This window comes from Pan troglodytes, chromosome 11 (assembly GCF_028858775.2).
Source record: "Pan troglodytes isolate AG18354 chromosome 11, NHGRI_mPanTro3-v2.0_pri, whole genome shotgun sequence".
In the NCBI taxonomy this organism is placed as follows: Eukaryota; Metazoa; Chordata; class Mammalia; order Primates; family Hominidae; genus Pan; species Pan troglodytes.
Genome location: NC_072409.2, coordinates 2,133,748 through 2,242,182, shown reverse-complemented (window position 1 = coordinate 2,242,182; position 108,435 = coordinate 2,133,748). Strand labels below are relative to the sequence as shown.

The following is a 108,435-nucleotide window of genomic DNA, read 5'->3' as shown; positions in this document are numbered from 1 at the left end:
CTGGAGAGACTTGGGGGTCTGCAGCTCAGAGCAGCTTCCCTTGGCCACATTCTGGAGGGGCCTCCCCACCCTTACTGGGGGAACTGAGGCCAGTGCAAAGGTCCCCATGAAAGGCATGGGGACTCCTCCACCTTCCCTCCCCGTCCACTGAGAAATAGGGAGCCCAGGCTCCAAGGGGCCTCCTCCCTCCAGCCCCCACTCTGCTCCAGGGAGACCCCCTCAGAGGAAGAGACCCTCAGGGAGGAGGCCCAGCCCTCCCATCCTGCAGGAGGGAAGGCCAAGGTGGAAGGGCCAACCCTGCCTGCTTCTACCACTGCCCCTATAGGAGCACTTACCTGGGGGTGGGGGTGGGGCGCATACAACTTCTTTCTGCCCTCTGAGGGGACTGTCATCACTGTCTTCTCTTTACGGTGGCGGGGTTGGGGGGGTGGGGGGTGGGGACGGGGAAGCAGGGCTCAGAGGGTTCCAGCCCCCAGCCCAGGGTCACACAGCAAGTTAGAAGAGCCAGGATTGGAATCCAAGCTGGAGAGACTTCCATGACCATGAGCCTGGTCACTCTACCAGCCTATGTACTGGGGTTGGTGCCAGCTGCAAGCTGTGAATGGCACACACGGCCCACCTCCCACCCCCATCATGCTCTCTGGACATCCCAACCCCTGCCTCTCCCAGGGACAGGGTGTGGAGACCGCAACCCCTCCCCTCCATCAGGAATGGACGGGCTGTTCCCCCCACCTCCTTCCAGTGCTCATGAGCATGGCCAAGATCCAGGGATAAAGAGAGCCCAAATTCATAGTAGGTGCCAGCCCAAGCAACAAACTAGGGGGACTCAGGGCCCCTCCAGGGCTGCCTCTCAACATTCACAGAATGTTCCCCACACCCAACACTCCCCAACCCCCGCAGCCTCAAAAAAACGCGGGCCTTCCATTGACTGTAACTGACAAATTTATTGAAGTCTTGGAAAGAGCTGATCACCCGAGAATAAATAAAAGACACAGAACATTCACAGAACCAATAGGTAGCTCGAGATTCAGGTTTGCGGGAGTGACTTTGACTTACACACAGGCCAGGCTTTGTGTCTGGGGCACGCACAGCTGCGGGCGTCTCCCAGAAACTTCTTCGCAAAGGATCTGATGGAGGAGGCAGGGCAGGCTCAGAGGAGCCCCACCCTTCTCCAGCGGGGAGACTTCCCAATCTGGGGCTGGCAGGCTGTTTGGCAACAGACATCTGTGGGTGCAGCCTGGACACCAAGGGCCTGGGGTGGGGTGAGGAGGAGACCCTGAGGGGCTTAGAGAATTGAGCTTGGAGAGAAGGGGCGCCAGGCATTTTTGCCTCCTCCACAGGATACTCGAGAACAGAATGATCTAGAGACCTGGGGATTGGGGAAAGCTGCTCCCGGGGAAGGTGGGGCTGGAGGCAGGGAGGCCCCCTGTGGTCTGGGGAGAGGAGGGGGCCTCTCCCGGAGGAGACAGGTGTGTCCCCGCCTCTGCATCCTCTTGCCTCGACAGGCAAGGCCAATCTCCGACCTAAAGAGGGAGCCTCGGGGTGACAGCTCCAAGACACACGGAGCCTGGGAAGTGAAAGCACAATTATGATGATTTCTCAGTTTTAGAGATGAAAGCGTTTTTCCAGCCCTCGGGCTATGCTGGGCTGGTCTGGGCCTCAGCAAGGTGACATTTCATGTCTAGAAATAGCAGCAAGTGCTCAGTTAATTGGTCAATAAAGGGGAGAAATTTGCTTACAAAAAAGGCTGGCTTGCTGGGAGGCCACCTGGCGGGCCAGCCCTGTGTCAGAGGAGGGGCCAGGTGGGTCCCTCAGCCCCCAGAGAGGGAGCTGTGCGGTCGGCAGTGGGAGGCTCCGAAGGCACCAGCCCTCCCTTGACGCCCTGGCCCCACTTCCTCGGAAACCCCAGCAGCCCCGAGCCGCCCACCCAGGGGCAGCTCCCTCGTGTCTGGTGCAGGGTGGAGCCGGGCCTGGGTCAGAACTGAGCGTGGTCTACCTCATCCAGCCAGGAGGCGGGGCTGGCAGGGAAGTCGGGGTAACCCCCGCTGCTCCCCGTGGATAGGTCAGAACTGGGTCCGTTCCCTGCCAGCACCCTCATGGGTGGGGGCCCGCCGGGGGCTCCCGAGGGCACAAGGCCCAAGCTGGTGTCTGGGTACACCAGGCTGGAGAGGAGGGGCTGGGGGCCAGGGAGGCTCTGTGGGGCGGCGGGGGATGGGGGGACACCGTAGGGGCTGCCGGGACGCAGCTCTCGGTACTGCTCTGGGCCTGCCAGGCCTCCATGCTCCAGGGAGAAGTTGCCCAGGGCTCCCGAGGGCCGGCCCAAGGCCTGGGTGGGTTCCCCCAAGCTCCCGTAGAGGCCATTGGCCGGGCCCATTTCCGCCAAGGAAGGCTCATCTGCAACAGAAGCAGAGGCTCAGTCAGCGCCTGCCCTCCACCTGCGGCCCCTCGGAGTCCCATCCCGCAGGCGGAGGCACCCCTGGGTCGGAGAAAGAGTGGCTGCCCCACACCACATGACAGGTCAGCACAGGCCCCTTCTACTGTTGGAGCATGGCTGCCCCTGCCCCTCCACTGCCCTCACCCCTGAGTCAGCCCAGGTGTCTCAGGCCTGGTGGGATCAGAGTCAGGAACAGCCCAGCCAGGGCCCAGGCTTTCAGGACCAGCCCCACAGCAGCCTAGGAAGGGGGCACAGATACCACCACCCACATTTTGCAGACAAGGATATTTAGTTCCAGAGTGGCTGAGTGAGTAGCCCGGGTCACGAGGCAGCCCAAAAGAGAGTGTCTTGTCCACATTCTGAGGATGGGCATCAACAGATGGGGACGCAGCATCCCCGGTGCCCGGAGAATGAAATAAATAATCCAGGCCCCACAGAGGGGTATGGAACCTTCTCTCCCTGACCCCAGGTAGCCCCCTCCCCCAACTCCAAGCAGCTGGGACTTTGACTCAGTCTTTCCCGAAATGCACTGCCCATTCTCCTAAAAATCACTGCAAGGGCTAGGAGCTAGAGAGACGGCCTGGACACGCCCACCCCCCCATGAGAAAGCCCGTAGGCGCCCAGCTTGGGGACAGGTCGGGCCACAGGGATTGTGTCCCCACCAGGGGAAAAGCAGTGGTCCGGAGTGGCCACCCAGGGCGGGGAGGGTGCTGGGGGAGCAGGTTCTGTAAGTGAAATGCTTTTGAAAGTAGAACTTAAGGAGTCCACTAACTCCATGGGAAATTCAGATCCGCGGGCTCCCTGCGACCCCTGGGACCCCTGCGACCCCTGCGACCCCTCCGACGCGCGCTCGTCCCTCCCCGAGCTCCGCGATCCCTCCGCCTACCAGGGAAGGAGACCTCAGCGTCGCTGTCCTGCCCCTCCTGAACGCTGTCCTTGTCCGACTTGGAGCCGCCGCGGGAGCGCTTCATGTTGCGGAAATACTGCCCCCAGCGCTGCCGGCCGGCGTCCTTCTTCAGCCTCTTCTCCTTGGCCCGGCGGTTCTGGAACCAAACCTGGGGGCGGGGCGGGGTGAGCGGCCGCCCGGCTCTGCGGGGGCCCCCAAGGCCGCGGGCGGGAGGGAAGCAGGGGCGAGCGCTGACCTGCACCACGCGCATGTCCAGGCCCGTCTCGGACGAGAGCTGCTCGCGCACGTGGCGCGCCGGCTTGGGCGAGGTGTTGTAAGCGCTCTTCAGCGTCTCCAGCTGCTTGGCGGTGATGGTCGTGCGCGGCCGCTTGGCCGTGGCCTCGGCCTCTGCGCGGCGGGCGAGCGTTGAGGCGCGGCAGCCCCTCCGGCCCCAGCCGGACCCCCAGCCCTCCCACCCCGGCCGGCGCGGGGACGTCGGGGCCTCAGGTGCCCACCCCCAGCCCGCCCCACAGGCTTCTCGGAACGCGCGGGCGCTGGGAGCGATTGGCAAAAACGGGCAGCACCCGGGCCGGGGTGGAGGGGGCGCCGGCGGAGGGCGGGTTCTGCTGCGGGGGTGGGGGCGGCGTCTTCCCTAAAATCACACCACCCTCCACGGCGCCCCCGCCTTCAGCCTTGGCTCCCTTCTCCAAGCACCCTGATTTCCCCGCGGGCTCCCCTTTATTCTAAGGGTGTGGGTATGGCCCAGCCTTCGCGGCCAAGAATTTAGGGCGATAATTCCGACCAGGGGTGAAAAGCCGCACACTTCGGACCGAACGAAGCGGTTCGGGGCGCGGGTCTGTCCGTGACTCCGCCGTTCCCGGCCTCGGCTTCCTGCTGCCTACACCGCCCGAGCCCAGGCCCCCTTAGTGAGCGCTTGGGGAGAGAATTTCCCCGGACGCCCCCCTGGGCGTGGCCTCAGCCCCATTTTTTTCAGACCAGGAAAGGTGGGAGCGTCGTCCCCTCGGCTGACCTCGCTGCTTGGCGGTTTCGTAGTCCGCCTTGCACACGAGCCGGCTGTCCTCCATGAGGTAGAACTCGTCGCCCGTGGCCAGCTGCCGCTTGCACACGACGCAGGCAAAGCAGTGCAGGTGGTACACGAAGTCCTGGGCGCGGCGCACCACCTGCGTGGGCGGGATGCCCAGCTGGCACGCGGCGCACTTGGTCCCGAAGCGCCTGCGGGACGCACAGGGCCGGGCTCAGCGCGGAAGCGCGAGGCTCATTTCGCCCCGAGCGGGTTGGAGAGCGGCAAGCGGCTGCCTGGGAAGGCGGCCCCGGAGGAAGGCTCTGTCCGGCCCTGCAGGGTGGTCGCCAGCCTGGCCGCCGGGGCAGAGCTGCCCACTCCCACTGAGAAGGGAACCTCAATCTCAGAAAGACCTCGGGGAGCCCAGCCGCCATGGCCTGCAGGACCCATGCTGGATCTGGGAAGGTGAATCCGGAGGGAGAGGACCCATCTGGGGCCAGTCCCTCACACCCCACAGCTGGAGCCATGAAGGCCACTGGGCCAGAGCCGCTGGGTGCCAGCATTAGGAACTAAAACATCACCAACTTCGGAGGAACTAAGTCCAGTAGAATCCTACAAATAGGGGTGTATCTTCTCTAATGACTGCTTCTGTGATTTAGGTAATAAATTGCTTTTTTTCCCCAAATAATACTTGCTGATGTCCCAGCCAGGCCCAGCCACCCAGGGAGCACCCATGGAGAGGCCCCACCCTTAATTTGGCCAGGCCGCAGGGTGCCCTGCCTGGGTGACAGGAGTGGGCTGGGATTGTGAGAGACGCGGGCTTCGAGGGCCTGGCCTTGGTGATTGTGAGGGGAGGAGTCCCTGGGGCAGGCGTGCCCTCCGCTCCCACGCTGAGGTGAGGTTTCGGGGCTCACCTGAAAAAGTCGTCCTTGCAGTAAACGCTCTCCCCTCGGCTGAAGCAGCGCTCGGCCAGTGGCGTGTGGCAGTCGCTGCACTTGAGACACTTGCTGTGCCAGTGGCGGTCCAGAGCCTTGAGGATGAAGCGGTCCAGGATGTGCTGGTCACAGCCGGCGCACAGCGGGATCTCTGTGGGCACCAGGAAGTTCTGGGTCACCTCGTAGAACAGGAGGCAGTGAAGCCACCTTCCCACCCCAACGCGAGCCAGCCTCCCCTCCGGCCCACAGGACTCAGGGCTGCTGAGGGGTCCTCCTTTCCCTACACACCCTCTTCCCCAGCCAGCTTAAGTGGCCCCGCAAGTTCCGGGAGTGTGCAGGCGCCGCATCCTATGTCAGGAGCTAAGGGGAAACTGACATCGGTCTAAAAATGCGTGTGAGCAAGAAAGCAGCCCAGGCCGTTTCACGAGGCTGAATACTCAATTACAAAATGTTGCCAGTGCCAAGAAGGGTGCATGTGGAGCTCAAATGAAAACCCCACCCCAGGGTGATCTGCTCTCTGAAGCCTGGCAGGAAACATAGGGAAACGGGTCTTCACCATCACCCGGAGCTGGGGCACCCCATCGGGTCTCCTTCATGTTAAGCGTCATGGCCACTCTTTCTAGGGACTCCTCGCACATGTGGCTGCCCTGCCTGGTGGCCCTGTCTGCAGGCCTCCGGGGTAAATATCAATGCCTTCCCCATCACTGGGCAGCCGCAAAATTACTTATGAGTGGACTGGACAAGCCGATCCACTGCCTTTGTGTCAGGCATGGGTGCCCCCAACACCGTGAGAGTTACTCAAACGTCTGGCTTCCCGCTGCTTCTGCCCCCCATACCCCACTTCGGTACCGCAGGCCCCCTGGAGGAACCACGCTGGGGAGGTCCAAGGGTGCCCTGTGGGAGCCTCGAGTCTGTGAGCGGGTTTTCCAGGTGTCAAGGGCTGAGGACTCCCTCTTCACTTAGAAAAAGTCTCTGGAAGAGAGGAGTGCCCGCTGAAGGGACCGGGATTTACTGACATATTGCACCCGCCTCCCTGGCTGTGGACCCCGCCGGCTCCAGCCCATCTCCCAGTGGGTGAGAGACACCAGGAAGGGGCTCCCTCGACCTCCGGCGGAAAAAACTGGGCTGCGCCTCCCCACGCAGTGGCAGGAAACCGGCGATGAATGCGCCCCGCATCCGGCAAAACCGCAGCTCCGGGTGCGGAGCGTCGAGGACCCGCTGCGCGCCCGGGGTCCCCATCGTGGGCAGCGATCGCAGGCGAGGACCCGGCTCGGAGCGGGGCGGCCCGACAGGCCGACACAGCGCAGATTCAGCACCGCGGACCGGACAGCGCCTCGGCCGCAGCTCGCCGCCGGAGCCCGCCTCGGGCAAAAGCCGCCCCAGCCCACCCCGCGCCGCGCCCGCGACCCCAGCCTTACGCTGCATGGCGACTCCAGCCCCGGCGGGGTCTCCTGTGTCAGGGATGGCGGGGTCGGCGGAGCCTGGACGCCAGCCCGCCCGCTCCGGCCAGCTCTCCCGAGCGCGGGCGCGCAGTCCTCCTTCCTCCCTCCCTCTCTCCGCCCCCCAGCCCCCGCGGCCAACCCCTCCCAGGAACCGTCGAAAAATAAATAAATAAGTAGGGAACCGCGAGCCCCCACAGCCTGGATGTAACCCCCTTCCCGCCGGCCGGTCCCTCTCACTCCCCGCTGGCTCCGGGGCCTCCTTCCCCATCCTGCGGCTCCAGCTGGCCCGGGAGTCGAGGAGAACTGCCCAGGTTCTCTAAGAACCAAAGTGCTGGGAGCTAGAGTGGTGCCACCAGGAAACTGGGGGGCCTGGAGAAGAGAGGCTTTTTCCTACAGACGGGCCCTGAGCGGGGATAAACCGAGCAGGTGTCTGTGGGCGCAGACGCTGAAACCTGACTTCGGGGAGACCGACGGTCGGAGTTCAGCTCGACCTTGGCCCCTGCATCTGACTCTGTTCCGCTGGAACGTGGAAAGAGTCCGGCTGGGGCGGCCTTCTTGGGGACCCTCCTGTCCCGTGGTCACTGCCCCGCCACTGCTCCCTGCGCCTCCTCCAGCCCAGGGAGCTGGCTCAGGGCTGCAGAGGTCTCCTAAGCCCACCCTGGACCCCCGAGAGCTCCCTGGCCGGAGCAGCGCAGTGCCACAACCTCACTCACTCCCTGACAACCCAGGCCAGGGGCCCTGCAACAAATACAGGCTGAGGCGCCCAGGCGCGGACGTTCCGGGGTCCTCGCACCCACTCCCGCCCAGATCCTCTAGCTCCTGCCAGCCTCCGCGGCCAGGCCCGGAAAGGCCTGAGGATCTCCTGGTCTCCCCGGTGCAGCCGCTCGGCCCGGGCACCCACCTCGGCGCAGGTCCGCCCTCCGCGCCAGCAGTGCTAGCAGCAGGTCGCCTCCCGCCGACTCCCGGGCCGGGACCGGCTCCCCGCGCGCCTCCATGGGTCCCGCCTCCCGGCGTCGCCACTCTCCAGTCCCGAACTTTCCCGGGCCCAGCGACGCCACCCCGCAATTGCCCCGAACCGGCGTCCAAGCGACTCCGGGTGCTGCTGGGCGCTGCGCCCGCGGGCCGCCCTGGGGCCCGGAGCCTCTGGCCGAGCGGAGGGCGGAGCGGCCGGGGGGCGGGGCCGCGGTGCGGGGCGGGGCCGGGGGTCGCGGAGACCGGCCCGGGCCACTGCGGACTCTGAGCGCCTTTGCGCCGGGACCTGCGGTGCCCAGAGGCCGCCCCGCGTGCCCGGCCCGAGGGCGGGCACCGGTAAGGGAGGGCCCAGGTCAGGGCTTCCCGCCAGCGTTCGTCCCGGCCCCGCAGCTTCCTGCGCCGGAGCGGGCCGGAGGCAGAGGCCTGAGCTGGAGCACACGCCAGGAGGGCTAAGGTTCCCGGGAGAGGGGTCGAGAAGGCAGCCGGGTCCTCCCGCCGCTGAGGTTTGGCCTCGGGAGCAGCAGATGGTCGGCGGGAGCTCAACCCGAAACGCAGAAGGGGTGAGTGTGGCGCCGAGGGCTGCCTACCGGAACCGCAAGGTGCCGGACCGATCCCAGATGCTAACAGGCTTCTGGGCTCCACCCCTGGAACTGCGGCCCCGGACGACTCAGGGAGGAAGGGCAATCCTTGAGAGAGAACAGGCTCTGTGTCCTGGACACGCAGCCAAGACCTCGGGTCGTGAGGGGCCGAGCTGGGGAAGCCCCAGGGCACACCTTCCATTTCCAGCCCCCAGCACTCCGGCTCCATTGGAACACGGTCCCTTACCTGATATTTCAGCCTCTTGCCCCAGTCCACACAGGTGAGCTCTCCAGAACCCACCTGTCCTTGCAGGCAGAGGGACGCACCCACCCCTGCCCAGAGGGCCCTGGGCCAGCACCAGCCCTGGGCAGCCACCCGGGGAAGAACACAGCAGTGGGTGGCCCTCGGCAGCACAGGACATGGCAAAGGCAGGGGTGCCCTGGCAGTGAGCAGAAACACACAGGAAGGGTTGGGGGACCAGGGGCTGATGCCATCCTGCAGGTCCCTCTCCCTGTGGGTCTCACAGCAATACTCTGTCCACTCTGCCTATGGCTTCTGGACTGTGAGCTTTAAGGGCCCAGGCCCAGAAGGATGGACACAAGAAACCACAACCCCTCCCTCCCAGCTCCCAGCAGGTCCAATGTGTCCGTTTTGAGCAGTGGCCCATGCAGCCAGCTTTCTGCCCCTTCACTTTGCACAGCACTTGTTACCCAAGAAGGGCCAGGGCAAGGACACGCGGGTGCAAAGCCGAGTGTGTGCGGGCTGTGCTGGGTGCAGGTGGCTGAGTGTCAGCTGCTGCCGAAGCGATCAGGGGTCGTGTGTGGCTGGACTGGGGAAGGGGCGGCGGCAGGTTAAGGAGGCGGCCCACCCTGCTGGCATCTGGCCAGCCCTCCAACAATGCCTCCATTATTTCCCAGCGTCCGTGGTGATGGAATGGCCCTTGGGGAGGGTGGTTCAGGCGGGAGACACAGGCTTGGGTCCCCTGCTGTGGGGTCCAGAGACCTGGGCCGGGCTGTGTGCAAGAGCTGATGGGCACTGGTCACCGGGGGAACCTAGCACCCCTTGGTCGGCCCCATCGCCCCCCAGCTGTGCCTGCGATGCCCCCTTTTTTTCTAGGGGCCTCCACTCCAACCGCTGTCCCGCACTCTTGCAGGCCAGCGTCAGGCCCTCCCCACCACCCTGGGATCTGGAAACTCACTCTCTGCAGTTTCCATCTCTGTGTCCCGCCTGCAGAGCGGCGGGACTTTCTTTGCCTGGCCGCTGGCCCTGCACGCACCCCCTTCCTCGCGCCTCTGCCGCCCTTGCCGTTTCTGTCCTCAGTGTCCTGCTGGGGCTTACCCCGAGTCCCGCCCAAGGTGCAGACGGCGGCGGCCCCGGGCCTCGCTCGGTCGCGCTCGAGCCCCGTTTCCAGCAGCATCGCGGCCACCAGGCCGAGTGGCGCGAGACGCGCTCCTCCTAGGTCAGCGTCCCCTGGAGGGTTCGGGGCTCCCAAGTCCCGCCGCGTCGTGCGGGGCAGGGAGCCCGGGAGCCACTGGGCCTGGCGCTGTCCGCGGTGCTGAAGGAGGCGCCCGCTGCCCGCCCCGCCCGCGCGCCCGCCGACCTCCCGGGGCCCCTCTCGTCGCCCCGGTCCCCACCCCCGCCTCTGCCCCGTGTCGGGCGCGCCTCCCTCCCTGGCTGGGTTGGGCCGCACTCAGGGCAGCCCCCGCCCTCACCCCTCTGAGACCCAGGGTGGCCGTGCCCGCTCCTCCCTAAGCTCCAGGCCCCGCTGAGGCGCTGGGATTCGCCGAGTTTCGCAGCAAGCGGGTCGTCCAGCCGCAGGGCAGGAGGACACTGACCCTACCCTTCTGGCGTGCAGCCTCTGGAAGGCAGTGCCCAGGCCGTGCCCCGGGGCAGCCCCATGCGTGATCACCTCCAGCCCAGGGCTCACTGGGGCACTCTCCTGCAGGTGTTTTGCTGGTCAGGGAACTTTCCACTCTTAACCTCCTTGAACTCAACCCCCAACTTCTGGGAGGAGCTCAGCCCGCACCCCTCCAGGCTGCCAGGAGAGGCACCTGCATTCCCCTGTAACAAAAGCACTGCTGAGGACTCAAGACCTTGGGCATAGGCAGGGCCTGAAGGAATCGCCCAGTACACACCCAGGCTGGTGTCTGCTCGGTGCCTGACGAGTGACTGAGTTACTGCCAGCCTCTGCACAGCCTGGCCAGGGAGGTGCCAACCGGCCTCCTCCACGGCCACAGGCAAGACTGTTGGAGACCACTGCCCTGCCCCCACTGGCACAGCAAAAGTAGGGGAGGGGCAGAAGACAACACGGGGTCAAGGGCACACCACAGAACACCACAAACAGCCTTAGCAGGACACACACCCAGGAAGCAGAGGGATGGCCACTCAAGCAAGCTGGGGGTCCTCTGAGGTGCCCTCAGGCTGGGCTGCCGCACGTGCTCTTTGAAGTGTGTAGCTGACATGCATCTCAGCTGCCCTTTAACCTGTGTAAAATCAAGGGTCTTGTCCTGTGAGTCTCGTCCAGATCAGCTCCAGGGAGATGATCTATCACTGCTTTCCATCTTCCACTTTCCATCCGACCCTCGGGCTGTGTCCCAAAAGCCAATGATTCGATGGGAGAAGCTCCAGGATTTCAGATGTCCAGTACGTGAACAAAAGAGGGGTCCATTCTGCACCCACCGCCTCTACCACAACTCCCACTGGTAGAGCTGGTTCACATTTCAAAAGAATCACCATTTCTTCAAATGTCAGATTTCTTTATTAAAATGTGCACATTATAGTTTACTTAAATACAAAATGTTCACTTTCCTTGCAGGTAAGAAATTTCACTGACATTTCCATGTCAATTAGCTTCTTTTTAATAAAAATCCTTCCACTGAAAATAAATAAGCATTTAAATTACTGAACTATTATATTCATTAGTCTCAATACCTCTTAAAATACTTAAAACTTTAGAAAATAGACTCTAAACATTGCCTAAAGGTGGCATCCAGCTCTGAGCAGGCCACACGAGGTGTGTCTGAGTATGGCCATATGACTCCTGGGGCCACCTCCACGACGGCCCAGCCCCACCGACGCTCTGCTGAAAATCCTGCCCCTCAGCAGGACGCAAGTTTGTTCCCCAAATAGTGGTGACCTCAAACTGCAATATGATGCCAACACTGCCCTCCACAAGGGTTTCTGGAAAGGCTGAAGCTGGAGACGGTAAACCACAACACCGTCCCAGGTCACTCCAGGTCACCCCAGCTAAAGACATTCAACACCAGCCAAAAGGCTAAAGTTTAGTTTGAAGGGTTCAAAGGCAAATACACTGAAACCCACGTGTAAACCTGCCTGGTTTTCAAACTGGAAGAGAAACACTTTGGTGTCTTCAATAACCCAGGCCTGCACTGGATGAAGCAATGAAGGCAAGGTCACGGCTGCTAAAGCACAGAGGGGTTAAAAAGTGTGAAACCAGAAGCAACTCTCGAGTGAGACATGAAGCAGCAGGCTGACGCACCAGACACCGCTCCCACCAGACACCTCTCCCGCCAGCTGCAGGGCCCTGGGCAGCGTTCTCAGCCCAGCCGTTCGGTGACAGTTGTTGAAAGAATCAGCTGTTGCCTTTTTTTCTCAAGCGGCAACAATCACATCAATATTACATGGTCTTATGAATACATCCATGTCATCAACTTGTTAGTAAACACATGAGTATACAACATAAAGTAGGCAAAGCGGAAAAAATATCTACAACTGTCAAAGTCTCTCTCTCTCTCTCATACACACACACACACACACACACACACACACAGGCACACAAATACATCTGAGCCTATTTTAGCCAAATCAAATTTTGCCTGTGAGACACACCAATAGTCACAAAGAATCTCAATATAAATGTTCCCAGAAATAGTGTATTTGTTTGTTTACATCTTCAGAGGCAACTGACCACTAAATGTTTTGGGTTTAAAAACAACGTTTAAAATTATCAAATGGTAAAAGACATCATGACCAAAGCTTGGGAGATCAGTGCCTGTGTGGAGACCCTTCCCAAAACAGCTTCAGGCAAAGGCAGCCTGGCGCAGGCCCCTCCGTGGGCCCAGTGAGATGCTTGTGTGTGTGGCAGGTGCCTCTGTGGTGCTGGGTGAAGAGCAGACGACAGGGGGGGCTTTAGAAGTCTCCCTGGGGCCTACGCTCCCAAGGGCAGACTGCTCTCCTCCCCATCCCCCAACAGAGGGGCCTCTGCTCTAAGCACTGCCCGCTGAGCCCAGAGCTGCCCTCCAGGGACCCGCCGTCCCAATGGCCCCCATTTACTTGTCTCTCTCTTGTCACCAGATAGACAGACAAAGGCGCTGCCTCTGAGGGTTAAATGAGCCCCCATCCTTCCAACCCCCAAGTCCACAGCCCAAGGCCTCTGGGGGTTATTTTCTGAAACGCAGCACAGCCACACAATTCCTGGGCTCCTCCCCTGTTGAAATCCCCACGTCTGGTGTGGAACACCCGGAGGAACAAGGAGAGCCCTCGGGAACCTGCCCTAGGGAAGCAGCTACAAACACAGGGTAGTCCCTGGAGCACTTGCTTGGAGGGGCTGCAGAGGCCGACTGCGCTTCCGGCTCTGCTCTGTCCCCGCCCGGCTAAAGGAAAACACTTGGCAGCCTGGAGCAGGGGGCGTGGGGGGAGCGGGGGTGCGGGAGGAGGGGGAGCGAGGGGAGTGGAGGGTGCAGGGAGGGCCACAGGGGGGGCGGGGGGGAGCCAGGAGCCGCGGGGGGGATGGGCGAGGTTCTCCAAATACAAAAACAAGGCCCTGCAGGATGGGGCGGAGTGGAGGAAACGAGATGAAAGTGTGTGGGGAAGACTATCTGGCCTGGACTCTGCACCCTCTTTTCACATCTAGAAGAGTAAAAATACAGAAGTCTTTTTGCTGTAAGACCTGCAAAAGGAGCATGAACAGACTTGAGTACGCCAGGAATGCAAATATCCCCACAAAATTACCCCGTGTTCTTCCCTTGTTAGAAGAGCATTTGTAAAACCAGGACTTTGAAGCCAAAAGGTGCCATCCGATGTGAAACCAGGCCCGCATGTTTATAAAATCCCTGATCATAAATATTAAAGCTGCAGGTGGCACAGGGCAGGGCTGCCTCCAAGGGAGCTTCCGCCGTGGCTGGCAGCACCCGGGCACTCACACGGCCGGGTGGTGGTGCTTGACCTTCCACCGCCTGGACCTCACCCGGAAGAAGAAGTACATCACCATCAGGAACAGGGATGAAGCCACGTACAGCACGACACAGAGACTCATGTCCAGGCTGGAGAAGTCAACCCCGAGGAAGGGTGCGGCCCCGCCCACCTCCTTGTGGGCCCCGGGCCCATCCAGACTCTGGAGTTTCCCGTCCAAGCTGTGATGCAAGCTCTCTGGAAGGGCAGGCCTGGGGCCCAGTGCACCGGGTGGACGGACGCTCTGGGTGTCTCGGTCTCCATGGGACACCTCTGGGGGAGTGAGTCTTTTCTCCTCTTCCTCACCCCTGGCCAGGGTTCCTCCTTCACTGGAATCCCCCTGGTCTGCGGAATACGTGTCTAAGAGGTTGTCGCGGCCGTAGTGCTGCTTCAAGAGTGTGAGCACGTGGCCTTCATCCCAGCTGGCCAGGCCCTTAATTTCCTCATGGCAGGCTGGGCAGAGGTCCGGAGTGGGCCACTGAAGCTTTGGAAACCGGGGATCCTCACTCAGATGGCCTAGGAAGAAAAGGAAGCGGGAGAGCCAGAGGGAAGGAGGCTTTGTGCAGCCACGTGCAGCGTGCGGCAACCGGACTCCCACTCCCACCCACCACGGGCCTCCACTGCCCTGGCCCAGGGTCCTGCCAGGCCTCCCTCCCTGCCCTTCCCACCCACCCGTCCCTTGCAGTGCGGCCCAGATAACATCCTGCTTCTGCAGGCCCCTGCGCACGTGTTCCCCTCTGCTGGTTCCCATAGCCTGCAAGTGAGGAGACGCTACACGCTCGGCCTCCGCCACTTCCCAGACCACACCTGTCCCAAACCACCCAGCACTCCACTTCCAAAATGGAGCATGCAGCTCTCACCTGGAGGCCTTTCTCCGCACAGTGCTGCCTGTGTGCCCCTCCCCCCACTGCTGCCCCTCTGCCCTTTCCTGAGGGTGCACCTGAGGCCCACTACCCACAGAGCCCTGGCCACCTGGGCTCTACTGCCCATGGTGCCCCGGCCACCTGGGTTCTATGGACAGTGGGCCTTAGGTGCACCTTCAGGAAAGGGCAGAGGGGCAGCAATGAATTTCCACTGCACTTCAGGTACACTGGCCCTTTCCGGACTACAAATCCCTTCAAGATCTCCAAAACTCGGTTCTGAAGTGACATGTGCTCACTTCCAGGCCCAACAGGCATCCGTCATGCAGAAGCCACGGCACACGGCGCCTCCCAGCTCTCGGAGCCCCTGCGACCCGACTTGCTGACACCTGGCCACCCTCACAGAGCTTCCAGAAGTGAATGTAAACACAACCACGTTTGTCTGGGGGACTTGAGACGTGCCTGAAATCAAGAGATGCCCTACTCGGGCCAGTCACTGACCGCGCGCTTATCCTGCCAACCGGCAGCAGGTGCTGCACATGAAGCCAGAGGGGACAAGCACAGACCAGTGGCGCCTTGGTCAGAAGCTGCCAGAGCCTCATGGAGGACTGTCAAATAAGGTGCCAGCCCTGGGCAGAAGACCCCAGGCACATCTCCGAGGGGCCTCCCAGGAGCTTGGGTCTCAATGCACAGGCTGGAGGTGGGACTGGAGTGGGAATCTCAGGAGTGACAATCACACTGGGCTGTAAGGCCCCTTTCTAGACAGTCTCATGACTGGGGGAGTGGGGGCACATGCGGGCTGGGGCCACAGGTAGCAGCAGGGGCTCCAGGTCCAGGCAGGCCTGGCGAGGGTCCTGGTCCCACTGCCTCAGAGCCGAGGGCTCGGGGAAAGCACAGGGAGCTCTGTGGGCGGCGGCGATGCAGAGGCTGCCAGGGCGGAGAGACGGAGAAGCTGCGCTGACCGAGGGAACAAACCCCGCAGACACACGGTGCCTTCGTCACGTGGCCCCGGCCCCGACAGTCAGGCTCAGGGCAAAGAAAAACCAATTTCTTTAGTGCTTCAGCTGTAATATGTTTTTCTAACACAGTGGATTAAATAAAAACCAATAGTTTTGTGGCATTTTCTATTCATCTCTATAAAGATTTCTCAGTGGAATTATTTTTAAGCCTAATTTTAATCTGCCACTGATTTAGGAACAGTTTGAAGTACTTAACTCTGAGAAAATACATGTGCCCTATTTAATTATTTTTTTTTTTTAACAAAACAAAGCACTTTGAGAGGTTTGGTTTACGTTTGGACAACAGATTTTCATACTACTAAAATTCCTCATCAAAAATTAATTACGTTCCAAGCTTTCCAGAGTCAAAAACATCTTCAGAGTCTAACGGGCTACCAGTGGGTACCGATGGGGGAAGAAAGAGCCACACCCATTTCCACGAGGGTCGAAGAGCCCCCGGAGTGAGAGAAGCATCTAGAAAGCCGGGGACAGAAGCAGCCTGGGAAAGGCTGCAGCTCTGGCAGCTCTCAGCCACCCAAGTCCTGATCCCGTCAGCACAGTGGGTGGCACGAGGCCACAAAGCTCAGGGACAAGCCCCACCGCAGCCGTGCCGTCCTTGCTGTCCCAGGACCAGGGCCTCCCTCCGCCCGTGCTGAGCCCCCCATGCCCAGGGGCTTCTCACCTGCCAGGCGGCCGTTCACCATATTATGCTTCTTCCACAGCCAGAGGATGGCTTGGTCTGGGGTTTTCACCGAGTCCATGGATTCTTTAGCCATTTCCTCAAAGTGCTCACCACATTCCTTACACCCAAAGAAGGTGTGAATGTACCTCCTCATTGTCTGCAGCACAGCCTGGGGGTCGTCTTCAAAGCCTGCAGGGGAAGAAACACTGCTGACAACGGCAGGTGCGGCAGGTGCGTGGGCATCACCTGACCCCACGCTTGTCCAGAGAGCCTGGGGGGAAACCGCTCCTGACATGTCCGGAAGCCACCTCATGTCTCCCCAGGGGCCTCAGGCTGTGGGCACAGACCAGAAGCCAGCACCTGCCAAGATGTCCAACACACCCACGGGTGCTGCAGGCTCTGGAGACACAATGACTGTGGACAGCCCAGAGGGCAGACATGCTCCCCAGATGCCCTGGTGCCAGGAGGATGAGCCACGGACTCGGCCGCCAGGACCCAAAGGAGCCCTTCCAGGGGCGCCTCACACCTCCCACCAGTCTTCCAGCCATCTGTGCCAGAACGCCCGGAGTGCCGTTCTTCCCCGGGATTTGCCAGCTGGGTGCAGTCTCTCTTGCCTTACAAGCAACTCTCAGGGGCTGGTGCCAGGGCAATGACTCTGCTCATTCTAAACCTGCAGCTGTCGTGTTTGAAAGCCCTGCAGGACACCAGCCCAAGTGGGGACACGGCCTTAGGAAGTGACTCTAAGCTGCTGCCAGCCACGGGCGTGAGGACGTGGAGCAGGTGGGCAGGCACAGGGACGGGTGCACCCACAGCCAGAGTTTGTGCCACCGAACGTATTAACTGACATGGACAGGCTGGGGCGCTTCCGCAGATACTGTGAATGAACAACACACATCTCAAGAAAGCAACGCCTGCCCACAGGTGGCAGGAAGCAGCCAGCACCGCAACCAAGGGGAACCCCTGAGAAAACCAAGGGGGCAGCACGGGGCGGGGCTCGGCAGTCCCCACTCAGACGACTGACACAGGAGCTTGAACGCACAGATAGGAGACCCATGAGATTAAAACAGATTACATGTCAGCATTAAAAAAAGACATGCTTTCGCGAATGAATCCGTCTTCATCGACAGCAGGCCCTGGGGGAGCTTCCCGCGTGAGTGCAGGCCTGACGCTTGTCGTGGCTCCCTGCAAAACACAGCTGCGTGCAGGCCCTGACCTCAGCGTCCTGGTCGGTCCCGAATCCCGACACTTCTTGTTTATTTCACCCAGAAAGGTGAGAGCAGAGCAGAGCAGAGCACCTCCTCCTCAGCCTTGAGCGTGTCCAGGGCAGCTGGGCGGTGTCTCAGATGGGACCGCAGGCGCTGGCCCTGTGACCCGGCCCGTCTGCCCTGCTCTCCTGCCGGGAGGGCTCCACAGACATCTGCCTTGCATCTCCACGTAATCCCCCTCCTCTTCCCCACATCACCGCAGGCGCGGGGCCACCCTAATCTTTAAAGTGGACAAGAACCATAAACCTCTACCTGTGGGAGGATTAGAGGCCTTCGCAGGCATTTTACTAGATGGGGCTTAAACATACAGTAAAGAGAAGAAAAACCTTCCAAGACTTAATCCCGTGGTCGCCTCTGACCCAATTCTCTTGGCAGGAGGCTACTCCTGGAGGCTGCTTCCAATATGCTGATGGGCGGAAGGAGCGCTGAGGGTCTTGCTAGCAGTGTGCTTTGCCATCACACTGCTCTTACAATTCCACTACACTAGGGCTGGTCCTAGAAGAGTTTAAAATCAAATACCCCGGTCACTCAACTTCTCCCCTCGGCCAACACTGTACCCACACTGCCTTCAAGGAGCCGTTCCTCATGCCTGCATGTGCCCGTGTGATCAGAGCAGACGGAAAGGGGGACGGCATGTCAGCTCATCTCCTCACCAGAACTTTCCATGTGTAAACGTGAGGTTTCCTAACTCAGGCTCACGCTTCAGAAGCAGTTTTGTTGTGTTTTTTTTTTTTTTTTGAGACAGTCTTGCTGTTGCCCAGGCTGGAGTGCAGTGGCATGATCTTGGCTCACTGCAACCTCCAGTGCTGGGATTACAGGTGTGAGCCTTGTGCACAGCTCAGAATCAGATTTACATGGTCTGGCTGGGCATTCGGTCGGAATCAGATTTACATGGTCTGGCTGGGCATTCGGTCGGAATCAGGTTTGCATGGTCTAGCTGGGCATTAGATCAGGCAGTGCGGATGCTGTGATTTCAATTTCTGTTTGGACAGCTCCCAAGGTTTCTCCCCAAAAACATACTACTCTTTTTTTCTGTATGATTATGAAAAGGATTTGAGGTTAAAACCCACCCTCTCCCCCAACCAGACCCCCGAGAAGCAGTAATCCAATATCACCTTGAGGAGGGCCAAAACAGATTTTCAGAAGGCCACTATAGTGCCCCCATCCCGGGACACTCTCCCATTAACAGGTGGAATCTATTTCTCTCACCACGAATTTAGGCTGGGTCAACAGGATGCGGCGGAAGTGATACTATGTGACTCCACACTGAGGTGGACTCTCAGGGGGTCCTGCCTGAACCTGGTGCTACTTGGTGGGGAAGCCACGTTCAGGAGTACGAGGCATTCCAAGGTCCCCTGGACTGACCAACTGCCACCAGATGAAGGCAGACACACACGAGTGGGCCCAAGCAGCAACTCACAGAAGAACCGCCCAGCCGAGCCCAGCCCAAACTGCTGATCCACAGCATGATAAGCAAACACAGTGGTGGCTGCTTTAAGCCCCAGCATTTTAGGTTAGTTTGTTATGTGGCAAAAAATAACTGTAAAGGAATTTGAGAATCTTACTGGAAAGAGCGTTGAACTGTGTGAGTCAAGACTCCACTTCGGCTTTGAAGTAAACATTAATGAACCTGAATTACTGCTTCAACTGGGAAGCACACACACAACAAAATTCAGGGGGGATAAAAAATCCAATACATACTTTAGTGTTCTGTGAAGGACAGAAAATTTCTTTTTATCTATTTCCTAGTAATTGAAAATTATTAAATCCAACTTCGAAGTTTTATAGGTTTTAACCCCTTGTGGTGGGCAGCCTCTGCAACGGTCCCCACAGATCACGCCACCTATACTCACGCCTCCTGTAATGTCCTCCCCTTGCGAGTGGCCTAGGCCTGGTGACTGACTAGTAAGCAGAATCTGACAGAGGTGATGGAATATCATCCTCGGATAGGCACCCTCTCACTGGCTTGCTGATGAGGCTTGCTGCCATGATGTGAGCCGCCCCATGGAGAGGCCCTGAGCGTGGCCAGCAGTCAACAGCCAGCATGGAGCTCAGGGCCTTAGGCAAGCCACATGCAAGGAGGCAGGCCCTGCTCTCTGCCCCATGAGGGTGCTGGGAAGCCACTCTCCCAGGTGGGCCTTGGGTGACCCCCCAGGCCCAGCTGACACTCCGACTGCAGCCTGACCAATCCTGAAGAAGAGGACCCAGATGAGGCCATGCCCGGCCCTCAGAAACCGTGAGCTCATAACCGTGCGTGGTTCCCGTGGTTCTGGCTGCTAAATTTTGGGGTGATTTGTTATACAACAGCTGATAATGAGAACACCTCTCCAAACAGATTTCACTTATTCTGTCTTTTTAAAGCAAAAAACAGGGAGTTTACACTGCAGGGAAACTCCCAGCCAGCACTCTTTCTTCTTTATGGTTTATTTTCTGCACGTTAGCCATGCACATCCTTGCAAGTTCTGACAAGGGGAACTCATGGCCCCGCAGCCACAGCCCTGGGTGAGCTGACCGTGTGAGAGGAGTCTGAAGTGCCATTCCCCTGCCTCAGTGCCCTGGCGACATGCTGCCTCCCATACAGCAGTACACGCCTTCGCACACACCGGCTGGGTTAACTTGTTAGGCAGACCATCGGCCCCTCTGGCCTGTATGGGGACACCTTACCTGTGCCAACCAGTGCATCTGGGTGGGTCGAGGCTTCAACAGTCAAAGTGTGGAACAGTTTCCAGAGAGAACACGGGTAACCCCTCAACTCAGATCGGCTTCCTTGACATCCAACCCACTTTATGTGATTAGTAAGGAATATTCCAGAAATCTGAAAAACAAACAAACAAACAAAAAAACCCCAAAGAATAAAAGATAATTGTTGAAATTAAAAACAGTCGACAGCTGCCTTCTTGACTGGGGGGGGTGGATAATGGGGGTGTGGTTTACTGAAGCTGTATCAACTGTACACATAAGATCTGTGCCTCCTACCATATGCAAATTTAAATTCAATAAAACAAAAGAGAGGAAATGGTCTCCTTTACTAAAGGAGCTCTCAAGCCAATCTCTGAAGAGAGAGTTCTTCTATATCTTGATAAACCAGTAATATTAAGCATAAAATGTATACACTTTTTCTTTTAAATTAGAATTAGTTGTAAGGACAGTATTAAGAGAAAAGGCAACTAACAACAGAAAAAAGCTCAACTGTCAAATAATTCTTGGCCAGAACAAACAAGGTGTGTTCACTTTGAAAAAGCAATAGGGTGGCCATCAGAGTGGGTGACTGCTGGACCAGGAGGGCTGAGAGCCCCGGGCAGATTACGCTGGGTTTGGTTTCGTGTCTCATCAACCTTTTCCTCCCTAAGGACTCCTGAGCCCGGGACGTGCTCTCGAGGGAGATGTCACACGTCGCAGTCACGTGAGAGTGCTCCCATGACCTCAAGCTCGGAGTAGAGTCAAGGTGGAAGACAGACTCAGGCAAGAAGCCCGGCACCGTCTGCTTCTCAGCTGCAGCCAGCAAATGACAAAGCTGGCAAAATCACGGCACGACAAGCGCACCTTACAGGATTCCCAGAAGATCTGCTGTGTGCCACTGACCACGCGGGCGTCGGACAAGCAGCACGCTGGGTTTACTGCCCGCGAGTAAACACTCTGGGGGCCACAGAGAAGCTGCTGATCTGGACTAAGGAGGGAACGGCAGGACGGAGTGCCAGGACCTCTTGGGGTGCTGGTCCCCTGAGCGAAGACTGGCACCTGCTGGCACCTGGTCTTGGGGAAAGCTCTGGAAAGGCTGCCACACTTACTGAATACATCAGTTTTCGTCAGATTGGCTTACTAAAAATTTAAAAAGCCCAAGTACTACGTTGCTTGAGAAAACCCCATTTTGTCCAAAGGACAGGTGGTCACAGTGCACTTTTGGTGAGCTGTCCTTAAACTGAAGTCCCAGCATGACGCTGCCAAGGCAGACAGGAGGCCATGGCCATGATGCTGTCGTGGAGACAGTAAGTCGCTGCTCCCCTTCCTCACAGCGGAGCCCGGGCCCCGAGCAGGGAGATGCACCAGCTAAGGGCAAGGGAAGGAAGGCGAGGGAAGGAGGGTGCAGCGTGGCTGGCGAGGGTTCTGGGGCTCACCCGCATCTTGTTGTTGACCAGGTCGAGCACGGCGTTGTAGGGGATCCTGTCCAGGGGAAGGCTGGCCAGCCACTCCTGCAGCATCTCCAACAGCTTCTTGACTGGCGGCCGTCCAGGGAACAGCTGCATGAGGAAGGAGCCACCTGAGAGCTACAGACCCAAACCCGGGCCCGCCCCCACCGCGGGGGGCACAGCACCTCCGAAGACAAGCATTCCATCCGCAGACGGGCTGAACCTAGGACGGGGCCTCTCAGAACTCGGGTTTCTCTGATGGGAGGCAGGAAACCCAAGGGGCCATGGGGTGGGCATCTAGCCTGCGCCTCTCCCCAGGACAGCCTGTGCCCACGGCCATGCCTTTCTCCAGCCCGTGCCTGCAGCTCACCCACCTGCGCCCACGGCCTCGCTCCCGCCAGGTGACAGGCAAGGTCACGGTGTGTGACTCATCATGGAGCTGGCGGGGGCTTGCTGATTTATTCTGCCTTCCTCACGAGGAGCTGTGCTGACCCCGCCTGCCCGCCCGCTGGGCTTCCCCTCTGCCGTCACTGACTGTATGAAGGGCGCACGGCAGTGCACACGCGCCGGCAGCCGGGGCTAACTGCCTATGGGCTTGTGTGGGCCGTGAGGCTGGCCGACATCAACACAGCTTGGGGAGGCGTCTGGCTGAGAAGATCCCAGGGCTCTGTCTTTTTAGGAGAAACTCTGATCAGCTGCTGCACCACAAACTGTGCAAAACATAGGCTGCCGACAGAGCTCCGAAAACCCGAGCTGAAATCTCACGGGTGGCAATGCCAGACCAGAAACGCCAGCCACCAAAAGAGCTCCTCAAACCCGAGCTGAAGCTCACAGGTGGCGATGCCAGACCAGAAACGCCGGCATCTTCAGCTCAGTCCAATATATTTTCTCCCGTGTAGGTTAAAAAGTACCGTGATTAATTTACCAGAATCAAATTTATTTTGGACATCCAAGTAAACTTCAGAAAAATATTAAGAATAACTTATTAATACCCTGGCCTCAGGAGTTGCCCAGAGCACAAGTGTAAAAGCTCCAAGCCTAACTAGACTAAGGGGAAGACGGAGAAGCGGGGAGAGGAGAGCAGGTCTGCCTAGCGACAGCTGTGCGACTGCAGCGAATTAGCTGGCCGGCGGCCACCACCACTAAGAGCCACACTGTCCTCCACTAATATGATGGACAGATTAGCAGGACACTTTCTTAAAGGAAATGAGGCCAGCTAGAGATTTCTGAACTCTGGATGGCACCGTGGGGGAAAAACCTGCCTGGGCAATGTTCATGCATTCATCTGAGGCACTTCCAGTCCTTCAAGATTTCCTGTACTTTTCACAAATCACTTTGTAAGTAAACTCTATCCAGAGTGCTCACTATAAATTATTCTATCATGCATCTTATTTTTGGCAAGAGAAATATTTTAAGCCTAAGCCTTCTTGTCATTTAGACAGTAACAAGCAACCGAGCTCATGGAGTTACACCTGGCCACCTCCCTGGCTGGTCCTCTTCAGCCTGACCCTGGGCATGGCCAGGCCTGAGCTCTGTTGGGTTGCATCTCTGCCCGCTCCTGGCGACCCCCTCAGTGGTCTCAGACACATCTGTGCTGGTGATGGTGCTGAGCGTGAAGCTCCCAGGACCCCTCCCTGAACCTGGCTGGCGGGGCAGATGCACACCCCACCTGGATCTGCACAGCCCTTGCCTCTCCCTCTCCCCCCAGCCCCCGTGCAGCGCTCCTCTGAGAGCCAGCTGAGGTGTGGGCCTCCGCTCCCTCCTCCATCTACTCTCCAGGCAGCCAGAGCTGGGCTTTTCCAGCAGGTGCTCGGCTCACGCCCCCGCCCCTCTCTACACCCACCACCCCAGCCCCAGTGCTGGGAACAGCAGTGGACGCCGGAGGCACTCGGGAAATGGGTGGAATGAGTTGGGGCGCGGGCCTGGGCGACAAAGCAAGGTGGAGAGCACCTCAGCGGAGCTGGCGGAGCCCCCGCAGTGTCCGGAGCCCCCGCAGTGTCCGACGCCCCCCAGGGCCCACTCTGTGCAGAGCCAAATTCCCACATGCAGCCCAGACCAGCACCGTCCCAAACCTTGGCCAAGACGGTCACAAAGTCCTTGAGCGTCTTCAGCTCTGCGCCGGCCAGGGACTTGTGGGCTGCCAGCTCCACCCGCAAGAGGTAGTGTAGCCCTGACTCCAGGTCCGCCGTGTACAGCTTCGACCTAGGACGGGATATGGCAGCGTCAGGGAATGCCCAACCTTTCCCTCCACAGCAAGTCTCCCTGTCCTGGCTCCTCCCCACAGACTCCCAGGGCCCCTGGGAAGGCTCCTGAGCGGCTCTCAGCGGCTGGGGTGGGTTTCTGAGTAAACCCGCCCTGCAAGCACGCAGCCTTCGGTCTACACGCACTGTCTCCGGGGGCTTCAGTTCAAGAGGAACACTTGCTTGTCAAATTCTCTCCAAACCACGATTTCTGAATTTTCTTCTTTGTGTGGCTTTTCAGGCAAGGGAAGCGATTTTTTCCTCACATCCGGCAATGACTTCAAATAAGACGAAAAGAAGGCCCGCAGAGGCTTCACGCTGTGAGAGAGGGGAGGGCAAAGGTGAGAAGAGCCTCCTTTATAAAATCCTGAAGTAGGAGCCGTGGCATTCAGGACAGCTCTGGGCCACCCCTTTCATCCTTCGGGCATTTATTGGGGCATGGGAGTCAGTGGGAACAGCTGACACCCCGCCTGGGCTCCGGCTGCGCTTCCACCTGGGGGATAAGAGACACACCAAATCCACAGATTTACAACCAGTTCCAGTTGTAATAAGTACTATGACTCATTTATGTTTGTGGGGACCTTAAGGCGTTTTGTAAAGCTGGGTTGAGCATCTGCCAAGATGAGCTTTATTCTGACTGCGATTTCCAACATGCCTAAGAGCCTTCACCGACGCGCCCACAATCTGCCAGCCCTGAGTGAGGCATCTGGAAGTCGGGGCCTGGGGTGGACGTCAGCCCCTCCCTGATGTCAGGCCCCTGAGCTCCCTGTGTGCCCACCCTGTGTGGACAGGGTGGAGCTGAGCCCCCTGTGTGCCCACGCTGTGTGGACAGGGCGGAGCTGCCTTCTGAGGACACCCTCAATGCCATTATTGAGCACTTCAGTGTGACGTGGAGCTTGTTTCCAAAGACAGAATGTAGCAGTGCTATTTGCAAAAACATTAAAATATCTATAAAAATATTAACATTATTTGACACTAAGAAGTTGTCTAGATGATACTTTTAACACTAAACAAACATCTGGCAGTGGTTCAGGCCGCTCTGCCAAGTGCAGTGCTGTGCCCCAGGCCTGGAATGGGCCACCTCGTTGGCAGAGCCGGGCCCCCAAGCACTCAGAGCATCTCCCAACAAGCTCAATGGCCTCTGTGGTTACCCTGAATTCCAGCTTTATCTTTTTTATTTTCACTCATTTATCTATTTTTGAGACAGGATCTTGCTCTGTTGCCCAGGCTGGAGTGCAGTGGTGCAATTTCAGCTCACTGCAGCCTCAACCTCCTGGGCTCAAATGATCCTCCCACCTCAGCCCCTTGAGTAGATGTGGCCACAGACACACTCCACCACGCCCAGCTAATGTTTTATTTGTCATAGGCTGGAGTCTCACTATCAACCTGGGCTGGTCTCAGACTCCTGGGCTCAAGTAATCCTCTCATCTCAGCCTCTGAAAGTGCTGGGATTACAGGTGTGAGCCTGGCCTCTTTTTCAAAAGGAAAGAAAAACACTTAAGAAACTGCGGTGTTCTGGGCTTCTGTAAGGCGCCCTCTATGCCCCAGTCGATCTTTGAGGAGGCTGAACTGGAAGCCCCAAGAGACAGGAAACACGTCCTATCTTCTCACTGCTGTGTCCCTGCACCTCGGAGCCCGGCGTGGTGAGTCACCAAGAGCCGCAAAGTCAACCGTGGCTAAACCAGCACATGCTGGAAGGCTGCAGGTGCTGCAACTTCAGGCCAGGGGAAGGGGCCACCCAGTGTAGGGCAGGCTAGCCTCACGCTGTCCTTCTCCCCAAGGTGAGGAGGAGGCCGGGGCCTCTCCAGCCTCAGGACGTTACTTAACTTTCTCAACCATTTTTCATTTTCTTTCTTTTTTTTTTTGAGACGGAGTCTGACTCTGTCGCCCAGGCTGGAGTGCGGTGACAGGATCTCAGCTCACTGCAGCCTTGACCTTTGAGGCTCAAGTGATCCTCCCACCTCAGCTTCCTGAGTAGCTGGGACTACACTGGCACACCACCAGATCTGGCTAGTCTTTTTTTTAGCATAGATGGGGTCTTACTATGTTGCCCAGGCTGGTCTGGAACTCCTAGACTCAAATGATTCACCTGTGCCCAGCCTCATTTTTCTCACTGTTCTTTTTCTAACCTGATTCAAGTTGTTTACTTTTTCATTGGGCTTATCCAAGGGGCACACAGGCACTCCACGCAGAGGCAAAGGGCTTATCCTCATGAGGGGCACACAGGCACCCCACGCAGGGGCGAAGGGCTTATCCTCATGAGGGGCACACGGGCACTCCACGCAGAGGCGAAGGGCTTGCCAAGGTTCTGCAGTTCTTAGAGAAAGAGCAGAACGTGAGGGGCAGGGCCTGGTGCCCACCCCTACTTCTCATTCTGCAGAGGTGGGCACGTGGGCTCGTCTGCCAGCCCCAGACACAGACCAAACTGCATCCCAAGAGTCCACCCAGGGCAGGGTTTTAAGAGCATCAGCTGCTCCCAAAGCCCCGGCCCAGCAGCCCTCATGCATGTGCTGGTTTAGCCACGGTTTCCTCTGCGGCTCTTGGTAAGTCACCACGCCAGGCTCCTCCTAGGTGCGGGGACACAGCAGTGAGAAAACAGAAATCCACGAAAACACAGCACAGATCAGCAATACCCAAGGGCTGAGAGCCAGGGCCCAAATCTGCACAGGGAAGCGAGGCGGAGGGGCCAGGGCTCCCCCGATCTCACACCAGACTTGCACTGTCTACTCGGAGCCTCTGTCCGGTAACTCCGCACGGCACGGGGTTCCCAGACCCCACCCGGGCACTCACACGTTAATCAATCCATGCGACCCATTTGGGTAGATCAGGTAACACGAAGGGACTGAAGAAACACCAAGTTTCTCCAGAAATGCTTTGTCCCCGTCCAGCGCTCGGGTCACCACGATGCTCTCATACGGGATCAGGTCTAAGATCACCTGGGGGATGAGAACACAATGACACTTCCACAGGGGCTAGCAGTTTCTCAGAAAACACGACGTGCAGATACATGGCCTTGCAGGGAACCTTTCACAAAAGGGCATGAAGCCTGTTCCCCTGCAGGCAAGACCCTCACTCAAATCTTCACTCTCATTGCACTTTAAGGCAACTGACGGCACACACGCCATGAGCAGAAACCACGGTCTTATTCGGCAATTTTACAAACCCATCAAAGAAAACACTTATCCGCGAATTTGCACTTGACTTTCTAAAACCAGCGCGCCCCCCCCAACACTGATACTGGTCAAGTGAGTCCCTGCACACGGCAGCCACACCCCACGGCCTCGCACTCCCGTCCCGCGTGTGGAAGCTTCGTGGCCGGGGCAGCAGGCCTCGTGCTGCCGCTCCTCCCCAGCCACCTGCTCCTGTCTGGTTCTGCTCAGGCTGAAGGGGCAGCAACAGGGTCTCCATGGCAGAGAGACCACAGGAGTGGCATCTCAGGATTTTGGAAGAAACCCCGCGTGCGCCACCACCACATTGGGCGTACGTTTTTCCTTCTCTTAACAGAGCAACAAAACCAGCTGCTCCTCAAACCAAGGGCCCTGGCTAAAGGTGTGAACTGGGCGCCCCGCGTGGCCGTGCGTCTCCTGAGCTGGGTGTGTCTGCGAAGAGCTGATCGCTACTCTGGGGCCACACTGGTCTCTGCTCTGGGTCATGCCGTGACTCTGTGCTGAAGAGCACTCCTCCTGCACGAGTGGAGCCTGGCTGCCCCGAACACACCAGCATGCCAGGCAGGTAGGGGAGCGTGCCCGGCACCAAGACGGGCCCACACCCGCCTCTTCTCGGGGGAACACCTGCCTCTGGTCTGCGTGTGTGGAGGCCCCGCCCGAGACAGCAAGGGCACGAGGGGCCTTGGGACAGGGGTGAGGGGTCTGGGAGAGCCACACACTGCTAGCGGTTCCTCAGCCCTCCACAGAGAATCCTGGCCAACCATCTGGAGGCAGCCTGGCGTCACCATCAAACCTGGAGGGGGTGGTGCTGGGGTGCCAGGAGGGCAGCCAGGGTACAAAGCGAGACGGTCACAGTGCAGGTGTCTGCAGCTGCCTTCCCAAGTGCGTCTCCAAAAGCCCTCGCAGGGGCAAAGCTGTTTCCTACATTCACCGCAAGGCCCCCCCCAGTGGACAGAAAAACAGTCGCCTATCAAGTTGCCAGGAGGAAGAGGAGCTCAGGGTGGGTGCTGGGCGAGCGCATGTGCGGTGAGGCCTTTCTCTCGTCTCCGGGAAGACTGTCAGCAATAATGACTCCCCGTGAGCTGCCCCTGCACCTGGTCCCTGGACCTTATTTAGACTTGGCCAGAAGCAAGGCTTCAGAACTGTACGTGTGAAATCAAAGTATGATGATAGAAACGACGTTTTACAGAATCTTGGATTTGGCAAAAATGTTGAGAGTTCAGAATATGGCAACGAAAAAAATCTTAGTAATAATGCATACAAAATACAGAACGACCTCAAGGTGAGCCGGGCGTGTCATAAAAACGAGATCTTCTGCAAAACCCCCTCTTAGTTTCAAACCTAGGGTCAGGCCACCTTCTGAACCCCTCCCACCGCCAAGCTCTCTCATCCTAACAGTCTTCTCCAGACACCAGTGACTTTGCTGAGTAACATTAACTAAGCTTCTGATAATGAACAAGACCTAAAGCCACGGACAGGACACGAGATGCCGACACAGTGACCGGCACCTGCAAATCTCATCACAGATCCACCGCCAACCCCAATCACACCACGTGTGACACCTGGAGCCCACGCAGAGGCCGTACCTCCCGTCCAAGGTAGGAGCTGTTGCTTTCAAAGACAATAGCCACGTAATGGCTGCCACGGTTGTCAAGAAGGGAAAGAACATCACTGGGCCTTTCAAGAGGAAAAAAAGAGGCTTTTAGTGCCGTCAACAGCAGCGAGTTGGCCACCACATCCCAGTGGCCACATCACTTAATAGAAACCTATTACGTTTCTTGCACAGTTCAACACGAGTCTAACGGCCGCCTTCTTCATGGAGCTACTCACTGAATGGGGTCTAGGCGCGGGCAGGCAGGGGGCCGGCTTCCTTCCGTGTGGTTCTGCAGGAAGTCAATCATCGTCTGTCTGACTGTTCGCAGCTCTCGGTCAGGTCCTGCCGGAAGCACACCAGGGTCAGAGCTGTGTGTGCGGCTGTCCTCGCGGGGCAGGCTTACACCCAGGGACAGCAGCCCCGTCCCAGCCTGGGGCCCAAAGACAGCAGGGTGCGGGTGGCAGCAACATGTGCAATCCCAATGGGTGTGCCCAATGCCACCCACAGGCGTGGTACAGACAGCGCTGGATTCACACAACTGGAGACCACACAGCAATGAGACAAGCATGGGTGGGCCACAGGGACAGGCAACAGAGGCAGATGGCAAGACATGGCACTGCGAGGAGCAGGCCAGGCGGCTCCACTGGGTCACTCACAGGCAGAGCCCCCCCAGGGCGCGGAGAGGAGCAGGCCAGGCAGCTCCACCGGGTCCCTCACAGGCAGAGCCCCCCAGGGTGTGGCCTGCGGGGTCTGATCACACTCTGGGCGATGCTCGCCTGGGTGGGATTGTTTGTAAAAATTCATTGGGTGGGTACATGTGATCTGTGCACATCTCCAAATATTTTTACAATAAAAAATTTACTCTGAAAAAGTTTTTACTACAATATTTGCCAAGCAAGGCAAAGCACAAAATGAAAATTTCTCTTTGAAACTATTAATATCTGAACTCTTAAGGGAAAGCAGGCAGGAAGGTCAGCAGAGGGAAAGGTGCTGACCCAGGCTGGGAGCTCCCCAGGCTCTGGGACTGTGTGTCTTTAGCAGGTTTATGAGGGGAATCTCAGGGACTAAAATACAATGCTTATGTCCTTACCTTTAAAATTTTCTCCAGTTGTAAACTCCTTTGTAAATGCTTTAAAATACTAAGAGGAAAAACACAGAACAAGTAAGAGGCAGCCTTGCATGGGCATCTGCATGTGTTTAAGCAACAAAACGCCCGTCACCTTAGAGGGAGCTTTACTCAATTTCCTTCGGGAAGTTTTCATAAATTGATGACAAACCACACACTTCTCCGTGTCTTTGTGCATATTAATGTTTCCTGTCAGATTTACGAGGGGGCTAAGGTTAGCTCCAATCAGCATTCCCATCATTTACATTTTCTGACCCAACAGGGCTAGAAGCAAGACGGTTCAACTGGGCTGGAATCATAAAAGACACCGCTCTCTGGGACTTGGTAGTGAGCGTATGTCTTAATGGTTAGCTGTAGCGTTAGCTGTGACAACACGGAGGATGTGCAGGAGGAGGAGACACCACGCAGTATCTCTGAGTGGATGATTAGGTTCTTATGTTAACATTAAAAACTTTCTTCATCAAAGGGTACGTTAGAGACAGCGACGAGACAAGGTTACAGGATGGCGGAGATGAGGTCGGTAAGAAAAGCACTGGCCAGCTAAGAGGGAAACGTGCAGATGACAGGAAGACACTTCACCCGTGACACCCACGGCCCACAAAGCCAGATGTGCTGGCACTGCAGCCGCCAGGGAAATGCAAACGAAGCCGCCAGTGCTTCCTGCTGCACTGCTCCCTGGGCGAGCACGAAACTGCCTGACACTGCTGGCCTGCAGGTCTGTTGTGCACAGACCCGGTTCGCGGCCCAGTGGCTTCTCTCCCAGCCTCAGCTCTCCCCGTGCCCGGGAATGCGCACAGCAGCGCCGTTCAAAGCCACCAAAGCCCGGAAGAGCCCACACGCCTGGCAACGGGGGGTTCTGGTTCTCAGAGTGACGTCACTGGACAATCCCATCCAATGAGCATCGTAGTGGATCTGGGCAATGTCCCATTAAGTAACAGAAAGAGGGCCCGAAAGTTTACATACAGCACAGTGTGACCTGTGTCTGAAGCAAAATCAAAATACAACAGGAAGCCATGCTGACGTAATCACACGCGGAGGCAGGCAAGCAAGTGTGCGACACAGGCCCCGAGAGGCCCTGGGGCAGGGCTGACACCGGTGCCGCCCAGCGTGGCACCTGTTGGGGCAGGACCGCAGGTGCTGCCAGCACAGTGAAAACAACAGCCCCCAAAATACAAGCGAAGCCACCATGACATGACACCACACCACACAGCAAGGCACCAGGGCTGACAAGGACGGAGTTTTACTCAAATTGACAAAGCTTCCCAGGAAGTGGGCCCAAGGCGCCCACGTTTCTGGAGATGTCCATGTCAAGGCACGCAGGAGGCAGTGGCACCCGCGGGTACGCACACGCTATGCACGGGCCTGCAACAGGGTCACAGGTACCTCCGCCCCCTAGTGGGAGCAATGGGCACAGCCTTGTCTGCAGGGCTGACTTTGGCTGGGGAAGGCAGAGGCCCTGTGCCTGTGTGTGCGTGTGTGTGTGCATGAGTGTGCATGTGTGAGAGCCCCATGGTACACGGACCACACGTGTGGCTTCAGGCTGGGGTGCCAGCCCTTGCACTCCCGGTCTCCTTGCGCCCCCTGGCCGTGCAGGCTGCAGGGGGTCTTTTCACGCATCCCCTCCATGTGACTGGGTCTGTGTGAGCGTGGACAGTCCCACAGACACTTCCACAGCACAACAGGGTGGAACAAGAGCTGCCCCCACCAAACATCAGCTCCTACAATTCCTACGAAGTTCCAAGGAGAGAGCCAGAGAAGCCAAAAACACAGGCACTATGATGTGGCGAATTTCAACGGACAAGCAACCGCGTGGTACTTACCCAGAAGGTGGGGTAGAAGGTGAATTTCAACGGACAAGCAGCCGCGTGATACTCACCCGGAAGGTGGGGTAGAAGTGGATGTCATAGTCATGGCACACGGCCTGGTTCTTCTCTTCCATGCAGTCCAGAGCTGCGACGCGGATGGCACTGGCCCAGTCTGAAAAGCAGGAGCATGACCTTCAGTGTGGTGAGCACTGGACTCCCGGGAAGCCCAGGATCCAGCAGTCCCCACTCCAGGCTGCGGCCACCTGCGAGACCAGCCCACCTGCCCCCTCTAGGTCATCAGTTAGGCCCTCACCACACAGAGCGTCTATGTGGAGCTAGGAGAGAGAACTCCGCCAACAGCACGATGCCTCTCCTACCACAGATGGTCACAGAACACGCGGATTTGTGCTGAACCTGCACATCACGGAGCAGGGACAAGGCTGTGGGCCCCTAATTAAATGACCCCCTGATGGATGAAAGCGCTGGTAACAGAAGCGGCTGTCAGCGGCCAGCACTTAGTCAGGACAGCAAGCAAGTACGTGCAGATTAATCAGATACGGTCCAGGCTGTTTGGCAAAAACATTCCCGTGTTCTCACTCCAGCGAGTACTGGCAGCATCTGAGCAGGGTCTTTCAAGGCAAGGATGCGTGCACAGACACATGTGAAGGGGTTTCCAACACCATCCCAGACACTGCCCGCAAACCCTGGAACACCTATGCCATTTTGGGGAGGCTAAAAGGAACCATAAATTTTTTTGTTCCTATCTCTAAAGTTTTTGCTATGGAAAATTTCTAACATGCAAATAAAATAGAGATAAAAATGTAACAAATCCCACACATTCTACCTCTTGGATCAATAATTATCAGCTCAAGGTGAATCCTGTTTTGCCAAAGTCTCCACCCACTTTCAGAACTGTCCCACAACAAATCTCAGCACGTCATTTCTACACAAAACCCACCAGGCTTTGCCTCTGAAAGATGAAGGCTCTCCACTGGGCATGGTGGCTCATGCCTGGAATCCCAGCACTTTGGGAGGCCGAGGCGGGCAGATCGTTTAAGCTCAGGAGTTTGAGACCAGCCTGGGCAACATGGTAAAACCCTGTCTCTAAAAAAAAAATACAAAAAATTAGCTGGGTGTTGGTGGCGCACACCTGCGGTCCCAGCTACTGGAGAGGCTGAGGTGGGGGGACCGCTTGAGCCCGGAAGGCACAGGCTGCAGCGAGCCGGCGACAGGTGGAGGCTCCACCTTAAGAAAAAAAAAAAAAGTCCCTATTTGTTCGTTTAAAGTTTGTTTGAATCAAGATCCCAGTGAGGCTTGTTGGTTACTGCTGGTGGGTCCTGGCACTTTCCTTCTCTGGGTTTGACTGACAACATCCCGGACTCCTGGCATTTCTGTAACAGGGCACTCAGATCTAGATTCTTGTCTGATTTGTTTGGTGAGATTACTTTGTAGGTAGTGGAACATGCTTCCACCCAGAGGCAAGCGACGCCTCTCTCCTTAGTGATCACGACCTAAATGCATTAATGCACCAGGGCTGCAGTGAAATGGTGACGTGTCATCTCTCACCGTTTGCTCATGATGAGCTGGGACAATTCTGTGAAGAGAGACCTGCCCTCACTGCAACCCAGCGGAACGACTCACATGAGGAAGGGGAGTGCCTGGCTCGTGCTTCAGTCACCAGTATCAAAGTCATGGTTTCTGAAGCTGACCAGTGAGGTTTTCTTTTTAAAAGATTTGTGTTCTTCCTCTGGGATGTAAAAATTGCACTGCCAACAATTCACAAATATTTCCTGGCTCCTCACTCTGTAGGGGTCCTTCCAGGCCCTGAGACTTTGAGGGGACAGCCTAAAGGGGCACCATTGGGTCAAGGGATGGGTGCTGGCTATCCTGGAGCCTGGAGGCCTCAGCAGAGTCGGCAGTGTGGCAGGGCACGCCGCACCGTGGGAGAGGCAGGTGCAGAGGCGAGACCCAGGCACCCAGCAAACGGACCTGCCTGGAGGAATGGAGCCTGCCACGTGGGGTGCTGCCCTGGCACAGCCTTGTGACCGGAAGCCCAGTGATTTCTGAACGGGAGGGAACGTTATGTCTGCCTGTCACTGAGATACTGATGAGGCTCTTTTTTGCCTTGTATTCCGATTCTGACCACTTGTCTAAATCAATGATTCCACTATAAGAATCATGTAAAAAGAATAAGAATCTTTTCTGAGAGCGAGCTATGATCTCAAACTCCAGAGGTTCTGTTAAAAGCATGCCTGGAAGAGACGGAACATATCACCAGACTCTGTACAAATATGAAGGCTTGTGTGTGTTAGCGGTTCAGATTGCTATTTTTCTACGTAATATACCACAGCTCTGTTTCAGATACTGGCCTTTTCTCTCTGTAATTTAAAAATAAAAAAGAAAGAAACCTCTTTCAGAAACAATGACCAAATACCGTTCCTGCTTACGCTGGCTAAGTGAAACCAGTTCAGGTTTTGAGGCCACTTTCAGTGGATGAGGGAGAAGCGACACGAGCTCTCTGCATCCCTGGCCACTCCTTGCCCAAGCCTCAGACCACATGGAACTGAGGAAGAAGGGTTCATGCTCTCACCCAGTCAGCGCAGCAGACGGCACGGGACGCGGAAACAGGAGGTGCTCCCAGCAGCCCCGCCGTGGGCAGCTCACGGGCGGACCCCTCCACAGCCCCGGCTCCTCAGCCCATGCATCCTGGCGAAGTGTCTCATTTCTGTGGCCTTTTATCTGGCTCACAATTCCACATGGTTTCACTCTGTTTATTGGGAATTTCTATAACACATTTTTATTCCACACTTTTTTTTAAAAAAAGCACCTTTGTGCCCAGAAAGAACATGTAAGAAACCAAAAAGTTGCTCTGAGAACCCAGACTGCACACACAACAGAATCACGGCCGTGTGACATCATCAAGCCGGCCTAGAAACAGCAAAAACAAAAGACGGGAAGAAGAAAACGTTCCAAGATGTTTGCCAGGATTTGGTTTTCACGGTGGGATCTGGTCCCATCTGTGGTTTCTCAGATTTGTCTTAGGGCATGTTACCTACACAAACAAACACACAGCACATCCCCGCTGCCCCAGGCACTTGCTGGCCACATCACACCCTGCCCTCCTCTGGCCACCTCTCCTGCATTTTTCCTAGTTTCTATCTTCCCGTGGATCTTGGTACAAGGTGGCAACACAGCGCCCTGCACAGCGGCCGTGGAACTCTCCCGGCACCTCAGGTGAAGGCCGCTTGGACAGTCTGGGCCCAGGCCAGGTGGTGCTGCTCTTTTTAAATAACCCTCCTGGCCGGGCGTGGTGGCTCACGCCTGTAATCCTAGCACTTTGGGAGGTCAAGGCAGGCAGATCACAAGGTCAAGAGATAGAGACCATCCTGGCCAACATGGTAAAACCCCGTCTCTACTAAAAATACAAAAATTAGCCGGGCGTGGTGGTGCGTGCCTGTAGTCCCAGCTACTTGGGAAGCTGAGGCAAGAGAATGGCATGAACCCGGGAGGAGGAGGCTGCAGTGAGCCAAGATAGCGCCACTGCACTCCAGCCTGGCGCCAGAGCGAGACTCTATCTCAAAAAACCCTAAAATTAAATAACTCTCCTCAATCTCAGGCAGCGCTAGAGAGAATGTGAAGAGTTCAAATGTGGCCGGTGGGAATGGCTGTCAGCCCTGCAGTAAACAACTCTGTAACACCTGGAATGCAGAATCCCAGGTGCCAAAGGGCTGAGCCCAGGAGGAACAGAGGCATGATCCGACCCAGGCCTCACAACTGCTCTGATTCCTGTGCCCCACTCCCAACAAGCTCATCCACCGCAGGGCGCTGCCCAAAAACACATGAGCCTCAGTAGTCGGCCTCCGTGAAGGCATCCTCATCACGTCGGGCCACAAATCCACCCTGTCACTGGCTCTTCACAGGCTGTCTCCAATGAGGCTTCAGATTCCCAAGACCAAATGTCTGCTGGTTGTTTCTACCTGTTACTCTTCCATGATAAGCAAGTAAACACTCAAATCAAGACTTAAGTACATAATTCTAACATTCTGAACCGAGCTGGAAGGCGCCTGGGAGAGTCCCGGCCTCCAGAGGATCCGCCAGACCCAGCACTGCTCCGCTCACTTGTCCCCTCCTCTCCCCTCCAGCCATGCACAGGCCTGACCTCCGTCCCACCACCCCTGGGCCTCTGCCCTGTCTCCTCCCTGGTGGAACTCTTTCCACTGATCTGTTCCTGGTTGCTTTCCCATCTATTTCACAATTTGAACACAGGTAACACCTCAGCGAGGACTTCCCTGACCCCCTGCCCAGGCCTAGTTTCATTGGCAGGAAAAGCCTCCGACCGGCCTTGTTTCCATGGGAAGTAAATTTACACAGCCCTTTACAGTTGACAAAGCTTTCTGACCAAATTATCTACCATGGGAGTGGCCTGGTGACAAACGCAGGATCCTACAGACGGGGCAACTGATGCTCACAGAGGCCGAGGAAGGCTCCAAAGTCCGTCAGGTCCGCATAGCACACACCTCGAGCGTGGAGGGCAAACGTCCTAACAGGCGTGCCCGACTCCGACTAGCGTGTGACCAGAATACGCCCCCATCCTACCGTGGCGAATGAAGACTCCCCGTCACGCAGGTGACATGCTGCAGCCCAAACATGCATCAGCTACGCCCTGAGGCAAACACCTGTGGAGGAATCATTCCACCAACTCCCTTACAAAGGCTCCCGCAGGACACGCTGCCTCCTTCAACATGTAGAAAACCAAGGCTTTGCAAAAGCAAACGATCTTCATCTTCCCAACATATTTCACACCGTCTCTCCACTAGACCAGAGGGCTCTGCCCTTGGAAGGCAGGGATCCGTGTCCAATCAGCCTGGCGGCCCATCCCCACACACAGGAGGCCCCTGGCCAGTGCTCAGGGGCTTGCGCGAAATGACGCGGCGGAAGGGCAGTGCCCCTCGCAGCCCCACACTGATCGCTCCTTACCCAGCCCGCTACCATGGCCTCCGTGCAGTTTCTTCAGCCCTTAATGCTTTGGAAGCACCCGGACCCACCTTATTCCTTTTGAGCTGCCATCAAAGGCTGTGGTGTGAATGTCACCGCCCCTACTTGGCAGATGAGGACACCGAGCTCCAAGTCCTCAGAGGCCGAGAGAGGGAGAGCGAGCCTCAGGGCCGGCACTCCGCCCCCTCCACCCTCTCCGCCTCCTCCGCGGGTCCCATCTGCCAGGCTCTCCCAGCGAAGAGAAACCTCTGCTCTGGAACTGTCCCACCCACTGACCCTCAGACACATAAACAGGGAGGCAGAGGAAACTAAGAAGTCCTCACTTCATGTCACTGACAGGCTCCTGGAAACCGTGGCTTGAAGCGGAAGGACACATAACAAAACCAGTTTTTTTTCTCTCATCCACGTTATAAGGAAATGACGTTGACAGAAATGTCATTATCTGAGGACCTGCCGTCTTCCTCGCACTTCGCGTGGCACTTTGCGGGAACCGTTGAGGCTGTGCAGTGAGCGCTTTCCGCACAGGGCGGGCAGCCTCCCTCACCTCCTGTCCCCTCCTCTTCGTGACACATGGGAAGGGGTCACCTTGACCAATATGTCTTTAAACTGCGCGTGTCCACTTAAATACGCACATTTTTTCAACAAATGTATTAGGAAATTTTTGGGAGATATGTGACAATTTGAAAAATCTTGCAGATGAGCCACACGGCCTAGAAATATCCAAAAAATTAAGAAAAGGCATGTCATGAATGCAGAGACCATATGTAGATGCTGTTTTATCATTTACTACCACAAAATACATACAAATCTATTATAAAAAGTTACAATGCATCAAAACTCACACACGCAAAACTTACAGACCACACACAGCACCATTCACAGTACAGAGAAAGGTAAACCACTGTCAGGATACAGCGTAAGTCGGGGCCTGGCGGCTCATGGCTATCATCCAAGCACTTTGGGAGGCTGAGGCCGGTGGATCACTTGAGCCCAGGAGTTTAAGACCAGCCTGGGCAACATAGGGAGTCTCTGTCTCTGCAAAGAATTTTAAAATTAGCCAGGCACGGTGGTCCCAGCTACTTAGCAGGTTGAGGTGGGAGAACTACTTGAGCTCAGGAGGTCAAGGCTGCGGTGAGCCGAGATTGCACCACTGCACTCGAGCCTGGGTAGAGTGAGACCCTGTCTCAAAAAAAAAAAAAAAAAAAAAGAAAATCATGGAGGAGAAAGGACATCTGCCTGAACAGGTATTTTTATGCAGGCGAAAGTGCCCTATTAGGGAAAAAATGCCACAAAGGACATGAATTAGGAAGGAAGAGGAGCGAGCACCGGTCGGGAGAGGCTGACTCTGCTGTTTGTGCACATGCTGCCGGGTGTATCGGCAGGACTGCCCTTAGCTATAAAGCCGCTAACCCTGAGCCTCGAACAAGAAAGACAAACAGCAGCTGCCAGTCTTCTGGTTGCACGAGAAGGCCTGGGCAATGAGAAACACTTTTCCAGATGCTTTGTCCCTGAAGCCAGGAAGTACCTTCCAGTAAGGGACTGCCTTTTACAGTGATTTCATCTTGCTGAATGCCCCTGGCCACGAAGAACTCATGAGTTCAACACCGAAGGCTTCATCAGTCTACCTGCTCCTCAAACACAATGAGCCTTACTCTAGATCTGGGGTCCTAAGGCCCTTTAGGGCTCATTACACAGTCCTCTCAGGACGGCCAACATGGTGGCAGAGAACCTCACAGAGGGAACATGATAACAGCTGGAAGGACTGCACCACTGAAGACGCCATCGTTGTTACAGGAAGAGCCGTGAAGGCTGTCGAGCCCACACAAACTCCCGCTGGAGAAAACTGTGTCCACAGGCTGTGTCTGACCTCACAGGATTTATGACAGAGCCAATCAAGGAAACCATGAGAGGTCGTGGATGTGGTCAAAAGGGTAGGGGAGAAGGGTTCCATGAGACGAATCGTGCAGCAACTCAAGAGAACAGAAGACGACGCTGTGGAGCCAAGTGCCTCCTCACCAGTGCCAAACACAAACGCACCATCACCTGGCAGGACTCTCAACACTCGAGACGGCTTTTGCTTTCTTCTATGACACGGACCCTTTTCTAAAACAGGCACTAAAACTAAAGCAAACAGTGGAAGGAAGACTGGGACCACACAGAAACCGTTTAGAGAAATAAAAAGCAAGAAAGCCAGACAGAAGGCACGACGTACCTCCATGAAGTGACACGGAACACGCCTGCCTCCCCTCTACTGCCTCCACCTCCTCTGCCGCTGCCACCTGGGGCAGGACAAAGGCCTTCACGAGGCTCCACCTGGGGCAGCCTGGCCGGGACAAAGGCCTTCACGAGGCTCCACCTGGGGCAGCCTGGCCGGGACAAAGGCCTTCACGAGGCTCCACCTGCGGCACTTCCTGAGCAGAAGGCCTACTTCTCTTTTGTGCGACGATCTTCTCTAGCCTCCTTTACTGTAAGAACACAGTACGGAACACGTGTAACACACAGAGTTTGTGTCAATCGACCGTTTGTTACTGGTAAGGCTTCCAGTCAACGGTGGGCTATGAGCTCAGTTTCTGGGGAGTCGCAGGTTATATACACATTTTTGACTGTACAGGAGCTGGCACCCCCCCCCCAGCCCCCAAGTTGTCTGAGGGTCAACTGCACACGTAACGGGAGTGCTGCCCTTCTAACTGAGCCCCTGGAGGGCCGCCCAGATGTCCGGCAGATGTCCCACACCTTTTCCAGCTCAGCGTTGACAACGCACCATCCTAGAGCAACGGTGGCAAATTCTTTTTGGCCTGACAGAGACACTTAATGGAGAAAAAAGTGACAGAGTTCACACAGCCCCTTCAGGGCTAGCACGCTGGCACCCAGGAACCTTCCTGGGCGTGAGGCTGCTGTCACTAAGACCTTTCCTGTGGACCTCGCATCAGCAGGTGGAGACGGAAGCAGGGCCCTGGAGGAAGCCCCGATGGCCACCCCCGGCTTGGGAGCAAGGCTGGTCTCCACGAGGCCCCCCAGCTCCACTGCACCCACCCCAGCCTCATCGCGCCACACCCCAGCGACCACAGGCGAGTCTTGCTCTGTCATGTCCCCACACATCTGGACTGTGACCCCCGCTCCCTTTACCGGGCTTGTTCCTATTTGCCTTCCAGGTCTCCATCCGAATGCCACTTCATCTGAGTCTACCCCGACCGCTGTTCAACTGGCTCCCCCGCCCATGGCCCATGCTCAGCAGACCCTCCTTGCAGGTGGAGACCCAGCCAGGCAGCTTCACATCCAGCTCTGCTGCTTACTGGGTTTTGAGAATTGGGGTAAGTAACAATCTCTTCTTGCCTCAGTTGCTCCACCTGTAAAATGGAGATGCCAAGGAAGATTCATCTCCCAAGGGCAGTGTGAGGATCGGCTGGGTCAAAGGCACGAGTGCTGGCACAGCACACCCCCCGGAGCAGGGCCAGGACCAACATGCCCACTCAAAGGCCACGTCCCCACGACGGCCACACCTGCAGGGACTGACAAGCATGTGCTGGGGATGCAGGACCAGGGACACTGCTGGGCCCTTACGGGGAGTGACGACCAAGGAAGGAGAGAAGGAGAGAAGACAACTCAGGCTGGCAGAGCAGAAGGGGAGGCGGCCGCAGGAGCACCTGGAGTCAGGGACACCGTCATATGGAAGACGAGGGGAAGCCCTAAGCTGGGCTCGGGCCAGTTCACAAGAGGCTGCAGATCTTGGTGCAGACTTTGTTCTTTGTCTCAACAGCCACGGGCAGCCACTGATGTGCGTGGAGAACTCATAACCCCCACGACGTCTGAGTGAAGGAAGACGGTGGCCAGTGAGCTGGGTGGCCAGCAAGCATAGAGCGCTGGCATCAGCCAGAGCCCTGAAGACCACCTGCTCCCCTCTCCCTCGCGCTGGGTCACACCCAGGCGACCCGTGGAGCTCTGGTGGCTACAGAGGCAGCATGGCCCAGTGGTGGCCAAGGCTGAGCCGTCTCTTCTCCACATCCAAGACCACGGACTCCGGGCACACAGAAAGGCATGGGTCTCCGGCTCAGCACCTGCAGGCACTTCCTCTATGAACATTTTCACCAGCGACACTCTCTGGCCTCAGCTTCGGGAGGAACTGGGCTGTGGAGAGCAGTTTCCATCGTAAGGGTGATGTATGGAACTTCGCAGCCACCTTAGCTGAGGGAGCAGCCAGTCTCCCTCTGGGTCCGAAGTCACTGGCAGTCAGGGTCAGGGCCGGGATGGGGGCTGCACCCCACCAAGTCAACCCGGACCTCTCCCAGTCTAGACTCTGCAAGCCACCTGCCACCCACCACCTCCACTCAGCTGTCCCAGGCGTCGTCACAACGCTCCTGACCCTCCACCTCCTCCCCACTCCCTGCTCCGCACAGAGAGCCAGGTCGACAGCTCTCCTCCATGGGGCACCCGGAGACAGGACTGGCTGCTGCCCAAGGACAGAGGGCTGTGTGCCGGCCCCTGGGGAGACACGCGGTGTGCGGAGATGGGGCAGATGCTAGGTGGCAATGGTGATGTTTCTCCTTCAGCCAGACTAGATGGATATTCACAGGTATCTGAAACAGGCCGCCCTCTGAAACAGGCCGCAGCTGCCAGCTTAAATAAAGGCGACAGAAAAAACCCACCTTGCTTTCCCTCGAGTTTTGGCCAATCTGAGGCTTTCCTCACGACAGCAGGAAGAGCCAGCGCTGCAGCATCACCCAAACCACAGGCCCCCTGGCCAAACGGGTGCTCCAAAACCCAGCATGCGCCCCGAGACTTACACGGGTGCACTCCTTGACACCTCTGATAAATAAAATACCGGGTGAATTCCCAGCGTCAGGAGTGCACATCTGAAGCCTGTCCTGTGCCAGCGACACCTGGAGCCCGTCCTGTGCCTGCGTCACGTGGAGCCCGTCCTGGGTCTGCGTCACCTGGAGCCCGTCCTGGGCCGGCGTCACCTGGTGCCCGTCCTGGGCCGGCGACACCTGGAGCCCGTCCTGGGCCTGCATCACCTGGTGCCCATCCTGTCCCACACCTGGAGCCTGTCTTGTGCCACACCTGGAGCCTGTCTTGTGCCACACCTGGAGCCCTTCCTGGGCTGGCGTCACCTAGAGCCCATCCTGTGCCACACCTGGAGCCCGTCCTGGGCTGGCGTCACCTAGAGCCCATCCTGTGCCACACCTGGAGCCCGTCCTGTGCCACACCTGGAGCCCGTCCTGGGCCTGCATCACCTGGTGCCCGTCCTGTGCCACACCTGGAGCCTGTCCTGGGCCGGCGTCACCTGGAGCCTGTCCTGTGCCACACCTGGTGCCCGTCCTGTGCCACACCTGGAGCCTGTCTTGTGCCACACCTGGAGCCCATCCTGGGCCGGCGTCACCTGGAGCCCATCCTGGGCCTGCATCACCTGGTGCCCGTCCTGTGCCACACCTGGAGCCTGCTCTGGGCCGGCGTCACTTGGAGCCTGTCCTGTGCCACACCTGGAGCCCATCCTGGGCCGGCGTCACCTGGAGCCTGTTCTGGGCCTGCATCACCTGGAGCCCGTCCTGTGCCACACCTGGAGCCCATCCTGTGCCGGCGACACCTGGAGCCCATCCTGTGCCGGTGACACCTGGAGCCCGTCCTGTGCCAGTGTCCAAGTAGAATTTTCCAAAAGCTAAACACACGATTCTCACACAAACGCAGAGTGAACGTGCATCAACAATGTTGTTCCACTGGGACTGCTGAAGGAAAGGGTGAGGCCAGGTGGGGAGCACAGAGAATAGTGCTATCTGCCCCCAGGGACAGTGCACAAAGAAACGGTCCTATGGGGCAAGAAAACCACAACCTTTGGGCTTTCCTTGTCTACCAGACAGATGAGGTCGGCGAGCTCACAAGTAACCACAGAGCCTGGGCCCTTAATCAGCAGTGAACAGCAGGATAAACACACAGATGTCCGTGCCCCAGGTCACAGCCCTTGGGCGAGCCTGTGCAACACCCCAACATGATGCTGAGAGGACACAAGACTCAGCTTTTTGTCCTATTTCCAGGTTTTACCTAATATTTCCTTAGCAACAGGATGCAGAAAACTAGTCAGACGGGGAAACTGATCAGCCAGGGGCCAGGAACAAGAGCCGTGCCCTGGGCAGGAGCGAAACACGCTGCTCCGCATCTCGGGTGCGTGCCCACCTCCCTGCACCCTCTCATGCTCCAAGAAGACAAGACATGGCCTTCGGTAACTTTTGCCCAAACACTGTCTACATGACCTGAAACCACAATTCTACCAGGAAGGCACAGACTTCCCCTTTGTTCCCTGAGGATCCCTCACACTTCAGGGAACCCTGAGCTGGCCTTCCAAAGACAACGCTCCCCGGGCCTCCTTCCCGCCTCGCAATCCAGGCCCTGAGCAAGCCCGGCGGGCAGCCTCCTCCCACCTGCCTGTGCCAACCCTCCCTCTGCCCCTCAGGCCCCAGCTGCCACGCGCGGCCTGGCCTCTCTCACACATCCCACTGTGCTCCGCTGGTTTCTGGCCTTCAGTTCTCCAGAGAGCAGCCAGAGAGTTTTACCTAGAAACCAGGTTTCCCTGCTTAAAATTGTTCTTTGGCATTCTGTTGCTCAGGAAGAAGACAAGCACTGTTCACTGAGCCTGCATCTGCCTGCTGCGGGGCCCTCAGGGACCTCGTGGTCGCCCCCTTGAGCGACCAAGGCCCTATCAAAGTCCTTTTAGCCGGGCATGGTGGTACCTGCCCATCGTCCCAGCTACTCAGGACGCTGAGGCAGGAGGGTCCCTTGAGCCCAGGAGTTCAAAGCCAACCCGGACCACACGAAGAGACCGATCTCTAAAACAAAAGGTCCCCTGGACACTGCAGTCTTGGCAGTCTCGGGTCCTCTGTGCTGGCCATGCCCCTGGCAGGGCCTTCACCTCGCGGCTCCTCTCCCAAGTCGCTGCCCTCTGACGCCTTGCTCTACCACCCAGGGCCACTCCAGTTTCTTTCTAATTGGTCTGTTCATTTTTCTAGGAGTTACAACCTATAGGTAACTTATTTATTTTAATTTGAGACAGGTCTCACTCCGTCACCCAGGCTGGAGTACAGGAGCGTGATCACGGCTCACTGCAGCCTCAACTTCCTGGGCTCGAGTGATCTTCCCATCTCAGCCTCCTAAGTGGCTGGGGCCACAGAAGTGGGGATCTTGCTATGTTGCCCAGGCTGGTCTTGAACTCCTGGGCTCAAGTGATCCTCCCACCTTCCAAAGTACCGGGATTACAGGCGGGAGCCACTGCCCCAGCCACTTCCTTGTTTTATTTGTCTTCCTGTTGACTGTCTGCTACTCCCTCTAAAGCACAGGCTTCCTCAGGCGGGGACCTCCCTGCTTTGTTCCCTGCTGTTCCTCCAACAGATGAATTTCCAGCGCAAATTCATCCCGGAGCGTGAATTCACGCAGAGCCCCTGCACACACTGCAGGGCGAGGGAAGTCCAGCTCCATCCACCAGTCCGCAGGGGCAGCACCTCGACCTGCCTCGGTAGAGCTACGCTCCCAACACCACCACCCCACTCAGGGTCAGTCCTGGTGAAGGGGCACGCGGGCACCTCACGTCGCCTTTGTCTGTCCTTGAAAGAATGCCAGGCCGTGTGCTCAGGGAAGGCCGAGCAGATGAGGGAGAATTTCAGTTACACAGGCCTCCCTCAGCAGCTGAACAGGCGCCAGGAGTCCCGGCAAGGACTCGGCAGATGGACGGTATTCATGGCAACACAAAAGATATGGTAGTCCATATTATCAAATCAAATACAAAACACGTAAAAGGCTTAGCTTCAGGGCACTGGCCTCATTCAACGGGTACCCTCCCCTTCTCCTGCTCTGCCCACCTGTCTAGCTCTGAACCTCTAAAGCAGAATGCAAATGGCCTGCTTTCATTGGGCCTCTGGGGTTAGAGCCAGCTGAGAGGCACAGGGTGTGGGCAGGGGCGGGGGTGCCCAACCCAGCACAGCCAGGGGGTTCCAAAGGGAGGCAGAAATGAGACCGCAGGTCTATTCTCACTTCTGCTCAAGAGCCTGGCTATTTTAGGACTCCAGTCTTAAAAATACTTGGGAAATAATTAAGCTTCTATATATAGTAGATTAACATTTATTTCAAATGTGCTTGTCAAATAACTCTAATACTGAATCTAACAAGGTTAACTCTTTGCTGCTTGTCACGTTCTAATGAAAAAGTCTACAGAAGTCTAATGTATAGTCCAGTATCAATTCGTTCTAGAAAATGATTACAGTAAAGATAAAACAATCTCCCAAGTTGAAAGGCAACTAGAGAGCTGTGTTTAAGGGACAGAGGTCCACTGCAGCCTCTCCTTCCTGAGTCAGGGCCATGCTGGGGTCTCGAACTCCGCACACCAGTCCGTGGAGAAGACCCTCTCTGGGTGGAGCCTCCTCTTGGCTGAGCAAAGGTCTTCTTAGCTGAGCTCCAAGTTCAAGGCACAAGTTTGGAATAACAGGCCTGGGTAGAAATGAAACCCACCTAGCGACCAGGAGAGCCTAACACAAATCACCTAGAAGTTGCCAAGGGCTGGTCTGAGAAAACCCGGGCACACGCTACGGTTGCCTCATCTGGGGACTGAGGGCAGGGCTGGGTCCCATGGACTCTTGATCCCCAGCATTTAACTCAATTCTGGTAAACCAAAACTACACGTTCTTCAGCCTCGAAGGCTGCTCCGAGGTGACAGCAATTCCAATGCTGTTTATCTGTTGGTAGGGAATGACAGTCCCTCAGCCCGTCCTCTGTCAGGGAAGCCCAAGCAGTGCTTATGACCTGGGTCACCTGGGTCACTCCATGGCACGACGACCGGCATGACACAGCGGAGACGGCTCCCTGGACGTGGCTGTAAGGCCCTCTTAGCAAACCATCCCGTCTTACTTCAACAACAAGTAAGTGGCCTGGGTCTCTCGGTGTAGTCTCAGATGCACCAACCACAGCCACTGGGGAGGCCAGCGGGGAGCCCGGCTGCTCCGATGCACCATCCTTTCTGTAAAATACTCATGTGGTCGCCACAGCGGGGCTGCATTAAGCCATTTCTGGGCCCGTAAGGAGACAGGAGGCCTCCACTGCCCAACTCTTCCTCCTTCCACCCTCTCCATCCTCCCGAGTCCAATGAGCACCTGGCGGCTCTCACGGGCCGTCAGCCCCGCCAAATGCCCGCTGACACCTGCATGTCCCCCTCCCTCTGGCCCTTATTGTTTCTTTTTCCAGTAAACGGACAATGAGCCTGTGGTGAACACCAAGTTCTAATTCATCTCCAAGAAGCCTGCAGCCTAGTCGAGTAGACAAGAAACCAGACCAAGTGGGACAGAGGAGCTGGCAGCAATCACAGAATGCCCTACCCTTCCTTCAGGAGATGTCGGATGTGTCCAGCTCCCAACCCCCACCTGTCCTCTACAAAGACACAGGAATGAACTGCCATGGCTCCAGGTCACCCACACCTGGACACCCATCCCGGCCTGTCACTCAGCTGCGTGACCGTGACTATCCCACGCAACCTCACGTGCTATCACCTGCAACATGAGCGCCCCCGCACTCCTGAGGACAGGTGTGGGAGGACTCGGCCTGTTCCACGCAACCTCACGTGCTATCATCTACAACATAAGCGTTCCCGCCCTCCTGAGGGCAGGTCTGGGAGGACTCAGCCTGTTGTGGGTGGCAGCCTGCCGTTTTCTCAGGCTGACCAAGTGAAGGAGATGGGAGGGAACAGGCACCAGGGCCACAGAGGGCGCACGGGGACACAGGCCCTGCCTTTAGGGTGCACCCTCTTGTCCACTCAAGACTGCAGAGGCATTTCGGAGATCTCACCGGTCAGACGGGCCAAAGTGTAGCCCCAGGCCCTGGTGCCTCATCTTCCATCACAAACCCAGCAACCATCACTGCCAGGCAGATCTTCAGGAACCCAACAAGGTTTTGTTCTGCAAAGTACTTAGAAGTGACAGGCTTAAGCCAAATCTCCACAAACACTAGAATGACACTTGGTCACACCAAACAGTACACCTTTTGTTTCTTAAGCCACCTTCTTATAAGAAAAAACATTTATTTTCCCAACCTTGAAAAAGCCAGTCAAGAGCTAAAGTTCAATCCAAATTTCTGAGGAAAACAAAGGTGCCCTGGCCTGTCCTGCTCCTTCCAGCTGGAGGCTCCTGGGAAGCAGAGCCTGCACCTAACCATCCTCTCCAGCAGCCACAGGCATGGAGAACGCAGGGCGTGGCGGGTGCTGGCCAGGGGGACCAGTGGGAGAAGGTGGCTGGACACTCTAGGTAGAAGTGGGGGCCCAAGCCATGGCCTGTGTGCCCCCAAGGGATCAGCAGGATGACCTAAGTCACAGGTGATTGATCAGGGCCACAGGTGACTGATCTGAGTCAGGTCAACAGGGACATAAGAAAACATGAGAATGTTGACAACGGGAATGCCTGCATGCAGCCAGACCCCTACACTGCCACAGGCAATGGGCGCCCTATCCCTGTGGGACAGCTCCACGCAGGGATGACAGACAGGGAGCCAGGCGCCAAGCAGACAGTTCTGAGCTGGCAGGTCTGGGCTGGGGCTGTGGAGAAGCAGGCATTTCTAACAAGGCCCTAAGTGGCCCTACTTTGAGAGTCCCAGCCTTAGAACAGCTCCGGGGACTCCTCAGTGCCAAGGGCCTTTCATCCCTTTCTACCCGGACTCCACCTCCCACAAGCCTCATGGGCACAGCTTGGCTCTCAGGACTGTAAACCAAAAATAAAATCCTCAGTCCCCTAACTGACTGAACTGAACCCCCTCTTGGCCAAGGAGACCCCAGGGCAACCTGAGGAAAGAAATTCCAGGCCCTGACGGCAAGGGAGGTCAGACACGCCTGGTTACACCACCTCCCTTTGGAGTTTAGGCAGAGCTGGCCAGCGTGATGAAACAGAGATCACAGACAGACAGCACAGCCTCAGCAGCGACGACACCAAACTCCAGCCTGACTCGGGTACAGCACCGCATGACAAACAGCACACCCTGCAGGAAATCAAAATATTTCACCCCCAAATACATTTATTTCCCTGACATATTTGAAATGGTCCTGCAAACCTGTCTTTTGTGAGGGAAATTTGCATCTGTAGAGAATCTCCCTCCCTTTCTAGGTCTTTCCTGGATCTAGCAGACATTTAACGAGTCTGACAGCATTCAGGTCTGAAAAGAGACATTTACCCTCTATTCTCCCCAAGGCTGCTGCCTGTGAGGCTTCATCTACTTAACCTTGGCCTCCACAGCCCCTTTAGCTTAACTCAAGCATTTCTCTTTGCTGACTTCAAGTCTTTAGACAAAGCTTAACTCTTTCAATCAATTGCCAGTCAGAATCCACCTATGATCTGTAAACCTACCCCTTCCTATACCTTACATGTACTGATTTATGTCTCTCTGCCTATAACTTCTGTCTCCCTAAAATGTATAAAATCAAATTAACGTGACTGCCTAGAGCACACTTTCTTAGGACCTCTTGACACTGTTCCCCGGGCCATGGCCACTACACTTATTGGCTCAGAACAAACCTCTTTCAGTATTTTATAGTTTGGCTTTTTAGCCAACAGGACCCTCTGCCTGGGCTCCCTGAAGCCCTCCCCCTGCTGCCTGGTCAGGTCACTGCTGTCTTTCACTTTCAGCCATATCCTCCTCCAGTCTCAGTCTCAGGCACAAGCCTGTTCTTCCTGTCGTGACTGGGAAGACAGTCAGACCCACTAAAGGAGGCTTACTGAGTTGAGTTCATCACACCACTGGGTATGGACGTTACTGTGTGGCTCTCAGGAGTGGCCTTTCTTCTGAGCTCTGGGGACAGTTCTCAAGGCTGCCTATGTGCTGCTTCGGTTACAGAATTTGCAATCTTTGAATCTGGTACGATCTTTAGACTTCAGCAACTCAACTGAAAAAAAAAAAAAAATCAAAACCAAAACCCACAAAAAAACTGACCAAGTCCTGCCAGGGCCACCTGCATTTTAATGAACATATCTGCTTCTGCCACTGAATAACACACAAGAACTGAAGGGTTCCCTACGTGATTGAATTACTTGTTTGTTTTCCTAAAAGCAGTGTCTAAAAACCCCACTGAACAGTTTTTCTGTCCATCTCTTCCAGTCTCTGACCTCAGTTCTGAGTCAGGTCAACAGGGACATAAGAAAACATGAGATCAAAGAGGAGGAATCCATTAGAATCAAAAGGCCCCAGCTCTCTAAGAGGAGAATGCATTTTAAAGATAACCATTTACAGTAACATACAAAAGCCCTACTTAGACTTGAAAAAAAGTTTCTTTACAAATCTGTTTGCGATGAGAAAAATACAGCAGGATTGGGTGTAAGGCATAAAAACAAAGGTGCAGGAAGAAAGAGTAGCAATTTGTTACAGATCTTGCCCACTGAAACATGTAATTTGAGGTTAGCACAACACAGGAAGTCCTGCCAAACCTCACTGGGTCGGGAGGACCTCCTACTTCAGTGATTTAAATACCATTTTAAGGGAGGGGTGTTGTGAATGCCCCCTCCCACGCCAACTCTGACCTGTAGAGCAGGCGAGTAACTTCGTGACTGGTTAACAACGTGCGACCAGATGAAAGCACTAAACAATAAAGTGCGGAACACTACCAGCAGTTTGGTGAAAGATTTCTCAAAGGCTGTGCATCTGTGATCAAGGAGCCCACCAATGAAATGCTTTGTAGAGTTAAAAAAAATTGCTTTATAGGTTGTTTTGGGGTATTACAGAGAAGTCTCCAGAGTATTTGGATTTCTAAGTTGTGGGTTCACTTTGAGCACCCACTATATGGCCAGCGATCCGAACCAGAAAGTTAATGATGAAGGTTCAAAGGGAATGGGGTGGCTACGAGTGTGGAATAGGAATGAGGGATCCTCAGAGAACAGGAATTCTGGGCACTGAGGATGGGGTGTGTGGACGCTAGGAAACAGCTAGGGTAGGAGGCCTGGAAGGTCAATGAAGTTCTTGGGGCTCAAAACATAGGTATTTTGAGAGCTGGGATACGGGAGGGCTTCCCTATCCCCAAGTGTGCGGTGAGGGCTGCGGGAGAATGGTTTCATTTTGACTTGAGACAGCACAACTCGTCAGGATCTAACGGGGATTAACTGGGGGAGACATGGGGAGCAGCTGGCTTAGTCCCCTGCCCCTGGAAAGGCCAGGGTTGGTCCGAGTCGGGTGCCTCTGTGGGGCAGGAGCTGGCTCTGCGGTAAGGAAAGAAATACGGGGGAGGGGCCCCGGGACCCGTCTTCTGGGGCGGTCGCAAGGGGTCCCGGAAGGCCGCGGTCCCGGGGGTCGGGGGTCCCCGCGCGGTGGCGCGCCTCACCTCGCACATCCCCAGCCAGGGCCCGCCAGGTGGGCGCGTAGCCGATGCAGTGGCCACACCACGACGAGTAGAACTGCACGAGCCACGCGGCCGAGCTGTTGGCGGTGGCCCCGCGCACGCTGCCGCTGTCCAGCACCCACACGGCGTCCTCGCCCGCGCGGTACAGCCGCGCCGCACCGCCCGCGCCCGGCCCCACCGCCGCCGCCGCTAGCAGCACTAGCAGCCGCGGCAGCCGTGCGGCCCGCGGCGGGGGCGAGCGCCGGGCTCTCAGCGCAGGTCCCGCTCCGATTCCCGGGCTGCGCGCCACCGCCGCCCCGGCCGCCGCCATGTTGGAAGTGCCGCCGGCGCGCTGAACTTTCACCCTGGCAACCACCGTCACGTGCGCCGGCGCGCCCGGCCCCGCCCCCGCGCGCCCAGTCCTGTTCCGCCCCGCCCCCGCACGTCTGACCCCGCCCTCTCTCCCCGCCCCCGCCCATGCGTGGCAGCCCCGCCCCCAAGAGTCTGATGGCGCCATCTCCCCGCCCAGGCGTGGCAGGCTCCGCCCAGGCCCCGCCCCACCCCGCCGCGCGTTCCCCAAACCCCTTCCCTGAACAGGGCCAGGTGGCCACATTTAGCAAATGGAAGTGCACGACGCCAGGTTCAACGTGAATTTCAGACAAACAGTGAGTCGGTTTTTCAGCCTAGGTCTGTGCCATGCCTGAAATACAAATTTAACAAGACATTCTTAGACGTAAAAAACTATTCCGGGGTTCTTTTACTTGGCAACCCCACCTGGGGCTTCAGAGGGTCTGCAAGCCAGCCTCGACTTTTTAATATGATCTTGGAACGCTTAGAAAATGCAGCAAAAAACATCCACTCAAAGTCAGATGTGTTGTGTGCTACCTTTTAGGATGTTCCAGTCGAATGCAGCTTCACGATTTGGAAATGAAATCATATGACTTTTTTGCTTCATTGAACAGGATACCTGATTTTTTGTTGTTGTTGTTCCTATTCCTAATTTTTACACATGTCAAGATTTTCTCTGAACTGTGTGACCAAAACAAAACAAGGGAGTGGGCGAGCCTGGGCAACATAGCGAGAGCCCATCTCTTAAAAAAAAGAAAAAAGCCGGGCATGGTGGTGCACACCTGTAGTCCCAGCTACTTGAGGGGCTAAGGTGGAGGATGGCTTGAGCCTGGGAGCTTGAGGCTGCAGTGAGCCGTGACTCTGCCACTGCACTCCAGCCTGGATGACAGAGCGAGACCTTGTCTCAAAATAAATAGATAACTGTATTGTGGGGTTCTGTGTAAGATTTTGTTTAAAAGGTTTTGCTGCTAACAATGGTTAACCCCAGATGAGAGGATTCTCCCCAGAGGGCCCCTGGCCAAGGCGTCTGCTCCCTTTTCCTCACGTCCTGCGTCTCCCCGTTCACGTTTCCTTCCATCACCCACGTTTCCTGGCTTCTGCTCTGTGCCAAGCCCTGGAGACAAATCAAGAACAAAACCGAGCCCCCAGTGTCCCTGGCCTGCATTTGGGCAGACCCAAAACAAACCAACGCGTAAAGCAGCCACCGCGTGCTATGAAAAGCAATGAAGCCGGACACGGAAGCAGGTGCCAGCAGGGCTGCCGTACAGAGGAGGGTGGGGAGGTCTTTGAGAAGGTGACCCGAATGGAGAAGGAGGTGAGGGAGGAGGCACACATGCAAAGGCCCTGGGGCAGAAGGGTGCTGAGCACGCTGGAGGAACAGCAAGGAGCCGGACCTGGTGGGAGCGGAGCAAGCTGGGGGAAGCGTGGGAGGGAAGAAAAGCTGAGAGCCCGAGCGAGACCCAGGGGGCCTCACAACCTGGGCCGCAGACTCAGACTTTGATGCTGAATGGGGGGGTGGCCACGGAAGGATCGATGCAAGGATGCAGCTCTGCCCTTCCAGTTGCAGAGTAGGAGGGGCAGGAGGGGAAGCAGGGGACCTGGGAGGGGCCGCCACCTCCTTCCACAAGCTGGAGGGACTCCGGGGAGGGGTGAGAGGCAGTGCTGGTGGAGGGGTCGGCTGAGTCTGGGTGGAGGCAGAGGGTGTCACATTCGCAGAGTTTGGGCCAAAGCAACCAGAGGAATGGGGTTGCTTACGGCTGAGACTAAATCCTGCAGCGGCGAGATGGGAGAGCTATGCTGGGGAGGATGCCATCAGTTTGCTTTGGACCTGTTACATCTGAGCAGCCTTTTCAACCTCTAAGGGAGGTGTCAGGTCAGGGTTTAGAAGTGGGAGTCGAGTCTGGAGCTCAGAGCTTGAGGCTGCTTGAGGTCCCCCGGGGAGGCTGTGGGACAGAGGGGAGGGCCACACGCTGAGCCCCAGGCCTCCAGAAGGAGCAGCAGCGAGGTGGCAGGGGAACAAGGAGTGGAGGAAAGGAGGCTGATCTGGCTGAGACAGAGGACGTCATGAGCCCAACTGGAGGGGCACATTCGGAACATCGGGGCAACACCTCACCCCAAACCTGCTCGGTGAAACGGAGCCACCCCTGGGACCAAGCTTAGCCCAGCACTTAGAGGCCACACCCCAAAACAACCAGAGTTTCTCCCATCTAAGGCAGGGCGGGGGAGGGGAAGGGGTTAGGATTGAATCTCGGAGTCTAGGTAAGAGCTGTCTGTGCTGAGCCAGATCCTGCCCAAAGCCTGCGTGAAATCTGCCCCCCCCCACCTGCAGGAGAGGCATCGCACGTCGCTGTGGCAAAGGCCAGGTGACTGCAGGCGCGGTTAGCGTGCGTGCCGCGGAGCGAGAAAACACGCGGCCAGTGGCCATTTTCAGATGCCCTGACAGAGACAGCTCTGGCTTCAAAGAGATCAAAATGCGGGGAGATCACATCTCAGACCTGATGAGATAAGGCACTGTGCAGGCTGAGGCAGCAGCATCTTGGACCTAATCTGCTGTGTTGGATCCTGATGAGCCTGATTCCGGGAAGGCCTCCAAGATTTCCAGTTGATCTGTTGTTCCCTGTGTAGAGCAGGTACTTGCCGTAAATCCCACCCTTAGGGCACAAAGCCTTGATGCTATCTGCTTCAGGTTTCTGCACGTTCCTTCTAAACCAGCCTCCCCTATGGCAGATAAGCCCTGGGCCTGGGGGTGGTGGCGGGATCCCGTCTGTCGGTGCCTCCAGAGACATAGATGTGGCTTCCATTTGTAAGTCCCTACTAAATGTTTCTTCCTGAGAAACTGGACTTGTCAGCCTCTTTCTTCTGCCTCTCAGCCTCCTCCATCTTTGGGGCAGGTTTGCACAGGCCTGCCCATCGTGGAACAGGTATTGATATTCCTGTTTTACAGAGGGAGAAACTGAGGCTCAGAGGGCTGACTACTGTGTGAGGTGAAGGGCACATGGCATGTATGTGACAGAGAGGAGGGCCTCAGGCCCACGTGCCTCCCAGAACCCAGGAGGGCCCACTCCGATGCTTGCGTTGGAGACAAAGACAGAACCCAGCTCTGAGCCGCCTCCCTTTCCACATGGGGAGAGCAGAGATGAGGCCCAATGGATTTCAATGGCCCCGGCTCCAGGACTTGCCCTGCTGTCCACGTCTCCCCCTTTAGCAGGAGTTTGGCATGGAGGGCTCAGCTGCTTAACGACCACCACCCATTTTGGGAAAACTTCTGAGGAAAAATTCTGCACACCTGTGCCAGCCCCTGAGCACTGGCGACGTGCCCGGGACAGTGCCTGAGGGAACAATTCTTCATGTCCTCACTAGGACACCATGAGGAGGTGGGTGGCCACCCTCCAGGGACTGTGGACATGGAGGCACGTCTGGGGGCAGGGGCTCCTGCCAGACCCCTAGGGAGAGGTGGAGCAGGGCCCAGGCAGCCTCAGAGCCCCAGCTGGCTCCCAGCACCAGTGTGGTTGGTGCTGTATCGGCTACAGCCTGATGGACATGGTGAGTGGAGGGCAGGAGAAGGGCGACCGGGAGCCCCGGGGCAGGGCCAGGGCCAGGGGGTGTGTGTGATCCCATCCTCCGCTCCCAGCTCTGATGCTGCCATGCGGGGACAGGGCACCGTGGGATGGCTGTGGGACCTGCCAACACTCTTCCAGGACCCCAAAGCTGCCTGGGGAGCTGGGAAAAGGACGGCTTGTGAGCCTGGCTTTGCTGGGCATGAACGGGCCAAGCTCGACCCTGGGGACAGAGAAAATGACCCGCAGGGACCCTGCTCCGCCTGGGCAGTGAGTGAGCTCTCCCAGCGCCCTGGGTACCTGGAGGCTGTGCTTCCCAGGAGTGTGTGCGGCCGCCACCTTTCATAAAGGGCCCCCGGCCTTCATGTGTGTTTTATGAGGGTGGCCGTGATGGCCACGCAGGGCAGGGAATCAAAGGGACTCATAAAGTTTGTCTGATGATTTGGGACTCGGAGCACTGCGGACACGTTCACGGGCATTTTATGCAGGAGGGAACCGTTAAGCAGGGAAGCTGAAAGAGACAGATCACGGGAAAATTAAATGTAGGGTTTAACTGAGAAATAATCATTTTCTATGAAAGATAATGACTCCTCTGGAGGCTGGTATCAAGATTTATTGGCCCAAGCGGTGACGACAGATCAGAGCCCAGGCAAGTACAGCAGGAGACCTTGAAGGGGAGGAACCTTGGATTACCATCTTGCCCGGTCAATATATCTGAATGCCAAAGCCCTCCGCTCTGTATATGTCCTGTTGGGAGATTAAATGCGTTTACACCTCTGGTGGAGCGGCTTTTTCTCCGGTGCTCAGAGTAACCTGACGGCTCCGGCCCCCTCCAGGGCCGCTGTCCTCGGAAGCCCTGGCCTGGGTTTTCCTTCGTTCCTCACGACCAGCCCCCTTCAAGGGCACCCTGCCACCTGCCAGCGACGCGAAGCACCTGCTGGGCTCCCAGGGAAAGTCACGCTGGTTCCAGCTGTGACTGCAGCCGCCACCACATCGCGCCACACGTCAGCACCAACCACGTGGCAGCGAGCCTGGGAGCCATCCGATTCGCTGCAAATCTGCGGGGCTTCAGTGGGGGAGATTTATCGTCATGCCAGATGCGTGTGTGTGAGATACATAATTCCTCTCACACGGCCTCATAAATCCAAAAGGGTCAGCAATAAATGGAAAAAAATAAAAAATCACAGACTCATTTGTTCAGAAGACTAGAAGGGGATCAATGAGAAAGCTGTAGCTCAGCTCAAAGTTTGTTCTGAAATCGAGAGCACGGAGCAGGAACACATTCCCCACTGGATCCAAACCTCTGCATTCTCAGGTGGGCTGGGCAGGAGCCGGCGCAAAATCAGATGCATGGCCCGAGCTGGGCTTCCTGTGCACATGGTGAATGGGGACCCGGACACAGGCCGGCCATTGTTAACGGCACCTGGGGCTAAGCAGCCGCCCCGGGGCTGGAGAAGGCAGGCTGGGTCCAGCTGCTCCCGGGCAAGGGGTGTCTGGAGAGGGGCTCTTGCCTCACGGCAGGGGGCCCAAAGAGGTTCTAAGGGGCCTGGGGTCTCTCACCAGAGCTACGGGGTAGAGGGCCCTGGCAGCTCCGTGTGTCCTGTGACCTGGCATCTTAGGGCTTTGCCAGGCCAGCTTTGTGATGCCTCCCACCAGACTGCATGCATAAAGTCTGGAGTATGCTCCTCTCTGAAGTGGAGGAGGCCTGAGGCCCTGGACAGGAGAAGCCACATCCTGGAGGGATCAGTGCTGGGACACAGATGTCCCTAAGGCCAACACGCTGCTCATCAACTCCACATTCAAGAAGAGACCCTCAGATTCAAAAGGGTCCCAGAGAAATTACAGGGGTCCCAGTGAATCCTCTGGAAGCAAAGAAAAGTCCATGGCACCAGGAGAAATCAGCTGCCCTGGCCTTCCAGGCACAGCAAGTCCTGAGCATGCTCCAGAAGAGACCTTGGACCACTGATCCCCAGAGGACAAGCCCCCGGCCGTGCGGACTGCGCGGAAATGACCTTGGGCCCTTGAGCCGCGGCTTCCTCTGGTCTGTGCAGCTCAGGTGTGAGACACCCATGCCCAGTCCACCCAGCTGCACGTCATGTGCTGGCAGTTTGGGTATGGGGGGGAGCCTCCAAAGTCAAAGCAGGCAGATGCCCCTGACTTCTAAGCAGGGCTCAGGGGTGTGAGTCAGCACCAGCCAGGCCCACCCCAGCTCTTCTTTCCCCCAGATGTTCTCTCTTCCTCTCTTGGCCTTCGCTGATCCCCATGACCCCCTTCCTGGCATAGGCGCTGCTCCGCCCCGTCCTCGTTCCTGCTCTTGGTGACTCTGACTGTTCTTGCCTCTGGGCTGCAACGCCTTTTCTTGGACGCCTCTTCGTGGCTTTGATGCGAAGAAGCAGGTGTGCAGTCCGGGCCTGGCTTCAGGTGACCGTCCTGCGGAGCCGGCCGCCCACCCGGTCCACCCTGGGAAGGTCCAGGCCTCTAGGTTCTTACTCCCACGTGTGCATGTGTATGCCACACACAGCTCACAATGACATTGTGGACGCCTGTGCATCTCTGTAGTTCCAGAAAACACTCCCTAGGGGCTGCACCTGGGGGCCTGTGTGGAGAGAGCTGCTAAGGAGTCACGCAGGACCCTCCTGGTGAGCCGCGTGGAGACCAAGTCCACTGCCTGGTCTCTCTCCACACCTGGGAGATGGGTACAGCGGCCTGAGTCTGTCTCCAGGAGTGGCTTTCTGCCCAGTGAGCCCTCGGGCCTGGGTGGGTCCTCTACCTGGCGGCTCAGGCCTCCCTCAACGTCCTCACCAGCATGCTCAAGGGACCCAGACTTTCCACTGGCGGCCAAGGGCACTTGGCCTGGGAGAGAGGCTGCCGGGGCTGCCAACCAGGGACATGGAGGTGTGGCTGCCTGTGGGGGTGTGGCTGCCTTCCTGTTCTTACCCAGCATTTCTTTGGGGTCTCGGCCCCTGGTGGGGGTCTTGGCCAAGCAGGCTCGGCTGCCCAGGGACCCCGCCGCAGGTGAAGCAGTGTCCAGGAGCTCATCCAGACCCACTAAGAGCTGCCCCGCCCGCCCCCCCCCCCCCCCCCCACCGGCTCTCTGCACGCCCAGAGCTCTGTGCTCCTTCCCAGGGCTCTCCCCGACTGCCCAAGACCTCCTCAAAGGCCACATCAGCCCAGAACCCTGTGCCCAAAACAGGAGCCCAGTCCGCCGATCATCACGTCCACGTCACCAGCTGCCAACAGCCCTGACAGACCTTCCCTGGCCACAGAGGCCACTCTGGATGGAGCTGGGGGCTGCACTGATGGCCCTGGGAGCCCTCCAGGGGCACTGCCTGACCCCTCACACGACGAGTGCCCTGGCCAGCTGACAGGTTCAGGCCACTGGCTGCCTCCAGCCTCATCCCCTGCTGCAGAACTGCATCTACCCAACTGGTCAACGCTTCCACCCGGACCAGCCACCCCTGGGCAGAGCCCCGACTACTGGGTTCCCGCCAACCCCTGGGGCCCAGGAAACAGTCCCTCCGGCAGACTCTCCTCAGACAAGGAGGACAAATCCTGGGTGGTGATGGCGGTGTCCTCCTCGAGGGGCCCCGAGGGCGGGGAAGGGAAGGCATCCGAGCATGGGTTGGTGTCTTCACCATCACTCTGTGCTTGGGGAGTGGGAGGAGGTGGGGGTAGGGGGGCCTCCCTGTGGATGGAGGACGGGAGGTCGGCACTGCCGTAGGACAGCAACTCGTCCACGGGAGACAGGATCTCAGTCAAGACGTCACCGGCAAGTGGGGGACAGGCTTCCTCCAGGACAGTGGGGGCCCCATTCCCACCAGGCCCAGGCGCCCGGCTCTCAGCTACTGGAGGTGCCAGCCTGCCTGGGTCCCCAGGAGGAGCCTGCAGGGTCACCGGGGTCTCGGGCTCTGGCATGAGGTGCGGGAGTTTGCTCTTGATGGATGGACTCGGGTCAGCATCCTGGGTTCCCTCCTGGTAGCCAGAAGTCTCTCCTCCTTTGCCGAAATCTGCCCCTTCACTCAAAGAAGTCCCCGAAGGAAAGACCAGCAGTGAGTCCAAGTCACCGGCAGAAGAGATTTGGGGCGGGAACACCACACCGGCGGCCTCAGGGGGTGCCTGGAGGGCTTCTCCTGTGTCTGACACCCCCGTCAGGCTCTTGCTGGTCCCAGAAGCTTCCCGCCCCTCCCCAGGCCATGAGGACGGAAGAACCACCTGGGGCTCCATGCCGCTTCTGACACCCCCTTTCAGGCTCTCGCTGGTCCCAGAAGCTTCCCCCACCTCCCCAGGCCATGGGGACGGAAGAACCACCTGGGGCTCCATGCCGCTTCCAAGGCCCAGTGAGCCACCTGCAGGCAGGGAGCTCCCCGAGGCTGGCTCGGCCCCGGTACAGGGTTCTGGCAGGTCCTCCTCGCAGTCCTCCTCCCAAACTTTGCTGGAGGCCTCTGACAGCTCTGACCCTGACCTTGGAGAGGGGATGTCTGGGAAAGGCAGTAGCCAGCCTGCCTTTGGGCTTTGCTCCGGCGCTGAACCTTCTGCCACGGCCGTGTCCAAGGAGGAGCCACGCAGGGGGCCGGCCCTGCGGCCCTGGGGCCTCTGCCAGGTCACCTGTCCTCCACCCCCAGGAGCACTGCCTGGCCGAGGCTCACCCTGGTTTGACCGCCAGGACAAAGGTAGGCCAGCTTCCTCCGAGGAGTGCCGGGCAGAGAGCTCTCCAGGCCAGCTGAAACCTTCATCTGGGGAGTCTTCAGCTTCCAAGCCGGGAAGAGAGCTGGAGCTCCCAGAAAGCTGGATCAGGGTAGCCGCTGCTTTCTGGAACTCCCAGAGAGAGGGACAGGACAGGCTGCTCACAGAAGCTGCTGGGGAGGTGTGGGATGACACCGTGGCTTCTTCCGAAGGCCCCCAGCAGGTTCCAGAAGCAGACTCAGAGCCTGGACCGCAGGAGGAGGTGGTGGGTAGAAGGGGACTGCCCTGGTGCAGGATTGGGGGCGCCGCCTCCTCAGGGACCACAGGAGCTGCTAAGAGAGGGGACAATCAACAGTGGTCACCCTCTGCACCCTGGACCCCATGCATATCCCACGACCCCCAAAGCCAGGAGGTCAGAACAGAGAAACACCCTGAACAGAGGCAGGAAAAGCGTCAAGGGTGCCAGCGTGGTCCACCCTTGTGATTCCAACCCAGGGGTTCACCATGCCCACCCCCACCCACACGCAATGAGTCATGTCCAGGGGCCTTGCCGAGCCTCGGGCACCCGGCCTCATAGCACCGCAGCTGTGGTTCAAGGACTGACTGGTTGGCTCTGCCTTGTTTTATTTTCATTAGGGATGTGGGTGGATCCAGACAGAGGATCCCTGACCGTCACTCACCTCCCCTGGCAACCCTGTGATGGGGAGGTGTGTGGGCAGAGCCCCCCAGCTAGGCAGTGGGGAAGGCAGGGGCTGCGTATTGTGGGGAGAAGCTGGCTCTGATGTAGAAATGGCCTTGGGGGACCCTTAGTGGGGACTCGATGGCTGAAGGAGGGGCTGGGGGCTGGGGCATTACCTGGGGAGGCAGCGGCCTGGGCAGCCTCCAGCCAGGTGGAGGAGACGCCGGGGACCTCCTGCTGACAGGCCTCCGTCCTGCAAGCACATTCGTGGAGAACCCTGTGGGGATCATGGTCCTCCTGGCCTCTTCCCCAGGGCCCACTGTCAGGGACCCCACCGGGCTCAGTCCACAGCTCACACTCGAAAAACATCCCAGCCAGTCCTCTGCCACCACCTGAGTGACCCTGAGGGCAAGGGCTCCCCGAGGGCTTGTCTTTGGGGGCATCCAGTCTCAATCCCACTGGATCAGGTGGCAGAGAGGGGGGTGGGGCTGCCACTCCCAGGGGGTTCGAAGCGGCTCTGCTGACCTTGGGCTGATTCATGGGTGACATTTTTATTTCCAAAAGTGGGTCAGACCCGGGAGGGCTCAGGGTGGGTGCAGGGCTGTGCCCCGGCAGCACAGGTGTGCCAGGAGAGAGTGAGGGTCCCCAGAGCAGGGGGACAGGGGGTGCCGGCTGAACCCGTCTCCGTGCCTCACGCTCCACCCCTGCTCCAGGGAGCTCAGCCCCACACCTCTGCTCCCCCGATCGCCAGCTCTCGGTTTCCTGGGACTCCTCCACGGGGCTCTCAGCAAAATCCAGCCCCAATTCCAAGCCCTCTTCGCTCATGCTGTCCTCAGCCACCTGCTGGAGACACGTTGCAGAAATGACACTGTTGGGGTGTGGCCTCTGTCTCTGTCCACCTCCCGTAGCTGGATGGAGCCCCTGTGCTTTCAGTGACCACGGTTAAGGAACAAAGACCACCCAAAAGAGGGCTGTGGAGACCCCCACTTGCCAGATTCCCCTCCTCCCATTGGGCCCTGCCACCATGGAAAAAAAGTCTGTTTTTCTGCCCAGGTGTTGAGTCTTAGGGTGAGACCCAGAGAACTGGCAAACCTCAGAACTGAAGGCATCTGCTGGGAAGGGCCCTGGGGCACCCATGGGATGGACCAGGAGACCCCTCAGGGCCACACAGCAAGGCCGGGCCCCACACAGCCCACAGGAAGGGCACGGCCACACCCGACTCACGCTGGCTTCTTGGGGGCCACAAGGACCTTCTCTGCCCCAGGAGCGTCGGCTGCGTTCCCCGAAGCTCCCCACATGGCTGTCTGTTGGAGCCCGGGGCTTCCTTGCTAAGGAAGGGCCGGGCTTGGTCTGAGGGTCTCCTGGAGGGCAAAGGGACTGTCAGCGCTGGTGGGGACAGAGGCAGGGAGCAGGAGCAGCTCCCAGGAATTCCGAAGCCACATAAAACAAATCTTAAAATTCAAAGTGGTGTACACCTTTCTGCAGTGCTTGGTTAGTATGAGGGCGGACAACATACATGGTAGTTTGCTCCTAAAATGATCCTGTTATTGGACAGTTAGTGATCAAAGTCCCAGCCAAAAGTTTAGAGAAAATTTGTTTAGAATTCAGAGGCCGGCTGGGCGCGGTGGCTCACGCCTATAATCCCAGCACTTTGGGAGGCTGAGGCGGGCGGATCACAAGGTCAGGAGTTCGAGACCAGACTGGCCAATGTAGTGAAACCCCGTCTCTACTAAAAATACAAAAATTAGGCGGGCATGGTGGCGGGGGCCTATAATTCCAGCTACTCAGGAGGCTGAGGCAAAAGAATTGCTTGAACCCGGGAGGCGGAGGTTTCTGTGAGCCAAGATCACGCTACTGTACTCCAGCTGGGGAGAGAGTGAGACTTTGTCTCAAAATAATAATAATAATAATAATAATAATAATAATAATAATAATAATAATTTAGAGGCCTCTTTCCCTCCCTTGGGGGAAACCCTTTGCCAGAGCTTGTTCTTCCCCCTTGGTGCCGTCCGACAGACACTGGTGTGAGGCAGGGGTGGTGCAGAGGGCCGGTGGGGGGCAGGCCTCGGACACAGCAAGGCCACCAGTGCACCGCCGGGGATCACAAAGGGGGACAAAGGGATGGGTGGGGCCACCGCAGAGCCCTCCCCAGGAGCACCAGGCCCCCCCAACATTGCGCCTCCATCTCCCTAGACTTTCGTTCTGTGGGGTCAGGGGACTCTGAGGGCCAAGGCCACCTGGCTAAGGGAACCAGAGCTGTTTGGCTAAAGCCCAAGGAGGGGGAAGCTCCATCAATGGGAACACCTGCCCTCTTGTCCATGGCCCCGGGTGACCCCAGTGACCACAATGGGGCGTCACCCAGGGAGCCCCTGCAAGCGCAGTCTTTTGATCAGAGAGCGGCCAGCACCGCAGTCAGGCAGACTCAGGGTGAACCCTAGACCACGTGAGAACATAAGTCAGGCCTCAGGCTCCTCCTCTGCTGCGTAGGCATAACGAGCGAATCCACCTCCAGAGGCAACGAGGACCCATGGTGGGTGCAGGTGCCTGGCTGGCCCCCCGAACGGTGACAGCTGGTACACGTGGCCATGCGGCGAGGGAGGCTTCAGGCTGAGCAAGCTTCACGGTGGCCGCAGAAGCCTGAACAGCGCAGGCCCGGGGGTGACGCGGGACACAGAGGGAAAGCGCTCTGTATTCACTCCGCCTCCCAGTGTCACTGGCCTCTCCAGGGAGCCCCACCAGCCACGCTCTCCTGGTCAGCCCCACAAGTGCTTCTGACCTCTTTCCGTCTCAATCCATCTGTCCTGAGGTTTGCTCTCCCTGGCCCCAACGGCAGGGACCCCCAGTCCGGCAGACCCTTGGGTGGCATAGTCTCCCTGCTTCCGAGGATGGACACTGGGTGGGGGCCTTCTGAATTCGGCACCCAGGGCTGGTCAGGGAGCTCTGAGGTGGCATTGCAGGGCACACAACCCCCCACTCTTCAGCCGGCGGCTACCAGATGCACCACCAGGGTTCCCTGACACTGTGAGTGCATCTGCTCCCGCCCAACCTGCAAATTGGGGACTTGGCTCTCGGGGGGGCCCCCGGCCAAGTGTAAGGTTCAGAAAGAGAAAAATGTAATCGGTGCAGAAACCTCCATCAGCTGAAGACGCTCAGGTAGTGCTGGCTTCCAAACGCTTAAAAATCTGCCCCAGATGAACGAAGTTGCGACTAAAACAATCCCAGCCAGTTATGACTTTTAATTTCTCCAGAAGAGCCGCTGCATCACCTCCGGTAGGAGATGGAGCCGGCCACTCTTCTTGCAGTGAAGGGGTCCGAGGCCAGGGTGGGGGGCCACCAGGGCCCATCTTCTTTGCTTTCCGTCCTTGTCCAGTGGCTGAGCTCCAGCCTTGGACAGGCTCTGCTGGATGTGGGGGAAGTGTCTGGCGCCGTGGAGGCCCACGCGGTGTTTCCAGGGTGCTTACCTGGGGGTGGCTCCTTCACCTCCTGAGACCTGCACTGAGCTGTGGGGAGGCGCCCCTCCGCCTCCTTGGCCTGGGGGGTGAGACGGGAGTGGACATGGCACAGGGCCCTGCAGGGAGGGCACCAAGGGCCAGGGATAGACCAGGATGGATGGGGACAGATGGGGACAGACTGGGGTGGATGGGGACAGACGGGGGCGGACAGGGACAGATGGGGACAGGCAGGGACAAACAGGGACCCACTGCAGGAACCAAGGACCGGCCACAGGAACCAAGGGGCCCCAACCAAGATGAAGATCAAGTCACAGATTGGCAGAATGTTGGGGGGGAGGGTACCAAGATGAAGATCAAGTCACAGATTGGCAGAATGTTGGGGGGGGGTGGTCCCTGAAACAGGCGGTGCTGGGGAAATGGCTTCCAGGGAGTGTGCGTACGGGAAAGGCTGGGCCCAGCCGCTGTCCGTCCGGGGGGCTCACGTGCTGCAGGCCCAGCAGAGGGGCCCGAGGCTGCTCCCCAGGCTCTGAAAGACACAGTCCCAGGAGTCACCAGCGGCAACCACAGACTGAGACCAGGAAGGGAAGGAAGGAGGCAGGGGCAGAATGGAGCTGCCAGGGGGTGGGGGATGGGGAGAGACAAGCTAACCTCAAGGGAGACAGGGACGGCCTGGGGCCACATCCAGCAATCTGCCCTGCCATGTCCCCTGCCTGGAGGCCCGAGGGTCTGCTCAGCCCCAGCCTGGGAAAAGCAGCCTCTGAGACAAGCGCAGGGCAGGCCCTGCCGAATCCTCCTTCTGCCCTGGCCAGGGGCTCTCTGTGGGCCTGTGTTTCTGGGACCTGCCTGGCAACAGTCTGAGGGCTGCACGTGGCCCAGGGGCTCTGAGCAGCTGCCCCATGAGAAGCCCTTCCCAGACAGAACCTGTCTGAGTGGTTTCCCGGCTGGCACACCCCTCGATCTGTATCTTGGGAATGCTGGCTGCCAGTGCACGGGGTGGCCCGCCTGCTGGCAAACCCACTGTGTGCTCTGCTGCGCTGAGATGCAGAAACAGGGAGGCCGGGGTGGCCCGGTCACAGGCGGGGCACAGCAGGCCAGAACACAGGCCTACCTGACCCTGGGCCTAATGCCACCCCACACTGCCCAGGGCCCACTGAATGAGCATCCGTCTGACCCTGGGCGGTCGCCGCGGCTGCTCATTACCTTGACTGACATGGCTGCCACTCTCCACCAGCGGGCCCTGGGGGTCGTGTGTGTCCTCGCCCCACGCTGGCCTCGAAGGCTGCTGGTGACCATCTGCATCGGAGGTTGTCTGGGGCGGCGTCATATCCGGCTGCTCAGTGGGAGGGCTGCACGGCCATGCAGAGTGGAGGTGACCGCCCGCCCGGCTGCCCCTTCCCAGGTGTCCAGCCCTGGCCACAACCTCCACCAGCACCCTCTCCCTGGGAACAACCTCATGTCACATCCAGGGGTGGCTGTGGTCAGTGGCCAAGCAGAAGACGGGACTGTGACCCCCTCACCCAGGCAAGGTGGGTGGGAGAGGCCTGTGTCTCCCCAGCGTGTGGCCCCTTGAGAATTCTGCCTGGAGATGGACTGTCCCTCCCAGGTGCACATGCTGGGCCCCCGAGAAGCACGGTGCCACCCCAGGCCTGCACTGACCTCCAGGCACCCCCCCATCTGACTCTGCCTGGGTCACACTGCTGGGGTGGCAAGAAAACTCCTGCTGTCTCAGGTGCCTGCCCGGCGACACGTCGTCTGCCTCCCTTTCTCCCCCGGGCACCTGCCACATCTGGGCACAGCTTGTTGCCTCCACCCAAGGGTGCCCCTGAGCATTTCCCCCCGGATTCACAGATGGTCCAGGGTGAGCAGGAGGTTGAGAGGAGGGTGGCCCTAAGGGCCTGGAAACCCTGTATCCCAAGGTAGATGCAGCTGAGGGGCTGCAGCCCGCACTCTCGCTGGGGCAGCAATGGGAGGGCACCTTGACGCCAGTGTGTGCCCCACGCAGGCTCTGGAGGGAGACAGGGCAGTGCCTCCAGGGCCCGGCACTCAGCCCACAAAGCAGACCAAGGCACTGTGCTCTTAGAGCCGCCCCAGAAACAGAACAGGCTGAATAAAAATGGGAACAGGAACCCCCATGTCCTAAAGGATTCATTCCCCTCCCCTACTCCCTCCTCGGCACGCGGCGTCTCAGGCCAGGACCCCACAGCAGCTCCATCTGCTCTGTCCAGCTTCTTCCTCACTCCCGTGGGGTGCTCATAGACACACCCCGACCCCAAGGCGCCCAGCTCACAGCTGAGCTTCTCTCGAACGGCCCAATGAAGGAGGGAAGCGCACCTGCTCCCGTGTGGCAGGACCCCCAGCAAAACACCATAGGTGAGCTTCTCGTGGGTAGGGTCCCAGGGAGCCGAAGTTTTCTTTGTGAATACCTCACTTTTCTCTATTTTCTAGCTGTGGACAGTGCTACACATCGCTGGTGTGACAAGCCGAGCATAGGGTGTACCCCTCCGCCAGGAGGGTGGGCTGACACCCACGCTGGGGTCCAGGTCTGCAACCATACATGTACCGGCCCCTCCCCTCCAGCCCTATAAGCAAACCCTGGGGGACCAAGGGGCGGTATTTGGCCTGGAAGCCTCTTCAGAGATTCCTGGGACTGGCAACTGGTTGCAATGTGAATGACAGATCAGTCTGTGCCCAGGTTTATTTGAAAGCTTCAGGAGGAGCCACGGAGCCAATGGCCGAGCCTGAGTGGCCAGCAACTCCCCTCACTGCAGAGGCCCCTCTGGGCTGGGAAAGAGCCTCAGGACGCTCCCCCAGGCAGACAGGGGCCTCCAAAGGCTGCTCCCCCGGGTCTGCGCTGCCCACCGCTTGCTGCTTCGAGGGGTTCTGTGATAGAGTCTTGAGGGCTGCCGGCCCTGGGGGCCTGAGCTCAAGGGAGAGAAGGCCTCCTCGGCCCTCCAGGGCCATTTTGAGCCCGGAAAGAAGAGCTGTTCCCAGCATCAGGAAGCCGGGAGGCTCTTGATGGGAAAAACAGCTGCTCCTCCCATGGCCAGGCTCTCGGGCAGCAGCCAGGCTCTCGGGCAGGTGACCCTGGTCATCGCACCCCCTCCCCTGCTCCATGGGGACAGTCCAGGCAGAGCCCTGGTGCCCTTTAATGAGGTGCTTTTGTTGCAAACCAAAGCCAACGGCCATACGGCCAAGCCTCAGAGAAGGTTGAGCTGCCACCGGCCGGCAGAACAGCCCCCAGCCACCCTGGGAGGGGATGCCCAGGGCTACACGTGCCACCCCGGCCCCTGAGCCAGGCTCGTCCACCGGCTGTGCCCCACTGCGTCCTGCAGCAGCTGTGGGGGGGAGACCCCGTCCCTATTTCCCAGGGGAGGAAACAGACTGAGAGGGGACCCTCCCTATGGCCACACTCTGGCCGCCGCAGAGCCAGGAAGGTGCAGCCAGCTCCTGGGGCTCCTCCCATGGGTCCTGGGCTGCTCCAGCTTCTGCCCAGATCCACTGGGCCAGCAGGCCCCCCTCAGTGCCCTCAGTGCCCACTCCCTTCCGTCCTCCCAAGCACAGGTGGGGATGGGGCTGAGGGAGCACCGGCCGCCCGGGGCAGAAAAGGCTTCTCAGGGGAACATCAGCGTCCAGACCCCGACCCCTGACCCCCTAAGACCAACCAACTCACCGCGTGGCCTTTGAGCTTGCGGGGCTGCCCTGGGGGCGATGGCTGGTGGAGCTGCTGGGCCTGCACGGGGTCAGGGGACACAGGGAGGCCTCTGGCTGCTGGCTTGTCTCTGAGCCTCCCTCCCAGGCGGCCTTGACTTTGGGGCTGGAACCCTGTAAGAAATGGTGCAGGAGAGCCTGGCAAGGCCGCCTCTGCCCATTTCCTCCTCAGAAAAGCTGGTGGCTTCACGTGGCTGTGGCTGTGGCAGGGCTGGGGCAGTGCCGGGGCTGCTTGCTCCCCACTGGGTGCCAGGCTGAGACAGGAGCTCTCATTTGAGCAGGGGTCCTGCACCCCCACTGAGAGGTATGGATGGGAGGCCCAGAATGAGGAGTTTTTCCCAAGGCTGGCCAGAGACCCCCATGCCCAGCTCTGGAATCAGGTTGCTGGTGTCCCCTCTCCTGCAGCCCAGCCTGGAGCAGGTGCTTCAGAGAGCTCAGATCATTCAATCCTCATCCCCACCCTCCAGGTGAGCCTGCTGCCCTCCCTGCCTTACAGAGGAGACGCGCAGGTGGGGAAGGCACATAGCTTGCCTGGGGACAGTCCCCCACCCCTTGTCCACACAGCGTCCTCACTCCGTCTGCCGGTGGACATGGGGGACAGGAGCCTCCCTCCAAGGATGCAGCTGCTGCTTGGGGTCCCCGAGGGGCTGGCCTCCCCAAGGAGCTCCCAGCCACACTCTCCTTCCTGCCTGGGTCCCATGAGATCCCCAGTCCTGCTTATCCTCCCCACCCCATCCACTGCTGCCCCCACCTGAAGTCTGGCTCTGCTCTAGGGCCTGGCCAGGACCACCCCATCCAGGAAGCCTCCTCAGCCCCCCAGCAGTGTCCCCTCCCTCCCTCCATCTGCCCCACCCCACCCCCCAGCAAGTCTGCCTGGGGCCACAGGCTTTTTTTTTTCTTTTTGAGACGAAGTCTCCCTGTCGCCCAGGCTGGAGTGCAGTGGCACGATCTCGGCTCACTGCAGACTCTGCCCCCTGGGGTTCATGCCATTCTCCTGCCTCAGCCTCCCGAGTAGCTGGGACCACAGGCGCCCACCACCTTGCCCGGATAATTTTTTGTATTTTTAGTAGAGACGGGGTTTCACTGTGTTAGCCAGGATGGTCTCCATCTCTTGACCTCGTGATCCGCCCGCCTCGGCCTCCCAAACTGCTGGGATTACAGGCGTGAGCCACCGCGCCCGGCCCACAGGCATTTTTACAAGGGACTTGCATGATCACGGGAAGCGGCCAGGGGACAGCATTTCTGCAACTGAGTCCCAGCCCAGGCGAGAGCACCCACCTGCTGCAGCTTGGCCCGGGCCTGCAGCTCGTGCACTGGGACGACATCCGTGGGCCCCGGAATGGGGAGGGTGTCCACAGGCCCCGGCATGGAGACAACGTCCCTCTGATGCTGCAGAAGCAGCTTCCTGTCTCGGTGCCTGAAGAGCTGCGTGTGTCTCAGGTATTGGATTTCCCTCTGAGCAGGCAAAAGAAGCAGATGTCAGCATAACCCCGGAGCCAGCAGGGGAAAAGGCCAACAAAAGGGAAGGGGTGTCTGGGGGGACGCCGTGGCCCTCGCACTGGGAGGCCTCCCTTTCCCTCCAATTGGCCTTTGCCCGCCCCTCCTGCCGGGCCTAGGATACCCCCATGGCCTTGGGCTTCCCTGGGCTTGGTGGAGGAGGCAGCTGCGGGTGGCAGGAGGGAGGCAGGTACTCATTCCCCAGGGCCCACGCAGGGCTGGCACAGGCTGTCTGGGCCTCGCCCTCCCTCTCTGCAGGCTCCAGGCACTGCCCCCACCCCGTCACTCCTTTACAACTGTTCTCTCTGTTCCCCACAACGTCCCTGGTGGACGCACCCTCGGAACCACCTTGCACGGAGCCCAGGCCCGGGCCGTTGCACACTTGCCCTGGGAGACAGCAGCTTCACTGGTGAGACGGGAAACCGAGGCTCTGCCAAGCGGGTGTCTGGTCCATGGCCCCACTAGGGGGTCCCAGACCCCACCTCCACCACGGCATCTCTGTCTACGACACGCAGCCTGGCTGTGGCTGGGAGTCCCTGGCCCCGGCCAGCTCCAGCTCCTCCCGCCTGGGCTCCCTGGGCAGCGCCTGTTCTGCCAGGCCCTGTCGTTGCCGTGTGACAAGCAGACCCCTTCTAAGCCCCTTTTGTTTCCCCGGCTCACGTTGTTCTCTGTGGTGCCTGCCTTTTCCTGTTTCTCCATATCCAAGAGGACCCGTGCATGGGTCTGTGGCCTGGGTCTCCGCCCCCAGCTCCCTTGCCTGGAATGCCCCATGCCTGACATCCCAGGTCGTAGTATGTACAGGGCATCCAGGGCAGGGATGGGGATCCCGGGGCTTTCCAGTCAATATAAGGTCCTGCACTGACCCCATTTCCCAGCAGAGGGTCCTGGGCAAAGTAGTCCCCCACCCCAGCTCACCTTTTTTTTTTTTGAAACAAGGTCTCACTCTGTTGCCCAGGCTGGAGTGCAGTGGTGCAATCTCAGCTCACTGCAGCCTTGACCTCCCAAGCTCAAGCAATCCTCCCATCTCAGTCCACCAAATAGCTGGGACTATAGGCATTGGCCACCTATAGTGGCAGATTTATTTTTCATAGAGACGGGGTCTTGCTATGTTGCCCAGGCCTGTCTCACATTCCTGGGCTCAAGCGATCCTCCCACCTTGGCCTCCCAAAGTGCTGGAATTACGGATGAACTGCCTCGCCCAGCCAGGTTCTTTTATCTGTACCAAGGGTGTTAGCGCCAGCCTCTGCCCCACAGCATGGGGGCACTGAAGTGAGGATGCGGGCACAGCGGCCGCGACCTGTGAGGAGCCCTTGAGCCTGTGACCTGGGTGGGGGCCGGCAAGGGTCCTCGTCCTGGCTCTCAGGCTTGCCCCTCAGCCTTGCTCTCTGCCGCAGGCAAAGCCCTGACTCTGGCAGCTTTCCCCGCCTCCACATGTGCCCCCAGCACCGACTTTCCCTGGGGGCCTGCTTCCTCCAGCCCCTGGTGACAACGATGGCAGGAAGGCAGGAGCAGCCACGGATGGAGACCCCTCCCTGCCAGGCACGGCTGGGGATTCACCTGCACCACCCTCCCAGTCCCCATGCATGCGCACATCAGGCTTCTCCCCATTTTTCAGATGAGGGAACTGGGCTCGGAGCAGCTGGGAAAGTCCTCTGAGGTCGTACATGGCACACGTCCACCCGGGTAAGTACTGGCTGCACTAAACTCTCCCAACCCCCTGCTTTACAGAGACCACAATTATTCTCCGGTTCCGAGGAGGAAACAGGCTCCAAGAGACAAAGCCACTTGCTCAAGGTGACATCCAGCAAAAGACTGAGCCTGGCCTGGAGCCAGGGCCACAGGGCCACCCTCCACTCTGGCCGCGAGGCCCCCGGAAGGCCGCAGACACTCCTTGTGTACAGGACCACGCTCCACCCTGGCTGTGATGCCCTCTTGGGCCGTGGACACTCCTTCTATACTGCGGGGTCCTGTATGGCCCTGGAGGGTGGCAAGGGCTTGGGAATTCTTTAGCTCTGTTGCTGGGGAATGTTCAGATTCCAGGCAAGAAGATGACACGACTGCCTCTGTGAACCGCCCACCCCGACCCACCAGGCCTGTGCTGGCCCCACCTGCTCCTTCTCGAATCTGCTGAGGGTTTGCTGCTGCTTCTCAACCAGTGCGGCCAGCACATCTCTGTCCCTCTTGCTGTCCAGGCACCTGGGGGGAGGTGGCAACATCACTGCCAATGTTGACAGCCCGTGCAAGTGGATATAGAAAGTCACAGACACAGCCAGCCCTGGTCGACCACATCAACCTGGAATGCCCTCCCAAGGTGCGGGCACGAGGGAGGACGCAGCCATGCGTGGACAGGCTTGGAAGCCTTGGGGTGGCCAGATGGCCCAACCCAGGCTGTCACTCTTCCACCCCTCACAGCCACTTTTGGACTTTTGGGTCTAAAGAGACAAAGGCTGGCCGAGAGCCGCCCCTGCCACCCTGAAGACCCAGCCCAGGCCAGTGGGTCCTCTGGGGAGGGAGGTGGGGGTCACCCACATCCACCCCGCTACCCATCATGGAATAAACACCCTCAGTCTGGCCCGCTCAGACACCGGGTGAGGATGTTAACTGGAATCACCTTTCTGGAGACCAATGTGGCAGTATCAAGCGGCTTCCAAATGCATTCTCACTGACCCAGTCATTCCATTTCTAAAGTTTTACCTTAAGGAAATGATCTCTCTATCTTCATTAATAATGGCAAAATGTTGGAGACAACCTAGAGGCCCGGAGATCCGGGACAAGCGAAGGGAGTTAACAGCCCTGTCTCTACGCCGGTGCGCCCTGTGTGTTATAGCGGTTACGTAGCTACACAGAAAGGTTTTCCTGACATTTAAATTGAAAACGCAAGTTACAAAACAGCACGTACCGCCCATTTGCAAGTTGAAATAGCCATGTGTGTTTCTCCCCAAAACAGTATCCGCACTGGGCGTGGTGGCTTACGCCTGTAATCCCGGCACTTTGAGAGGCCGAGGCGGGCGGATCACCTGAGGTAGGGAGTTCGAGACCAGCCTGACCAACATGGAGAAACCCCGTCTCTACTAAAAATACAAAATTAGCTGGGCGTGGTGGCGCACGCCTGTAGTCCCAGCTACTCGGGAGGCTGAGGCAGGAGAATCCCTTGAACCCGGGAGGCGGAGGTTGCAGTGAGCCTAGATCGCGCCACGCGCCACTACACTCCAGCCTGGGCAACAAGAGCGAAACTCGGTCTCAAAACAAAACAAAACAAAAAAACAAAGTATGCACAAAGATGATCTCAGAGGTCACCTTTGGAACGATGGGGGTATTTTTTTATTTGTGTATTGAGTACTTTACTGCCTTATCTAAGTTTCAGCAAACACCTATTACTGTTTGGACCAGTACCTTTTGTTTCTCAAAACGCTGTCGGGGCCACGGGCGGGACCCGGACGAGGCAGGGAGGGGGCGGGGCTACGGCAGGGCGGGGCTACGGCGGGGCGGGCGGGGCCGGCGCCAGGCGCATGCGCTCACCCTCGTCGATGCTCCAGCCAGGCCAGCTCCGCGAGCGTTTTCTCCTGGAGCGCCATCTCTCGCAGGCGCAGCAGCGCGGCCTGGTGCTGTGCTCGCAGCTCTTCCTCCCGCAGGCTCCGCTCCAGCATCTGCAGCTTGAAGCGGCCCAAGGCCCCTAAAGCTCTGGGTTCGGTGCTTCCGGGCCTCGCGGGGCTCCACTAGGGTGGGCCGCGTCACCGCCTAGCTTCTAGACCGCTCCCAGCACAGGCCACCGCCTCCGAGAAACCCTCTCGGACGGCCCGCCCCTCCCATCCCCCTATGCCGCCCTCGCTTCCCCGACTGTGAGCTGGCGGGGCAGGCAGGATCTTTAGCATCTCGGCCTCACCACCAGCCCTGATCCAGGAAGCCCAGGCCACCTGCCCTAAAATATACAACCTGGGCGGGGGCTAACCCTGCCCAAAGCACCGTGTTGAAATGCCTGCCCCCCTCTGTCACCCAGGGCGGGAGGAACGGGCTTGGGTAGCTGTCAGCTGGAAGAGCGGGTGACGCGATCGCCGGAAGAACCTCCCAACCCAGGACCTGCCTTGGCCCTTCTTAGTGGAAGGACAGTTGGGTCCGGGGCCCACTACCAGGGCCGTGCTGGGCCCTGAAATTGTGCCTCTCCCCCAGGGGACCTCTCCACGTACCTGGTGGGTGGGGTTGTCCGGAGGGAAGAACTTGGCCAGGGGAAGCTGGGAGAGGGCTCCGTCAGGGCCCTCCACCTCTGAGGAAGGAAGCGCCATGGTTGGGTCATGTAGGGGGTCTGAGTGCCCCGTGTCAGGGGCCATTTCTACCGGAGGGCCTCATAAAAGTAGGAGGTCTAGGGCAGTTTAGTGTCCCCATCCCATCCCGGACACACAGGGCTTCACGCAGGATCCACAAGACCACGCGGGAAGGGACAGGCAGTCTCTTGATGTGAAGTTCTGATTTGTGACCCTACTGATCATGGGAAAGACCAGACCAAAAGTAGAGGAAGCTCAGGGAGACAGCCCAGCTGCTCTGCGTCTACAGGCTTCTAAAGGAGGGGAGAGTGAGGCCCAGAGAGGGAGAAGGGCTGTCCGGGTCTAGCACCAAGGAGCTGGCAGGTGACAGCAGATCCCAGATCCCCAGCTGAAGTAGCTGACCTGCTGCCGACCTCTGCTGGTCACGCTTCTGTTCTGAGTGATGGAAAAAGGAGCCTGTACTTCAAGCGATCCTTAAGGACATTCCCTCCCACCAAAGACAGAGCAAAAGGGACTGGATTTCGGCTTTGCCATCCCATCTGCAACAACTGAAAAAATCACGTAAATAGACACACACATATGTGTGTTTATATTATATAGAGATATGTGTGTGTATACATATATATATATTTTTTTTCACACACACATATGAAATAACAGTTTTCCAGGCACTGGACTTGAGGCAACATAGCACAGTGATCCCTGAGAGACAGAAAACAAAGGAGGGGAGGAGACCTGCGATGCTCACCGCTCACTGCCTCAGAGAGTTGCCAGGCTATGGTGAGGGAGGGGAAGCTGGCTGAGCTGGAGGACTCCCTGGGTAGAGGAGACAGCAGAGAGTCTGGGAGGACCAAGGCAGCTGGAGTTTGTGGGGGCAGAGTGTCAGAGAGGAGAGAGTCGCACAGAGAGAGGACCTCTGAGATCTATCAAGTGTCCCTCTGGAGTATTCAGTAGGGAACTGATGGATGAATGCTTGTCAAGAAGCTACCAGATGCTGGGACAGAAGCGTTCCGGGGGACTGGAAGCCTGGTAATTACGCCTGTTTCCAGTAGTCAGGCTGGAGGACCTCAGGACTCCCAGGTCACTGGGCAGGCAGTGTATACGGAACGTTCTTGCCTTGACTGTCAGAAATGATTAGCCCCAGGCTGAGCACTGTTCCAGATCGACCTGACACACTATTAATGAAAAGTCTGAAAGGACCAAATTACTTCCAAATAACTGCAGTCCCGAAGAAAGCTTAAGAATGTTTATAGGGGCCGGTGTGGCGGCTCACGCCTGTAATCCCAGCACTTTGGGAGGCCAAGGTGGGTGGATCACGAGGTCAGGAGATGGAGACCATCCTGGCCAACATGGTGAAACCCCGTCTCTATTAAAATACAAAAAATTAGCTGGGCGTGGTGGCGGGCACCTGTAGTCCCAGCTACTTGGGAGGCTGAGGCAGGGGAATTGCTTGAACCTGGGTGGTGGAGGTTGCAGTGAGCTGAGATTGCGCCACTGCACTCCAGCCTGGCGACAGAGTGAGACTGTCTCAAAAGAAAAAATAAAAAAAAAAGGAATGTTTACAAGAATACAAAAATATCTAGCATTCAGCAAGGTAAAATTCACAGGGCCCAGAAGATATGCAAAGAAACCAGAAAACACAACCCATAATGAGCAGGATAATTTATTAACACTATCCCAGGCTTGACGTGGGTGTGAGGATTGGCAGAGAAGGACATTAGAAGTTTCATAACTGTATCCCATATGTTAAGATGTTAAGTAGAGCCACAGAGGATATAAAACGAAAAGATCCAAATGGAATGTGTAAACTGATGAAAATTAAAACACTTGAGATGAAAAACACACTGGATGGGATGAAGGGCAGACTAGACACTGCAGAAGGAGAGATGAACGAACTGGAAGATATAGCAATAGAAACTATCCAAAAGGAAACAGAGAAGAAAAAGAATAAAAGAATACAAAGAGCTTCAGTAAGCTCACAACTTCAAGTGGCCTAATATATGCGTAATTGTGTAAGCTCCAGCCCTACGGGGCTTAGCAGGTGTTCTCCCCGTGTGCGGAGATGAGAGATCGTAAGAAATAAAGACACAAGGCAAAGAGATAAAGAGAAAACAGCTGGGCCCGGGGGACCACTACCATCAAGAAGCGGAGACAGGTAGTGGCCCCCAATGGCTGGGCACGCTCATATTTATTGTATACAAGACAAGGGGGCAGGGTAAGGAGACTGAGTCGTCCAGGTGATTAAAAAGGTCAAGCAAGTCACGTGATCATAGGACAGGGGGCCCTTCCCTTTTAGGTAGCTGAAGCAGAGACGGAAGGCAGCATACATCAGCGTTTTCTTCTGTGCGCTATAAGAAAGATCACAGACTTTAAGACTTCCACTATTTCTTCTTCTGCTATCTACTACGAACTTTAAAGAGGAACCAGGAGTATGGGAGGAACATGAAAGTAGACAAGGAGGGTGACCACTGAAGCACCACAGGGAGGGGTTTAGGCCTCCGGATGACTGGGGGCAGGCCTGGATAATATCCAACCTCCCACAAGAAGCTGGTGGAGCAGAGCGTTCCCTGACTCCTCCAAGGAAAGGAGACTCCCTTTCACGGTCGGCTAAGTAACAGGTGCCTTCCCAGACACTGGCGTTACCGCTTGACCAAGGAGCCCTCAAGCGGCCCTTATGCGGGTGTGACAGAGGCCTCACCTCTTACCTTCCAGGTCACTTCTCACAATGTCCCTTCAGCACCTGATGCTATACCCACCGGTTATCCCTACGTTATATTTGTAATGCAACAAAGAGTAATATTAAAAGCTAAATGGTTAATAATGTTTATCCTAATGATTGATAATTGTCCATGATCATCTCTATATCTAATTTGTAATATAACTATTCTTGTTCTAACTATTTTCTTTATTATACTGAAACAGTTTGTACCTTCAGTCTCTTGCCTCGGCACCTGGGTAATCTTCTGCCCACATAATTGGAGTCCCTGAAGGAGAGGTGAGAGAAAGAGGAGCAAAAAGATATTTGAACAAATAGTGGCTGAACTATTTCCAAATATGAAGAAAATGAAAAATCCACAGGTCGAAGAATCTCAACAAACCCGGAGGACAAGAAATATGGGCTGGGCGTGGTGGCTCCTGCCTATAATCTCAGCACTTTGGGAGGCTGAGGTGGGCAAATCACCTCAGGTCAGGAGTTCAAGACCAGCCTGGCCAACATGGTGAAATCCTGTCTCTACAAAAATACAAAAATTAGCCGGGTGTGGTGGTGGGTGCCTGTAATCCCAGCTACTTGGGAGGCTGAGGCAGGAGAATCGCTTGAACCTGAGACGCAGAGGTTGCAGTGAGCCAAGATTGTGCCATTGCACTCCAGCTTGGGCAACAGAGCGAGACTCTGTCTCAAAAAATAAAAATAAAAAAATGAAGAATAACAATAACAAAGAACATCATAATAAAATTGCTCAAAACCAGTAACAAAGAGAAAGTCTTTTTTTTTTTTTTTGAGACGGAGTCTCACTCTGTCAGCCAGGCTGGAGTGCGGTGGTGCGATCTCGGCTCAGTGCAAGCTCCGCCTCCTGGGTTCACGCCATTCTCCTGCCTCAGCCTCCCGAGTAGCTGGGACTACAGGCACCCGCCACCACATCTGGCTAATTTTTTGTATTTTTAGTAGAGATGGGGTTTCACCATGTTAGCCAGGATGGTCTTGATCTCCTGACCTCGTGATCCACCTGCCTGGGCCTCCCAAAGTGCTGGGATTCCAGGCGTGAGCCACCACGCCTGGCTGAGAAAGTCAAAAGCAGCCAGAGAAACAAAGACACGGTGATGTACTGACGAACCAAGAAGAATGGCAATCAATTTCTTGTCACAAACAATGCAAGCAAGAAGACAATGGAGCAATGTCTTCAAAGTACTGAAGGGAAAAACTGCACCTAGAATTCTATGCCCAGGAAAGAGTACATCAAAAACAGAGATGAGATGAAGGTGTCCTTAGACATCCAAAAGCTAAAGACACCAGCAGACACGCACCACCAGAAATGCTAAGGGAAATCCTTCCAGCAGAAGGAAAAGGATGCGGGTTAGAAATCTACATCTACCGGAAGCAATGGAGAGCACCAGAAATGGTAAAATGACGACTATGTGCAGATGTAAATATAAACACATATATTATTTAAAACTTTTAACAAGATAATTGGCTGTTTAAACAAAATGATAACAATGTATCGCAGAGTTTATAAAACATTTAAAATAAGCCTGGGCAACATGGCAAAACCCCATCTCTACAAAAAAATACAAAAATGGCCGGGCGTGGTGGCTCACGCCTGTAATCCCAGCACTTTGGGAGATCGAGGCAGGTGGATCACCTGAGGTCAGGACTTCGAGACCAGCCTGGCCAACATGGTGAAACCCCGTCTCTACTAAAAATACAAAAATTAGCTGGGCGTGGTGGTGCACACTTGTAACCCCAGCTACTCAGGAGCCTGAGGCAGGAGAATCGCTTGAACCTGCAAGGTGGAGGTTGCAGTGAGCCAAGATCGCACCTTTGCACTCCAGCCTGGGCAACAAGAGCAAACTCTGTCTCAAGAAAAAAAAAACAAAAACAACCAGCTTGGGGTGGTGGTGCATGCCTGTGGTCCCAGCGACTTGGGAGGCTGAGGAAGGAGGATTGCTTGAGCCCAGAAGGCAGAGGTTGCAGTGAGCCGAGATCTCACCACTGCACTCCAGCATGGGTGACACAGTGAGACCCCCATCTCAAAAAACAAACAAAACATTTAAAATAAAATTCATGACAACAATAACTTAAAGGCCAGGAAAGAAGAATTGGCCTTGTACTATAAGTGAAGTGGTCAACTGTATATACTATTATAAATCCTAAAGCAGCCACTAAAATAATAGAGTTATAGCTCCTGAGCCAACAATGGAGATAAAATGGAATCATAAAAAACATAGCTTAATCCGAAGGGAGGCAGAAACTAAGTGGAAGAAGAAAATAAAGGACAGATAGAACAAAAGAAAAATAACCAGGTGAGACTCAAACCTAACCACGTCCGTCATCACATCAATGTGAATAGTGTAAGCATCTCAATTAAAAGGCAGAGATTGCCAGATTGATTTTTTTAAGCAAGATCCAACTCTATGCTGCCTGTAAGAAACACACTTCAAATACAAAGATGCAAATAAATGGAAAGTAAAAGGATGGCAGTGGAGATACCATGAAACACCCGTTGAAGGAGAGCCGGAGTGGCTGTATTAATATCAGACAAAATCACCTCTGGAGCAAAGGATACTGCTGCGGATAAGAGGATTATTGCATCATGATAGAGGGGTGAGTTCATCAAGAGCACATAGTGATCCTGAGTGTTTATGGGCCTGATGTCAGAGCTTCAGAATACACGAAGCGAAACCTGGTAGAACTGCAAGGAGAACTCGGCAAATTGCAATGTGATACTTCAATTCCAGTCTCTTATTCATCGATAGGAATGTTAGGCAGAAAATCCAAGATGCAGTAGATTTGAAGAGCGTGATCCACCAACTTGATCTAAGTGTTACTACAGGACACTCCCCCCAGCAACAACAGAATAGACATTGTTTCCAAGGAGCACCCACTGACGTAGACTGTCTTCCAGGCCAAAACCTAAGTCTGGACATTACGAGGTTCACACAGATGTGTTTTGTGAATACAATGAAGTTAAACTAGGAATGCACAGCAGGTGCCAAGCCTGGAGATGGGGTGACTGTGGCCAGCTGGGAAGTCACCGCATCTGCCATGATCACACTGAGGGCTGAAATCACCTTGTGGTGGTCTTGCCGCGCCATCCCTACAACCTGCACGCAGACCCTTCCTTGTTCGCTGACAAACATCACACGGGAGGGGAGTCTGGACCAGGTTTCTGTGCAGCCCACGCTGGGGAGGCTGTGCAGAGAGCTTTCTCACAAGGGAAAGCCGCTCAAAGGAGTGGAGGTGGACGTATCAACGGGCCTGGAACCAGGGAAGGGTTCCTGTTCCCGAAGATGCCGAGACAGGTTGTACCCAGGCTTCCAGGAGATGGCAGCCACCTGGAGGCCAGCCTGGAGGTCATGCCAGCTCAGAGGAGCTGAGACCCTCTGTCCCAAAGCAAGGCCGACAGCAGCCTGTGCTCACCTGGCCGAGCTGCCGCATTCACCCTCCCTGGGCTGCGGACCTCCCTTCGTGTCAGGCTGGTCCCCCAGCTCTAGGGAAGCTTTCCTGCTGAGATCCTGACTCAGCTCCCCAAGGCTGGGTGGGTGGAGATGGTATCCGCCAGCTGTCTAACCCAGTTCCCCGGGCTCAAGCGATGCCAGGGGCTAGGGCTGCCCGAGGGTCAGTCACGCGAGTGCTGGAGTCAGACAGACCTGGCTGCAGATCCCAGCTCCGCTCTGCATGGCCTTAGGCAGCCACTGTAGCCCTCTGGGCCTCCCTGTTGTGCACCTGCCTCGGTTCCCCCATCTCGGGTTCACACTGGCCGAGGGCTCTGCCTGCCTCCAGGCCTGGGTGGGGTTTTGAAGACACTGTCACCTGCAGAAGCTGGCTTGGCCACCACATTCTCTGGCCTGTCCTCGGGACCCTGGGAGGACGTGGCAGCATCTGTGTCCAGAGGCGGGTGTGACCTACAGGTGAGGACATGCCCGGGAGACTTGGCACCAGCGCCCACAGTGCCCACCCCACTGCCTGTGCCCAGAGACTCTGCAACCTGCATTTCCACATTGGGAGGGGGTGGCCAGCCCCAGCCCCCGACCTCACCTGGGTGTGGCCATCCCTGTGCTCTGAGAGGCTGTGGTCGGCTCTCGGTCCTTGCACATCGGAGGCTGCTCCAGCTTCAACGCCTCCTCTGGCCTGGCCTGGGTCGAGTGTCTCTCCATCAGCTGCTGTGAGGAGTGGGAGGTGTGTTGCGGAGAATGCAGGAGGCGGCTCCACAATTGTGGGCATTGGGTCAGGGCGGTCAGGCCAAGCCCAGTCCCAAAGAGGAGCCTGAAGGTGGGCAAGTCTCCAACCTCAGGGGCCTGTCTGTCATCCTGCAAGTGGGGCCGACAGCCCCCTTCTGCCTCCCAGAGAGGCCACTGCAAGGAAGCAGGGGTGGCCAGTGCCCCGCCAGGGCTGGAGGGTTTGGGAGCTGGGGGGCCAGCTGCATGGAGACGGGTGGGAAGGAAACCCCAGCTCCGGTCCCGGCTGGGGGTGCTGGGAGGGCAGGCACAGGAGGGGAGCAAATCCTGTGATGCGGGGAGCAGGGAGGGAACAGGCAGGGACACAGGGCAGGGTGTCTGTGTTGCTGTCGGTCTGAGGCCGCCTGTATGTGTACTCCCACACACACACACACATGCACACATACCCACACGCGTGCACACACCCACACGTGTGCACGCACATACTTCCATCACTCTCCTGGAGATGTCCCCCAACATGTACCGTGGATGTACTTCCCACCATCGACCCCTGAACCAAACACAGAAGAAAGGTCCACCTCCCAGAAGGTTTATCCCCTCCAGCCAGGTCACAGCCGTCAGCCGCCCGATCAATCCCCTGCCAGGGTCACCGCTCCTCGGACTGGGTGACATTGTCCCCTCATGGGGCAGGTGCTGAGCCACCCCGGGCAGTGGGAGCTGCCTTTCGGAGGGGACACTATTGGTGCAGGACGGCCCGGCAGAGGTGGCTCAGGAGACACTAAGCTCCTTCCTGTCTGGCAAGAGACCTGCCGGGGGTGTAAGCACCACATGCATTTTGGGTTGCATGCTCCCATGGAGAGCCCAGGGCTCAGGGGCCTACCGAGCCTGGGACACGGACAGGTGGGAGGCTCCAATGGCCATCTGTGACCCAGCTCTGGTTCCCGCTGGGGCACCCCCCAGTGCCAGCGCCCCCAGGACACACGTGGCTGAAACCTCCTGTTTCTGCATAGAGACTTTGCTTTAAAGGGAGCTCTAGCCTCTGGCTTGCCTCCTCTTGACGAGGGGCGCCCACTGTTCCTATGGAAGTCTCCACATTCCTTCCCAGTGTGACTGACCTTCCCACCCAACCTCCTGCAGAGACAGGGGCTCCCCCTGTGGCAAGCGGCTGCTACCTCCAGCCGCCTCCTGAAGAGCAGCCCATCCAGGGTCTGCTGTGTCTCCCAGGCCTCTAGCTCTGCCCGCTGCCGCAGGAGGGCCAACGCCTGCTTCTGCTGGTCCAGCTGCAGGGAGAGCCCACAGCTCACGGTTCCTGCTGCCCCCAGCCAGGGAGGGTGGGCCCCTTCCTCGGGGGTCACCCCAAGGGATCCTATGTCTGGGCAGGGCCCCTCCCTCCAGCCCACCGACTTTCTCTCCCTGCCAGGGGCTTCCCCATCAGCCCGGGAAGGCCAGGCACCCTCTGTCTGTTCCTCCCACCTGCATGCTCCCCTCCCTCTCACCCGGCCACTCTGTTTCTAAATTCTATAGTCTGCACATTAGTGCCACTGCTGCTTGGCCTCTGGGAGACAGAGGCTGCTCCCGGCTCACCACCTAGCAGAAAGGGGACCCAGCTGTCATCGGCCTTGGGCAAACCTTCAGAGAATCCAGAAAGCTGGAGGTCTTCTGCTGGGTGTTGGGAAGGCATCTCACACATGGATCCTCCTGCTGACCTGTGGAACCATGGAGGGGGGACAGCTGAGTGGCCCAGGCCGCTCTCCCGGCCTCCCCTCGCCGCTGCCTTGGTGCACCATGGCATGACGGGTTAATACAGCCTCTCCACCTGCAGGGAAACTGAGGCACAGAGGCCAGGAGTGCAGGTGGCCTGAGTCCTGAGCCCAGCTGGCATCAACTCCATCAACAAGAGCCCCTGCCCTGCACGTCGAGGAAGGGCTGGGAGGGCTGCAGCCCCACGGAAGGACACGGAGACCCGCTGCATCTCCTCGTCCCTGCTAAGGCTGGCTCTGCCTGACCCCGGCCAGGACCAACTCCAGGATGGATGGCAGGAGTCTGTGGGGAGGGTGGAGGCCCAGGACATGGGCTTTGCCCCCAGACAGACCGGGTCTGTCATGCATTTGCCATGTGACCTTGAACAAATCACTTGTCAGTCAGAGCCCAGTGGGGACACAGAGGTTCCTCCTTCCCTTGCGTGAGGGTCCAAGGAGATAGTTTGGTACAGGCTGGCTGTGCACTCAGCAGGTAGAAGCTGCTGCTGATGGTGTGGCTAGGGTGGGTGGGTGATGACGGGGTGGGTGTGAACGGGGTGGGTGGGTGCTGATGGGGTGGGTGGGTGCTGACAGAGTGGGTGGGTGCTGAGGGGGTGAGTGGGTGCAGATGGGGTGGGCGGGTGCTGAGGGGGTGGGTGGGTGCTCACAGGGTGGGTGGGTGCTGACGGGGTGAGTGGGTGCTGAGGGGGTGGGCAAGTGCTGAGGGGGTGGGTGGGTGCTCATAGGGTGGGTGGTGACGTAAGCACCTGGCACAAGTCCAGGGCTCTCCTGGGAATTTCTGGGATTGGTCCAGAGCCTGGGTATGAAAACCTCAGCCTCTTCCTTGGATGGTGAAGTCCCCAGCAGCAGCGGAGGGGGCTTCCCTTTCTCCTTGGTGGCCCCAAGTCCCAGCTCTGACTCTGAATGCTGTTGGAGCTCCTGGCCCCACAGAGGCTGCCACCAGGAGGTGCTGCATGCAATGGGGTCTGCAGATGGTGGGGCCCTCGTGGTGGCTTGTGGATGAGCGCCTTGGTCACTGTTGGCTGGTGTATGGATGGAGCCAAGACCAGGATCCCCACTCCAACTGTCCCAGAACCGGCAGCTCCTCCAGTGGACTGCTCGCCTTCCCGGAACGGAGCAGCTCAGCCATGAACCACAGCTAAGCCAGTTCCTGGGCATTTCCACAGCAGCAGAGGACACCCCAAAGCACCGAGACAGGGTGAGCAGCAGGGGCGCCTGGCCACCTGGCATGCACTGAGCATTCGGGGTCACCCCCGTGGCCCCCATCTAACTGGTTATGATGGGAAGTGAAGACACTCTTACACTTCTTTGTTTGGGTTCAGGCGTCTGCTCTGAGCTGAAATTCCTTTTTTGCAAAGGGAAGAAACCATCCTTTGCTTTTGTTTCATGGCCCTGAGAGAGGCTGAAGCCAGAGAAGGGGCCCCAGCCCCACCAAATGCCCCTCCGGCTCCTGGGAGCCCCACAGTCCTGCGGCCCCCACAGATCTCCCAGCTGTGGCCTGAGGAGGGGGAGTCCTGGTCATCACCGGCCATGTCAGCACCCAACAGATCAGGGGACATGGGGGGACATGAGCTGTTTGTTCCTGAGCTCTGAGCTGTGACCCAGGAGAAAGCGAGCCATCCCCGAGCTGGGCACGGTCCTGGCTGGACAGAGACTGTAGGAGTCACCCCAATGAGTGCCCTGACTCCTCTAGCAATGGGTGAGGAGCCCCAAAAGTCTAGCCCCACGTGCCACCCCAAAGTCCCTGGTAGCTGTGAGGATGCAATGGGACAGTTTGACAGATCTTGGCACATGGCAGCTGCGGTCACTGCTGGTAGTGATGATGTTAACTAGCTACGTTCTCAGTCATGTGGCTTGGGTCCTGGGGAGTCACAGCCTCAAACCAGAATGAGGCTGACAGGACCCCTGCCCTCAGTGGGGGCTGTGGAGTTTGAGAGCCAGGGCCCTGCTGTCCAACATGGCGGCTGGCGGCCACACCCACTGTTTACATTTAAACTTAAATTAACAGAAAATAAAACATAAAATGCCACTCTTCAGTCACATTGGCCACATTTCATGGCTTGACAGCCACATGTGGCTGGTGGCTACCATATTGTACAACTCAGAATCCGGAACATTTCCCTCATTGCAGAAGGTTCTGGTGGACAATGTGGTGTACCTGTTTAAGTCTAGAAAGTTCCACTGGACAGAGCTAGTCTACATGTTTAAGTCTAGAAGCTTCCATTGGACAGGTCAGGTCTAGGTGTTTAAATCTAGAAGGTTCCATGGACAGCTCTGGTCTGTTTAAGTCTAGAAGGTTCCATTGGACAGAGCTAGTCTACATGTTTAAGTCTAGAAGATTCCATTGGACAGCTCTGGTCTGGGTGTTTAAGTCTAGAAGATTCCATTGGACAGCTCTGGTCTGGGTGTTTAAGTCTAGAGGGTTCCATTGGACAGCTCTGGTCTGGGTGTTTAAGTCTAGAAGTTTCCACTGGACAGCTCTGGTCTGGGTGTTTAAGTCTGGGTTTCACTGGACAGTTCTGGTCTGGGTGTTTAAGTCTAGAAGGTTCCATTGGACAGCTCTGGTGGAAGTGTTTATGTCTAGAAGATTCTCTCGGACAGTGCTGCCTCCAGTCATAAAAGCTAGACCCAACAGACTCCTGTTGCCTGTCCCCCTGGGGCTACTGCACCTTCTGCCCATAGGATGGTGAATGAGGTATAGGGGTAAAAACTGCCCCTTCAGGCTGCCCCTTCCAAGGAGGAGGCAGAGCCTGACTCTGACCTCAGCCCCTTGGGAGATCCTGGCCAAGAGGTGGCTGTCCTGCAGCCATTGGAACTGTCTGTGACTCACAGCAGCCAGCCCCTGCCCATCCAGCCTTCAGGAAGGGTGGTCAGCAAATCCAGCAGTGGGAGAACAGAGCCCCATCCCAGCCCATACCTGGGCACCCTGGGAAGCTTGCTGTACCTCCCTGGGCTGCACTTTCTGGGAAGAGGAAAGGTGCTGCTATGGTTTGAACATTTGTCCCTCCTCATGTTGAAATACAAGGCAATTCAGCCATGAGGCGGCAATTCAGCCACAAGGCGATTCAGCCATGAGGGTTCCACCCTCGTGAATGGATGAGTGCCATCATTGTGGGTGCAGGTTCACTATAAAAGGAAGAGTCCCACCCCCTGTTGTCCTCTCTCCTTCTTGTCCTCTCCCCATCTCGCCCTCCTGCCTTCCTCTCTGTGTTGATGCAGCAAGAAGGCCCTTGCCAGACACCGGCATCTTGTTCTTGGACTTCCCAGACTCCAGAACTGTGAGCCAATACATTTCTGGTCATTATAAATCATCCGGTCTCTGGGATTCTGTTACGACAGCATAAACAACCAAGGCCAGAGGCCCACGGGGGCCTTCCTGGCTCTGAACTGCCACCCTGCCCCACCGGCACATGTGCTTTCTGCCTCTTCCTGTTGAATTCTCGCCTTGGCACTCATGCCTCAGATCCCACACACTGTGTATCCTCACTTGCTCATCTTCTTACTGCCCACTTTCCCTGAAACACAGGCACTGTAAGGGCCGGGGCCTGCTCTCTCAGTGCCAGGCAGGCAGCGATGCTCAGAGGGTGTGTGTGGAAGGAAGGGGCAGGTGCATACCAGGGCTGCAGAGGCTCCCACACCCTGGAGACTTGGAGAGTCTCCCAGGGGAGGGGCCGGGGTGGGGAAGACGCAGACCCTTCCTCCCTCAGAGGGCTCCAGGTGTGAGCCCGACAAGCCCTCCCCTCCATACACACAAGCAAGCATGCACACACACATGCATGTGCACACACACACAGGACCCTCTCTGCTGGTCCACAGAGAACAGCTTCCCTGAAGCTGCCAGGTGTGGCTCCAGGGCCCTGGGAGGATGCTGTCAGTTGGGGAGGACCCGATGAGCACTCCCAAGCCCCACAGCTGGGAAGCAGCCTCCAGGAGGGCTCCAGCCCAAGGCTTTGAACCCAGCCCAGGACTGGAACCCTTCTCCTCCCCCTGGCACTGGCCCTGCAGCAGGAACACCTGGGGCTCCGCCCACTCCCCCAGGCCTTCCTCAGGCCTCCCCACTGCCAGCCGAGGAGGGTGCAGGTTGTATCTGGGGCTGCTCTGGGGTGGTGGTCCAGGGTTAGGGGTTGGATGGGGGCCCCCATTCACTCAGAATGCACCCTCCCACCATCTCTCCCCCAGCCAGACATGAATGTGTTTTACTCCAATGCTCAAAACCTGTTCTTTTGAAGAAAATCAACAGACAATGATGAAGCGGCAAACGGGGGTCCCCCACTTCTGAGTCCACACTCAGTTCCCATGGCTGCACCAGCCCCTCCAGCTGCCCTGCCAAGCCCCCCAGCCAGGAGGGTCCTACAGCGCAGCCCACGCCAGCACGAGGCCCTCAAGCCCAGGGCTTCAGCAGCTGCTGGGTCCCTTGGGCACCAGGCAGTGGGCACTGCTCATTGGAAACCCCGGATGAAAACACTCAGTAGCAGAAGAAAAAGTCGAATCCGAGCTGATGGGACTGTAAGGAAGCGCCCTAGGAGGTGGGCTGGGCCCAGCAGCACGGGGCATGGCTGTCATGAAATAAGCACGTGGGTCTCATCCACCGAGGGCCCATCACTGCAGGTGTGGCGAGCACAGAGCACGCAGACGGTCCCGAAAGCCTCCAAAACCTTTAATAATGAGGCGTGGATGCTCTCCACGTGGAAAAGGATTTCTCTACCCCGTAGGGCCAAGCTCGAGTGCTAGGCAGTGGAAGGGGTTCTCGGTGGATGTCCCGGCCACCCGACCAGCCAGCCCAGGGCCTGTCCGCAGGGTCGCCCTTACCGCAGCTCCAGGGGGTGCAGGGTGCCATAGAATCTGCCCCTCCGACCGACGGCGTCTCCTCCAGTCCCAGGGAGCCCCAGATAGGGTGCAGCGTGGCTGGGCCCGCATATGAGCTGGAAGACACAGGCACACGTGTGGCAGGGCCAGGCCCATGGAGGAGACAGGAGGCAGGGAGATCCGGGGGACAGCCCCTCATTGAGCAGGAACCTGGGCTCCCGTGGCCTGGAGCAGCTCTCAGACCCCCAACAGTGTGCCCAGGGTGGGACCCAAGGGCCAAAAGCCTGGCGGGGGAAGGGCCTGAGGCCTGGGAGCCAGGAGGCAGGGGTGAGCGGGAGGCAGGGGTGAGCAGGTGGGGCCTGAGCATATGTCCCAGCGTGGTGGCGTGGGCTGAGGTGAGGCCACCAGCCCACATCTGGGAAGCGTTGGCGCCAAGCCTGGCTGCTCGGAGCTCTGCACTCGGACCCCAGGGGGAACAGGGGTGTGCACGGTCAGCTTCCATGGCCACCGTTAGTCCCCAGGGCCAAGATCAGAGTCTTCCCAGCCAGCGTGGTCATCGGGACCATCTCTGCCATCTACTAAGGGCACTGCCCACCAGGCCCAGAGCAGAACGGGGTCACGCATCAGCTGTGACCCTCACCCCACTGCTCAAGGCTGGCACTGGAGACTGCAGGGCAACCTATCTGGGGAGCACCCGGGCTGTGACCATGGAGGCAGGTACAGCTGGACCCACACACCTGCCCCCAGTCAAGCTGGCCAGCACACAAGGCTGACAGAGCCCGGAGCCAGGTGTGGCCACTGGCCTTTCTCCCAGAGGTGGCCAAGTGGTGAGGGAGAACTACCAGGCACGGGGAGGCAGTGCTACTGGGATGAGGGGTCTTTGGGGTGCAGAGAGAGACAGGTTTGTGGGCGGGGCATGTGCTGAGCCTGCATCTGTGAGCACGGCTCACCTCACTTCGCATTTCTTATCAGGGCCCCCATCTGTGCTTCCTGGTACACAGTGACCCAGAACCCACTGGAGTGGCTGAAGATGCTGCCCACACCTGTGGCCCAGGGGTTGTTAGGCAGGGGGTAGACACGCCCTCCCTCAGCAGCCCGCAGGGCCCACAGGTGTTTGTCTCACACCTGCTGTGGGCAGGAGCTGTGCAGGGTCTGGTGATGGTGGTGACCCACCTCCCAACCCCCACCCGCATTCCTGGTGCTGCAGGGGAGCTGGACGTGTGCCCAGGCCATGAGGGGCTGCATGGCACCTGGGAGCACAGGGCTGGAGAAGTGTTCTGGAACCCGGGCTGGGGGGCTAGAAGCCCCAGTGCCTCCATCACTGAGTGCTGGGCTCCCGTGGGACAGAGGGGATAGACTCACCCCAACTCAGAAATCAGTCTGAGGCTGGGCACAGTGGCTCACGCCTGTAATCCCAGCACTTTGGGAGGCTGAGGTGGGCAGATCACAAGGTCAGGAGTTCGAGACCAGCCTGGCCAATATGGTAAAACCCCGTCTCTACTAAAAATACAAAAATTAGCTGGGCGTGGTGGCGGGTGCCTGTAATCCCAGCTGCTGGGGAGGCTGAGGTGAGAGAATCGCTTGAACTTGGGAGGCGGAGGTTGCAGCAAGCTGAGATCAAGCCATTGCACTCCAGCCTCGGCGACAGAGCAAGACTCCATCTCAAAAATAAAAACAAAACAAAACAAAAAAGAAACCAGTCTGAGAGGCGGCCGGGATCTGGGGTACCTGAGAGGCTCAGCGTGGGAAACGCACCAGATGGCAGCAGGTGGAACCAGCAGAGGCTGTGTGTGCCAGCCCTGAAGCTCCAGCCCCTCAAGTGGTGAGTGGCAACGGACAGGCCAGGCCCCTTTCCTGGCTGCCCGAGCAGGGGCGGAAGCCTTGGCAGGGCCCAGCGAGCCTCTGAGCCTCTCCCTAATCCCTGCTCTCCACCAGCCCGGGTCCCTCCGGGCCACGGTTCATGAATATGATTCTGCCTCCTGCTGTCTCTCTGCCGCCTCGGCAGGGCTGTAGGGGTGGAGGGCACAGTCCAGTGCCCAGCCCTGATGGGAATGTCTGGGTGCCATCGCCACAGGGAGCCCGGGCCGCACCTCTGCCCCTCTGGCTGGACCCAGGCTGTGCCAGGAACGCTGAGATCTCAGCCTGGGTCTGGCCCTGGGGACAGATCTAGCTGGTCCCCCGGGAGCCCGGGGCACTGAAATTAACCTTTTCAAAAATTCTCACTGCCTCCGCCTCTGCCTCCCACCCCTTCTCAAGGGCTGGGCAGAAGTTGTCCCGGGCATTGCAGGCGACAGAGGCGAGGTCTGGCCCGATGCTGCCCTCTTCTGGTCACAATGGCTCAGTTCCATGGGCCGGACTGGGCCTGGGCAGCAGGTGGGGTTGAGAGTGAGATGGGGCACAACCCAAAGGCCCTGGCGCAGCACCAAGCCCACCATCCCCTGAGGGCAAGGGGGGCTTCAGGAGAGGAAGCTGGTGGGATTTCCTAGGAAGGATGGGCAGGGGAGACCTCGGGCCAGGAAATGTCCCAGCAGGAGGAGAGGGGAGGGGAGGGGCAGGGAAAGGAGGGAAGGTTGGGCTTGGGGAGAGGGCACCCCCTTCCCCCACATGTGGACTCTGAGCAACAGCCCCTCTGCTGCAGTGCCCATTGCCACCCTAGGGCTACACGTGGTGTCTGCCCTCATGCCCTCGGCCACCCAGCAGAAGACAGCTTGGTGGAGGTGGGTGGCATGACCCAGGCCCTGGCGTCCGGGGAGCCAACGTCTAGGTGTCCCTGGTGGACCTGGCCACGCATTGAGGATGCACAGAGCTTTCCCAAGAGACCGCCGCCGGCCTGGCCTCCTGCTTGCCCCGCCCGTGGTGCTGAGTTTTCGAGCCTGGGTTCCGGGGCTGCCTGGGAAGCAGCTGCTCAGGTCCAGCCGGGGTCCCTCACCCAGGGTGCTTCCGTCAAGGACAGAGGGGTGAGAGTGGCCGGGAGTGGCCCAAGAATGCCTGGCAGTATGCAGTGTGCAGGGAGCCGCGGGGACCAGGAGGGCACTGCTGGCCAGGAGGCCCTGGACAGGGATCCCGGCCCACACCAGCAAGAGCGAGAGGCCGGCTGGGCAGGTGGTGGGCTCGGAGGAAGATTTTTGGTGGGGGGCAGGTGTGGAGGGGGGTTTTTCAGGAGAGGAGATCCAAACGTGTTCACAAATCCCCAGGAGGGACTCAAGGCCACAGCTGCTGCTGAGGCTTAGGTGCTCGGGAGGGAGCCGCCGACTCGTGCACTGCAACCTCTGTCACGAGCATGTAACTCAGTTTCCACCTGCAAAGCCCCCATGGACCGAGCCTGCTGGGCTCCGCTTCAGCCTGGGGCTCACTGGGGCTGCAGGCGCTGGGGTAGGGCAGATGCTCCCCCAGGGGGAGGGAGTTGGGGCTGAGAGGGGCCTGGGGGCGCGGGGCAGGCACAGTGTCCCCGGGAAGGGGCTTCAGATGTACCTGTGTGACATGGCCCCAGAGGCGGCTGCAGCCCGTGCTGCGGATGGGAGCCAGAAGGTGTGTGAGGCTCCGTGGACGGGCGGCCCTGAGAGCTCAGGTGGGGTCGCCGGGCCCGGATGGCAAGGACCACCCGAGTCACTGTCCCTGCACTCAGTCTGGAGCAGCAGGCGAGAGGGAGCTGCACCAGTGGCGTCCCCGAGGCCCGCAGCCAGTTCAGGGGGCATTTGTTGGGGGAGTGTCTGACGCGGGGCTTCCCTGCCCCAGCCAGCGTCCGAGCCAGCACCACCTGCTCCGGGTCCCTGGCCGCAGCCTCTGGACCAGCATGACGGGGACACATGGGGGTGAAGTGAGAGGCAGCCCGTGAGCGTGGGCAGGCGGGTGGGCAGGTGGTCTTACCTCCCCGCAGAGGGGCTGAGGGCCTGGAAGGGGGCCACACCTCTCTGTAGCCTTTTGTCCGGTTTCACGTCCACGTGTCCCTCCTCTGGAAAACCTCGGAGAAGAGGGCACCTGGCTTCACTCCCTGGTCAGCCGGGAGCACGGGACGGGGGACCCAAGCCATCACAGCAGGAGAGGAGCCTGAGACACACCTGACAGGGGTGGGGGTGTGGGAGCCTTCCTGGCCCTGAGGCCTCTCTGCTGGAGGAAGGGCAGGGAGGCAGCAGGGGAGGAGCCACTGGAGCAGCCTCACCCTTCTTCTGGCCAGAGAACAAGACAGGAGCAACAGCTGCTGCGGGTGCCACGTGCCACACAGGAGAGCTCACACATCCCACAAGGACGAGCCCACACACACCACACGCCACGTGGGAAAGCCCACGTACACTATGCTGCTCAGACCCCCTGGACTGTTGTCCTCCTAGCCCCCTTTCCAGAAAGGACACCAAGGCTCAGAGAGAAAATGGGGTCCCCATCCCTCCCAGCCCACAGGACCCCCTGGCCACCCAGCAGTCACCGTGTCCCCGGTGCCGGCCTACCTTGGGGCTTGCTCTCGCAGCGGGCCCTCGGGCTCACACTCTGCTGTTGCTCCCAGCTGGGGCCCCACGACAGTGTCTCGCCGTCCAGGAAGTAGGTCGGGGGCAGAAGGGGCTGGGGCTGCATGCTCACCCACTCCCCAGGTGCCCCTCTGCCCCAGTTGGGCCCCAAGGCTCCAGGGCAGGCTGGGGCGGCAAGCGTGGGGGTGGTGAGCGTGGGGGCGGCAGGTAGGCTGTGGGGGCACGAGCGCAGCAGGCCCACAGCTGGGTCCCTGACGGTGTCCAGCGCTTCGGCACCCTGCAGCTTGGCAGTGAGGCTATCGACCCGCTGCTTGAGGACTTTGGCTGTGGTCTCTAGCGCCTGCAGCCGCGCCTGCTTATGCCGGAGGTGCAGGGAGCTGGAAGTGCCCAGGTGCTCAGCCTCCTTCGGGTCCAGGTAGATGCACAGCCCCCGGGGTAGGTAGCGGGTGGTCAGGTCCTGGAGCTCCAGGGATCCCAGAGAGGGTGAAGCTGACAGCAGCACGGGGGCATCCCGGCCATCTTGGGGGCCCCCCATCCCTGAGGGCTCTAGGGTCTCAGCATGGTTCCAGGCTCTGTTCAAACACAGGCAGAAGCTGCAGGAAGAGAGACGCGGACAGATCAGCTCAGGCTCGGTCGCCCCAGCAGGGCACGGAAAGCACGCGTGTTTTGCAGGTGTGAGCGTCACAGCAGCGTCTGTGACCGACCCAGTGTCTGTCCGCAGGGACCAGGGAAGCGGTGACGGTATCCACACAACAGACCACACAGCTGCCGCAAAGAACAGGGCCAGGCGTGAGCGAGGGGGCAGAGGAACTGGATCCCAGGCACCGCCGGTGGGGTGTAAAACAGTCCTGCTGTGGCCAGAGGCAGTTTGGTCAAACATAGAACAACCACGGGTCTGGCAAGTCTGCCTCTGGCCACGCACCCAGAAGAGCTGAAGTCAGAGTCTCAAAGACGTCACCCATGTTCACAGCAGCCTTATTCACAACAGCCAGAAGGTGGAAACCACCCAGTGTCCATCGAGGGACGAACAGAGAAGCAAAATGAGGTCCACCGACACGGCGGAATAGTATTCAGCCCTGAAAAGGAAGGACGTTCCGACGCAGGCTACAACATCACCCTTGGTAGAATAAGTCAGCCACAAAATGAAACTGGCCCGATGGTCCCCTGGAACTCACGTTCACGGTTTCTTTTGAATAAACATAGAAATGAGCCTGGCTGGTCTTAACATGTGAGAAAGTTTCATTTGTCTTACCTGAGTTCCTTTCTCAGGAAACCTACCATCAGGCCTCCCACATAGAATCAAGGAGCTGAAACGCACCAGATCACCACAACTGGACAATGAGACGCCAGAGTCCTCGTTCATCACGCTTGCTTCCTTACCCTTCTCTAGTTCCCGTTTCCTGCACGGAGCTGCATTCCTTCCCTGATACGCAAGACCCCAACTTTAGTCCGTCAGGGAATTGGATTTGAGACTGAGCCCCCACCTCCTCGGCTGCGGCACCCAATTAAAGCCTCTTCCCTGGCAATACTCATTGTCTCCGCGATTGGCCTTCTGTGTGGCAAGCAGTAAGACTGAGACCAAACCCCTGGTGTTTCAGTAACAAAAAGGACAAGCACGGCGTGTTCCTGTTCACGTGAGGGTCCTGGGACAGGCAAATCCATAGAGACAGGAAGTAGAATGGTGGCTGCCAAGGGCTGGGGAGGAGATGGAGAGTTAGTGTTTCATGGGGACAGAGTGTCAGTTTGGGAAGATGAAGAGTTCTGGAGAAAATAGAGATAGGGTCTCACTATGTTGTCCAGGCCGGTCTCAAACTCCTGGCCTCAAGCGATCCTCCCACCTCAGCCTCCCAAAGTGCTGGGATTACAGGTGGGAGCCACCATGCCCAGCTATAAGTTTTTAGGTGGGGAAAAAAAAGGACAAGGACATGATGAAGTGAGATGAGGCCCTGCAGCTGCCCAAGACGACGAGTCCCAGCTATTAGGGAGGCTGTCAAGCAAACGGAGCCCGACGGTGGCCAGTGGGGGAGGGGCTGCCCTTGGGAAGGGGGTGGCACGGCGGGGCCAGCATGGGACGCTCACCCAGCAGCATACTCAGAACCTGCGTCCTTGTCTTGCTGGACATTGACAGATGCAGCCCCTGGGCTGCCCTGTGACCCAGACTCCCGGGAAAGAATCCCAAAACGAGTGCCTTCAAGATAAAATGGAGCCAAAAGGAGCCAGAGGGAGGGGTCGGGTCCTGCAGAGAGGGGTGGGAGCTGAGCTCCCAGGGGCCAGCCTGAAGCCCCCAACACCAGCTGCCAAAGATACGCCAGGGGCAGCCCTGAGGGAGTCCAGGGTGGGACGCTCTGGTGGGTGGGAGCCCCTCCCTGGCCTCTGAGCCAGCTCCCCCTGCCCACTGGAACCCAGGGCATGCAGGAGGCCTGGCCGTGAGCTCCTCACAGGTGCCTAGCATGAGGCCAGGCCAGAGAGTGTTTGCCACTGGCCTGAAGCTGGGGCCTTCCACAGCCCTTCCTGGGCGAGAGCCAGGCTGGAAACTGTAGTGAGACCCAGGCACAACTCCCCCAAGCAAAGTGGGGGGAGGTCTTCAGACCCCACGTGTGTGATTCACGATGCCCCTGGGGGAGGGGCCTCCAGAAATTAAAATACACAATAGTCAAAGCAAAACAGAAACACAGAAAAGAACCTAAAAGTAAGTGCTGCGAGGAAGTGGGGAGATAGGGACCCTCACGCTGGTCGGGGGATGGGAACCAGGGCGGCTGCTGTGGAGAACAGGGTGCAAGTTCCCGAGAAAGCTGCACACAGAGGTGCACATGCCCATGAAATTCACTCTCAGGCGTGCACCCAAGAGAAACAGCTCAAGGGCCAAAGCAGGCGCGAGCACCCGTTCACGGCAGCGGCAGGTGGAGCCCGGGCATCTGTCGGCCACGAGGTTGTGAAGAAAAGGTCACCTGCCCACAGCCGGGCATTATTCAGCCACAGACTCAATGAAGTTCTGACTCAAGCTGCAACATGAATGAGCCTGGAAAACGTTATCTTGAATGAGCCTGGAAAACGTTATCCTCGGTGAGAGAAGCCAGACCCGTACTTGGTGATCCCATTTAGATAAAATGTCAAGAATAGGCAAATCCGGGCGGGGCGTGGTGACTCACTCCTATAATCCCAGCACTTTGGGAGGCCAAAGCAGGTGGATCACCTGAGGTTGGGAGTTCGAGACTAGCCTGGCCAATGTGGTGAAACCCCGTCTCTACTAAAAATACAAAAAATTAGCTGGGCGTTGTGGCAGGTGCCTGTAATCTCAGCTACTCAGGAGGCTGAGGCAGTAGAATCACTTGAACCTGGGAGGTGGAGGTTGCGGTGAGCCAAGATTGTGCCATTGCACTCCAGCCTGGGCGACAGAGCAAAACTCCATCTCAAAAAAAAAAAAAAAAGAATAGGCAAATCAGACGAGGCAGAAAGGACACCCCCGTGGCTCCCCCACAAGGGCTGCAGGAGGGGCTGCCTCCTGAGGGTGGGGGCTCATGGGGAGATGGAATGTTCCAGAACTCAGTAGAAGTGGTGGTTGCACAGCACACGGTGAAGGTGCTCCATGCCACGGAACATGCACTTTAACGTGGTGGATTTAAGTTTGATGCGACTCTTGCCTCCACGAGAACAAGCACAGTGGTGACCGCCTCCTCCAAGCAGCCAGGTGGCACTGTGGGCGGGCAGGGCAGAGCCTGCCCCACCTGAGGAGCCTCTCGGTCATCAGGCAATGTCACGAGGGCCCCAGAACGCACCCAGAACTGTTCTTGGCCCCCCCCAAGGCCCCGCCCGGCATGTGCAGCACCCGCGCTTTCACACCCACCTGCCTGGGGCTTCCTGGCCCCCCAGCACCATGCCAGAGGTCACTTTGCTCCATTCCAGCACTGGGGACTCCAGGCTCCCGGAGGCTTCCAGGCCCTAAAGTAGAGGGCAATGTCATCAGAGCCCCCAACTCGGGAAGACCACACGCCCCATTCTCTCAGCCTCAGAGCTAGGCCTTGACCTCCCTTGGGGGTCTCAGGCTGCTTCCCCAGAGTCTTGCAGGAATCGGGGTCCCACTTCAGGGGCTGTGAGAGGCAAGGGGGTCCCTCCGGAGCCCCGTTGCACCCAGGGGCAAAGGCGCCCAGGTCTGACCCTGCACCTCACCAGGGCCTCCCCCAGGGAGGCATCCACAGAAGCGCTGGCTTTCTACAGGCAGTGGCAGCGACGCCACGAAGTCCCCAGCCCCCAGCTGCAGCCCTCGCCCGGCCGCTCCCTGGAGGACACCAGGGGGCTGGAGGCAGCACCTGAGCGCCTAAGCCTCTGGCCCATGGCTGAGCCGAGTCCCCCCAACCCACCCCCGGCACGTACCCCGGACTGTGCAGAACTGGGGACAAAGGTCACGATGCCAGGGGTGGTCCGGGAGACCACGGGGACCGCCCTGCCGAGGACGGCCTCCCTCTGCTGCCGGTAGACCTCCTGCAGCCTCCGGCTCCTCAGCTCCCGTGTGCGCAGGGCCGAGGCCTTCTCCTCCAGGGCCTGCCGCCGCCGGGCCTGCGCCTTCTGGCGCATGAACTCCCGCAAGGACTCGGAGCTGTGCGAGGGTCCCAGGAGCCCCCGGGACCTGGGGCAGGGCCGCAGCGTGTCCTTCTGCTTCCCAAGTGGGTTCTGAGGGAAGCTCCCAGTGGGCCTTGGCAGGGCATGCTTGGCAGCCGAGACTGGGGGGCCGATGCCTCTGCCCTTGCCCTGGGGGCTGGCCCTCTGCACGCCGGAGCTGCTCCAGGGCCGCTGGGCTGGAGGACTGGGCCTTTCCAGAGGGTTCCACAGTCTGGGGCCAGGGTCCTCCCAGTTTTCACAGGCAGTCCAGGCCCTCCGTGGACAGGGCTGTGTGGCTACAGCACTCCAGGGCTGCTGGGGGAAGGGGCTCCGCTTTTCAGGGGGGCTCCCAGGCCTCTGGGAGGAGAGGCCCTGTCTTTGGTTCCCCGAGGCCCTCTGCGGACTGCAGGCCTGCCCAGCCAGTGCACTCCAGGGCCGCTGGGAGAAGTGGCCCAACCTCTCATGGGGACTCTCCGGCCTCTGGAAGGAGCGGTCCTGTCCTTGGGCCCCCCAGGCCCTCTGCGGGCAGGACTCCCATGCAGTGGAGGAGCTCCAGGGCTCCCAGGTGTGGAAACTCCTAGCCCTCTCTAAAGAGGGATGCTTCCTCTCTGTCATGGCCCAGGGACTCTTAGAGAAGGAGCTCTGGGCATTGGGGTCCCTGCAGCGGCCCCTCCCTGCCACGTCCTGCAGCCTCCGCTTTGATGGCCCGAGCTCTTGCCCTCCCTTGCGGGCCTGGGCCAGCTCCAGCCCAGCCTGGATTTGCTGGCGCAGGTCTTGTAGGATGGCCATGGCCGTCTGTATGGTCGCTGGCTGGTCGAAGGAAGCCAGGCTGGGTGTGTTCCCAGACACCTGCTGGTCACTGTGGGTGGAGGTGGCATCGGGAAACTGGGCACAAACCAGTGAGCACTCGGCAGCTATGACTTTCTCGCTGTCTCCTGCAAAGACAGGAGCGTCAGGGGTGAGGAGGGGAGCGGAGGGGAGAGCAAAGCCAGCTCCTCCATCCGGGCTGGAGGCAAGGAGTGTGGGGGCGGTGAGGAGGCCCTCGGGCCCCTGCTGGGCAGAAGCCCTCTGAGGGTGGGCACCATGCCTGTGTGATGAGCCGCCGCTCTGCACACGGTAGCCAAGCGCAGGTGGAGGGCGCCTGTGTCTGGGGAGCCCCTGCCGGCTCCCATCCTGCCTTCCTGCCAGGAGAGAGCCTCGGCAGCATGCCTGCCCCCAGGAGAGAGCTTCGGCAGCATGCCTGCCCCGGGAACTGGCGATGGAGCCTCCCAGGGCCAGAAACCCTTTTCTCAGGCTTTGAAAACACTTATTGCCCAAAGTCCCCAGTTGAATGGGTGGCAGGTTTGGAGGGTGTTTGCAGGCTGCTGTGAGAGGCGCCAACACCTCTTCCTTTCAGGCGGCCTGGAGCCTGGGTGTCTCCTTCTCTGCGCCCACCCCCAGATGCCACAGCAGAGCAGGACAGAGCCCATGGCAGAGGCACAGGTACCTAAGTCCACGGTGAGAGCCGGGTCTCTCGAGGGATCCTTGCTATGGTGCCTGTGGAGGACGGGAGGGGGCCCAAGCAGCGACCTCACCAGAGCTTGTCCCTTTCTCCAGGCGTAAACACCAACCAGCTCCGAATCTTAAACAGAGAAAACATACACACAGCTGGGCGCCCCATGGCCTTCTGGGCACTGGCCCGGACGGGGAGGTTGGTGGCTCTGCAAGCCCCAGGAGGCCACTTCAACACTCCCAGAAGGCACCGGGGGGATATCCCTCATGTCCAGGCCCCTGTTGGGCAGAGCGGGACCCTCAGCCTGCACAGGGCAAGGCTGAGTCTCAGGGCGGCCATGGGCAGGTGGCTTCCCTGACCCTCAGAGTCCTCCTCCTCCCTGACCCTCAGAGTCCTCTTCCTCCCTGACCCTCAGAGTCCTCCTCCTCCCTGACCCTCAGAGTCCTCTTCAGGAAAGCGTGGACAACAGGGCCTGCCCCACAGCTCTGCCGGTGAAGCTCTCGGCACAGGCCGGGCACACAGCACATGTGAAAGAAACGCCGAGCAGCAGCAGCAGCTGAGTGACAACCACGAGCCAGCAGCCCCACCCTCCGCTCCGTGCTGCACCTCGGGCTCCGCGTAGCACGGGAGGTCCTGTCACCACTGGCCACATGCGCCGAGCCACAGGAGATTAACCTGCTTTTAAGCCAGCAGAGCCAGCAGTCACACGGGTGGGCAGCGGTGAAGGCTCCCCGGCTGGCAGGACAGGGAGTCCCGGGCATCGCGGCAGCAAACGGCCCCACGTCCCGAGTACAAACGAGCCTTCACGGGCAAATGGCATCACGCAGTGAGTGGCGCTCATCCAGGTGGCACTTCACAGCCCAGCTCACGGCCACCGATGCCAACACCAGCCCCACCAGCCCCATGGGCCCAGCTGCGAGGGCCCTGGCAAAGGCCGGAGGCAGGGCCAGCCCTGAGCTCACATGCTCACACACTCACAAACACTCACATGCTCACACACTGTCACACACGTGCCCACACACACACTCCCACACACATGCTCCCACACACATGCTCACAACTCCCTCACGTGCTCACCGACTCACACACACACACGTCAATGCTGACAGGCACTCGCACGCTCACACATGCTCACACTCTGTCACACGCATGCCCTCTCACGTGCTGTCCCACATGCTCACACAGTCACATGCTCTCACATGCTCACTCGTATTCACACATGCACACACACTTGTACACACTGACATGCTCACACACGGTCTCATCCTCACACACTTTCACACAGACACACATGCTCTCACACTCACACACACTACCACACACTCATGTTCTCACACACATTCACAGTCTCATATGCTCTCTGACTCACACGCTCACACACAACCACACACACTCATACACTCATATACACACTCCCTCATGTGCTCTCCCACACACATTCACACATGCTCATATACACATGCCCTCACATGCTCTCACACACACACTCACACTCATATACACACGCCCTCACATGTGCTCTCACTCACACACTCTCACACGCTCATATACACACACCCTCACGTGCTCTCACACACACATTCACTCACACACACTGCTTATTCCACCTGGCTCTGCAGGGCCAACACCACACATGCCAAGGGTCCCTGGCCCCTATGCCCCTTCCTTAGGCCCAGCCCAGGGCGGCTCCACCCCATGGCCTGGGGTCAAGACCACTGTGGAGTCTCAGCCAGGGCTCGCCCTGGCCCCCATGAAGGGGGACTTTCTGCCAAATGAGAGTGCCTTGGGCAGGGACCATCCAGAGAGCTGAGCACCCAGGGGCAGGCTCCCGGACTGAGTCAGGGACTTCCCTAGCACCCCCAGACACGGCACCCTCCTCACACTGCCCTGACCCCTGGCCATCAGCCACAGGCCTGAAGCTACCTCTCCAGGAAGGTGAATGGGCTACATGGTTGCACCCACCAGGCCATGCCCTCCCAAAGCCACGTCCCCAAGGACAGGCTTCCCATGGCCACGGCCTCTCCAGGACAGGACCCCAGGCCATGCCCCACATCCACTTTAGGGCAGGACCCCTTAAGGCCATACACTGTCTAGGACAGGACCCCAAGGTAGAGGAAGGTTTAGGGCGTGGTCTTAGGAGTCTCAGACCTGGGTTTAAGTCTGGCTCTGCCACTCACCAGCCATGGGCCTCAGGCAAGTGTTTCACTTATCCATGCCTCAGTTTCCCCATCTGTAAAATGGGGTGCGTATCTCACAGCACCTCCCATAGGGCCACAAGAATGAAAGGGCAGTCACGATCATTGCAGGAGTTAGGCCTGGAAGGGGGTCAGGATTCCACTGGCTCAGGGTGGTGTCAAAGGCCGGAGTTGAGGCCAGCGTGACCCAACTGGTCACAGCTGAGTTTTGGGGGATACCCAGCGTGGAGGGGAGCCCCGGTGGGGTTTCTCCATCCTAGTCCCTACAGCTGCTCTCCCTCGCTGGGGTGCTGGGCCAGGGACCCGCCTGGGGAGGGGCTGCCCGCCTGCCCGCCCGGCCCCTCCATCGCTGGCCACTCACTTCCCCATTAGCCCGCCAGAGGGTCCCGCTCGATAAATGGGTCCTGATGGGCACATTTTTTTCTTCCGCTGAGCAGTTTAATGGCAATTAATTTTTTTACGAGAGGATTTTTAATCTGTGGAAATGGATGAAGTCCCCAAGTGCCCTGTCAAAGTTCTGGGGCCGACCTAATCTATGATAAAAAATGCAAAGTGAGGTGATATAATCTGAAATTAAATATCGGGCTTCATTTTCCTTTGGCCCGGATGGATGAATATTTTATAACTATTGTGATTTAATTTTTTGTTAACTACAGCAAATTTCTAATTCATCCAATTCCCAAGTCCTGTGGCTCTGACCTCTGAACCGAAACTCATCTCTCCTTAGCCCAGCTGTGACTTCGTCACTGACAGAAACTAATGGTCAACACTGTCAGGGTGACACGGTGCTTACGATGATGAATGCGGCCGGTGGCATGCCCTCTGACCCAGTGTCAGGCAGAAAGCAGGTCATTTTTCAACAGAGCCATTAAAATAAAACAAACCAAAGACCTGGGGGAGGGAGGGGGTGACCATGCAGAAAATTGTTATATTGTACGCATGTTTCCACGGCCTTCTGGAACCTTCTGGGTGCCTGGGTCCCTACATCGCAGTCCCCTTCTGCTCGGCCTCTGGCCCCGCTGAATGCACACGGTGGCCCTGCGGCCCCGCTGAGCTCCCACCTCACCCGCGTGTCCTCCCTGGGTATGGGCACAGAGGCGTTTACTCTCGGCTGGAAGCTGCTGCTCTGCCTAGGAGCAGAGGGGCCGGCAACTGACGACACGGGACAGATGCTCAGCCACCTGGGCACGGACAGAACGCACGCCACGCAGTGCCCCTCCCCGTGGCCCCAGGGCTGTGATTGCACGCAGCGTGGAGAAACTGAGGCATGGAGCATTACAGGAGTGGCCGGCGAGCTGGCACTGCTCACACTTGGAGTGAGGGTCCCACAAAGCCAATCTCAGCCTAGTGGGTGGCGTTCACTCCACCTGGGGGCTCTTGCTGGTGTCTCCAAAACCCTGTGGTTCGGTGGCCCCAGAATCCACGCCTGGAGGGTGGCCTTGACAAGCTGCCCAGGCGTGGCCCCAGGTGCACATGGCTGGGCTTCCAGGTTAGGAGCACTGGCCTTGAGCTGGACGGGTGGGAGGCTCTGCCTCTGTGCGGCCCCGGGCAGGCTGTGGAAACTCTGTGAACCTCGGTTGCCTCATCTACAAAATGGGAGCAAGACTGCCAACCTCGGCGGGGAACCAGGAGGCTGCAGTGAGCTCACAGAGTGCGGGCACTGGCCACTCCCCTGACCTCGAAGATGCCCCAGAAGGAAGCCCTGGAGGGACTCTGCCTGCCACCCACCCACTCAAGGGCAGGGGCCGCTGTCAGATTCGCCCTGCAAGCTCTGAAACCCATGCCCAGGCTGGGCCGCTGGGTCTCTGCAGGGCACTGACACCTCTGCCCAGTCCTCAGCAGGGAGATGCCTGGATCAGAAATTCCTTTGTGACCACTGGGATCCACCCACAGGATTACCTGACTGGACTCTCCGGGAAACACGCATGAAATTAATCGTAACGCAAGCACATGGCTGACACACACCCCCTGTGCCTGCACAAAGTCCCCAAGCTACCGGAGGGAGTGGGGTCTGCGGAAGACCCTTTCCCACCCCCAAGTGTGCAGGTGGAAGGAGATGCCCTGGGCTTGCTCATTAAATGTGACTGTGTGACAAAGAAAGCAAGCACGGCTCCCTCGGCCAAGCGTGCCCTGAGCTGCCCACTGCATGTGCACACATGCCAGTATCTGTTACTGCTCTGAAGAGCTGTGAGCTGCAGGTGGCGTGAGCTGCAGGTGGCGTGAGCTGCGGGTGGCGTGAGCTGTGGGTGGCATAGGCTGTGGGTGCCATGAGTTGCGGGTGCCATGGGCTGCGGGTGTCCTGAGCTACGGGTGCCATGAGCTGCGGGTGGTGTGAGCTGAGCTGCGGGTACCGTGAGCTGCCAGTGCATGCTACAGTGTGGTTGAACAGCTCTGTTTTCTTAGACTCGCCCAGTCTCTGGGTGTTGAGAGGACAATAGTGCCTGGTGTTTGGTGGACTTTCACTTTGTCTCAAGGGACACGCTCCTGCCCGGACAGGAACCACCTGCTGCTCCAGTGGTGGCCAAGGTCACCAGTTGCCTGGGACACCAGCCCTGACGCTCCAGCCGGGCCTGCCGATCCCAGGTGCCCTGCAGAACCCTGTGTACATGGCAGTCCGACTGGCCAGCCCCAGCCCCAGCCCCAGAAATGAAAGCCATCTGCCTACCTAGTGTGCCAGGATCATATGCACCTAGCATGCCAGGGCCCCAAAATAGCAAACCTTACCTTCGTCTTTGTGTTTGTCTTTGGCCGCTCTTCTAGGGGAGGGCGACTTGGGGGTCTTCTCTCTTTTGCAAGAACTGCTTTTGACCCTTTTGGGTTTTTCCCTTAGAACTTCAGTGAGGAAGAGAAAGGAAGGGAGGGAGGGAGGGTGAGCAGTAAAGTGACACACGGGCGCCCCACGTGGCTACCCCGGGGTCCTGTGCAAACATAGTCCCTAGAGCCATACACGTTGCCAGTCCTGCTCCCTGCTTGGCGAGAGCCAGGGTGGGAGCTAACGCTGGGGACAGGGCACAGTCTGACTGTCACGTCCCCTGCAGTGCTCTGCCTGGGGACTGCCGCTGGGGACTCCTCCTTAGAGAGGCAGGCATACCTATTCAAATTCCCTCCCGAGTGTCTGGTGGCCTCCCCTCCAGGCCCAGAGGTCCTGAGGACAGGAACCAGTTTCTCATCTCTGAATCCAGCACCCAGCTGGGGGCCCGGGCCATGGGCACTCAGGACTGTTTGCTGACTGAATGAATGACTGGACGGGCCAGGCCCCAAGTGAATGCACAGAGTGGCAGCGGCCGGACTGAACATCTCTGGGACCAGGGCCAGGAGGAGTGAGGGCCAGACCTGGGGGGGCCTTGGCACCACGGGGTGGACCCCTCTGCTGATGGGGAGGAGATGGAGAGCCCGAGGGGGCGGAGTTTGTTCAAAGTCCCGCAGCGAGTGCAGCGGCCACCGAGAGGGCCCGGCTCCAGAGGCTGGCTGGTCATCTTTCCCTGCCTCCGACTTCCTTTAGTCTCTGCACAGCTGGGGTGGGGGAGTATCTGGGAAGCCGCCATGCGAGAACCTGCATGGTTCTCCCCATGGGTGGGGAACCACAGAAGAGGACCCTGGCCCAAAGGCGTCTGGGCCTCCAAATGCCACTCGGTCCAGGCTGGGCCTGTCTCTTGGTTTTCCAGGCCCCAACTCTGCTGGCAGGAGGAGCCTCAAGAGCCAGGTCCTCTGCAAGGGACACAGACTGTGATCCCACTCTATGCAGTCCCCAGAGTCACTAGGTCCATAGAGACAGGAAGTAGGAAGGTAGGTGCCAGGGGCTGGGGGAGAGGGATGGAGAGTAAGTGGGGACAGAGCTTCAGTTTGGGAAGATGGAAAGTTCTAGAAACGGAGGTTGGCAATGGCTGCACAGTGCTATGAATGTGCTCAGCGCCTCTGAACTGGGCACTTTAAAAAAGGCCTCCTCCATGCCTGCTTCTGGAGAGTTCTCAAACTCGGAGCATGAAAACGAGGCTGCCAGGAGCCGGTGACCGATAGGATGGGTGGTTGAGGTCCCTGAGTGACCCATTGCTGGACCCTGAACTTGACCTGGGGCAGGGGCAGAGAAAGTGGTCACCAAGCTGATGCCATTGGGGTCCCCCTGGAAGGCGGAGGAGGGAGGAACAAAGTGGCGCTGATCACGGGGCTCAGGCGGAACTGGATCTGGACGGACAGGAGTTCCCCGGCAACTGTGGGGTCAGGGAGATGGCTCTGTCCCCTGCTCTCCAAGGGGCCAGCCCTGGACCCCACCCACATCTGCACTGGCTCACACACCACATGGGAGGGACACACCCAAATGCCTACCTGTGGCTGCTGCCCAACCAGACCTCATGGAGAAACCACCAACCTGGACCCACCCGGCTGGCACTGCACCGCTGGGATGGGCAGCAACTGTGCCCACAAAAACGCACATGATTCCCTGTGCTGAGCCCGAAACACCTCCGCTCCCAAGCTCCCCATCCTTCATTCTGGGCCTCAGGAATCTTGCCGGCGTCTGCCTGTCTCTGGACTCGAGAGAGCCTCCTGCATCCATTTTGCCCCAGCAGCAGAGTGAGCCTGCCCAAGCCCAGCTCACGGCCGTTCCCCGCCTAGACCTTAATGGTTCCCATTGCCTGGGATGAAGGCCACATCCTCCAGCCCCCAGCAGCAGCTCCTGCCCTCTCCATCCTACCCCTTCCATTTGTTGAGCAAATGAGTGAGCAAAAACCTGATTGGGCCCTTGGCCCCAGCTCCTTCCTCACGGGCCTGGAAGCCCGCCAACGGTTCAGCATTTCCCTATCTGTGGGCTGGGTGGGGGCAGTGCCTCCCATCTACAAGACGGAAAAGCGAGCCCAGGAGCTGGCAGGGACCTGGAGGGCCCCAGACCCACTCCCTGTGGCTGGCATGCAGCCACACAGAAAACTCCTTGCCTGTTTTGTGCAGGAGATCTCTCAGCAAAAACAAACAAACAAACCAACAACAACAACAACAAAAAACGCCCCTGCTCAGCTCCCCTGCCCTGCAGGGCCTGCCTGGATCCTGCCCCACTGGAGAGGCAGAGGGTTAGAACACAGGCTCCGGAGAATGGCAGTCTGGCTCCAAATCCCCCCTTGGCCTCTTTCCAGGTGGGGTCCTCCCTGACCCTCAGTGTCTTTGTCTGTGAGGGTGGCCCAGCATGTGCTGCCCCCATCATGGCCTGAGCATCCAACCCGGAGCACCAGGGCAGTCGCCGCAGAGCCGCTCACCAGGAACCTGGTGCTGGGAGACCCTGGAGAGCTCGCGCCCCTGGCCATGGGATGCCTTGGCTTCAACTCTGCGCTCAGCTGCACTCAAGATGCTGAAACCTGGAACAGGGTGAAAAGAAGAAGGCAGCGTGAGAAGAGAGATCCGCAAAGAATTTCCAAGAAAAGGTTCCAGTTTGGCAGCAGCTCAAGAGCCTTTATTTATTTATTTACTTGAGACAGGGTCTCACTCTGTCACCGAAGCTGGAGTGCAATGGTGCAATCTCAGCTCACTACAACCTCCGCCTCCTGGGTTCAAGCGAGTCTCCTGCCTCAGCCTCCCGAGTAGCTGGGCCTACAGGTGCTGGCCACCACGCTTGGCTAATTTTTGTATTTCAAAAGATTTTTTTTTTTTTTCTGAGGCGGAGACTAGCTCTGTCGCCCAGGCTGGAGTGCAGTGGTGTGATCTCAGCTCACTGCAACCTCCACCTCCCAGATTCAAGCGATTCTCCTACCTCAGCCTCCCGAGTAGCTGGGATTACAGACGCCTGCCACAACACCTGGCTAATTTTTTTGTATTTTTAGTAGAGACAGGGTTACACCATGTTGGCCAGGCTAGTCTCGAACTCCTGACCTCACGTGATCTGCCCACCTCAGCCTCCCAAAGTGCTGGGATTACAGGCGTGAGCCACCGCGCCCAGCCTCAAAAACCTTTGAATAGCACATCTGACCAATGTTCCAGGCCTGAGAATGCATCCAATGGGGCCCATCAGGAGCTGCACCAGCGCTTGGCACGACGCAGGCATCTCACACAGAAACGCCTCTGGCAGTGGCTCCGCGGAGCCACCAGCAGTGAGCCAGGCCCTGTGCGCCCTCATGTTGTGCCCTGGGTGGACCACGTAGCACCAGGAAGGAGGTACCACAGTACGGGCTTCAACTCCTGTTCTTGCAAAGGGAAGTAACGACTTAGAGGGGTGCACCCCAAAGTATTCGCTCAGGCAGGTTGGGGGAGGAAGGTACATGGGGAATTGGAATGATTTTTATTCCATTTTATTCATTCTTTGTGCTTATTATACCTCCCACCACTACGAAAACATGCACTGCCTTAAAAAAACAAAGTCACAAAAGGACAAATTCTATGTGATTCCACCGATAGGAAGTCCCCAGAGTTGTCAGAGCTACAGAGACAGGAAGTAGGATGAGGGGTCCTGGGGCTGGGAGGGGACGGGGGTGAGTGTTTCATGGGGACAGAGCTTCAGTTTGGGAAGATGGCGAGTTCTGGAGACGGAGGGTGGTGGCTGCAGGACCGTGAATGTGCTCAGTGACATGGAATCATGCACTTGAAAATGGTGAAGATGGTACATTTTATGTTATGCATACGTTACTTTTGTTGTTTTTTTTTTTTGAGACGGAGTCTTGCTCTGTCGCCCAGGCTGGAGTGCAGTGGCACAGTCTCGACTCACTGCAAGCTCCACCTCCTGGATTCACGCCATTCTCCTGCCTCAGCCTCCCGAGTAGCTGGGACTACAGGCGCCCGCCACCACGCCCGGCTAGTTTTTTTTTGTATTTTTAGTAGAGACGGGGTTTTACCATGTTAGCCAGGATGGTCTCGATCTCCAGACCTCGTGATCTGCCCGCCTCAGCTTCACAAAGTGCTGGGATTACAGGCATCAGCCACTGCTCCCGGACTATATATTTTTTTAATCAGAAGTTATCTTAAAAATAGAGGAGGCTGGGCACCGTGGCTCACACTTATAATCCCAGCACTTTGGGAGGCCGAGGCGGGCAGATCATGAGGTCAGGATTTTGAGGCCAGCCTGGCCAACATGGTGAAACCCCATCTCTACTAAAAATTCGAAAATTAGCCAGGCATAGTGACGGGTGCCTGTAATCTCAGCTACTCGGGAGGCTGGGGAAGGAGAATCGCTTGAACCTGCAATGAGATTGCACCATTACACTCCAGCCTGGGTGACAGAGCGAGACTCCGTCTCAAAAAAATAAAAAATAAATATAAAATTAAAGGAGGAAAACATCTTCTCTGTTTTCTTAGGAAAAGAGTTAAATACCTGGACACAGAGAATCCACAGGACTGGCTCTCAACATCACTCCAACAGGGAAGCTGTTTCCAAACTTCTTTAGTTACCCCTCCCACCCCTGACCGTTCCAAGGACAAGACCCCCCCACCACACTCCCACCCCCTGTCCCTGCAGGAGGGAAGCTGCCAGACTTTCCAAATCCCAGGCTGACTTTTTAGGGCGCTCCTGACCTAAGTCCCCACAAATCTGACCATGCAGCCCCCCAAGGCTACAGGGACAAAGGCACAGACTCTAGGTCCAGGGACCAGGCCCCCTCTTCCAGCGCCACAGGCCCTGTGTGCCCCTCCCTCCTGGGCGCTGGCATCTCCACCGCTCCCCTGCCGTCTCCATGGAGGGATCCTCATCATGGACCCAGCTCAGAAGCACCCCTTCATGACTCCTAATCCCCACCCTGGGGGCACGCTGCATACACCCGGCTGGCCCCCACCACGTGTCCAGCACAGCCCGATCCTGCCCGCTCCCCACCCTCCCGACAGCCTCGCAGCCCTCCTGCCCCTCTCTGGCAAAGTGGCCACTGACCTGAGCATTCAGGGGCTGGAGGGGGATTTTTTGCCTCTTGGGTTTTCCTCCTAAGCGCCAGCGTGGAGGCTTTGTGGAGTCTGGAGGCGCTGGAGGGGGCTGAGGTGCCCAGGGACGCACAGCTCCCCTGCTGCCACGCCTGGGCCCGGATCTTGTCTCTCAGCTGCTCCAGCCGCGGGTCACTCTTTCTGGGCCTCCGCTGGGGCCCCAACACCTGGGGTGGCCTCTCCTTCCAGGACACACACACGTCGTGGCCCCCCGAAGAGCACGAGAGGCGGCCCGACGACACCGAGCTGTCCCCATCCCTAGCCTCCGGGCCTGTGGACCACATGGGCAGGCTGCACGCCTTCCCCCAGGGGCCTGATTCCTCGAGGTCGTCAGACCCGACCACGTGGGGAGCCGCCCAGGGTGGGTCTGGCTGCTGGGAGGGCCCGGGCCACCTCAGGGCTGCCACGTCATCCTCAGCTGCAGGTGCGCAGAGCCTGGGAGGGAACGGCAGACATGCTGGTCAGACATGCAGGCGCAGAGGTGCCGAGCAGAGCCGCTCAGACTGGCCCCACCTCCCCGGGCATTCCTGCTCCACAGACTGGAGGTGGAAAGGAGGGCCTGGAATACACCCCACCTGGAGGACAGCCCCAGCATTCTCTCTCGAGCCCTGACCACACCCCTCTGAGGTAGGTAATGTGATCGACCCAATTTACAGATGGAGAAACTGAGTCTCAGAGAGGCCGGGCTGCCTGCCCAAAGGCACGTGCAGAGGCAGGCACGTCACTCTGACCCCACGCCCTTGTACCTCCCACAGAGCCGCTGCCTCCAGGGGCAGGCATGGCACCTGCCAGCAGTGCAGCCCCCCGCCTGAGTCCACACAGATGCTACCTGGGCTTGGCAACAGCCTCCCAGTCGGCTGCTCTCCCTGGGGCCCCATGGGAGAAGGGGCCCTGCCTCTGGCTGTTCTTGTGGCGGGGCTGAGGTGTGTCCCCCAGGCAGGTGGGCGGCGTGCCCACGACCAGGGTCGGCATGGCCGCAGGGCCGAGGGGAGAGCAGGTGCAAGGTCAACCTGGCCCGCCCTGCCTGGGGTCGCTGCTGCCTTCACATGGCGGCTTCAAGGCCTGCAGCCCCACCTATGACCCTGCCCGGGATGGGCTGGCCACTGCCTGGCTCCGGATGCCCACCTGCGCCGGTCCCCTGGCCCACGATGGAAACCCTCAGGTGGGTCATTGAAACTGGGCTGGCACGGTGGGCAGCCCGGCCCTGGGCTGGCCACAGCTGGGGGCCTTCCTAATGAGCTGTCTCTTGGTGGGGTGGGGGAGAGTTCCGGCTGGCCCCGTGACAGCATAATAACCTTGTCACTCAGCGACAGAGCCTCTGGCCTTCAGCTCCTGATGGGGCTCTCAGCGGCGCCCCACCCAGTCCGCCCAGGCCCAGAATGACATGCAGGGAGGGAATGGGGCCGGGCTGGGCTTGTGGGGTCAGTGTTGGGCAAGTTTCTGGTTGGTGGGGGCGGGGCCTAACCCCAGGTCAGGGTCAGGTTCAATTCAGTCTGAGGCACAGAGGTCCCAGCAGCTGTGGGGCCCAGCCCAGACACCCCAACAGAAACACATCAGCCACCATCTCTCAGTTCCATGGGGCTGGGCAGGGGAAGGGGCGCTGGCTTCTGGGCTCACCCTGGTGCAGGCCAGAAGACACCCTTTGCCCACAGTGACAGTGGCAGAGATGCCAGGTGCTGCCCCAGGTCAGGAGCCCCCGCTGGCCTCCTCGGCCCCTGCACATCCCAGTGGGTCCGTGACACGGCAGTGTGGTGGGGAGGACATGGCTCTGCAGTCCCTGAGGGGGAACTCAGACTCAGATCCCAGTTCCCTCCCAGCTCCTTCCCCACCCCCACTGGCAGTGCCACCTTGGACCCTGGGGACCACCCCCTACCCCCCTGCTCACCATTGTGAGCCCCTGGTGAGTCCATCCCTGCGGGAGGTGGCAGTGGCACAGAGCTGCGGTGATCATGAGCACGGATTTGTTCCAGGAATGGCCCTTAAGGTGACCCTTCCCAAGTGGCCCCAGAGAAGGGAGGTCTGCAGCAAAAGACCTCTTAAGTCTAGGAAGGCATGAAGGATGGAGGGCCCTCCTCCAGGCTCACTCTATACAACCTGTCCTCTGGAACCGCCAGGCAAACGCCTGGAGACACCGCCCAAGCCCAGCCCCACATAGGCACGGGGCCCAGGGGAGATTCCAAGCCAAACGGGGCCCTGGCTGCCGGCAGGCACAGCCACGGGCATCCAGGGCACAGAGGCTGAGCCACCAGCAGCCTCGGAAGGGAGGGAGAGAGGAGCCATCCAAAGACAGGCAGGCCCTGCGTGTAATGTGAGGTGCGGCCACCTCCAGCCCCACCTGGCCTGTCTGCACCCTCCTAGCGCCAGGGCATGAGCCCTTTCCTGTGATGAGGCAGGGACAAGGATGAGCCTCGGGCTGTTACGCCCAGAACATGTCTGGGATGTTACAGGGAGCTTCAGGGAACCAGCGGTGTGACCACAGGGTCCCCCCACCCTCAGAGCCTGGACGGCTCTCAGGCACCCAGAAGGCAGCTCCCC

At 58.2% G+C, this 108,435-nt stretch overlaps 4 protein-coding genes across 18 annotated transcripts; 1 reads left to right on the top strand and 3 right to left on the bottom strand.

Moving 5' to 3' along the window:
• Positions 1 to 924: 924 nt before the first annotated feature.
• On the bottom strand, positions 925 to 9,813 carry LHX3 (LIM homeobox 3). Of its 3 annotated transcripts, none has more exons than XM_054658520.2 (6): positions 9,608 to 9,813; positions 5,256 to 5,427; positions 4,351 to 4,553; positions 3,577 to 3,728; positions 3,321 to 3,489; positions 925 to 2,394 (listed from the first exon to the last, which is right to left on the bottom strand). In XM_054658520.2, the coding sequence occupies exons 1-6, from the start codon at positions 9,684 to 9,686 to the stop codon at positions 1,976 to 1,978; spliced, it is 1,194 nt and encodes a 397-aa protein (XP_054514495.1). In that variant the 5' UTR covers positions 9,687 to 9,813; the 3' UTR covers positions 925 to 1,975. The 3 variants fall into 3 exon arrangements, with proteins under 3 accessions (XP_054514495.1, XP_063643480.1, XP_001171089.1); XM_063787410.1 differs by lacking the exon at positions 9,608 to 9,813 and adding an exon at positions 8,516 to 9,560; XM_001171089.6 differs by lacking the exon at positions 9,608 to 9,813 and adding an exon at positions 7,620 to 7,877.
• A 1,191-nt stretch (positions 9,814 to 11,004) lies between these two features.
• QSOX2 (quiescin sulfhydryl oxidase 2) lies at positions 11,005 to 49,979 on the bottom strand. 2 transcript variants are annotated; one of them, XM_016962088.4, is made up of 12 exons: positions 49,637 to 49,979; positions 31,395 to 31,495; positions 29,483 to 29,531; positions 28,629 to 28,734; positions 28,385 to 28,475; positions 26,422 to 26,567; positions 23,815 to 23,949; positions 23,464 to 23,593; positions 21,380 to 21,502; positions 19,929 to 20,079; positions 16,000 to 16,188; positions 11,005 to 13,975 (listed from the first exon to the last, which is right to left on the bottom strand). In XM_016962088.4, the coding sequence occupies exons 1-12, from the start codon at positions 49,962 to 49,964 to the stop codon at positions 13,428 to 13,430; spliced, it is 2,097 nt and encodes a 698-aa protein (XP_016817577.3). In that variant the 5' UTR covers positions 49,965 to 49,979; the 3' UTR covers positions 11,005 to 13,427. The 2 variants fall into 2 exon arrangements, with proteins under 2 accessions (XP_016817577.3, XP_016817578.3); XM_016962089.4 differs by lacking the exons at positions 26,422 to 26,567; positions 28,385 to 28,475.
• Positions 49,980 to 53,625: 3,646 nt separating this feature from the next.
• LOC129136006 (uncharacterized) lies at positions 53,626 to 55,308 on the top strand. Its single transcript, XM_054658638.1, has 3 exons — positions 53,626 to 53,719; positions 54,375 to 54,510; positions 54,804 to 55,308. The coding sequence occupies exons 1-3, from the start codon at positions 53,626 to 53,628 to the stop codon at positions 55,306 to 55,308; spliced, it is 735 nt and encodes a 244-aa protein (XP_054514613.1).
• On the bottom strand, positions 54,123 to 107,156 carry CCDC187 (coiled-coil domain containing 187). 12 transcript variants are annotated; one of them, XM_063787168.1, is made up of 26 exons: positions 106,730 to 107,156; positions 105,854 to 106,335; positions 103,263 to 103,361; positions 100,744 to 100,851; positions 95,819 to 95,953; positions 94,108 to 95,267; positions 93,581 to 93,675; positions 89,719 to 90,329; positions 89,144 to 89,237; positions 85,280 to 85,392; positions 80,340 to 80,416; positions 79,883 to 79,990; positions 78,571 to 78,695; positions 78,346 to 78,437; positions 71,742 to 71,818; positions 71,077 to 71,204; positions 69,666 to 69,753; positions 67,339 to 67,515; positions 66,023 to 66,174; positions 63,553 to 63,698; positions 62,793 to 62,878; positions 62,362 to 62,431; positions 60,125 to 60,261; positions 59,631 to 59,743; positions 59,077 to 59,153; positions 54,123 to 58,553 (listed from the first exon to the last, which is right to left on the bottom strand). In XM_063787168.1, exons 1-26 carry the CDS (start codon positions 106,870 to 106,872, stop codon positions 57,013 to 57,015), a joined length of 6,234 nt encoding a protein of 2,077 aa, XP_063643238.1. In that variant the 5' UTR covers positions 106,873 to 107,156; the 3' UTR covers positions 54,123 to 57,012. The 12 variants fall into 12 exon arrangements, with proteins under 12 accessions (XP_063643238.1, XP_063643231.1, XP_063643233.1 ...); XM_063787161.1 differs by lacking the exon at positions 79,883 to 79,990 and having other exon boundaries at positions 59,077 to 59,743; positions 71,077 to 71,210; XM_063787163.1 differs by lacking the exon at positions 79,883 to 79,990 and having other exon boundaries at positions 54,123 to 58,550; positions 59,077 to 59,743; positions 71,077 to 71,210.
• Positions 107,157 to 108,435: the final 1,279 nt, after the last annotated feature.

Bases quoted from the DNA above. Each gene is read 5' to 3' on its own strand.
- LOC129136006 (XM_054658638.1), top strand. From the start codon at position 53,626: ATGCGGGGACAGGGCACCGTGGGATGGCTGTGGGACCTGCCAACACTC. The intron at 53,720-54,374 runs GTGAGCCTGGCT...GGCCCCCTCCAG, and splicing joins AGCTGGGAAAAGGACGGCTT to GGCCGCTGTCCTCGGAAGCC. The intron at 54,511-54,803 runs GTGACTGCAGCC...TGAAATCGAGAG, and splicing joins AAGTCACGCTGGTTCCAGCT to CACGGAGCAGGAACACATTC.
- QSOX2 (XM_016962088.4), bottom strand. From the start codon at position 49,964: ATGGCGGCGGCCGGGGCGGCGGTGGCGCGCAGCCCGGGAATCGGAGCG. The intron at 26,568-28,384 runs GTACGGCCTCTG...CTCATCCCCCAG, and splicing joins GCTCCTACCTTGGACGGGAG to GTGATCTTAGACCTGATCCC. The intron at 20,080-21,379 runs GTGAGCCCCAGA...TTTGTTTTTCAG, and splicing joins TGGTCAACAACAAGATGCGG to ATTTCTGGAATATTCCTTAC.
- CCDC187 (XM_063787161.1), bottom strand. From the start codon at position 106,872: ATGCCGACCCTGGTCGTGGGCACGCCGCCCACCTGCCTGGGGGACACA. The intron at 69,754-71,076 runs GTGAGCGCATGC...ACCTCCCCCCAG, and splicing joins TGGCTGGAGCATCGACGAGG to GTGCCTGGACAGCAAGAGGG. The intron at 63,699-66,022 runs GTGAGTTGGTTG...ATGGCCGTGCAG, and splicing joins GCAAGCTCAAAGGCCACGCG to CCCTCCCACTGAGCAGCCGG.
- LHX3 (XM_063787410.1), bottom strand. From the start codon at position 8,690: ATGTCCTGTGCTGCCGAGGGCCACCCACTGCTGTGTTCTTCCCCGGGT. The intron at 4,554-5,255 runs GTGAGCCCCGAA...TGCGTCCCGCAG, and splicing joins TGCAAGGACGACTTTTTCAG to GCGCTTCGGGACCAAGTGCG. The intron at 2,395-3,320 runs GTAGGCGGAGGG...CTTCTGTTGCAG, and splicing joins CGCTGAGGTCTCCTTCCCTG to ATGAGCCTTCCTTGGCGGAA.